Raw genomic sequence first — 144,179 nt, 5'->3', positions numbered from 1 at the left:
CTTCTCCCCCAGCTACGGAAGCATGCTAGGAAGGGTATGGGTTGTTATGTACTCCCACATATGATTTTGACATATTTATATTGATCTCCTGTTTTATTAACAAACATTATTGCTTATTTTTCTTGTTTTACTTATTTTGTTTTATCATCACTAGGGAACCACAGGTTAAGTTACCATACCTCCTAACTTTGAGGAGGGAGGAGGAGGGATGCTGGTGCATGCCAGAGGTGTGCCTGAAAATTTTGGGGGAGTGGCCTACACTCACGATGCTCCCCCGGTTTTGCCGATGTGGGGGCATGAATAGACGCTGTGTGCACGAATGTATAATATATATATATATATATATATATATATATATATATATATATATTATACATTCATTTTAATTATATTATAAATCTAATGTGAATGCGATTTGCATTAATTTCAAAACTATGCACATACTTTTTCTGTCAATTGAAATACTATTAGAAATGAATTACAATCTATATAGAGAATACAAAATATTACATATATACCTCCTAAAATGTGTGTCTGTTTAGTTTTAGCCTAACCTTCTTCCCCCCAGCTACGGAAGCATGTTAGGAAGGGTATGGGTTGTGTTGACAGTCAAAGGTCGACACATGAAAAAGGTTGACACAAGCAAAAGGTCTTTAAAGTCTGTAAAATAGAGAATTCCCATACCAGGATCATTTTTTTTTATTGTATTAACAAGGAATGATACATATTTTGTATGTTTTGATCAAGTGATTTGACTAAATCTATGTTCCTGAAACCACAAGCAAAAGGTCTACATGGTAAAGGGTCAACATGAGTTTTCCACCTTTTTTAGGTGTCATGGACATAGTATAAGTGTACTGCATCCCCTCACACCTCGCTCTGCTTGCCAATCCTCAGGACGGTGCTTTGTTCCACTTGGCACACTCTGGGATTGTAAAGTATGAACAAGTCGTTTAAAAATAAAAACGAACAAAAAAACCTCATGTGAACCTTTTCCATGTCGACCTTTTGACCATGCCAACCAGGGCTTAAAGTGGTCCTGGAGAGCTGGTGGAACCCCCACCTCTCCCCTTATACATTTATGCCACACAGTAGTTTATCCTTATACATAATTTCCACAGTAGTATTGCTTATACACATAATGCCCACAGAAGCAGTACCCCTTACACAAAATGTATCTGTCTCTGTCCCTCCAGCAGTTTGCTCTCCTCTCTTCTTCACTTTAGCAGTGGTGACGGCATTACATCATATATGCCGTGCCAGAAAAGGAAGGCTTTTCTGTTGGAATTACTGTGCAGAGCTGTAGTGGAGGTGGAACTGAGCTTCCCCTACCATTAGAGGTGGTGGAACTGAGTTCTGAATCTCAGCCAATCAGTGTGCGGCCAGTGTTTTCAAACCCAGAAGCGCTTCCCGCAGCGGCGCACGGCGGATGATGATGGACGGCAGCGGTCAGCACTTCATTCTGGCTGGGTGGTACAGCAGGTGGCTCCCTCTCTCCTGGCCCAACGGCGGCACCTGACGGGGCTCTGTAAGTTGCGGTGGGGGTGCTGCAGGTAACATGCAAACCCCCCTGCTGCATATAGCCCCCACGCCGGATAGCGCCGCAGGGACCCCTCAGATAGCACGGACCCCCCTGCTGCATATAGGGGGGGGGTTCACCTCTGCTCACCTTCGCTCACCTCCATCGGGGGGACCTGGGGGACCTGGCTGCTCCGAACTGGCACCCTCCAGTGGCCGGCGCCTTAGGAAAATTCCTAAAGCTGCCTAGTGGTGGTGCTGGCCCTGTACACCGCACAGGCTGCACGAGATGAGCAGGTTCGGATTTACCCGGATCTCAAAACGGGATCTTATTGGCTATATGCTGTCACATGTTTTTGTGCCAAAACATGTGACAGCTGGATTGCCAATAGGATCCCATTTTGAGATCAGCCTGCACCCATTTTATTTTAAACATTACATTTTTTTTGTACATTTTTCAATGACATAACAGGGGGGTACAGAAGAGAAAGAGGGGAGGGGGAAATGAGTGAAAAAAACATAAGATACAATTATATTGTCTCACAAGTCTTATCGCACCAGAAAAATCTAATATTTCAGTCTGCATCTACACCAAAGTAATAAAAAACATTGTACAACAAAGTATCACGAGTCTACTTCGATCTTTTCCTTATAAAGGCCCTTATTCTGATCGGTGCGGATATATCCGCGTGCGTTCGGCCCGCCGATGTTTTGTGTCTGCGCATGTGCAGAGGCGTCTCTGCACATGTGCGAGCGGGGCGTACGGCCAAATCCCACATGATATGTGAACACTCCGAACAGGGGGTGGAGAGGGGAGTGAGGGGCTATTTGGGCTCATTACCATATGCATACGCCCCGCGTTTCATGGGAGTTCCCATGAAAACACTGGGCGTACGTATGGTAATGCGGCCGTGACGCACGTGTAGGGGGCGGACATATGACATCGCCGGATGTCAGCTGCCCGCCCAGATCCCTGCTTTTGCACGGAAAAATGTCCGTGTGGTCTGAGGTTGCGGGAGCTGGTGGAGCACTCGGTCCTGCATTCAATGGTATGCGACCATCGAATGATGGGGGAGGTTCCCTTAGATGGAGGAGGCGTATTCCATGAAAAATACACGTGCGGTCGGTTCGGCCAGCTTCTTACCGCATACGGACGGAGTTGGCGATCCGTATGGAAGGCGGGGTTTCGCACGCACGGTCCTGGCCGCATAATCGGCTCCGGCCGCACCGATCAGAATAAGGGCCAAAGAGACCAGCTAAACCATTTCATAACTATCAAGTTTGGAGAAGGTAGAATCTTTGACATCAGCAGTCTCGTAGATAAAGTGGTTGTGCACCTTGTTTCGGATAGTCTCTACTGACGGGAATGTATCAGATTTCCACATTTTAACTATAATAGCCTTGGTAGCTATAAGGACATGTCCCAAAATATACCTGTCTGCTGCTGAAAATTGTATGGGGAAAACATGGAGCAGTGTAAGAGCTGGGTCAGGGAGAATGGTTTGGTGTAATATTATGCAAATGGCAATCGACTATCGATGTTCCCAAAACATTGATGATTGGGACCTAGTGCTCCATGTATTGGGCATTGATAGTGGATGGTCGAATAGTTTTATGCCATCGATGGATGGCTTCTGATGGTAAAAGTTGGGGGCGCATACGACACTGCGTGCGAAGCGTCATTGTGTCCAGCGGTCCCACTGGGAGGAAACAAACTGGATTGATGGCTAAAGTTTCTTCTGCGCATGCGAGCGGATCCCGGCCGGGCAGGCTGCCCGCAGCGACCTGTCCCGTTGCTCGGCGCATGCGCGGCTAAGCGATGGCAGGAACCATTGATGGTGTGAGGTAGGATGGTTTATAGCCATCGATGGTTCCCGCTCTAGAAGCCATCGATGGCAACCATCGATGAGGCATGTGCTGATGGCCATCCCTACAAATAAGGGCAAGCCCAAAATATGTGGAAGATATCCCCGATATTACCACATTTTCTCCAACAACAGTTAGAGGTTGATGGCCAAATTCTATGCAGACTGTCTGGGGTGAAGTTGGCCCTATGGATAAACTTAAAAAAACATTTTGAAATGATTCATACAACGAGAGATCTTAAAACAAAATCTAAAAAAATGATCCCAGTCTTCATCACCAAAAGATCTATTCAGGTCTCTCTCCCACAAAGATTGGGAGTTCAGTATATGCCTTTTACTGGCAGAGAGTAAATGTAGGTACCACCATGTTATGCCACCTCTATGAGAGTAGGCTTAAAGACTTAAAGATTTATGATTAAGAATTAAAGACTTCAAAGCCTTTAGTGATAGAAAGGGAGCTGGTAAAACAGCATTTCCTAAGGACGCCGTCATGTTATACCAGGCATCTAGGCAGATCCGGCCTCATCCAATATGATGCCCCCCCCCCCCCGCCGCGCGCGCACTGATTTCCCAGCATGCATGCAAATGGATGTTTAGCTAAACATCCATTCGCAGCCTTGCGTGTGGAGGTTAGCACCATCGGACAGTCAAAAGGTCGACAGGGTCAAAAGGTCGACATGGTCGAAAGGTAAAATGTCGACATGGTCAAAAGGTCGCCATCAAAAAGGTTGACATGGTCAAAAGGTCGACATAAAAAAGGTCGGCATAGGAAAAGGTTGACACAGGGTTTTAATGTTTTAGGGTGTCTGTGTCCACATAGGTCGACATGGACACTGTTTAAGTGTACTGTGTCCCCTCGCATGGCTCACTGCACTCGCCATGCTTCCGGCTCACTATTTTATTCTCCCTCCACGCCCTAGTGGGATGGTACGGCAGGAAATATATAACGCATGTCAGCTGAAAATATTGTAAAAAAAACACATGTCGACCTTTTTCATGTCGACCTTTTGACCACGTCGACCTTTTGACCATGTTGACCTATTGCCCGTTGACCTGTGAACCCTGTCAACCTTTGGACTGTCGACCATTAGTAGTCGACCATATGACTGTCTATGATGAGTCAGTCTATGATCAGTCCGGATCCCTATCTGGGAGGGGACCTTGGGATAGAACGAAATATATACATCAATTTTGGTAAAAGGACCATTTTAGCCGCAGCCACTCTCCCAAGCCAAGAGACATTGTGCATCATCCATTCTCCAGTTAGTTCCACAAAGGGTTTCAACAAGGGGCCATAATTGCACTCTATGCACCCTCTGCCTCTGAGTCCAGCAACGGAAGCAGGAAGGCTGCAGAAATCATGGAAAATGGTCGCTAATATTTTTCAGGAGATCTGTCCATGCGTAGTAGGGTCTACGCTCGCCAGAGAGGAGTCGGCCCAGCCAGAGGAGGTTGCACACGGGCCGCCTACTCTTTCAAAACACCCCTGGCAGGGACTGATATAAATGACTAAATATTCTTTATAAAGAGCTGCACTATATAAATCACTGTCAATAAATACAGTCAATAAATACTCTCATAGCTCTCATATGAAGATATACTGCTAGTCATACTTGCCTACTTTTGACAACTAGTTTCAGGGAGATTATAGTTGGTAGTAACATTTTGCACAGCGCCCCATTGAGGGGGCATTCTATGCTCCGCCCAAAGGGAGTTTATAGTTCCATATATGGACATATTGTGAAAAGAGATTGTGAACGTGGCACCTAGAAGCGTGGGTGTGTAATGTTATGCTACATCTGAGAGGAATATTTTTAATTGATTTATATCCAAATGTAGATGAGCCCCCAAGCAGTTAGTAAGATATACTATACTTGCTAAAGTGCTGGGAAATGGTGCTGATGATTCAATGTAAATGTATCTATCGCTCATTCCTTTTTCTCCAAAAAATGTAACAGTGTAATGTGGGCTAGGTGACATGAGGGAGATTGCTAGACTAATGAGGGAGAGAGGGAGATTGCTGCTATTTCAGGGAGTCTCCTGCAGAATGCAGGAGGGTAGGTAACTATGCTGCTAGTTTCCCTTTGAATGCAATGGGAACTTACTAATTGTTGCCTTATATTATGACGTTCTACTCATTAAGTCACAACCGCATCTGTCCAACAGCTACAGTTTTCTTTTGTAAATAGCTGTCATGAGACAGCCACTAGGTAATTTGTGACCAGTAGCCCTGACAAAGTAGCCTGCAGCTCATACTGCTTCTCTGCTCTAAGGTTTCTACATTATATCGCTGAAGTTTTTGGTTGTGTTAGCATCTCTGCTGAAATTTGCCTCCCTATCTTTGAAATAAGACGAGATGATCATCAGACGTCTGGGATTTACATTAATTATGCTTTTAGCTTCTTCTTGTCCCTTTGATGAAGACAGATCACCCAGCCTGAAGGACTTTCAGTAGTATTACATGATAATAGGAATGTCAGCAGCATTTGAAACCCTGATTTGTTTCCATTGCAGAGCGTGCAAAGCAGATGTCATCTCAGAGAATGTGATTAATATAAGGCCGCATCAGTGGAGTGAAATTATTTTCTTTTTGCAAAGCAGCAGAACAGTTAGTCATGGTCAAACACTGCAGAGGGCTCAGGCGTGAAACAGTTTTGCTATTACACTAAAAATCTAAAGCCTGGGTGTAATCTTTTGTGGCCTTGACTTCATAATCGGCACTGCAGGTAAACTGGGTCCACACTATGCAATATGTTGAAATAAAATAATATGCACGATATCAATATATAGTTAAGAATATTATTGTGTATGTCTGGTGTGTACTCACTATATCGTTAGCGAGGCGAGGTGTGATCCCGCAGGTTGTGATCATTCAGTCAAATCTTCCTATATCTTCATCTACTGCAGGTTCAGTGGGGGAGGGGTGGTGATGTCACTGACCAATATAGCATACCCTCCAACTGTACCGAATTTGCCGGTACAGTACCGTTTTTTAACAGTCTGTACCGGCAAATTCAAATGGTACCGAATGTACCGATTTTCCCCGCAGTCATCAGTTATTACCCACTGTGCTCAATCTTAAAATCCTCCTAACTCCATCTGAGCTGCGCCAGCTCTCCCCTCTCCCCCGTTCCCAAGAGTGCAGTGCGGACCGGCCCCGTGCTTCATGACGTCACGGGCCGGCACCCCGCACTCTGTGCACTCCAAGGACATTGACTCAGCCCTCAGTCTCCACATGCGCAGACTGTAACTGTGTATGCGAATTTGCGCTGCCTGAGGGCTGAGAGGGAGTGCAGTGGCTAGCCCCGGCGGCGGGCACGTGTGACGGGGGATGTTCACTTTCACATAAGAGTCGCTTCTCGGCCTTTTGGCTAAGATCAAGTGTAGTATCTGTTCTTATCAGTTGGGCATGGACTGGCCTCCTGGCAGAGAATAGAGAAAGGCTGGTCTGAGTAGCTGCTCTGATGGGCGGAGGGTGTGGGACCCCTCTGTTTTTTCCCGGGAGCAGTGAAAGGGCTAGCTGAGTACCTTCACCTCTGCCAGTGGTAGGAGGTGTTGTTTCCGTAAACCCACTGGTAAGAGGGGGGGAGAAACACTGGGCCTAGTAGTTTGACTCTCTTGACGGGGTTCGTAGCCCCCGAAGGATGAGTCAGCGAAAGGCTCAGTCTAGTATCCATTCCCAGGGAGCGGAGAAAAGCTGAGACCGAGTAGATTGGTCCAGGTTGGGGCAGGCCCCCGGCCTGGGCACAGCGAAAAGCTCAGCCTAGTATCTTAACCCTGGGAGCGGAGAAACACTGGGACTGAGTAGATTGCTCTTCCGAGGGGGGTGCAGCCCCTAAGGGAGTCTTTCGAAACGCCCAGGGGCTGGAAAATGCCTGCTGGTGAGACGGAGAAAAACTTGGTCGGACGCTGATTGGTCGGCTGCCTGGAGCCCGAGGCTGCACTGTGCCCCCGGGGTAACTCGGGGGTGCCTGATTTGCACTGGTGATGTCCAGCACCATGCACTGAATGGCACTTGCACCGCGCACTTCCCTCTAGGTTAGGCTACACGTCCTTACCTCGTCCTTTTGGATGGGGTAGGACAATTTTTTACACCCCCACCCCGGCCTTTTGGCTAGGGCCTCTTTTTATTTCTTTCTTTGATTTGCACTTTTGAGCACTTCACGTTTTTCATTAGTTTGTCACGTTTTTTTGATTTGGGTAGTGCGGCTGTCCCTAACGGGCCTTCCGTTCTCCAAACGTGGCTGGGACTCTTCACCTTTTGGGGAGAGTCCCGGTCCCCTCGAGGGCAACCCCGAGCCGCAAGGCGGAGGGAAGCCTAAGCGGGTCTCTCCAAACCTTCGGGTGCGGAGGACCCACCGTCCAAAACCCTTCCGGGGGTGGAGGAAACGCGGGTCTCTCTGAGCTTCGGCGAAGAGGACCCACCGATCCCTTTTTTCCCTTCCTCGGCCTTATGGTTGAGGGGGGTTAGGGGAACCATGGGGCCTTTCTCCTTTGGGAGAGGGTCCAAACGTTCGTACGGCTGCCCCCTTTGCACGTGTTTAGGCACAGCACTGGTGGTGGTGGGAGCACACCTCGGGCTCCCTGAGTTTCTTCAAACTCATGTTCACTTTCACATAAGAGTCTTATGCAGCAAGTAGGTGGCTCAAGCTGCAGTTTGAATAATAAAATGTATTATCTCCTCACTTAACCAGTAGTGTGACATATGTGCACCTGCTGCAGGCTGCAGCTCATGTCACATGGTGGCTTGGTGGGCTGCTGGCATATTAAATAAGTGTATTTAATATACTTATTTATTAAATAAGTATATTAAACATACTTATTTAATATGCCAGCAGCCCACCAAGCCACCATGTGACATGAGCTGCATGATATGCAGTAGTTGGTGCACAGTACACATTCGGAAAGGGGGCGTGGTTAAAACCCCCTTCCCCCCCATGTACACGCCCCCTTGTTTATGGCCACGCCCCCTTGCTGAATGTGTACCGATTTATTATCTGCAAATGTTGGAGGGTATGATATAGTGATGTCACTGACCAATATGGTTCAGTGTGTGTATGCACTAGATCTGGGGTAGCAAACTCCAGTCCTCAAGAGCTACCAACAGTTAATGTTTTCCAGATCTCCTCACAGAATCACAAGTGAAGTAATTAGCTCCACCTGTGGATCTTTGAAAATGTTTCAGCTAGTAATGAGTGCACCTGTGCAGCAGCTAGGTTGTCTGGAAAATGTGAACTGTTGGTAGCTCTCTAGGACCGTAGTTGGCTACCACTGCACTAGATCATTTGTCCAGGAGCACTGCTCATATGGTTAGCGTGTACGCCATCTGTCTGTGACATCTTAGATGCTTATTACTGCATGTGTGTTGCAGTTTCCATCCACATTCTTAGGGTGTCCAGTACAAGTACATGGCAGTGGCGCTGGACGCTGGTATATAAGTCACAAGTTTGTTACTTGAACGCTGGCATTTTTCGGTGACACTCTGCGACCTCTCATCATTATTTTAGCAGCAATATATACTGCAACAAACATTTTTATATCTGTTCATATAACTTTTACAGTCAAAGACCGTATTTCCATTATCACAGAGATGTTCTTATTCCCAGTGGATGTCTTAAAAAGAATCATGCCAGTGTCCAGGCACCATGGCTGAAACAAACTAAAAGTCCCTGAGTTTAATATCTTCATCATGTCCTACTTTCAGCATGTCTGCTAGAATGACCTGTTGGGAGAGATCTGGGGTACACAGTATTTACTATAAACATGCACTTTAGTAAATATACCTGGAGTCTTGGTAGATGGGACAACATTCACCTGGCAATAGGGTGACCAACTCATCCCTTTAATCCGGATCACAGGTTCTGTGGCAGTTTAAAACCAGGTGAAATGGAGTCTTGGGTGTGGCAGTTTAAAACCAGGTGAAAGCCAGCCACAGAACCTGTGTAATTAATGTGTCCCGGGTTAGAGGGATGAGTTGGTCACCCTACCTGGCAATGAACTTATTTACCTTCATAGAAGAAGTTTGGTGTTTTGGTGCCATGAATCATATCATCACACTTCCAACATGGGGAACACTGTGCTGGGCTAGGTGATGCTTTAAAATATTTGTTCCACTGATCACAGTAAATGGTATTATCCAGTCATATACACTTTCTATACCCACGTTCATGCTATTAGTACCACATATCAGGGCCATCTTGCTGTATAGGCTCAATGGGCAGCTGCTCAAGGGCCCCCCAATTCTATTGGCCTTCGAGCTGGGGCAGATTGGGTTGTGGGCATCTTCCTCCCGAGCTTCTTGGGAGGCAGTAGTGCATTCTCTTCCAGCTTCCCAGATTGCAGCCAGACAGAGAATGGCTTTCAGCATGCTGATTGGTGGATGGCTGGAGCTATTCGCCAATCATAGTCCAGCATTCTCTACCTGCCTCTTAATTGCAGCCAGGGCCTACAATGCTGTTAAGACAGCCCTGCCACATATCTCTCAAAATTGTTAAATCTTGAGCCAGGACTCCTAAGCAGCCCAGCAGCGCGAATTCCTGCTAAGGGGCATGACATCTGGAAAAGGGGGTATGGCCTCACGGTAATGTCCACAATTGTGAAGCCACACAACCATTTTCATTACTGTGGGGGCATGGCCAGTGTTCTTATAGCTTCTGGCCATACCCCCTGTCCCTTTCCATGCGCAGTGTCTATTCTCCACTGTTCTGCCAAGACAGAGACAGAGGGGGATCTGATGAAGCGATTCATATATAATATCATAGCCCCACCCCTGGAAAACAAAGCCTGGTTTTGCGGTGCTGTATATGGGGCAGAGCCACGATGATGCAATTGCTTAGCTCTGCCCATGACAAGCCCACATTTTTGCTGGCCACGCCCCCTACATGACACCTGGTAAGTAGGTAAGTATCTCCCAGGAACCCTCCACCGGAAATTGCAACTGTGCATGGCAGTCAGTTTTACCATGCATGAACCTCAGCACTGCACATATCATACATTCTGCACACTGATACTGGACACTTATATTGTTCCCAGATTGTATTGCAAATGTGATAATTGATAAATAGGCCCCTAGAGCTCTCAACACTGGTGCCTAATGGATGTTGGGGGTAATCTATAGAGTGCAGCCTTTTTTTCCATTGTACTCAACTAGTCCCATAAATCCCTGGTAGATATTCTACAAGTGCTAGCAGACCCAAAGGTGTATATACTGTGTAATAAAAATACAATAAAAATATCTTTATTAAAAAAAAAACCTTACATTTTACAAATGTATTTCACCCATAAATCCAAGAGGCGTTCTGTTTTTCGGTACTTGTGTAGCTTCACGGCGCCACTTACATAGTTAGTGTAGACGCAGCATCAGCGTCGTGTTCCCGCAGCCAGCGTAGTCAGCGCGTAGTCAGCTTGTGTATGTGACTGTGTGTACGTTCGTGCCTAACCGGAGCTTACGCAGTTAGCGTAGTCAGTCAGCGTTACGCAGTTAGCGTAGTCAGTCAGCGTTACGCAGTTAGCGTAGTCAGTCAGCGTTACGCAGTTAGCGTAGTCAGTCAGCGTTACGCAGTTAGCGTAGTCAGTCAGCGTTACGCAGTTAGCGTAGTCAGTCAGTGTTGTGTTGGCGCTTATTACATCATGTGGGAACCATTGACCATTTTTAACCTGCCTGACATGAAAGGTGTGAATGTTTTCCTGAAACACCCCCACTATCCACGCCAGCCCGAAGCATGGCAACCTCTTCATACCCCGTCTATCCACATTGGCGTGGAGTTCATTTTATAAAGTGTGGTGAGCGCAGTGAGGCACTGAGCCCGAAGCGTGGCGAGTGGATGCAGATTACTTAACTTGTATTCCGCTTCCCCTCGCGGGGCACGCTGTGCTCGCCACGCTTCAGGCTCACCACACTTTATAAAATCATCTCCACGCCGACGTGGAGGTATGAACAGGTCGGGAGGATGCATACCGTGTCCCCTCGCAGTGCACGCTGCTCCCGCCACACACTTCGGGCTGACGTGGATAGTGGGGTTTGAAATGGAGGCATTTGCCAGTATGTAACATGAAGCACTGCCAAATGTGTACTTTATTGTGCATGAGACGCACTTGCGCCCACACCCCCCTTTGGGCACGAGAGGCACGCGCTACCGAACCCCTAACCCTTGCCGTCTCCCTGAAGCGGGCACGGGCAGGGTTGCTGTAACCTGCCGCACAAATTACTGATATGCACTTGCATATGAGATGCTTGTGCGTCTCAGGTAGATGGAGCTCCTCTTCACCACATGATTGCCACTCTGCCGGTGTCCACCAGCACAGGGGCTCTGGCGGTTACCGGCGCTGCTTGAGAGGCTCTCAATAGGCTTGCCAGGAACGTTGGGGACAGAGCTGCAGCTCGAGGGGACAGTACGGTGACTACGCTGCCTGACGGGGGCACTATGCTGACTACGCAGGGCTGCCGTTGACCTACACTGACAGCGTAGCGTAAGGTAGTGCCATGAAACTACACAAGTACCCTTTTTTTCTACTTGAAAACATAAAAGACTTGTTCCTTATGTAGCTTGAACAAGAATGGAAAGTTGTGTATCCTGTCAGTCATCGCAGTGACTTCACTGTGATATCTCCAAGGTAGAGTAGTTGTAAATTTTGTACACATTAGACCAGGGGGAGCCAACTCCAGTCCTCGAGAGCTACCAACAGTTCACGTTTTCCAGACCACCTAGCAGGCAGACAGGTGCACTCATTACTCACTGCCAAATTACAAAAGATCCACAGGTAGAGACACTTAATTAACTTGTGTTTCTGTGCGGAGACCTTTGGACCCTGTCGACCTGTTCAATTTCGACCTTTAGACCCTTCTAACCTTTTGACCCTGTCGGCCTTGTGGGCCATTAGTGGTCAACCATATGATTATAGACCTAGACACTGTAGATCAAGCATGTCCAACGTTGGCCCTCCAGATGTTGTAAAACTACACATCCCAGCATGCTTTGCCACAGTTTTGCTATAAGAGAATGCAAAAACTATTGCAAAGCATGCTGGGATGTGTAGTTTCAAAACATCTGGAGGGCCAACGTTGGACATGCCTGCTGTAGATGTTTTATACCATAGCCCTGTGATAGGGATCGGTCACCAATCCTCCTTCAAAACTTATAAGGGGAGAACACTGACCATTTATATATATACATATATATATATATATATATATATATATAAATAAAGTGAATATAGATTTATGCATTGTTACTGTGTAGCCTATTATCTGACCATTTGATGCAGTGATGTGGAACAAGATGCACATTAGAATGCTGGAGGAAATTTTAGAAGAGGTGGTTTATTTATTTGATTTATTAACAGGTTCTTATACAGCGCAGAAAGTTCCATTTACATTTGGCTTCTTTCTCCCCCCCCCCCCCTCCCCCTAGGGAAGAGGGAAAAGGAAGTGAAAATAAGTGAGCATGTTTGTGCTGTACAGATGTAATGGTTAGGAAAGGTTTATGAAGGTGGTGGTTCTGGGCAGTACAGATGGGATGCGGTCAATATGCCGGCGGTCGGAATCCCGGCGGTCGAAATACCGACGCCAGAATCCCGACCGCCGCAATGCCGGCACTTTGTCCCTCTATGGGTGTCCACGACACGCATAGAGGGAGAAGAAAATAGTGTGTCGAGCATAGCGAGGCACCAGGCCCGCTGCGTGGGGAGTGCAGCGAGCCTGCAAGAGAGGGGGGGTGGCGATCCCTTGTCGGCATTGCGGCGGTCGGGATTCCGGCGCCTGTATTTCAACCACCGGGATTCCGACCACCAGCAAATCATACCGGACCCGTACAGACAGTGTAATGTTTTAGCATTACTGACTCACAGCACTTACATTATTGGTTAGGTTTCCACCCTGGCCCGAACTGCTGAGTTTGAATATTTCCTTCATGCTTGCGTGGGTTTCCTCTGGTTTCCTTCCACAATCCAAAATTATAATGGTAGGTTGATTGGATCCCAACAAAATTAACTCTAGAATGAATGTGTGTGCTTGTACATGTGGTAGGGAATATAGATTGTAATCCATTGTAACAGCCAAATATCCTCTATAAAGCGCTGTGGAATATGTATGTGCTATACTGGTGATAAGTAGATAATGCGTATGTGCGATTGTTTACCATTAACATACAGAAGCTTTATGTTTATTTGCATGTGCAGTCGCGAAACATCGCTCTCAACTAGAATCAGCTCCATTGTGTCAGTAAGCCAGTGTTATACAGGGTAGGCTCCTATAGTTACACACGTTGTGTCAGTAAGCCAGTGTTATGCAGGGTAGGCTGCTATAGTTACACACATTGGGGGAAATTTACTAAGATGAATTCATAGAAAAAAATTTGTATTTAATATATTTCCCCTTTCAGGGTTGTAAATTGGGGTAGTTGGGATACGCTATTCTGCTCCTGCTTACCCCTAAACACAGTTTGCTAAATAGAGCCATACAGTATGTACTAAGCCTTAAAAAGAGATATAGTGGAAATTGAGAAAGTACCAGCTCCTGTCATATTACAGTTTGGAAATGACAGTTAGGAGCTGGGTGTGTTTATGTTTCAACTGTATCTGTATATTTCAACTGTATCTCTTTCCAGGGTTTAGTACACCTGGCCCTTAATGTCATACACACATATTTGCCTATATGGCTTATGCTAATGATGCTATGATTAAATCATACTCAGGGCCGGCGCCACCACTAGGCAAATCTAGGCATTTGCCTAGGGCGCCGGCCACTGGAGGGCGGCATTTCGCCCCCCCCCCCCCCCCCCCCCGTGGCGCGGGGGTACCTGTCCTGTGGCTGTGTATATAAAGCTTGCGGCGGCGGCAGCGGGGGGTCCCTGCAGTCAAGAAATAACGAGCGCTATCCGCCTGGCTACGCAAAAGCGCTTCTGTTGTGAAAACACTGGCCGCACGCTGATTGGCTGAGATTCAGCCAATCAGCGTGCGCCGTGCGGCCAGTGTTTTCACAACAGAAGCGCTTCCGCGTAGCCAGGCGGATAGCGCTCGTTATTTCTTGACTGCAGGGACCCCCCGCTGCCGCCGCCGCAAGCTTTATATACACAGCCGCAGGACAGGTACACCCCCCCCCCCCCCCCCGGCACCGGGGCGCCCCCACCCCGACTCGCCTGGGGCGCTCCGGTGCCTTGCACCGGCCCTGATCATACTGGTCATATGATGTCACAATCCCAGCCAGGGCATGGTAAGTAACCCATGGCAACACACTAGGGGTCACTCTGTTGCCTGGTCCAGACTTGTGCAGTCAGTGTTTCTTTGAGCTTGTGATATTTGTTGTTGAATTTACATTTCTTCAGTAATAAGTGAGGAGAATAAGGAGGAAAGAGAGGAAGGAGGAGTCATCAGGAAGCAGCCATGAGCTGCTTCCCTTTTACCATGTGCTGGCCATTCTTCAGCAGCCAGGTAAGTGAGTTGTTATTTCTATTTGTACATTTAGGGTTTTTCATGAGTTTTGTAAGGGGTGGGGCTTACCTGATAGTGGATTTGTCCCAATTTAGGAAGGCTAAATGTCAGGCGGTGCCTGCCCAAATCTGATTAATTCATTATTCATTATTTATAGTATTGTCTGTGATTTTGGGCACTAATATTTTGCCCACATTGCACTGCAAATGGGGTTGTTGATAAACGGTGCTTAATAAAGTCTATTACTTAATTTTTTTCCCTTTCGCCATTATTGTTTTGTATTGCATTTACTAACACCTATGGTCAGTTGTGAAACACATAACTGAGGGGGGGGGGGAGATATTCACTGGTTCTTTTTTACCATGTTCATTGCTCCCATAGAGGTGGTTTATTTATGTATGGCTTAATTATCATTTATAATTTATTTTATTTTTATTTATTTAAGGTGACGCAGAGCCATGCCTCCCTACTGCTGCTAGGAATGGAGCAATTAGGACTGCCCCCAGTCATTCTAATGGCCCCACTACCCCCAGTGAAATTAACTGAGCAAGAATCCTGGGAGAGGCAGATGCCCCCGGCATCCCGGGAGAGGCAAGTGTCCTGGGAGAAGAAGGCACCTCCAGCGCCTCGGGAGAGGAAGGCCCCTCCAGCGCCTCGGGAGAGGAAGGCACCACCACCTCCCCGTGTGAGGCAAGAACCACCGCCTCCCCGTGGGAAGGAAGAATCAACACCTCACCGTGTGAGGCAAGCACCACCGCCTCCCCGTGTGAGGCAAGCACCTCCGCCTCCCCGTGTGAGGAAAGCACCACCGCCTCCCCGTGTGAGGCAGGCCCACTCGCCTTAGAGAAATTCGCCCCAGCAACATCTCTTGAGTGGTATGCGCCCCCATTCAACACCTTTGGAGTGGCATGCACCCCCAATCAACACATTTGGAGTGACATGCGCCCCCAATCAACACCTCTGGAGTGGCATGTACCACCAATTGACACCTCTGGAGTGGCATGCATCCCAATCAACACCTCTGGAGTAGCATGCGCCCCCAGCAATACCTTTGCAGTGGCATGCACCCCCAACACCATCGGAGAGGTGCTTGCAGGCATAATGTATTTTATACAAATACAATTTGTGTAATAAAATTAGTGTTGTATAATGATACTGTTTCCCTTTTTTTTCTTTCCCCAATTGGAGCGTCTCTATGCTGATTTAGTGCTTGGCAACTGCAGTGTCATAATATGTAAAATAATACAGATGTACTTTTACTCTTTTACGTTTCAGCTCTGTAACCCATCAATTTCTTGTTACATACATAGAGGTTTTTCTTGGTTTGGTCCATACAACAAGACAGGGAGGGCTATTAAAAATATCAAGAGCTAAATAAATAAAAATCAGATATTTTATTATCAGAATCCTACAGTGATGCAACAGGATATTTGCTTGTAAAAATATAGCTTTGTCTCCAAGGAACAGATGGAACCTTCCAGTTATTCATTGACAATATCCTTAGATTGAGCAGCATGTAAGGCCAACCTGAAGATGCACCAGGCAACTCCAGGGGGTGTGCATAGTATGTACACACTAAACGATCTGTCCTGGAATCCTGAAAATCATTCAAAAGAATGTCTAGTGTGTACACAAATAAGTCCTAGGGCTTTATTTACAAAGCCCTGGAGTTTGGATGTGAACAAATAAAATGGCACGCGCAGTCAGTGTAAAGCCCAGTGTTGTTTACGCCATCTACGAGCGTTGGTTTAAACTTGAACTCCACCATTTGCGAAGCGGCATTTAACAAAAGCTACCACTTCGTAAATAAAGCCCCTAGTATACGACTTTTAAAATTGCCTCTCTGGGAGAAGCCCGGAGAGGACAGCCGGATCTCCAGGTCAGGGGGCGGGGACGGGGGTTGATGACTCAAAGCCCCGCTCCAATCCATACAAATGCTGCCATTTGCGGGTCCATGAGTAGGGGGAGGGGCTGAAATTATGCGTTTTGCGTAACTTTAGACCCGCGAAAACCGGTAATTAGTGCGGCATGGCAGGGGGGTGCGGGGACTGCCTGACAAATACGGAAGGATTGCCAACCTTCCTGGGGGGCCGGGAGGGGGGCCCGATTTTCGGGAGCCTCCCGGGAATTCTGGGAGGGTAGGCAAGCCTGAGTATACTCTGTTGGTTTTCAAAAAAGATTATTTAGGGAAGAACATCTGTTATTTTTATCCAATAATAACTAAAATATAAATAAGTAATTCAGCCCTAATATAAATGTAATTGAAGAAAAGGTGACATACAGTTCAAAATGTTAACTATATTAAGAACCAATGTTATCACTATTGAAGAGTTCACATACATATTTCTCAATGTTTCTCAATGTTGCTAGATATCTTTTTCATATTGCATTAGCTTATCTGTAGGCTGCCGCAGGGCTGTTCAGTTTTGCATCTGCAAGCTGAATTACCAGATAAATTATGAGAGTACAAGCAATCGCTGTAACTGTTTCAAACTCACATTGCGAGAGCTGCCAACAGTTTGTTTTGTTTGATGCGGTTTTGTATAATTTCTTCTGGTGTCATTTGTGGTAGCGGCTACTGCCACTTGGCGCAGCCTGCAGCTGTAGATTCCAAGTCAGTATGAATCATAATAAAACTTCAATTGGTTTCACAATGTGTCATCCAAAGCATAACCTTACTCATTTCTTTTAATTTATTAATGTTTATTTGTTTTTGTATCGCGCACTACAGTAAATTAGATGTATCTATAACCTGCAAGAGCTAGAATTAGACAAAATTGGAGCGCTTGTTAATTGTGGCATATATAATGTACAGGGATGCGGGTAACATCCCAGTGGACGGGATGTCAGCAATCAGAATACATTGGCATTGCAACTTGCAGCCACAACAGGGCCGTCTTTCCCATTGGGCTTAATGGGCAGTTGCCAAGGGGCCCAAGGATTTTAGGGGCCAACCCCAATGGGGAAGACGACCCTGCCCTGGGGAACGGTGGCGGGTGGCAGGGAGCTTGATGTAGGGATCCAGGCGGCATGTGGAGCGGACCCGGGCGGGGTGTGGAGGCATGTCCGGGCAGCGTGTGGAGGCCGGTCCGGGCGGCGTGTGGAGGTCGGTCCGGGCGGCATGTGGAGGTCGGTCCAGGCGGCAGCTGTCAGCTGCAGTGACTCAGACCTTGATGTAGCGCTATTTGCTGCCGGGCGGAAAGTGCTGCTGATTTTGAAAAGACTGGCTGGACACTGATTGGCTGGACGCTCAGCCAATCAGTGTCCAGCCTTTTCAAAATCTGCAGCGCTTCCCGCACAGCGGCAAATAGCGCTACATCAACGTCTGACCTCGGCGGAAAATAGCGATACATCAACGTATGCCACCCAAATATGCCTCCACACGCTGCCCGGATCTGCCTCCACAAGACGCATGGATCTCCTCCACCTGCCACTGCCCGGATCACTACATCGCCCCCGCTGCTGCTGCACATAGGTGGGTGGAGTGGGGTTGTGAGGAGGGGGGCCCCTCAAAGGGCCGTCTTGTTAAGACGGCCCTGGGCCACAAGACTGCCGCCACAATCCCAACATTGATGAGGATGCCGATGCCAGAATCGAGACTGCTGGCATCCCGAACATAAGTGTGCAGAGCAGGTTAGAGTTAGGAAGGTGGGGGGTTAGGCACTAGCGGGAAACTTAAGGTTATGCTGCAGGGGGGCTAAGGTTAGGTTTAGGGTTAGAGCATATATAGGATTCACTGCGCTGGAGTGAAAAAAAGCAGCTCAGTTTTTTAAAAAATGATTAAGAACAATAGGGGGGATGAGCGCTAATAAGAATAGATAGAGAGATATAGGATAAAAAGATCAGTGAATGAAAAACACCTGAAAAAGTAAAATGCGGGTTAATAATAATGTTTACAGCTCCTTTGAGCTGTTTTGTAATGTCCGTGGTGCGTGCAGCCTTACTGTCCCTACCTCTAAGTCCCGGAGTCTGGTATGGATGGTAATGGGAGACCCGTGCGTGCCTGTTGATAGTTGCGCCGCACGTCTCCTCTCTCTTTAGATGCTGTGATTTCGGGACCGGACCGGGGCCGGGTGAGGCGGATAGGAGTAGGCGCAGTGTGACTGATGGAACAGCCGCGCGCTTCTTCTCCGCTCCCGTCCGTCCGTACCTTCACTCCCTGCGGTGGCTGATGTATAAGCTGAGCAGAGATGAATCCTTCGTCCTGAGGAGGGGGGCACGCTTGGGGATCCACGGATTAGCCTGTTCAACGCGTTTCATGCCTTTGGGCACTTTTTCAAGACTCCGGGACTTAGAGGTAGGGACAGTAAGGCTGCACGCACCACGGACATTACAAAACAGCTCAAAGGAGCTGTAAACATTATTATTAACCCGCATTTTACTTTTTCAGGTGTTTTTCATTCACTGATCTTTTTATCCTATATCTCTCTATCTATTCTTATTAGCGCTCATCCCCCCTATTGTTCTTAGGTTTAGGGTTAGGCTACTTGGTGGGAGGTTTAGGGTGTGGGGTAGGAAGGTTAGGCTTAGGCACTATCGGGGAGGTATAGACTGTGGGGGTAGAGGACTAGGCTGCGGGGAGGGGGGGGGTTGAAGGGGGCAGTAAGAGTGGCAGTGAGAGTAAGTAGACTTACTGAACCCCTGTCTAGATTCCCTCTATCAGAATGCCGGCATCAGTGTTCTGACTGCCAGCTTCCCGTTGGCCGGTCATCTGCATATAGGGCCCAATTCAGAGTTGATGATCACTAATGTGCGAATTTGCAATCCATTCAATTATCAAATGATACAGATACGGATCGTAGTGCGCATGCACAAGGTCACATAGCAACAGAAATAGTGGAAACATCTAAACATTTGCAATCTGACAGACAGGAAGTCAGCATTTTGGGGTGGTGTTTTCTGGGAGTGTCAGCTAAAACGCAGTCATACCCCGGTGTTTCAAGGGAGGGTGTGTGATGTCAGCACCGCCCCAATTAGCCTCAGAGTTGTGGAAGGCTCAGAGATACTCACATTTGGACAGACTTGGAAAATCATGTAATGGTGAGTGAGTTGCATCTGGATGTGCGACAGGATAGTAGATCTGGGACATGGTGGTTCTCATGGATATGAAAAATGCACCTCACATGTAAACCAACCTCAGCTACAGTAGGTGTCATATTTCTTGTACATGGAACATATAACAGAACAAATCAGTTCAAGTCATAAACCATATCCTGCATGCCATTGTGCCTTTCCTAATATAGGGCCCGATTCAGATCTGATCGCTGCTGTGTGCATTTGCAAGGCAGGTGATTACCGACGACTGCACATGTGTATGGATCGTAGCGCACATGCGAGATCCCAAATAGTGCCAAAATACAGCGTCAATTCTAATGGCCAGCCGTGCGCAAGCTGATTGTCAGGAAGCCATACGTTTTGTGTGTCACATGGTATTAGAAATGTACTGGAAATGTGTAGGGCATTCCTGGGTAGTGAATGGGATCAAAAGCGAATCTAAGGTGTGGTCTGGGGGTACCACCTACCTAGAAAGTGCTGACAGCTGGGCAGAGAGCAGTGCGCTGCCGGCTGTCAGACTCAGAGCATTTCATGCTGTCTCACGAGCCAATCAAAGCTCACGGTCCAGCAGCTAATCAGGAGCCACCACTGCCACTCCAGCCATTGGCTGCTGGAATGCAAGCTTCTATTGGATCATAAGACAGCCCAAAGTTTCAAAACAGACGTGGCATGGATGTGTCCTGACAGTGCACAGCTCTCTGCCTGGCTGTCACCGAGCAGGATTTTACTCCCCCTTGGCAAAGAGCATTTCAGTCCCCCTTAATAGCAACAAGCATTTTACTCCCCCTTGGTGACCAGCATTTTACCCCCATAGGCAATGAGCATTTCAGTCCTCCTTGGCAAAAAGCATTTTTCTCCCCCTTGGCAATGAGCATTTTACTCCCTTGTGGCAACAAACATGTAATCCCCCTTGGTAATGAGCATGAAATCCCTTGGCATCAAGCATGAAGCCCCTGGCATTGAGCATGTAACCCCTGGCATTGAGCATGTAGGTAAGCAGCACTTATGTGACATAATATGTCACATAAGTGCTGTGTGTGGTGTAATGTGTAATGGGTATCACGGTGTGTGGCACAATGTGTAATTGGCATCACTGTGTGTGGCGTAATGTATAATGGGCATCACAGTGTGTGGCACAATGTGTAATTGGCATCACTGTGTGTGGCGTAATGTGTAATGGGCATCACGGTGTGTGGCACAATGTGTAATTGGCATCACTGTGTGTGGCACAATGTGTAATGGGCATTAAGTTGTGTGGACTTATGTGTAATGTGTATTACAGTGTGTAGCCTAAAGGGCATTGCGGTGCGTGACATAATATGGAGTAAGAATTACAGCTTGCGGAATGTGTAATGGGCATTATGGCATGCAGAATAATGTGTAACAGGCATTACGGCATGCTGTTTTCAGCTCAAAAGCCACCAAGTGGTTTCATATGCTGGTATTACCAGCGTCCTGCTATGGAAAAGCCGTTCACACAGTGGCTAAAATCGCTGGGCAGGAGGAAAATCGTTCAGTGCATATGTACTGAGCGATTTTCAGCCCATCGATTTTAGTGATCAATGCTGTGCATGCACGGCACGCTGGGCAAAAATGCCCAGTCTGTATGCACCCTAAGGTATTGCATACTGTAAATACTTTTGCCATGTTCTACAGCAGGGGCGGATTGGCCCACCGGGAAACCGGGCTGTTTCCCGGTGGGCCGGCATATTTTTAGTGTAAAGGGCTGCCTCCCTCCCTAACAGGGCCGGCCGCGGCATCTCCGTGTATTTTGCCCTGTTTAAAGATGGCCGCGGCCGGCCTCGAGTTGTTCCAAAGTCAAAATGGCCGCGGGAGGGCTGCTGCGCATGCGCGGCCGCACGCAGCTCCTCCCGCAGCTATTATGCAGAGGTGGCCCGGCCGCATCGCGATCGCGGGTGCGCGTGTGACGTCACCGCGCACCCGCCCACTACAATGATAATGCTGCCTCCAACGTGGGAAGGCTGAGGAGTGACTGCCTAGGCGCCGGGCGGCTATAGCAAGAGGAATTGAGCCTGATGGTATGTGGGTCTGTATAACATATAAGATGCACGATAACCAGTTAGTTGATGAATCAAATTTGTTTGCACTTTGCACTTTAGTCAGTTTAACCTCTATATCAGTTTTTAACTTTAAGATGTGGGTTTCTAAAACCTTGAAAATCATTTCCAGCCGCAAATATGTTGTGGCAACTCTGCTGTATTATTGGTTCCCATAAATCAGGCTTTCCCACTCTCACAGATACTTCTTCTCAATATAAGGAAAGAGCTGTTATACCTTCAGGATACCACCCACTACCCAACTGAACAGGGCATGTCAGGCGCTTGATGAAGTGATTCCTTATATATCTGCCTATTAGAATCTCTCAGAAAGAACAATTTAAAGTAGGGAAATGTGATCTGCAGTTATTCCTTGGGTACTATACGGGTACTCATACCAAAAATGTAGCCCAAGGTAATTACCTACAATATGTAACTTTATTTGGAATGGAATATCCAACAGCCTGGCAGTATTTGGGGAGTTTTCTTAAGGCCCCCATACACTAGCCGATTTTGGTCAGATTTCAGCCAGATCAGTCGGATCTGGCCGAAATCGGACCAAAATCGGCTAGTTTTGATGTCCCCTCAGATCCGATGCGCGGTCCCGTGCGCATCGGATCTGCGTCGGGTGGTCGGACCTGCTGCACGTCCGACCACCCGACTTGGGACCTACTAGGTAGAGTAGTGAGTGGGGCGGCGAGGCGGTAGAGGGAGCAGGGGACGCTGCGGGGGACACAAGCGGCATAGAGCCGGGCAGGGGGAGCCGGCGGGAGCTGTCAGTGTTGAATAAAAAAAAAAAAGCCCATACAATGCATGGGCGGCCTGTGATTGGCTGAGCGCTCTCTCAGCCAGTCAGCAATTGGCTGAGAGAGCGCTCAGCCAATCACAGGCTGCCCATTCATTGTATAGGCTTTTTTTTTTCTAGCACTGACAGCTCCTGCCGGCTCCCCCTGCCCGGCTCTATGCCGCCTGTGTCCCCCGCAGCGTCCCCAGCAGCGGGGGACACAGACGCTGTCCCCAGCAGCGGTGCACACAGACGCTGTCCCCCGCAGCGTCCTCAGCAGCGGGGCACACAGACGCTGTCCCCAGCAGCGGGGGACACAGACGCTGTCCCCCGCAGCATCCCCAGCAGCGGGGCACACAGACGTGTCCCCCCGCAGCGTCCCCAGCCCCCCTGCTCCCACCTCTGTAGCCCCCCCCCCCCCTCCTGCTCCCCGGGTTTTTTACATGTGATAAATCGAGACGATTTATCACATGTAAAAAATGGCACATCAAGTGCCAATCTAATCAAGCTCCCCCGGGGAGCAGCCGGGGAAGCTCAGGGGGAAGTCGGTGGCGACTTGTCCTAAGGACAAGTCGCCCTAGTGTATGGGGGCCTTTACACTCCTCTGAGTATGGTCCATTCAATCCATGGACACACCCTGTGTTATTATGTGGTTAGCAGTGAACTGAGTTAATCTTTGCCCAAACCACTGCTGTTCAGTGGAACAGATTGTGGGCATTATGTCCTGACCAGTGAGAGGATTCAAATGTACTGTTAGTATAACTGCTGTCCTGCTTATAATAATGCTGATATGTTGCTCAGTATACTGTATATGTTGCGGTTTCATTACTTAATATACTTCATCTCATCTGTGGCACACTATTTTATTCTATTTATCATGGATTTCAGATTTTGACATGCACTAGGTTGGCATTGACAAAAGGTTGACAAATGCATTAAGTTAACATGGCAATGGTTGACACATAAAAGGTCAACATGAATTTTTCACAATTTTTTTCATGTACATAACTTGTTTATTCTACAATTGGAAATGGTAAAAGAGTGCTGAGCAAAGTGAGGCACCCTGCCCAAAGCATGTCGTGCAAGGTTTTGCAATTACACTAATTGGCGGGTCCATATCCATAGATGTCAACATAACCCGTGTGAAACTCATGTCGACTTTTTCATGTGTCGACCTTTTGTCCATATCGACCTAGTGCTTGTCAATCTTTTTTCCTGTGTTGACACTCTGCGCCCTGTGCCACCCTGTGTAAGTCCTCCATCCCTTCGTTCTCAGCCACCCTGAATCTCCCCTCCCAGCATTCTACACCACCCTCCAACCCCCTCCCTTCCTCCCTGCATCCTCTTCTACCCTGCCACTCTACTCTCACCCCTCGTCACCCCCTAAACACCCTTCATTACCAACCCCTCTCACCCTGCACCAACCCCCTCTCACCCTGTGTCTTCTCATTCCGTTGCATAATGTGAACTTTAGCTTTTTTTTTTTTTAACTCATTCTGTGCGGCATTTTGTGAATTTTGGATCATTCCATGTGGCATAATGTGAATATTGGCTTATACTGTGTGGCATAATGTGTACAGGTTTTTCAATAGAAAAAATGGCCCTCCTTGTTATGGTGCATAATGTGTTCAAGGGAGGTGGCACATACTCAGTGTCCCACGGGGCGGGAGTGGGGGCAGTTGGGAGTCCCCCTGTCACCCTCCCCCTGTCTCTATCTCCCCAGCCCCACAGGCTGCAGAATAGACGCTGTACGCATGTGCCTATTGTGCAGCCTGAGGGGCTGGGGACATAGCCAGCAGCTCAGAGAACCACCAGCCATGCCCCCACAGCTGCAAAAAATTGGGCGTGACCTCGTTGGAATAGGCCACACCCCCATATTGATAGGCCACGCCCCCCAAAAAACGGGCGCGCCTCCGGCGCGCACCAACTCCTCCCCCCCCCCCTCCACCCATCAGGGCTGCTTCAAGATATTTCCCGGGCTGGTTTTAATTCCCAATCCGCCCCTGTTCTACAGCACTGTGACAAATGATATTAACAGCCTGCCAGTCCTCTCACCTTCCAGAGTCAGCTGCTTGACAGGCTGACGCTACATGTCTCCCCTCATGCTGATCCGCTGTCTCTATGTTCCTGAACATGTGCTGAAACTATAGAACAATACAGCATAGTAATGATAGGAAGTTATTTATCAATGAGAGGTGCAATAAAGACACACGGTATTAATAGTGACAGCGTCAAAGACATTTTGAATAACTACGAAAAGATGTTTGTACTGTATAAATTATAATGCACACATACTGTACAGTCACAAGGCAGCCAGCTTATTATAATCATACTTTCATATCTTTATTGTCTCCTCTCTGGGAGAACCCCGGAGAGGAGACTCTCTGCAGGGTTCCGGGGGTGGGGCTTGCCCCATTAAGCCCTGCCCCATTTTGGTAAATGCCACTATTTGTAGCTCTTAGGGGAGGGGGTGGTACTAAATGACGTGTTTTGCATACTTTTAGCCCCGCACCCTCCCAGAAGAGCCGCTAATGTTTGTATTTTAACAGCAGAGGGAGGGGATGCGGGGGTGGCGAGGTAATGCAGGGTGCAGACTAAGGGCCTTATTCTGGTTGGAGCGGCCGGGCCGTACGCGTACGTCCCGGGGTTTTTTATGATCTGCGCATGCGTACATTCGCTAATGCGCAGGCACGAACACTCCTCAACGCTTACGGACGGGTCTCTACGTGAGAAAAAACCTATACGCGAGTGTACGGGCATTGGGGGCGGCATAGGGGCGTGATGAGGGGAGCGGCCGAAATAATGAGGGAAAATGGGCGTAAATATGGGCGTACACGGGGGTGTGCACCAAAAATGAGCGGTGCTACTACCGCACGATCGACTAAAGCACCGTTCATTTCGGACACAAAACAGGCGGCCGCCAACCGCCATCTCAAACCACCCCTACAGATACCGCATGCCAGCGTGCGCCTGGATTTGCTAATTAACGCTGATTACTACCAAACACATACACCTGAATGTAATAACCAATGCTGCAGTCTATTAAGTCCAAACCATGATTTCACTACCTGCAAGCCTACACACAGCACTCAAACACATTGGAAGCTTATCTTTCTATACTTCTCTACATTTAAAGGTTTGTTTAATTTAAGGTAAGAATCTTTGTAAGACCTGCTTATATATGCTAAGGTAGGTATTTGCTAAACAGTTATACACATTCACTACGTGCTTTCATAGACTTTACACAGTAGCACACTCAATCTACACAAGTCGACATGTGTCAACGTGTTCACTCTAATACAAACATAGGTTTTGTATTTATGATACAATAACATAAACCACATCTAACACCTACAAAGGATGTTTCAGCAATGTTTTAAGCCCATGCCCACTATTTTGCACATTAATTAATTCAATCAATTAATTAATTTTCATAATTATAGTTGAAAGGCAAGATTTGCAGGTCCATATATGTGAAGGGTATGTCAGCGTACACGGACGTACGCTCACTCTCACGAGCGGTGACATAAGCTGACTTTTCTATTGAAAACAATAGGGACCCGTCCGTGCAAGCTGGCGTACGCTCAGATAGCCGCAAGAAGTCGGTGGGAAGACGGACGAGAGACGTCCGTAAACGGTGGTGTACGCTCAATTGTACGCCAGTTGTCGGAGTGTAAGGGCTGGCCCGTCCGTGTACGTTGGCGTACGCACATTTGTACGCCACTCCCCTTCGACGTTGTTTCTGGCCGTACGTATGCGGCTGAGTTGTGGGTGGACTTAACCCCAACGGCCGCGTACGGATAGCATACGTTAATAGCGAACGTACGTACGTTTGGCCGCTCCGATCAGAATAACCTCCCATATGTGGGAGTCTTGCCCACCCTTCTGGGTGGCCGGGATGGGGACCCGACTTATGGGATCCTCCCACCCATTTCGAGAGGGTAGAGCAGTATGATTATAATGCATCAGTCTTCATGAGGTCTGTAATCTTGTTAGGAAACACTAATGTCATAGGTGAAACTTATTTGTAGGCCTATAGCAGGTCTGCATAAGCATCTGCACATTATCTGAGGATCACTATAATGGGGCACACACACAGGGCGATTTCTAAGTGATCCAACCAGATCGCCTGGAAATGAAGCACAAATTGCTGTGTGTATGCTCCATAAAGATAGTGATGCGCGGCCCCGCATTACGCTATCGCCGGGGTAGATATTTCAATATCTAGTCATCACCCGTGTTTTCTCTAGAACACGAGCAGTGACAGATCACTCAGCACACATTCCTGGTGCTGAGCAATCTGTGCTGAGCGATTCAGTGTCCCTCCGCACAAAGCTCAACTCACCCCATGTGGACGGGGCATTAAGGCCCATACTCACTGAGAAGATTCAAAAGCCGCCCAGTGTGTATGGTCCAGGGATGAGCGGTAAGCGCTGCTGCGTGCTCCCGCATCCTCACCTGCCGCCACTTATCTGCTCACTGTGAATGCCCTGAGTGGTTTACCAGCCAACCATTTTCACATCATTGCCAGTGTGTATGGACCTTTACAACCCCTTTATTTTCTTATCATATTCTTCTTTGTCCTTTAAACCAATTTATCTCTTTAGTTATTTCTGTCTTTAGGGCCCATTCCATATTCCTTTAAACATGTTATCATCAAACCCATCATTTAAAACCCTCTCTAGACATAAAATCCATCTCCATCTAATGCCCAGTCTCATGGCTCACTTCTCATCTTATCTACTTGAGCAGCGTGTTCATCCTGAGCTGTCAGCCTATCCTTCCTCTGCACAGAAACAGCCCTTATTAAGGTAGCCCATGACCTGCTCGCACCTGCTGCCTCCAGAGTACTCTGCTTGATCTACAGTATCTGCAGCCAAAACACATTCAGTCTGGTGCTGCGGACCTTCACTCATCAGCAATTTATATTGAAATATAGTGCGATAAGGTTATATAACACGGTTTAATAAATGTACCGGTCTATAAATAACAGGGGCAGGGCCGGCGCTAGGGTGTCCGGCGCCGTGCTGCAAACCATAAATTTTGCGCCCTTTCACATTGCCATTGCAACAAGCTGCAGCCCGATTGTGGGAGTGTATGCAATATGCAATCCTATGGAGGAACTCGGGTGCATGTACCTGTATGCATACACCATCTCAGTGCTGTGTCTGCAAAATGTTGCAAGCACTAAAGGTGCCCATACACGCTGCGAGAATCAATGGCTAGATCGCATTGCACGGCATGCATGCAATGTGTGTGCGATGCGATCTGAAAGCAGTACAAAAAGTATGCGCAGCACATACTTTTTGTACTGTGGGATGCCCGCAGGTGCGCACATCGCATCGCACGCTGCTATTGCAGCGTGTATGGCCACCTTTAGACACATAACCCAGCCCATTATTTAGAAAGTGTCTAAATTAATATAAAAAAAATCTACAATTAGTAAAAAATTTGTTATAAACATGTATAATAAAAGACTCACTGTTTTTTTGCTGTTTAACTGGGCGTACACACTGGGCAGCTTTGAGCTGAAAGCCGCTCAAACCTGCTGTTTTTGAGCGACTTTCTGCTCAAAGTCGTCCAGTGTGTATGGGCTTTATTTGTTCTGTTGCCTACTAGTGGACAAGTGTTAAATTCTAAACAATGTAAATACTGTAATACTAAAAAAAGTATGCAGCACATACTTTTTGTACTGTGGGATGCCCGCAGGTGCGCACATCGCATCGCACGCTGCTATTGCAGCGTGTATGGCCACCTTTAGGCACATAACCCAACCCATTATTTAGAAAGTGTCTAAATTAATATAAAAAAAATCTACAATTAGTAAAAAAATTGTTATAAACATGTATAATAAAATAATCACTGTTATTTTGCTGTTTAACTCTTGTGCAGTCTGTCCTCTTCTATCTGCATAGGCAGGATGCTGAGGACACCATTACACCCCTCTTGTGACTGAGGGGGAAAGGAGGGGAGAGAAAGAGGAGATGGAAGAACAGGAGAGGAGATAGAGGGGGCGGAGTGTTGAGGACTGGCAGTGGCACTGGCACAGCACACTGAGAAGAGGGAAGGAAGGGGAGGTGGCACTGCTGCCTGTTCATCATTTGTTTGACAGCTGACAGGCGCAGGGAGCAATGGGTAGGGGGTGCAGGGAGCAGCTCTTTATAATGCCACCCGCCCGCTGTCAAACAGGCGCTGCGGGCGGCATGCAGGAGGCAGTGACAGTGAGGGCTGAGGCAGCTTTAGCAGAGCAGGGAGGGAGACAGCGCCTTTTCAGCATGGCGCCTCCCTGCTTTGCAGGAGCTGCTGAGTGGGTAGCGCTGGCCCTGTACAGGGATTAGTATTCGAGATGGAACTGACAGCAGAGGTTATCACGGTGGAGCCCTGCTGCTGAGGTGGAAGGGTCCAAGAGCCCCATGGAACAGCTCAACGCATGAGTTGCGTTATCTGCCGGATACTTGTCTGCAAGTGGAGATTTTTCTCTCATTTAGAAATGAGATTTGGAATGTTATTTGTGATCATACTTTCATAATGAAGATATATGCTAATTTGGGTGAGTCTGGAATGAGTGCATGGGGAAGATCGATCAAAAGGTCATGGACACTGAAACGTAGAACCGCATACCCTCGCATGGCTCGCTAAAATCACTATGCTTCCGGCACGGTACCTCGCTACGCTCGGCACACTATTCTATTCTCCCACCACGCCCTAATGGATGGTAGGGCATTAATACCGCCTGTCGGCACATGTCGGCTCAAAGAAAAGTGAAAAACCCCATGTCGACCTAATGAGCCTGTCGACCTAACCCCATGTCCACCTTCAGTCATGTCAACCTTGTGGTGTCGACCTAATGCTTGTTGACCTAATGCTTGTCTGTCTAGTGACCGTATCCCATTTGATCCCTTGCAAGTGTCTGCTGCCCACCTGGGTGCCATGACACCCCATTCTATGAATGGGAATAATATAAATAGCTGGTAATCATAAAAGATTGCAATAAAATTAAAGGGAAAATGGAAGACAGTATGCCAGTTCGAGATTCTAAAGATTTTTATAATGAAAAATTAAGTGAATATAAAATGGAATTTAATTGACACAGATTGTGAAACATTTATGAACAATCTTTCTAAATTCAACAGAAATGCAGTTTTATAAGTTCAAAGCCAACTATCTAATCCTTTATCTCGCCTGAGATCATTCAGCTTACAAAGGAACTGGAAAGTATAGAATTGGAAGATTATCCTGTAGGCATAATAATGGAGCAATTTGAGAATCCACAGAGTTTTGGGGATTATTTATAAAAGGGAAAAAGCCATAGAATCCTGTGAATATGAAAGCAGTCTATTTTCTATGGTTCGCCTTTATATTTTGAAATAGTATTTTACAATGTATTGTACATTATAACGTAAAACATGATTTTCTAACCATTATATTACTGTATATAATATCATAAATGGAATAAGTTGTGTCCTTATGTTCTAGGTGAGCTTATTAGCCTATTCAGAAAATAGTTTTGACCATGATAACTGCTGAATGCTAGACTACAAAGATTTTTTTTTAACCCTGTGGGTGCTAGTCATAGAATTGTTAACCTTTCCTACCAGGAATAAATATATATATATATATATATATATATATATATATATATACACACACACACACCATATTTACTCGAGTATAAGCCTACTTTTTCAGAACATTTTTTATGTTGAAAAAGCCCCCCCCCCCCCCCCCCCCCGGCTTATACTCGAGTGAGGGTTTTGTTGTAAAATTAGGTGACTCGACTTGTGTGTGGCTTAAGAAAGGGGTGCGAGCCCCGAAACGTCGCTTAATAAACCACAGTTTTCTTCACGCTATTACAAGTCTCCGAGTGCTGCTCCCTACCACTGTACGTATATGCTGCTGGGTCTGGACCAAGCACTGCTTTAAGAGAAGGCACCTGAGCAAGGTAACAATTAAGGACATTGGTTTACCCCGTGAGTGCCGGTTTACTGGGACTGTATACATACATATATATATATATATATACATACAAAGTTTAAAGGACCTTATTCATGTCCGTACGCTCACATGCAAGCTTGATGTTTTTTGTATGCGCAGCAGCATTTCTGTACATGTGCATATGCTGGGTGCGTGTGGCCACAGCGAACAAACTGTTCGCCGGGTGCACGCACACACCCAGGGGCGGGCTGGGCCGGGGGGCAGGGTGCCACATGCCCCCCAGGCCGGTATGTAGTGGCTGGGCCGGGCCGTCTGTGTGGATTGCCCGGCTGCTGCTGTGCTGTCTCCGGGTCCTGCTGCCATACAGTCTCCGTATATGGCGACGGCCCCTTCAAAATTGGCCGCCGCCTTGGAGGAGACAGACACTAGAGGTACTGCTGTACCTCTAGTGTCTGTCAGAGGATGACAGCGCGACCAGTGCTACCCGGAAGTGCGGCTGGTAGCGCTGGCGCGCTGTTTAAAAGGAACCCCTAGGCAACGAGCATTTACCTAGGGGTGGGGGTGGGGGTGGGGGAAGGGGAAGGGATGGGAAGGGAAATGAAAGGAAAGGAAACAGCCGGGAACAGTTTACCTGCGGTGGTCGCCGGCGGGAGCGCGGGTGACACTGCACCAGGTCTGTCAGGGGAAACTGCATGTAGTGAAGGGGCCCTGGAGGACCTCATGGAGGATAGGCTCGAGCTGACCCTGCTACAAAAAACTGCCTGTGTTGTAAGTGTGTGTGTGTGTGTGTGTGTGTATGTATGTATGTATGTATGTATGTATGTGTGTACATACCAGTAATGAACAAACAGTGGCACTCCAAAACATGTTTATTGGGCATTACAGTGTGTTGCAATATGTGTAATGGACATTGTTTAATTGTCATTACGGTGTGGCAATATGTGTCATTGGCATTACGGTGTGTGGCATTATGTGTAATGGGCATTGTGGTGTGGCATTATGTGTAATGGGCATTGTTTAATTGGCATTACAGTGTGGCATTATGTTTAATTGGCATTACAGTGTGTGGCATTATGTTTAATTGGCATTACAGTGTGTGGCATTATGTTTAATTGGCATTACGGTGTGTGGCATTATGTTTAATTGGCATTACGGTGTGTGGCATTATGTTTAATTGGCATTACGGTGTGTGGCATTATGTTTAATTGGCATTACGGTGTGTAGCAATATGTGTAATGGGCATTGTGGTGTTGTCATTATGTGTAATGGGCATTGTTCAATTGGAATTACGGTGTGTGGCATTATGTTTAATGGGCTATACGGTGTTGGCTTTATGTGGTATGGGCATTACGATGTGTGGCATTACAGTGTAAAATTTTGCATACTAGAGGGGAGAGGGTAGGGCGGTGAAACGATGGTGATGGGCCACTTGCTTGTGTTGCCCCCCAGGCTGAAAGTCGCCAGCCAGCCCCTGCACACACCATTGCAGGCAGTGGGCGGGGCATGGGGCAGCGGGTCTGGGTACACTCCCATGGGAACGCCCAGCGTTTCATGAGCAAACGCTGTGCCTTCCCATGGTGATCTCCAGGTGGCGTGGGCGCCGGATGTCAGCTGCCTGTCCATTTCAGTCCAAAAGTGCATACACATATATAAGTGACCTGAGAGTCACTTCATATATGCGTGCAGGTACCACATATTTCGATGGTCGGGGGCAGCCAGGCCACCAATCCCAAGGCGGGGTTTGGTGGACTCACAAGGAATAATCCCCCAAGCAGGGATGTGCGGTGAGGTAAATGGCTGAGGAGTCCCTGGCAAGTACCAGAGCCAGATTTGCACCCAATTATTGAGCCATGGGGTACATGCCGGCATTATACACATGTGCAGCAGTATATACTGCTGGAGATTCACTGAGTTTTAATAAGGGATGTGCAGAACAGGCAGGTAGGGGAGGCACTGCCTCACCTGCCATAGACTTTTTACTCCTGAGTTTTGACTATAAAAATTATTAGAATAATAAAAATAAGATTTATATATATGTGGATCCTGAAAAAGAGAACTTGAATCTCGAAACATGTTGACCCAGACTCACTGTATTTAACAAGGCAGAGAAGTGTGTAAGGGGAGCTGAACAAACCCGTGAGTATATTGGTGAGTGTTATCCGGTTTGACCTCACCAAATACCACGTGGAAAGGCACTCCTCCTTCCACTCCCAGACAGTTTTTAATTTCCCCGTGATGTTTTTATACTTCCCAGTAGTATGTTCTATGTATAAATAAACACATGAAAGAAACCTTGATGAGCTTCAATTATCACATCACGATGTGAGTACGGGTATGCCACCCTGTCCAATCATTTAAAGATACCTTGATGTACATTGAATTTTGTGATACAAGTGAGTTTGGTACCCCACCAATCTCCCATTTATATATAATCTATTGGATATCGCAATCCTTAAGGTATTTCACATTGCGGACTCTTTCCATTCTTTCATATTATCATTTTTGGATACCATCCACTACACCTGAGAAACGAAGGATTAGAGAAAAATGGAAGAGAAGAACACACTATAGGAGACTAAGGAAAGTAACACATTCTAACTCCACCTTTACTTTGTCCAAATAAAGGGGAGCGCCCAATAGTGGATCCCTATACCCATTATATATATATATATATATATATATATATATATATATATATATATATATATATATATATATATATATATATATATATATATATATATATATATATATATATATATATATATATATAGACCCAGGGTAGTTGCGGCACTCAGCTTCTCAAATAAAAAAATAAAAAACGACAGTACAGTGTCTTGAAGGTGATCAACGTTTCAGTGCTCTCTTTATTGGCACTATCGTCAGGATATAAGTGAGACAAAACATTACAGGTCTTTAAATAGCGTGAAACTACATGAGGAGGCAGGGGAGGTCAGTTACGTTCCCGGCTAGGCAGCGTGGAAGACGTCACCAGGCCACCCCCACCACAGGTGTATCCATACAAAGAAGGTGCATATAATCAATGATGACATGTCAAAGAAAGTGTCAAAAAATATTTTTTTTTAAAAAGTGCTAATAAACCATGAAATAATTAAAATGGAAAGGTATACAAAATTTTTGCAGTAAGATCAATAAATACCACAACACAATAAATGTACATGAAAAAATGCAAAAGTTAACTGAAAAGAAAAATGCATGTAAATCCTATATGGTCAGGCATGAAGGACGACAATCAGAAGGATGCGAATGACTGGTATTCGTTAAGCCCTCTGGGCGAAATGACATCTAACCGGTGTATCCATTCAGACTCGCGTCTGAGTAACAGTCTATTACGATCCCCTCCTCTATGTGGACGGGTGACATGATCAATCATGCGGTAGCGCAGGCTAGTAAGTGAATGATTTTTTTCAAGAAAATGCCGCGCTACCGGTTGGTCACTGACCCGGTTGGTAAGTGCAGCTTTGATTGTAGAACGGTGACCCGCCATCCTTTCTTTAAACTTACAACTAGTTTTTCCTATGTAACTGAGTCCGCAAGGACACAAAATTTGGTATATGACATAGGAGCTATTGCAAGTTAAATGATGTTTTATGGGTATCTTTTTGCCAGAATGGGGATGATTAAAGCTGTCACCGGCCAATAAATATTGGCAAGTGACACATGTGCACTTAAAGCAGCCATTACGTTTGGACAAAAAGTGGCCGTGTGCTTGGTATCTGGTAATGTCAGATTTAACCAAGAGGTCCCGCAAATTGGAGCCTCTGCTGTAGCAGGTCATCAATTTAGTATTATTAAAGGGGAGTTGTTCATCGCTCTGGACAATGGGCCACTGGTTCCTAATGACTTTCTGAACCTCTTTGGATTTGATGTTAAATTTACTCACCCATGGTAACCGTTTGGTTGGGGTGGATGAGATGTTGGTATCTCTGTGTAAGAGATCAGAACGTACCAGGTTCATTACTCTAAGTTTGGTTACTCTCTCAGCCTGGAGTGCCGGTCCCATCGAATCCTGTATATATATATATATATATATATATATATATATATATATATATATATATATATATATATATATATATATATATATATATATATATATATATATATATATATATACAATGGAGAAAGAACAGACAGCGGCACTCACAGGATTTTCCAAAAAACTTGTATTGAACGTGACCAAAAACCAACGTTTCGGGGACTAGCCCCTTTGTCAAGGTGTAGGTAGAACTGGTTCTACCTACACCTTGACAAAGGGGCTAGTCCCCGAAACGTTAGTTTTTGGTCACGTTCAATACAAGTTTTTTGGAAAATCCTGTGAGTGCCGCTGTCTGTTCTTTCTCCATTGCATCTCTGATCCTGAAGGCACCAAGGTAGCTGCGTTGCTGAGTGGGAGTGCCGGGCCGTACACAATCATCTATATATATATATATATTAGTGAAGGCGGGGATCCGGCTCTCCTGTAGTGTGCTTTGCTGCGTCGGGTGCTCGGGCAGAAGAATGTAATATAGGACGGGATGGGGCACGGCACTCCAGACGGCTTCAATAATTCAAGCAAACACAGGTTCCATATAAAACGTTTTAATGCCTTTTAATGTGGCATTTTCGTCAGGTAATAACAGTAAAAACCAAACTCTTACCTTATAAAGGCACCCTGTGAGCGCGGCAAGACCCGGGGGCGGAGACGCTTCCCAGGTACAAGTTGCAAGGAGATGACATCCTCAAAGAGGATGTCAGCGTGTAAACCCATCACCATAGCAGCATGTAAACAAACTGAAAAACAGCATCAGGACAGTTACTAATAACCACAGGACGCTACTACATGACACACATACAATGTATCTAGCAGAGACGCCTATGAAGTGACATCATAACAATATAATAGTCATAGAATACATATTAATACTAATATCAGTCATAACAGTAATGATTTTAATTATAATCTTAGCAGGGAGCTCAAACGGGCATGCTCATTGAGACCCATCGGGGCCAAAGTGCCCAAACGATGGATCCATCGGGTTTCAAGCTGAATCAATTTTTTAGACCTATCCCCACCTCTAATGGATGGAGGTTGGTGGTCTATCATACGGTAACGGATAGAAGACAAGGGGTGGGGGTGCATACAGAAGTGTCGGGCAACCGGTTGCTTGCTTGTACCCTTGAGCAAGGCATTATATATATATATATATATATATATATATATTCTTTGTATTTTTGACATACTTTAGAAACTCAAAACTGCAGCATATACAATAGTATGACAGGAAAGGCTGTGCCTCACCTGCCTCACCCCACCGCACGCCACCGCCCCCAAGAGTATTGAGTTGGTGCATTTATTTGCAAGCTAGTATACCACTGATCTGAAAAATGGTGAATGGAGTGAATAATAATAAGTGCATGTGAGAATGCTGTTTTAGTATTATTAGTCAGACACACTCAGGTACCTCTTGTTCTAATAACTGTAATTCTTAACACAGAACCAATCAAAGGGCGGGATGTACTAAGCCTTGAAAAGTGATTAAATGGAGAGTGATAAACCACCAACCAATCAGCGCCTACATGTAATTTTTCAAACACTGTCTGTAACATGGCAGCTAAGAGCTGATTGGCTGGTGGTTTATCACTATCCATTTTATCACTTTTCAAGATTAGTACACCTGGCCCATTGTCTGGTTAAGGAAATATTGAAAATGTTACAGTTGTATGCAATCGTAATATTTTCTGAAGATCTCTATGTGATGATTGAAATTCTGCGCCCATTTGATGGCAGAATGAAGGTGACAGTGGGGACCATTTTACAAAATGGTGGGGTGCATAGTTGCCGATTCTGTGGGTGCTCAAGGGCCCGAGCACCCACAGAAATTGATGAGCACCCACGGGCCCAAGTCCCGCTGCTGGGCCACCATATTAACTTGCCCTCGTCTTGCACAAACTTCTGACACACTCCAGCCACGTGAGGTCTAGCATTGTGCTGCATTAGAAGGAACCCAGAACCAACCGCACCAGCATATGGTCTCACAAGGGGTCTGAGGTTCTCATCTCAGTACCTAATGGCAGTCAGGGTACCTCTGGCGAGCACATGGAGGGCTGTGCGGCCCCCCCAAAGAAATGCCACCCCACACCATTACTGACCTACTGCCAAACCGGTCATGCTGGAGGATGTTGCAGGCAGCAGAGCGTTCTCATTGGCATCCCCAGACTCTGTCAGTGTGAACCTGCTTTCATCTGTGAAGAGCACAAGGCACCAGTGGCGAATTTGCCAATCTTGATGTTCTCTGGCAAATGGCAAATGTCCTGCACAGTGTTGGGCTGTAAGCACAACCCCCACCTGTGGACGTCGGGCCCTCATACCACCCCCATGGAGTCTGTTTCTGACCGTTTGAGTAGACACATGCACATTTTTGGCCTGCTGGAGGTCATTTTGCAGGGTTCTGGCAGTGCTCCTCCTGTTCCTCCTTGCACAAAGGCAGAGGTAGCAGTAATGCTGCTGGGTTGTTGCTCTCCTACGGCCTCCTCCACGTCAGAAAGTATAGGAGATGAGAAGTGGTCTGTGGTTACCACCTGCAGAGCAACTCCTTTATTGGGGGTGTCTTGCTAATTGCCTATAATTTCTACCTGTTGTCTATTCCATTTGCACAACAGCATGTGAAATTGATTGTCAATCAGTGTTGCTTCCTAAGTGGACAGTTTGATTTCACAGAAGTGTGATTGACTTGGAGTTGCATTGTGTTGTTTGTGTTCCATTTATTTTTTTGAGCAGTGTATATAAAAAAATATATAAATAAAAGACCAACAGATGTGTCAGAATCCTTACAATGTTACACATTGCATACATTAGCCATGCTTAGATGAACTCTCTCTTCTATAGAGCTAAAGTACCTAATACAATTTTCAGCAATAATCATAATTAAGAGTAATGTTGAGAAACAAAAATAAATACACAGAACCAATTTGATGGCCTAGACAAGCTTTTGTCCAGAGTCCCCTAGCACTGCTGCTAGTTTCCCCTCTGAGCAGCCCTCTCCCTGCACAGTACTTATAACCCAGCAGCATAGTTCACAGAAGAAGCCCCCCATATTTGAAACAAGGCCAAAAATGTGTTCTTGCTAGGAACTTGTGTGGCCAAGCAATAGTACCCCCAATTGCAATTACGCCACACATATACAACATTATTCACATTTTATCAAGTGTTAGTGTTCTTTATTCACAGTACTCCTCACAGTAGTGATCCTGGTACTTGTGTAGTTTCACGGCGCCAGCATGGCGCCGTGCGTCTGAGTCCCTTTGCGGGGCTCGCTTCGCTCGCGCACGCTGCGGGCTCAGTGGATCGCTACGCTCGCCACGCTATCTAAAATCAACTCCATGCCAACGTGGATAGTGGGGGTATGAACTATCCACGTTGGCATGGAGTTAAGTTACTTTATTTTTTAAAGTTTGGCGAGCGTACAACCCGGAAGTAGCACGGCGCCATGCTGGCGCCGTGAAACTACACAAGAACCGTGATCCTAATTCACTTTTCTCATAACAGTAATGCTCCTTTTTCACATTATATCACACTGTATTGCTCTTTGTTGACATTACACCACACAATATCACTCCTTGTTGCCATTACACCACACAGTTTAGCTTCTTATTCATATTACAGAACACCGTACTGCTCCTTATTCACATTACACTGCACCATATCGCTCCTCATTTACATGACACCAAACCACTCATTAAAGGGGCAGACTGGATGGCCAAGTGGTTCTTATCTGCCATCAAATTCTATGTTTCTATTAGTCACACTACACTACATTTCTCCTTATTCACATTACACTGCAACATGTCACTCCTTATTGACATTACACCAATCAGTAGTGCCCTTTATGCATGTTACACAACACAGCAATAGCACCTTTTATGCACATAATACCATACAGTAATGCACCTTATAGATATGCCCCACATTAGTAATGCTAGCTACTTTTTGTTTTAGTTTTTTTTTTAAATAAAACCTGATTTTGCTTGTTGGCAATTAGCCATGAAAACCTAAAATATGCACTCTCCTTTTACACTTAATGATACACACACCTCTCATATAAGAGAACACACATTTATAAACACACACTCACTCCTTTCCCCTCTCCTCTCTGTCACTTAAAAATACAATTCACATAAGCAGACAGAGGCAAAGGGGCATTCGCTGTCACAATTATTACAGATGCCCGTTTCCCCAATCCCAACACCTGCCACTGGCACCACACACACACACACACACACACACACACACACAAGCGCTGCCTTTGCCTGTGGCTATCGCTGGAATTGAGGAAGGCAGTGCTTCTCGCAACAAGCACAGTTTCATGGGAAGTGAACAGCTGATTAGGAGGGCTGTGCGCTGCAGCCAGTGGCTGTGTATTTACAAGGAGGTAGGAATGGCCATTGGTGCAGTCGCCATCGATAGTTGCTATCAATGGCGATTCTGCAACCAGCCATCAATAGTCATAAACTATGTGATGGATAACCATCGATAGTTTCATCTATCGATGGTTAGCCATTATCTTTAACTGAATGGCCCATGGGCCGATCAGAAAGTTGGAGCTTCTGTGTGACAGGGGGCTGAGCGATGTGGGAGAACCACATCGACCATAAACCATTGAGGTTTATGGTTGCAAGGAGAGAATCTGTGCTCACTGCTGGTGCTGTGTATATGCAATCCGCCCAAAGCCCCCCAACCCTCCCTTGTCCACACGTACTGGCACTAGTGCCCCTGCTCCTGCCTCCTGGTTGAGCTGTCCGATTGGAGCTGAGAGCTCTGATTGCAGTAGCCAGCCCAGAGCAGGATCTCCGGCCCCAGGCAGAGTAAAATGCCCTAGGCATGTTCCTAGCTTGCCTATGCCTATGTCTGGCTCTGGCAAAACAGTTACTACTCAGTAGCCTGCAATAAGATGCTGCAGCCCCAGCCCTCAGATTGTGGAGTTCATGAGATGAAGAGACAGACCCATTATTTAATTACCGCTGTGAAAGAAAGCCCTCAGCAGAAAATGATAATTGATACATTAGTCTCTATATCAATAAAACCTATACCACAACCTCATACTCCCTTTATCCACAGGAACAAGACTGTGCTAGGTGTTCCAGGATCATATATATGCCGCATGAAACCGTACCCTTTAAAGCAGGGGTGGGGAACATTTTTTGTGACACACGCCATTTAAAATGGTTAAAATCCTTCCGGGGGCCATATCAAAATTTGCACCTTTAAAAGTACCAGATTAACTGCTGCCAGCTGCTGCTGGACGCCTATCGTGTGAAGTTGCTCCCACCCACATTACCACCTCATGCAAGATTTCCTTCCTTGTCTCCCGTGCCGACCACCGGGTAGGGGGGCGGGCCACACAAACTGCGTTTGCGGCCCGAGGGCCGGAGGTTCCCCTCTCCTGCTATTAAGAAATGGCTTTTCAGTTACAGTAGTTGCCTTGGAATCTAATAAGCTAAATGGAATTTATCATTAGAGGATGTGGGTATATAGACAGCGGTCATTCATTCTAATATATGTTCTATTACCACACAATATTTAACCTATTAATATTTGTTTTGATTGTGGGAGAAAACCCACAAAACAAGAAGAGAACATATAAATTTTGGTTGCAAATATAATATGCCAATAAGTCACTTCATTCACTCAGAGGTAGATGTATTATACCCGCATGTATTATGTGGGTATAGGGCTGCCTGCTTCCCCTCCTTCACCCTGGGCAGGTGTGGTATATTTCACGACAGTCGGGATTCCGACAGTCATTACTCAGACGTCGGAATCCCGACTTCACAGTGGTTGGAGCGCAATGAAGTCCCTTGTGGGCTTGCTGCGCTCGCCAGGCTGCGGGCATGGTGGTGAGCTGCGCTCGCCACCTATTTTATTCTCCCTCTATGGGGGTCGTGGACCCCCACGAGGGAGCAGTCCGGATTCCGGCGTCGGGGTAATGACTGTCGGAATCCTGACTGTCGGGGAGCCATCCGGCAACCCCCTGGGCAAACCCTGGTAGAGTGCACAGGGCATCAGACTTGTGTCTCTCTCCGCAGCCGGCTCCATTGGGCATCCGCAACATATCACTACTATCGCAAGATTTCCTGTGCAGCCCAAAGCCTGCAGCCGCCACAGCCAAGGACAGGCAACTTACTCCTCCTATTGATGGATAGGCAACGACACCTGCAGCGGATGAAATCTAAAGCAGCAGTTGTTGGAACGGTCAGACTTCTGACCGATCATACATTGTCTGTCATACCGGCATGCTAACTTGTAGATACTGTAGCAGTGCTGCCGTTATAGACATATATCGCATAGCACCCCTGTCATTTGCTGGTACTCACTCCCGTCTTACATGGGGGAGAGGGGGTATAAGTTTGCATAACTTCCACCGATACTACAGTACTTCTCCCCTATAAGAGATGATCATACATCTACCCCTCAGTGTGATGGCTTTAAATAAAGATGATGTGTATTTGACATTTGTCCTGTTTGCCTTTGCAAAAATGGTTGGTAAAATGGCACAGTTGAGAATTACTCGCCGATCCACGTCAAAACTGCGGGGGTGGGGGGGGGGGGGTTCAACCATTTTTTTAGTTCATTTTTACCAATGCCAATTCGACTTTAAATAACAATGAACCGGCATGAGCGAAAATAAACAAAACAAGGGTGAAAACACCCACAATCGAATACTACTTGCTGAAATAATGGACTAAATTGAATACCCCCCATTGTGTTACACAAAGCAGCTGTAAAGGCAGATTACAACTTTATGCTTATGCTGGTCTCTGATTGGCTTCATGCATATGCAGGGTATTTCAGACCTGCTCGCTAGGCTGCATATATATTCACCGCCTATCGAACAGACAACGCCGCCTCCCCGAAGGACCACCCACCCTTCCAAATCCCGTGCTACGATGCAAATGGATGTGTACACTTACATATCTGCTCACATGCGTCTGCGCAGAGGAGAAATTGTTCACCACCAAATGATTTCTCCTTTGTTTGTAATGGAAAGTAGTAGTAGTAGTAGTAGTACGTTCATTTATAAGGCGCCACAAAGTGTCCACAGCGCTGTACATAGCAAACAAAAAACATTACAAGGTAACGTACAGGGTGTGATGATAAAATACAGCATAAATAGGGGTATAGCTGGTAGAATTAAAATCAGCATTTATTCTGAAGTAGGTGTCGAAATTGTCGAGGAGACTGAAGATGAAGTAGAGGAAGGGAAGAACAGGGCAGGAGCGCTGGTGAGGTAAAGAGGTAGGTTGAGGGGGCGTGGCCTAGCGGCAGATGGTGTAGGACGCGTGCCTGCTGAGCTCCTGACCATATCATCCTGCAAACACTGCTTGTCATCGGGGAGAACCTCTGTTTTGCTGGAGACGGGTGACCTACATGCCCCTGATCATTCTGGCCCTGAGGTGAGGTGCCTGCGCTGCCGGAGTGACCTGTGTCCGGCTTAGGAAGGACATCTCCCTGCTGGACGCGCTACCAGGCGCCATCTTGGGACTGAGAGGGGGACGGCGGCTGCTGCAGAGATTCGCCGCGCAGGGCTATACGGACGACGATCTCCGTGCCCTGCGGTGCCCCCCGTCGCCTGTGAACATAACGCCGCAGTCTTACAGGGGTCTGTGGAGAGAAAACTGCTACCGCGGGCGCTCAGACGCCAGCCGCGTGAGAGGGACGGCGGTGACGGAGGGCGCTTCCCACTACAGCTTCCGCCTGAGATGGCAGTGATGTCGGGCGAGAAGTAGGAAAGGACAGCTGTCACTAGTCACAGCGCCGGACAAGCGTGCCTCCCCTGTGCCTGACGATCGGCTCCCGGAGAACTTCTCACCAGGGCCCTGCGAAACAGTGAGTACCCCTGCCGCCATCTTGAGGAGGGAAAGCTGTGAGACCCAGACACCCCGCGCACCATATTGGGACCCTGAGGCTCATGAGAAGTCCCCTACCCCCTGTCACCGGGCAATTACAAGGGGCATAGGCGCAGTAGAAGCTTCATCGAGTGTATATCCCCTGGCTGGACAGCATATACGAGAGGGGAGAGGAATTGCTGTTAAATAGTATGCACCTTCCGCCATTTTGTGAACAAGTGGAGTGACCTGACTATCCCCTGGGAACAGTATGCTTTCTTTTCTGGAGTCCCTATCCTATTGCTGACACTCCTTATTACTTGGGTCGGAGTCTGAGAATACTGTGTGGCACGTGCTGTCCCCCTCAGGCCATCTATAAGCAATTCACACCTGTGCTCCCCCTTGAGTGTGCCCCTCTGACCACGGGCTATCGTGGTTTGTTCAAATAACTGCTGCAGGGGACCAGTGAGTGCTGTCCTGACTTGCTGGGAGATCTCAGCCTGCCCTATGTCCCGCAGAAATACACCAGCTGCTGCGGCTAAGCTGGCAAAATTTGCTAGACAAGACCCCACTCCACCCCCTGCTGAGGTCCATCCTCCTGAACCCAACATGGCGGAACCACCAGAGGTCACTCTGGCACAACTCCTGCAGGCCATTACTGATTCAGAGAAGAGACTTGCTGGCAAGGTTGCGGAAGTTAAAATTGATATATCCTTTATAAGACAGGATATGCAGAAGCTGAGAGACAGGGTTGAAGAAACTTAGACCAGAATCTCTATGCTGGAGGATACCACAGCGCCTATCCCCAACCGCCTCACCACGTTAGAATCCCAAATGTCAACCTGTCAGCAGAAACTGACTGATATGGAGGGGAGGCTAAGGAGGAATAATGTGCGATTTGTGGGCCTTCCTGAGAAGGCGGAGGGTACGAATCCTGAATCTTTCCTTGAGTCTTGGTTGATATCTCTGTTCAGAAAGGAAGCTTTTACCCCACAGTTTGCAGTGGAGAGAGCGCACAGAGTGCCCACGCGTCCGCTACCTCCTGGTGCCCCGCCACGCACATTCATCGCAAAATTTCTGCATTACAAGGACCGTGACGCGATACTCCGACTGGCGAGAGTGAAGGGTCCCCTTGAATGTGAGGGACAGCGGGTGGCGGCCTTCCAGGACTTTTCTGTGGAAGTCCAAAAGTCCAGGTCACAATTTACTGGGGTTAAACAGCGTCTATGCACCCTCCAACTGAAGTACTCGATGCTTTATCCGGCACGACTGAGAGTGGTTGCCGGTGCCCGCACCCACTTCTTTGACACACCCCAGGCTGCTTCAACTTGGATGGACACACAGCCGACCCCACGGGAGCTGCCTCCCTGAACTGCCCCTCCATTGATGTGTCTATTGAAGTTTGTCTGATATGCTTAAAACCCTCTCTCTCATTTTTCCCAGGCACCTTGCATTGATAATATCTGTCATGTAGAGCCATGTTTTCTAGAAATGTTATTTAGAAATGATTTCTAAGAGGTATTCTCTCCTATTTGACTAAATGATTATGCTCCATGGTCAGGAGCGACATGTTTTTTAGGCCATAAATAGTAGCTGCCCCCCTAAGGGACTAGGCTTTTTCCTTTTTTTTTCTTTCTCTTTTTCTCGGGTTAGGTTAATTGAAACGTCTCCTTAGAGGAGTCGATTCGGGGTTGACGTTAATTGAACAAAGTGTACCTATGTTTGGGTGGGTATGCCGGGTGGGTTGGGATTGTTCTGTATGTGTTAGTTTTTTTATTTTTCTTGAAGTGTGTACATTGTTTCTACATATTTGCTCCTGGTTACTGAATGGAATGGGAAGGTGTGATGTGATGCTCCTACTGAGTATCATCTCCCTCTGTCTGCTATTTTTTCCACTGTTGCACAATGGTGAAAGTCTTAGGATGGAATGTCAGGGGTCTTAATGACCGGGTCAAGCGTACTTTGGTGATGAATCAACTTAGAGCTCGCTCCCCAGGAATTGCATGCCTCTTTGAAACATACCTAGTGGGTAGCCGAGTATTGTCACTTAAAAAACCTTGGGTGGGGTGGTCTTTCCACTCAGTTTTTCACCCTAATTCTAGGGGGGTCTCAGTACTGATAAATAAATGCATGGGTTTCAGGTGTCAAAAAGTGCAGACGGACCCTAGGGGATGTTATGTGTTCCTGGCAGGCACTCTGCATGACTCCCCCCTGGTGCTGTTGGCCATTTATAACCCACCTCCATACCAGCCCAATGTAATCAATAAGGCATGTACCTTTATGCAAGACTTCCCCACATACCCAGTCATTTGTGTTGGAGATTTTAATGCTGTAATGGACGAGTCGCTGGACAGGTGGAGACCTGTTCCTGGTGGAGGGAGAAGAGGGGCGACGTCCTTTGCACGACTTGTCAGTGAAGTGGGCTTAATAGATGTATGGAGACTAAGATACCCAACGGCTAGCTGTTTTTCATGCTTCTCGGGTACTCATGGGGTCTTTTCGCGTATAGATATGGCTCTGATATCCAGGCGGCTGGTTCCTTCTGTGACTGCCATCGAGTACTTGCCCCGAGGTGTCTCTGACCACTCCCCGCTGTGTCTTGAGGTGGAACTGGAGGGTACCAGAGGCGCTAAATTCTGGCGTTTCAATCCCTTCTGGCTGACGCAGATGGGGGCGGCCTCTGAATTACTGGCTTTATGGGAGGAATTTTTTGAAAATAATCCTTTAGAGGGAGATGCCCCACTGGTATGGGATACATTCAAGGCGGTGTTGCGGGGCTCACTGATTTCCCGGGTGGCACAGCTCAAGGTCTTTAGCCGAAAGGCAGAGGCTGAGCTGGAGAGGCAGAGTACAGAGCTTGAGCAGAAATATTTGATGTCAGGGCTTACAGCTGATCGTGTGGAGTGGCTCGTTGTCCACAAACAATGGTGCGACATGCTGCTGGATAAATCCAAGCGGCGTCTCTTGTTCCAGTCACATGACTTTTACACACAGGGTGACAGATCAGGCAAATTCCTGGCTTACTTAGCTAGAGAAAACCAACCCCCTACAGTTGTACACAGTATAAGACAGGACGACGGTACAATTTGTATAGGGACCCTCCCAGTGGCAACCTCATTTTGTAAACATTTTGAAAAAGTATATGAATCCCGTGCAACCTACACCCCGACAGAACTAGCTGACTACCTTGATGGGATAACGACACCCAGTTTGAACGCTGACTCTAGGGAATTTTTGGATGGCCCCCTTACGTTAGAGGAGATTGAGGCGGCAATTAAGACCTTCCCCAATTCTAAGTCCCCGGGGGTGGATGGGCTACCTATTGAACTGTACAAAACTCATATAACATTCTTCGCTCCCAGACTGCTGGCCCGCTATAATCATCTGCTGAGTCGGGGATCTCTCCCTGCGTCTATGGCGGAGGCGCTGATAGCACTTATTCCAAAGCCTGGTAAAGACCCGCTGTCACCTGACTCATACCGGCCCATTTCGCTACTATCCACTGATGTCAAAATACTGGCTAAACTACTGGCAATACTTCTAAATGCGGTTGTGCTTCAGGTGGTGCATGCCAACCAGACCGGCTTTATGCCTGGCAGATCGACAACCCTTAACCTGCGTCGCCTTTTTACCTATTTACAATGGGCTCGGGAGGGAATGGATGACGCGGTGGTGGTCTCCTTGGACGCAGCCTGCGCCTTTGATTCGGTAGAGTGGGGCTATTTGTGGGAGGTGCTGAGCAGGTTTGGAATAGGTCCAAATTTTCTATCGTGGGTTAAGTTGCTGTACTCCGGGCCGACTGCCCGAGTGATGGTCAATGGCTTCACCACATCCTCCTTTAGCTTGGGCAGGGGAACTAGACAGGGGTGCCCCCTGTCTCCCCTGCTATTTGCACTGGCAGTGGAGCCACTGGCCTGCTACGTTAGGGCATCCCCCCTAATTAAAGGGTTTCAAATAGAAGACACAGAGGAGAAAATTGGACTATATGCAGACGATAGATACTATACCTGTCTGAGATGACCTCTTCCCTCCCAGCATTACTAGCCATCATGACGGAATATGCCAGATTTTCAGGGATAGGTATAAATTGGGATAAGTCAGTGGTATTTCCTCTACTCCCTACTACACAACAGCCCCTGTCCTATAGTTGCCCCCTACGGTGGTGCTCACAATTTAAATATTTGGGTATCCAGGTCTCCCACTCCCCCGCTGAATTTATATCCCTGAACCTGACCCCACAGATTGACCATCTACGACAGAGAGCCCGCACTTGGCAGACACTCCCTTTATCAGTGACGGGTAGGGTGAATCTCGTTAAAATGACAGTCCAGCCCAAATTTTTGTATATACTTCAGAACTCGCCTGTTTACATACCTGTCTCCTACTTTCAACTTATAACTAGACACATAGTCTCCTTTATATGGGGGGGCAAACATTCTCGGGTGGCGGCTAAGACCTTGTGTCGATCTAGATATGATGGAGGCCTAGCACTCCCAGACCTTAGGCTGTATTACTTGGCAGCGCAACTGGCCCAGCTAGCTGAATGGGTCACACCAATACACCATGGGAATTTGCCCAGTGCCTTATTACGCCGAGCAAACCTGCCATTCACGCCCCTGCAATTTCTTCTGGCTAAAACCACGTTGGGGAGACTTCCCTCTCTATTACAACAGGCCCACAGGGTGTGGGCGGCGGTGGGGACCATACGGGGTGACCCGGTTGTGGATTCCTCCTCTCCCATATGGAGAAACAGGGAGTTTCCTGAACTTTACAAATTAAGGATGGGCCCAGACTGGACTTCCTTTGGGGTTTCTGAAATGGGTCACCATTTTCAGGAAGGAACGCTATATTCTTTTGAGCAAATGGTGACCAAATACACGATACCAAGACAGTACTTTTATAAGTACCTTCAACTTAGACATGCAGTAGGTGCACAGTGGAGAGGGAACGTCCCTACACTTGCCGTATCCCCAGTTCGTACATTGGTCGATAAGCTACCAGATCGGGGGAGGATCTCTGCTCTGTACTCTCCTCTTCTTACTTTTTCCGGGGTGGACCAGCTGGAAGGCTTGCGGGCTAGATGGGTGGTAGATATAGGGCCCATTGAGGATGAACAGTGGTCTCATATGTTGGGCTCACCCAGGGAGGCCACAGCGTTTGCACGGTTTCAACAGATCCAATTATATATCCTGCACCGGGTATATTGGACCCCACATAGACTTATGAAGATGGGGGGTACTAGGTCTGATACATGTCCCAAGTGTGGGAGTCCAGATGCAGATTTCTGGCATTTACTATGGCAATGCCCGCAGATATGCTCCTTTTGGGGGGCTATCTTGGCTAGTGCTCGGGATACGGGTGTGCAGATCCCACTTGCCGATCCCCGCATTTGTGTTTTTGGGCTGGAGTTGGAGGAGCTGCTTCCTAAATATCATTGAATTTATGTAAATACTCTGCTCACTCTGGCCCGTGTGTGTATAGCCAGGACTTGGATGGGCTCTTCCTCCCCGTCCCATGCTATGTGGGTGGCTCTGGTCAACACTACCATATCTCATGAACGATTTATGTACACCAAGAGGAACTGCCTGAGGAAATATGATAAAATTTGGAGCCTGTGGCAGTCATCTACCTTGTATCTGCAAGACCCATGTCAGTGATTTCCTCCAACCCCCCCCTCCCCCCCCCCCTCCTCTGTAATTACAGAACCGATAAAGCTCTGCTTACGCTTGGGACTCGGCTGTACCCTCTTGGGATCCTGTCTTCACATTCCCCTGAATAACTCTATGTGTAACACCTGTCATGATCTCTGTCCAGTATTGCTGTGCAAATGTTTGTGCTTAACTACTATAATTGATATACACCAGCCTTTCCAAATCTTGGAATAATGTACCACACAAGTAAAGTTTAAGATGTATGTTGTTTATTATTTTCTTTTTCGTTAAATTAGATATATTATTGTATTATATGTAATCTGAAAAAACTTAATAAAAAAACACTTGATTCAAAAAAAAAAGAGGTAGGTTGAGTACGTGAAGATGGAGGACCCTACTCATAAGAGGTAACAGACTAAAAGGAGGTGGGTGGACGAACGAAAAACAATAGGATAAGTAGGAACGGATGGAGGGGTAGGGTAGGCAGGATAGGAGGAGCAAAATAGGTTAGGAGGAGGAGGGATAGGCTAGTCGGAAGAAGTGGGTTTTGAGGGAGCGCTTGAAGGAGGTAAGTGAATCAGAAAGCCTGATGGGTGGCGGGAGGTTGTTCCAGTGCAGGGGGGCAGCGCAAGAGAAGTCTTGGACACGGGAGTGGGAGGAGGTAATTAGGTGAGAGGGTAGTCGGCGGCAGAGCGAAGAGGACGGGAGGGAGTGTGGATAGAGATCAGTGAAGAGAGGTAGGGAGCGGTGGAGGGGGAGAGAGCCTTGTAGGTGGTGGTGAGGAGTTTAAAGAGAACCCAGAAAGGAATGGGGAGCCAGTGAAGGATATACTTCCTTTTCTCAGGGATGATTCCCAACGAATTCAAGGCGGGCGCTGATGTCATGTGACATCCTTCAACAGCCCCAAGCAGGCAGGGGCACACCTGCATTTGCAGGTGTCCGCCCAGCATTTCTATGGGGACGCCCACCATTTTTGTTGGCACACCCATGAAACGCTGGGTGGATCCCAGCGACCGCCCCCTGCCTGTCACTCATTCTGCAAACATGTCAGATTCCCCAAAGGCGTTTGCGCATGAGTGACTATGCACATGCGCAAACCCCCACCCTGTATGAACAGGTCTGAATCGGCTCCATAGTCCAATGTTTATGTGTCTGCATCATTTGTGTCAGTACACAAGCCCTGCTCGCCATATGTACACGTCGGTATACTACGGAAGTCTGGCTACACACAGGCCATGGGTGATTCTCCTGGTACTCTCACAGAATGGAATTGGTGTGTACATTTATAAGGTATCTGCGCAGAGGGCTCCCAGAAATACCCATTTTACAGAAAGGTAGAAGTGGCTGCATACGTGCAATCTGGTAAGGTGCGTATGTATGCTTAGAAATTGTAAGCTTCCAAGCAGGGCCCTCCTACCTTTTGACTGTCTGAAAATACCCTGTTTGTTGTATCACTGTCTCTTTTGTAAAGCGAAACAGAATATGCTGCGCTATATAAGAAACTGTTAATAAATAAATGGTGCCGTTTGCTAATAATTGCTTAAATCATCTGCCTATGGACTATTCAGTCCTAATATGGGCCCTTATTCTGATCGGTGCGGCCGGATCCGAATATGCGGCCAGGACCGTGCGTGCGAAACCCCGCCTTCCATACGGATCGCCAACTCCGTCCGTACGCGGTAAGAAGCTGTCCGAACGGACCGCACGTGTATTTTTCACGGAATACGCCTCCTCCATCTCAGGGAACCTCCCCCATCATTCGATGGTCGCAGACCATCGAATGCAGGACCGAGTGGTCCACCAGCTCCCGCAACCTCAGACCACACGGACATTTTTCCGTGCAAAAGCAGGGATCTGGGCGGGCAGCTGACATCCGGCAATGTCATATGTCCGCCCCTACACGTGCGTCACGGCCGCACTACCATACGTACGCCCAGCGTTTGCATGGGAACGCCCATGAAACGCGGGGCGTACGCATATGGTAATGAGTCCAAATAGCCCTTCACGCCCCTCTCCACCCCCTGTTCGGAGTGTTCACATTTCATGCGGGATTTGGCCGTACGCCCCGCTCTGCACATGCGCAGACACAAAACATCGGCGGCACGAACGCACGCGGATATTACCGCACCAACCAGAATAAGGGCCATGATTATCTTGTACTCATGTAAAATTAAATATTATTGAGACAGTGGGTGAAATTTAATAGGATGAGAGATTCAGAAAGTGAGATGTTTGGTAAGAAATCTCCAGTTTTTTTAAAGAGGCAATCATTTACACTGCAAAATCAAACTGGGTTTGCCGTGTAAATGATTGCCGCTTTAAAAAACCCTGGAGATTTCTTACCAAATCTCTCACTTTCTGCATCTCTCACCCTATTAAATTTCACCCAGTGTTTTTTATTGGAGGAGAGGACGATCTCAGGTATTTACGGCCTTTGCGGCTTTAAAAAAAAAAAAAATTGGTGAAAATTGTAGACCAAGTAAACATTCTGGATCATAATGGAAATTGTGTATGATTTACTGTAGTGTAATTGGAAAGGTAAGCATGGTAAGGAGCTTTATAGCTTTTCAAAAATTAACCTTTAAATTGTTGAGATTGTGGCCATTATTCTGGTTGACTCGCAAGGCTGCGAAATGATGTCAGCTGCCTGCCCCTGCATCTGCGTCACAGCCTCATTACACAGGCAATGGGGCTGCCCGGTGCTCCCCACCCTTCTCCGCCCCCCACTCGCCATGGAGGGTGTGTGCGCTCGGCAAACAGAAGGTAGCCTGTTCTATACTAGCTGTAGAACCCTCAACACCAGCACTTCAAAGAGTATGTACTCAACAAAATGCCAACGTAACTGTGTAACAGTGAGTTGATCTAGAGAAAGAATATTTTATATGTTTAGCATGTTCTGACCATTTAATCTGTCCTATAGCGAATAGAGATGATTATGGTGTCAAATGTTGTTGTTAATAAAAAGTAGAATCTTGCCTATTTAGGTGTCTATAGACTCTCTAATATTCAGGTGTATTATTTCACTGGTCAGTTGACCAGTTGAGTTCTCCATAGTTAGGAGAAATGTTTGCAAAAAATGTATTTGGTTAAATAATTTACACTTCTCCAGGAGCTTTCTCTTCCTCCAACCTGTGTGTGTCCACATCCACCAGTCTTCCTCCAACCTGTGTGTGTCCACATCCACCAGTCTTCCTCCAAACTGTGTGTGTCCACATCCACCAGTCTTCCTCTAACCTGTGTGTGTCCACATCCACCAGTCTTCCTCTAACCTGTGTGTGTCCACATCCACCAGTCTTCCTCCAACCTGTGTGTGTGTGTCCACATCCACCAGTCTTCCTCCAACGTGTGTGTGTCCAGTCCACATCCACCAGTCTTCCTCCAACCTGTGTGTGTCCACATCCACCAGTCTTCCTCCAACCTGTGTGTGTCCAGTCCACATCCACCAGTCTTCCACCAACCTGTGTGTGTCAAGTCCACATCCACCAGTCTTCCTCCAACCTGTGTGTGTCCAGTCCACATCCACCATTTGGTGGGGGGACAGATGGTTTCTCTATAGGCATACAATCTCTGGTCCTTGTGTGTTGTCAGCCATCAAAACTCCCCTCCCCCATTGTGTGTAGTCAGCCATTAAGACTCCCCCCAAGTGTGTATCCAGCCATCAAGTCTCACCCCCTGCATATACCAAGCCATCAAGTCTCCACCTTGTGTACCTCCAAACATTGTGTATCCATCAAGTATATCCCCATTGTGTGTCTCAAGCAATCTAATCTCTTCCCCTTGGGAATTTCCAGCAACCAAATCTTTCCCCTTTGTGTCTCATTAAACCAATGTCATACTCTTGTAATTTACTTGCCTTTGTTGTGTAGTGCGCTCTCTGCTGTGAATGACAATGACATGTGTTTCAAGTGGGTTAAGTTCGAGGAGTCTCAGATGGGTGGATTCCCAGAAAAGTACTTCAACAAATAACTTAAATATGAATTTTTTATACTAAAGCTAAGGTTAGTGAATCAGCAGATGTCCAATACAGCAATCACATCAGCAAACTCAGGATCCTGGCCCTCTGCATTCTAGAGACTTGTTGTTTTCCGATCTTCCTAGAACTTCTGCAGTCAGTGTTTTCGGTACTTGTTTCCTAGCACGGCCACAACGATCATGATCGTGGGCATCGTGAGTAAAAATCGGGGGCATCGCGGCCATCGCATGCACTAAAAAATCGGGTGCGATGGTACCGATGCGATGCCCGTGATTTCCCATAGGGAACAATGTTAAATGCCTCAATTTCCCCGCGATGCCCCCGATTTCCCATAGGAAACAATGTTAAATGGCTCAATTTACCCAAATCATCATAGGGAACAATGGTAAATGGGCCAGAAACCCCCAAAAACACCCCTGAACAGTGAAATGTCCCCCCAAAAGTAGTTTACGCCACCCCACGATCAACGCGAACCCGAAGCGTGGCGAGTGGCGGCAGTACGCGTCCTCCGACCTTTTCGTACCCTCACTATCCACGTCGGCGTGAAGTTGAGAATAGAATAGTGTGGCGAGCGTAGCGAGCCACCGAGCCCGAAGCGTGGCGAGCGCAGCGAGCCCCGCGAGGGGACGAGGATACCTGTGAAGCCCGCGAAGGGACGCGTTTACCTGTGAAGGTATCCGCGTGCGCTCGCCACGCTTCGGGCTCGGTGGCTCACTCGCCACACTATTCTATTCTCAACTCCACGCCGACGTGGATAGTGGGGGTATGAAAAGGTCGGAGGACGCGTACCGCTGCGCTCGCCACGCTTCGGGTTCGCATTGATCGTGGGGTGGCGTAAACTACTTTTGGGGGGACATTTCACTGTTCAGGGGTGTTTTGGGGGGTTTCTGGCCCATTTACCATTGTTCCCTATGATGATTTGGTGAAATTGAGGCATTTAACATTGTTTCCTATGGGAAATCGGGGGCATCGCGGGTAAATTGAGGCATTTAACATTGTTTCCTATGGGAAATCGGGGGCATCGCGTCTGGACCATTTAAGCCTTTTTTAGCCGCATACGAAGCGACCGACGCGATTTTGACTGTTTTCAATGCATTTCAATGGGAAAATCGGGGGCATCGCGTCGGTTGCGTCGCAGACCACTAAAAATTACACCCGATGCCCGCGATTGCGGCCGTGCTAGGAAACAAGTACCATGTTTTCTTACAATGAGGCTTTTTAACACTGGCAGAGCCCACCTTATATAGGCTGCAGAACTCCTGACAAAGCTTTTTCTTACTTCCAAAGTCCAATTTGTGCAATAATATATACATCATAGGTCTTAGTGTGTTAAACATCCATTCACAGCCCGTGCGAACATACACGGCGTGCGTGGGGGGGGGGGGGCGGCGGTGTCTGGGGGACTCGCCTTGTGAATCAACCACCACTGTACATGCATCAATGTATGGGGGGAAAATGATAGAACATGAAATATTAAGCGATTGCTCATTCCGTTGACTGGTTTGCAAAACGAAAGAAGTGTTGTGAGGATTTGGCAATCATCCATGAGAATCAGTTAGGTTATGCCGCCATTCGTCATCATCATCAGCATTCTGTATTTGCACATGCTATATAACTAATGCTAACTGCACATCTCCTTTTGTGCTATTATATGAAAAACTGATTGTTAGCTTGTGCTACATAAGCTTAATGACTTGGCTGGTATTAATTGCAAACACACCAGCATGTGCTTTATCTGATCTGGTCTGAAATGATGGGACTAGACAGATACATGGAGTGTTCGCCTACCTGAAGAAAATCTTCTGGCAACCGTCACTTGCAGAGGAACCTCCCAGAACCCTCTGCCTCCTGTACCCTCCCACAGTGTCTGCCTTGCTACCAATTATGACTGGTCAGCACAGCGGGTCCCCCCACCTGGTGTCTGCAAAGAGGAGCAGCCACCCACCCACTCACTCGCTCGCTCACCCAGGATACAGAAAGTAACAGCCCCTCCCTCCCCCACCCCCTCAGCGTGTTCCTGAGGGCTGTACAGATGATGTTCACAATGTTTCTGATGATCCAATGGTAGTGATCCAATGTACTGATGTTTAAAAAAATATATAAAAAATTATTATTCAAAAAAAAAAAATCATGTTGACTAAGCTTAAATACATGTTCTTCACCAATTTCTGAGCCGTTTTTGGAAATAATATTAATTACTTAAGTTGGTAATATGGGCTGCAACATGGGAACGCTCCTGCACCAGTACCCTTCTCCATCCATATAAATGCTTATATGTGCATAATGTGCTAAATGTTCCTTTTGTGCATGGTTTTCTGGGCATGCACAGAACAATAGCACATATTGGGGGCAGCGGCGTAGCTACGTTTTGGGCACCCCCCCCCCCCCGCCGTTAACCCCCCCAATCCCCCGCAGCCTTACCTTTCGTGCTGGTCCCGGCGGCTCCGTTCTTCTGCTGAGGACCACCACAAAATGGCCGCCCCATACAGCAGACAGTTTCTGTCTGCTGTATGGGGTGGCCATTTTGTGGTGGTCCTCAGCAGAAGTACGGAGCCGCCGGGACCAGCGAAATAGGTAAGCCTGCGGGGGATTGGGGGGAGGTGTAACTATAGCACCGCAGCCCCCGGCGCCCCCATATGCACAGCGCCCCCCCCCCCCCCGCGGTGGCGGGGGCTGCGGTGCTATAGTTACGCCACTGATTGGGGGAATTTAACTAAGCTATATATGCCTGGATTTGGTGTATTCGTAGGCAGTCGTATGCAAATACAACTGTGTATACACATATTTTCGACATTTACTATGCTGAAAATATGAGTGCGCCCAAAAAGCGTTTTCTTTCTTTCTGTTTGCCTCTTAGCAAACAAAAAAACCTTTTGCCTATGCTGAAAATATGCCAATATGTATTTGTATTAATGGCACATTCGTAATGTATTTACAAACACGAATGCATACGCCATTGAAAGAATATGAGTCGGAATCACCATTCAGTCGATTTGCAGTAAAAATCGGCCGATTGGCAAAGAAAATGTTAGAGTGTGGGCACTTTTAGGTAACAGAAGAACACTTTGGGTGAAATTTAATAGGATAGAATCAGAAAGTGAGAAATTTGGTAAGAAATCTCCAGTTTTTTTAAAAGCGGCAATCATTTATGCTGCCTATACACTTGTGAGATATTGTATACAATCCTTCAATTTCGACCTCATCTGGCCAAGAAATCGAATGAATGTATGCACAAAATGTGTACCATTCGACGCGATGCGTGGACATGCCGCACGAATGTCGCATCTCACGGTCTTATGTGCTGCACATAATATTTCTCGGATTGTATGTGCGGTCGAATGCTGTTTTGTCCGCATGTGATTTTTCTAAACAGCGACGTGCGATTCTTGAAGAGTTCTGGTCACTTCCTGGCCCCTCCTCTTCTTTTATCGAACGGTGCATTCGATAAATCACATGATTGAATGCAAAATCGAATGTACTAAAAATGCTTTTTTCATGCGATTTATCGAATGCTGAGCTTCAAGGGAAATCGAACTCGAGATCGCATCGTATGCAATCGCACAAGTGTATGGGCAGCATTACACTTCCAAATCAAACTGGTTTTGCAGTGTAAATGATTGCCGCTTTAAAAAAAAAAAATGGAGATTTCTTACCAAATCTCTCACTTTCTGATTCTCTCATCCTATTTAATTTCGTCCATTATCTTCATCCTGGAGGGGGACATTACACATTTTAGATAAAGTGAGCCTATCAGTTAATCTAATTAGGGAGTCTGGAAGTTAAAGGCAACAACTTTTAAGTGGGATCTTATTAATCAGCTGAAGGGAATACGTTATGCTTATGAGAATATGATTCATCTATGGCATACTCCACACTTATAGGAATAGATGCAGCGCACAGACCCAGGAATGGTTGATAGGGAGACATATTTTAAACTTGTTAAGTGTAATTCTAGCCTCAATAACAGAGTGGATGAAAAAACAAAATAGTGTCAAGATGTCATTTTTACTTCTCCGAACTAGAGCCAGACACAGGAAGAGATCAGGGAAATTTAAAAAGAAATAAAATAAGTGTCTGAACACTTATCTTTGTGATGCTGTCATTCCCTGCACTGCACTGTGGGGGCTATAACAAAATGCAGTGACATGCGGTGAGGTTAGTGTCAGGTGAGGCAAGTGCTATTTGGGATAGTGACAGTGAGAAAGCGAGGACAGTGACAATGAGGAGAGTAACAGCAGGAGATGGGGAGAGTCACAGCGGGGGATTGGGGACAGTGACAGTGAGGAGAGTAACAGTGGGGAGTGGGGGAGAGTGACAGTGGGGGGTGGGGGATGGGGGAGAGTGACAGTGGGGGATGTGGGGAGTGACAGTGGGGGATGGGGGAGAGTGACAGTGGGGGATGGGGAAGAGTGATAGCGGGGAGGGTGACAGCGGGGGAAGGGGAGAGTGATATCGGGGAGAGTGACAGTGATATCGGAGAGAGTGACCATGGGGGATGGGGGAGAGTAATAACAGTGAGAGTGACAGTGGGGGATGGGGGAGAGTGACAGTGGGGGGATATGGGAGAGTGACAGCAGGGGATGGGGGAGAGTGATAGTGCTGAGAGTGACAGTGGGGGATGGGGGGGGGGAGTGACAGTGGGCAAATAGGGCTGAAGTATTACTTACTTTTTAAGCCTACCAGCAGTATTGGCAGCCCAGTGACCCAGAGGAGGGGATACAGCTGGCCCAGGCTGCAGTGGAAGGTGGAGGAAAGCCAGGCCTCCCAGCGGGGTCGAGAAATACAGCCTCTGCACAGCACAGCACACTGAACTATAAACATACAGCGCTGAGCTGCCGCGCGCCCCCCACCCCCCTACAGAGACCTGAGCTGTTGAAGAATATGTCCAAGAATCAAACATGCAGTGGCACTAGTTGCGCTATACTAATGGAGATTAACTGACACATTGCCACCTACTATCCTTCTCAATTTTCCGCTGCACACTGAACTGTATACAGCGCTGAGCTGCGCGCGCGCCCCCACCCTCCCTGAAAGGAGCTCATCTGACCACGGGTAACTGGAGAGGGGGAGTTCGGCGCCGGTCTGCGGGCGGTCAAGTCTGCGGCATGGTGAGCACTACCCGCCGCTACCACCCCCAGAATGATTACAGCTGCAGCCCCGGCTGTGGCTGGTAGTGGCAACGGCAGTAGCGGTACTCACTGCCTTTGCCCGCTACTCCTGCCAGCGCCGCTGCGGCGGCTGCCCCTTCTCCCACTGCTACACCTGTCCGCCCCCTGCTTAAATTGAATTTGACATCAGTGTGAGTGTGTGGTGATACGGGAGCCCACACTGACACTACGCAGCGGGTACAGGCTGTCAGTGAATGACAGCCTGCTCCGCTGTCCTATCACATCTGTCTCAGTGACAGGGGCGTGCGTCCCTGTCACTGAGGCAGAGGAGTAGATGCCGCTTCCCCCTTCAATCTCAATGGGCTTCTCAGTCTATTTCCCCCATGCGGGTTATCCCCGCCCCCCCGCTGCCCGACAGTCTTCAATTGTCAGCGGGAGGCACAGCTCCCGCTGCCGCCCAGCCTCCCACAGTGTCCCACCTCATAACTATTTAAAAAAAAAAAAATCAAATAGGATATTTATAACACAGCATATGTGTTATAAATATCATCTTTGTATTTTTTTTTTTTTAATCAGTTATGACAGGGGGGGCTCTGCCTCCCCTGCCTCCCCTGACTGCACGTCCCTGACAAAATGTGTACACCTGCCCTGCCCCGCCCCACCTCCATCTATACTCTGGGTCATCTGTCTGAAAAGGAAAAATACATGATACCAAGCAGAGGCCTAACATAAGTGAAAGGAGTGCAGCTGCTATGGGGCCCAGAGCTGAGAGGGTCCCGCCTTCCCTGTCAATTTAACATGTACTATATACATTTTTTACTGCTGCTATTCAGGGAGTCTCCTGCGGAATGCAGGAGGGTAGGCAACTATGCCCTACATGCCCCAGTCCAACCAGTGGCGTAAGTTCGTTCACTGCGCCCGGAGGCAAGATAAAAGTTGCCCCCCCCCCTAGAAAAAAAGAGAGCGGGAGAGAGAGAAAGAGGGAGAGAGAAGGATTCATGGAGAAACAAGAGTGTGAGAGAGGGGGCTTCATAGACTTACCCTCAAAGGCTGCCGCATCTCCCTCTCAGCTTTTAGTTAACAGCTGCCGCCTGCCTGCTTCAGTGACAGTCACACTCGCACACTGGCTGTGTGGAGTGGACTGTCTGCCGCCCGACTCTGGCTCTTCATCGCTTGCTCAGGCAGACACCAGCCAGGTGACAGAGTGGAGCAGCGACACGGACGCTGCGCACATGGCCACGGGGGAGCAACCCGAACACAGAACACAGGGGGGGGGGGCCGCACGCCCGCACCACTACTCACAAGAGCCTGCCCACGCCCGCCCGCTGACACGCGCTGCTGCATAACCTAGCCGCACCGCTATGAGTAAGATAAGTGCGGCAGGCGGCAGCAGCACTAAGCGGAACAACGGAGCCAGTGCCCCCCTGTAAGGCTGGCGCCCGGCGGCAGATGACTCCATTGCCTCCGGGAGTTCCGCCACTGAGTCCAACACTGCCTACAAACATCTAGTTATGCCACTAATAGCAAGTATAGCCCATGTTGAGCACTGTCTAAAAGTTATTCTGACACATAGAAATATAGAATTTGACGGCAGATTAGAACCACTTGGCCCATCTAGGCTGTCCCTTTTTTTAAACCTGTTACTTAACCATATTTGAGGATATCAATATGCCTATCCCAAGCATGTTTACATTGTTCTACTGTATTTGCCTCTACCACCTCTGATGGGAGGCTATTCCACTTGCTCCCAGTAATGACGACGTGTGTTAACGAATAACTGGTCTAATTTATTTATCTGCAGCTAAACATTTGCGCCACATAAACTCTTGTGAATAAGAAACTAAACGATGGCATGTTGTTCCACGTTGCCGCTTGTTTCGCCATTTTGGGGACCCCCAAAGACGCTCTTTTGTTTGTGTGTGCACACCAGTTTCCGGGTCAACGAAATTATATTTATGGTTTACACGGGCATGATGGTATCCTGCCCGTTCCAACTCCTCCGTGCTATATGGATCGCTGTAAATGGTGGTTCCAGGCTCAATGTTAATGGCGGCCATAAGAGTGCTCGCGTCCCGTTTTGGCACAACGGTGATGAAGCACTGCCCCGTTTCACGTACAATGCCTCCAAACACCCATTGCTGTGGTAAAACGCGGCCAACATTACTTTGTCTTTTAGCAAATATACTTTCGTCTACCTCGACGATCTATCCCGGGCCACCAAAATGGCGCTGCAGCTGTGCCATCAAGTCCATGGTACAGGCCTCCCGCATCCAAGCGTTGTACAGCACCACAGTCTTATTGGACATCTTCAGCTCACACTGGCAATACTCTACTGAGGTCAGCTCCTCTGACCAGGAATAAATAAATATCAAAAGAGTTAAGAATGACAAGCGGCACCCCGGGAAGAAATGGGCCGCTCTCAGGCTCACCTTTTGCCGGCATGCTTTTATGTGGCACCTCCACAAGCACTCCTTAATGGACAAGCGCATGGGGTGCCCATTCGTGCATGTAGCCATCACTGGCAGCAGGTGATTCTCCTGGAAAAATTGAACAGCGTCCTCCTCAGTCTGAGGGAGCGTGAATAGGCTCATTGATGATGCTGCCATCTCACAGAAATGAATGGAAATCACAGTCGAAATAACTGGAAAACACTGGAAAATCACGAGCTCTGAAATCCACCTCTTGTCACCACAGAAAATCACCAAAGATGTGACAGGGGGCCGGAATGACATGGAGCGGGAAGGGTGAAATCGCATTGCATGTTAATATAACATTATGCAATGCGATTTCACTAAGTTAGCGTACGTAAGAAAAGTGGGCGCCGTGATAATACACAAGAACCCATAAAAACCTTCATGTGTTATATATATATATATATATATATATATATATGTTTTTATTTGTTTTGATCACAGGGTGATCACTTGAGCATTTAGGTGATTCATCACGCCCTACGGGCCCTCTTCACACCGTTGTAAGGGGCTCCTCCCCCTTAACCTGTAAATGCCTGTATTGCGTGCAATATGGGTTGTGTAGGATGGGGGTGTGTGGAAATATTGTGGTTGTGGGATGGGGGGGTGTGGTGTTTTCTTAGGTGGATGTGGGGGTGCTGTGGGTGGTGGAGTGGTGGGTATGGTATTGTGGTGGGTGGGTGTGGTGGTGGCATGGGTGGGGGAGGTGCAGGTGCCCTGTGTGGGTGGGGTAGGGGCAGTTGCGGGAGTGCTGAGTCCCATCGGCGCAACATCTCCATCAGGGCAAATTGCAGGTTTTGTAAAGGGGGGTTTCTAGGTAGGAGAAATAAAAATGATATGCGTTTGGTGGCACGGCATCCTAGGGCGTAAACCAGTGACCTCGATGCCCTCTGAAGTGAAGATAGATGAATGGAGTATAAAAAATAGTTGCACTCTGAAAATACACCCAGTTTGAACATGTCCTCAAAGCATTAAAATGTAGAACTTGTGCATTGTTATGCTATGAAAATACACCCAGTGTGAAAATTTCCTCAGAGTACAAACATTTATTATACTCCCATACCTCCCAACTGTCCCATTCCTTTTTTTGGGAAGGTCCCGCATCCCACCCAGGGTCGGCAGTGTCCTATGGCTGGGGGGGGGGGCAGTTGGGAGTACCCCCAGCATGAAGTAAATTGATGCTGTCTATTCTGCGGGGGGGGGGGGGGGGGGGTTTAGTGGGCGAAATGTGGCTCATTTGCATATGTCGCACCCTCATTAGCATAGGTCACTGCCCCTGTTCGGACGCTCGCGCGGTTCACTTCCTTCATCTTTTTGTGAAGAAACCTGAGTACGTGTGCCCTGGCAGAGATGCTGGCAATGGCGTTACACTGCCCAGATTACATTTGAATTTAGTAAATGAACCCCACTGTTTTGTTTTTTTTATTCAATAATTTTTATTGATTTTTGCATATACACTAACAAACAAACAAACAAACATCAAAAAGGTATACATTGCACCGCAAGGTACTTACAAGATCATGGTGGGCAGAGTTGGCACATAACAGGAGTATTATGACAATTGTATAGTAGAACGAAAGAAAGTATACTAAGGAGAAACATCACAAACATAAGGATGATCGTATTCATAAAGTAAAGGCATAGCTTCACCGCTTCCTATAGGCACCATATGGGGAATAGGAACATATACATCTGAATGAATGAGAAAATCAATCTCAGATCGATTCCTGCCATAGCCAACTATAGCCTTAATAACTATATAACTGCCCAGATTAAAAGAAAAGAAATAACAAACTTAACATAAAAGAAGATCCCAAAGCAAACCTCCCTGGAAACCCCCCACCCTGTATAACTTCTCCCCAACTCAGGCATACTTGGATCCCTAAACAGTGGCGTAACTATCGCCCGCAGCCCCCACGGTGGCGGGGAGGCACTTGGAAGGTGAGGGCAGAGGCCTCCTCTAGCATCCTTAAAAACTGTCTGCTGTACGGGGGCAGCCATTTTCTGAGTGACATGTTTTTTTATGACCGCAGGAGCCGGGAGAGCAGGGAGACGGAGAGCTGCAGCGCAGACTGATTCGCCGGCGGAAGGTCCCAGGGCAGATTCAGCGGCACTATGTGGAGGGGTAAGGGGGTTGGGGAGGTCGAGGTGGGCGGGGGGGGGGGGGGGGGTCGTGGTCGTGCTGGCGGGGGGGGGGGCATGCAAAAGATTTGTGGCAGGGGGGATATTGTTTCATAGTTATACCACTGTCCCCAAACCTTACCTACCCTGCTATCTAAAAGATCTAATTAAACCCAGCCCTCCCCCACCCTTATGTGAGGCAAAAAACGAATGACCCTAAACTAGGATATGCTCAGCTCTCCCACAAATTATTGATTAAAGCAGCTTCCCTCCATAGTAGGATCATAATCATATCTCAAGGACAAACAGGATAATGACATTGCAACACTAAACAGGTAGAAAAAAGCGGAAACTCAAAAAGGATATAGTGTTCATTCCAGCACCCGCCATCCCCGAAAACCCACATAGCCCCTCCCCCCGCCCGCCGCAGTGTTGTCTGTATAAGAGCAATAAAAGGCAAACCAGACCTGTGCCAGAAACACCACAGCAGACAGCAACACCCCAGGCAGGGAACAGGAACCGCACGGACCCCAAACACGACGGGCACCAGAACGAATACTAGGATTCATGGTTATGTAGCAGCAAGCAGGCAATTAAGAATGTGGAGATACACAGGAGTTTTAGATACACACCGACATGTAGGTAAATAGGGAATAATAAACGTGGTGGGAAATGGTAGTGTTATAAAAAAAAAGTTTAACATGCTCAGTCCGGCCAGCTCTTGACATCCCATCCCAATATGGACAAGGTACCAATTTTGCCCCAGGGCCCTCCAAAACTAAAATAAGAGGTATACCATACCATAGACAGTATTTAAATATATAGTAATCAGAATCTGTATTGTTAAGCAGAGACACTGGCAGGGGTGTGTCCAGGATAGAATCAGCTAATGGTAATTTAAGAATGGATGGCTCGCAAGACATATGTATATCTTAAACTCTGCCACAGGGGTATATTCTGGTCCATTCTGTGTGAACGAACGTCCGCTGCGAATGGACCAGAATAAGGGCCTATGCCACAGGGGTGTAAGAGGAGGGAGAGGTATCCATTGTAAGTTCTCCAAACATATTAAACAGTCTTTGAGTAGAGGCGTGGATAGCTTCTAGGAGATTGTATACATTGTGAGGCGTGATAAATGTGGACAATACACAGAAGATGTCCAGCACAATGACAGGACCAAGCAACCACTTTAGGGGTGACAGTGGCTAGCACACCGCCAAGCAGAGTAGGGTAACAGACAGGTATGAAGTTACAGGTCTTGAATTACCAGGGTTGTAAAAAGGGGGGGGTAGTTTTTGGCCTTACGGCCAAAAAGTAAACGGGCGCCTGAAGGGGTGTTATGTCAAGCTGCTCCTGCTGGGGGGTGTCAACCCCTAGGGGATAGATATAGAAAAACAAAAAGTGGAGCGCTAAAAGATATGGATCAAATGGTTAATGGTAAAAAACAATATGTCATTTATTCATTGGTATTAACAATTATATATTGTCTATGTATAAAAACATAGGCATATAAGGTCGAATGCTTGTATAATATTTTAAAATATCAGAGATTTTATACTTATTGGTATGGAGTCCAATGGAGAGTCTCAGTGGAAAATCCTGGAGATATTTTCTTCCTTTGGGCTTGATTTGTGGGGCTGGATGATTGTTGGGTCCATAACCCCAGATTGGAATTGGGGTGTCCTCAACGATTGCACATATTTGTAATCTGTAATTGGTAGGTGGTGGAATCCCAGAGGATATAAGGAATATATCTTTCTCAGTTCCTGGCCCAGGAATAGTGATGGTCATATAAGTCTCCAAGGATATGGTGTCCAATACCAAATAAAAAGTATTAAAACAAGGTAAAATCAGCAGGTTTATGGACCCAACAATCATCCAGCCCCACAAATCAAGCCCAAAGGAAGAAAATATCTCCAGGATTTTCCACTGAGACTCTCCATTGGACTCTATACCAATAAGTATAAAATCTCTGATATTTTAAAATATTATACAAGCATTCGACCTTATATGCCTATGTTTTTATACCATAATAATTGTTAATACCAATGAATAAATGACATATTGTTTTTTACCATTAACCATTTGATCCATATCTTTTAGCGCTCCACTTTTTGTTTTTCTTGAATTATCAGGGTAGCTTAGGACGTCTCACCAAGAAGATCCAAGATGGCCACAATTACATGCCAAGCACAGAGACGCAGCGGGCTGTCACCGGAGCATTAACCAGGATAAATCACCTCTGAGCGTCAACGAGGGAGCCTCGGGTCAACAAGCAGGGACAGCGCTCATCTTTATTGCATCCGGCAGACCCCGGAGCACCACACTCGAAGGCCCAGTTGGCAATACCCGGCAGCAGCAAGTGCTCACATCGATCACAGCCAGCACCGAGAGTCGACCGGAGCAGCCCATGGGGTGCAGGAGAGGTTCCTACCTCAACCCCACTGGTTTTATATAATTTTTTGCATGCACCATATCTGGAAATTTGGCTTTTTCCAGACAGAAAATGTAAACAAATTTGTAGAGACTATGGGGGAACCTGCCCTGTGAATGGTGGCACACAAACATCCATTCGCAGGTCTGGGGAAACCTCCCACATCTTTCGATGATTGCTAACCATCGAAAGATGTGGTGCTTGCAGCATATATAAAAAGTGTCTGTCAGGTCACTTATATATGCGTGCACATTCAGGAGGAAACGGGTGGGCAGCTGACATATGGTGATGTCAGCTGCCCACCCCCTGTATGTGCGTCACGGATGCATTATCTTAGGAACACCAAGTGGGAATTCCCATGAAACACTGGGCGTTCCCATGGACGAGTACCCCGGCCGCGCCACCCCACGCCCACTGCCCGCAATGTTGGGTGCGTGCACCCAGTGAACAGTCTGTTCGCCATGGCCGCACGCACCCAGCATATGGACAAGTGCAGATATTAAACATTGATCCCTTTGCGAACGAACGTCCGCTGCGAATGGACCAGAATAAGGGCCTATGTATATTTCTTCAGTGTCAAATTTTTAAAACACAGTAGATAAAATAAGTTCCTGAACTGCAGAACCTCTGTATATTATTAACGCAGGGGATAAAGGCTGCATGTCCTTTTGGGAGAACGGTGTTCTATGAATCACAGTCTACGGGACTGGGAGCAGTCATAAAATGATTAATATATTGATACCACAGCACCATCTGCTGGCAGCTTCTGCTTATTAGCGTTTGACACAATATAATATCTGCTTTAAGAAGCCAAAATTAGCTCCATTTAGAGTATATGGAGTGTACTTGCAAAGCAGGCCCAGCTGTCTGGTAAACTCACATACTGTGGCGCACATACTATATAACCATGGTTGTACCTGCCAAAGCTGCCCTGTAGTGGAATGTACAAATGCCAACCAGTAACATGCGCAATACACAATGGTGAGAAACCATGAAAGAGCGTATCACATTGTGCCTACATGCGCACTTATAGTCTGTCTGCTATAGATATAAATGATCTACCTCTTACCAGCTATTTCTTTCTGTCTGCTGCCCATTGCCTAAGAACTAATTACATCACTGTATTACAGGCCTTTGTGCAGAAGTTTCCAGTGTTCCAAGATCTAATTACTTTCTGCAGCAGTAGGATGAATAAAAAGCCTTTTATCAATGTTTCCCATTCCCAGCTATATCCCATATTCAGCTACTTTATATCCCATTTCTAGCTACCGTATATCTAATTTCCAGCATCTATGTTATATATTCCAATCGCAGCTACTGTATACAATTTCCGGCTATATCTCATGGCCAGCTACTATATATCCCATCTACTGTATATACTGTTTCCAGCTAAATACCATTCCCAGCCACTGTATATCCCATTCCCAGTGATTTCTCATTCCCCACTACTGTATATTCCATTCCCAGCTATATTCCATTCCCAGTTATATCCCTTTCCCAGCTACTGTATATCCCATTCCCAGCTATATCTCATTTCCCACTACTGTATATCCCATTCCCAGCCACTATATCCCATTCCCAGTGATATCATTCCCCACTACTGTATATTCCATTCCCAACTATATTCCATTTCCAGTTATATCCCTTTCCCAGCCACTGTATATCCCATTCCCAGCCACTGTATATCCCATTCCCAGCTATATCCCATTCCCAGCCACTGTATATCCCATTCCCAGCTATATCTCATTTCCCACTACTGTTTATTCCATTCCCAGCTACATCCCTTTCCCAGCTACTGTATATCCCATTCCGAGCTATATTTAATTCCCTGATACTGTATATTCCATTCCCAGCTATATTCCATTCCCAGTTATATCCCTTTCCCAGCCACTGTATATCCCATTCCCAGCCACTGTATATCCATTCCCAGCTATATCCCATTCCCAGCCACTGTATATCCCATTCCCAGCTATATCTCATTTCCCACTACTGTTTATTCCATTCCCAGCTACATCCCTTTCCCAGCTACTGTATATCCCATTCCGAGCTATATTTAATTCCCTGATACTGTATATTCCATTCCCAGCTATATTCCATCCCAAGCTACTGTATATCCCTTACCCAGCTTTTGCATACCATTTCCAGCTATATCTCATTCCCAGCTACTGTATATCCTGTTACCAGCTATATACCATTCCCAGCTATATCTCATTCCCCACTACTGTATATCCTATTCCCAGCTACTGTATATCCCATTCCGAGCAATATTTATTTCCCCGCTACTGTTTATTCCATCTCAAGCTACTGTATATCCCTTACCCAGCTACTGCATACCATTTCCAGCTACCATAGGTGCCGATTGATGTTTTTGCTGGTGGGTGCTCGAGGGGGAGTGGCTTCATGGGAAAGGGGCGTGGCTACAAAATAATACTGATTTATATTACGCAGCACAGTTGTCTCCAATATTCAAGTTATGGCAACAGTGCCAAATACTTAAATGCCCCCACAGTGCCAAATACATAATATCTCATTCCCAGCTACTGTATATCCTGTTTTCAGCTATAAACCATTCCCAGTTATATTTAATTCCCTCTACTGTATATTCGGTACTTGTTTCCTAGCACGGCGCCCATTGCATTGTATACCAGAAGACTTAGGGCCTTATTCTGGTTGGTGCGGCCGGGCCGTACGCGTACTTTCCGGGGTTTTTCATGATCTGCGCATGCGTACATTCGCCAATGCGCAGGCGCGAACACTCCACAACGCTTACGGACGGGTCTCTCCGTGCGAAAAAACCTGTACTCGAGAGTACGGGCATTGGGGGCGGCATAGGGGCGTGTTGAGGGGAGCGGCCGAAATAATGAGGGAAAATGGGCGTAAATATGGGTGTACACGGGGGTGTGCACCAAAAATGAACGGTGCTACTACCGCACGATCGCCTAAAGCACCGTTCATTTCGGACACAAAACAGGCGGCCGCCAACCGCCACCTCAGACCACCCCTACAGATACCGCATGCCAGCGTGCGCCTGGGTTTGCTAATTTACGCTGATTACTACTCAAACACATACACCTGAATGTAATAAGCAATGCTGCAGTCTATTAAGTCCAAACCATGATTTCACTACCTGCAAGCCACACACAGCACTCAAACACATTGGAAGCTTATCTTTCTATACTTCTCTACATTTAAAGGTTTGTTTAATTTAAGGTAAGAATCTTTTTAAGACCTGCTTATATATGCTAAGGTAGGTATTTGTTAAACAGTTATACACATTCACTACGTGCTTTCATAGACTTTACACAGTAGCACACTCAATCTACACAAGTCGACATGTGTCAACGTGTTCACTCTAATACAAACATAGGTTTTGTATTTATGATACAATAACATAAACCACATCTAACACCTACAAAGGATGTTTCAGCAATGTTTTAAGCCCATGCCCACTATTTTGCACATTAATTAATTCAATCAATTAATTAATTTTCATAATTATAGTTGAGAGGCAAGATTTGCAGGTCCATATATGTGAAGGGTATGCCAGCGTACACGGACGTACGCTCACTCTCACGAGCGGTGACATAAGCTGAGTTTTCTATTGAAAACAATAGGGACCCGTCCGTGCAAGCTGGCGTACGCTCAGATAGCCGCAAGAAGTCGGTGGGAAGACGGACGAGAGACGTCCGTAAACGGTGGCGTACGCTCTGTTGTACGCCAGTTGTCGAAGTGTAAGGGCTGGTCCGTCCGTGTACGTTGGCGTACGCTCAATTGTACGCCACTCCCCTTCGACGTTGTTTCTGGCCGTACGTATGCGGCTGAGTTGTGGGTGGACTTAACCCCAACGGCCACGTACGGAGAGCGTACGCTAATAGTGAATGTACGCACGTTTGGCCGCTCCGATCAGAATAACCTAATGTGGTATGCGATGCGATGCTACGCGATGTTGTACAATAACAAATTGTATGGCATTGTATGCCATACAATGCGATGGTATACGATTTTTTTATTATACAACCACCCAGATGGGTCCTTACAATGTTAAATTCCAACGCGTTTCTATCTGTTATAGATCTTTTTCAAGGTGAGATCTATACCAGATCAAAACGCGTTGGTGGGGACTCTTCTGTTGCTATTGCAGTGGTGGGAACTGGCTCTTATTGGGACGGGAAGGACATCGGTGCCCTGATTTTTCCTTATTTCAACATCTTGGAAAATACCTGACCAACCCTTTGAAGCTAAGGGGTTTATTCAGGTTAATTCGCAAGGCTGCAAATTCGCAGCCTTGCGAGTCCACCAAACCCCGCCCGGCGAATGTCCGCCCCCCCGCCGCCCCCTCAAAATGCGGCTTCGCCCGAACAGCTGCGAATGGATGTTTTGCATAAACATCCATTCGCATGGCTCGGGTAACCGCCCACATCTTTCAATGATCACCGACCATCGAATGATGTTTAGCGTGCACGCATATATAAGTGACTTTTCAGTTACTTACATTTGCATGCACACTACATTTGCGTGCACACCTGCCCCCCACACCCGCGTCACTGCCTCATTACCATGAGAATGCCCAGCATTCTCATGGGAACGCCCATGGAACGCTGGGCGTTCCCATATGGTAATGGGGCAGCCCCCCGCCCATCTCCGCTCCGCCCACCCCACCCCCCACCCACGCCGGCATGGGTGCGTGCACCCGGCGACCCGAAAGGTCACCGTGGGTACACGCACCATACGCCTGCACATGCGAAGATACCCGCCTGCGCATGCGCAGACGCGCAACATCGGTACTGCGTGCAAATGCACGCAGTACGAAATGGATCAGAATCAGGCACCAAGTACACCCGTCACCTTTTATTTATGTGTACCATTTTTTATCGTGATTAAAAGGAACCATTTAAAAACTCACTATAGCATCTGCTTTCTGTGGGTACTATACTTTAGAGCTGACCTCGTTTGGAGTAGTGGAGTGGAGAAAAGACCCACCAGATATGCTGATTTTACACTGATACCTTGTGAGTAACCTGTGTAGGAGGGCATCCTCCGTATTAAAAATCACCAGAGCGGTGGATTGTATATTTATATCCTATGCCCAGAAAATATATGTGCCTTTAAAAAATACAATTCAGTATTGCACAAGGATATGTGCGTATTGTTCCCTTATGTTTTTCATATAATCTGCTGAGAAATTATATGAGAGGAGAGGAGACTCCAAAGACATTTACAGGGGAGTACAAAACAAAAAATTCCTTATTTATAAGCGCCATTGTCATTAATATTGAGATTTTTTTTGTGTTAGCCGGTATATTTTTGGAGGGGATGCAGTTAAGATCCCGGCGGTCGGGATCCCGGCGTTCAGAATCCCGACGCCGGAATCCCGACCGCCGAAATGCCGACACTTTCTCCCTCCTGGGGTGTCCACGACACCCCTGGAGGGAGAATAAAATAGCATGCCGAGCGTAGCGAGGCACCGGGCCCGCTGCGTGGCGAGCGCAGCGAGCCCGCAAGGGGGGGCGATCCACGTCCCCCCCTTGTCGGCATTTCGGCTGTCGGGTTTCCGGCGTCGGGATTCTGAACGCCGGGATCCCGACCGCCGGGATTCAATACTGAATCCTTTTTGGAGGTGTGGTGGTACCTCTTAATCTCTTTTTGACATTAGGCTGCACAATTTAGCGCAGACAGATATATATCCTATTTTTTCCTTTCACTGCTTTTAACATTTGTAAGCACCCATTAGGGTGCTTATACAATAAAAAAATTGTATTGCATCGCATGCGACTATATGGCATGCAATGCGATGGCATAAGATGAAAAAATTGGGCGCCGTGCTAGGAAACAAGCACCGTATATTCCATTCCCAGCTATATACATCCCAAGCTACTGTATATCCCATTCCCAGCTACTGTATATTCCAATCCCAGCTATATCTCATTCCCCACTGCTGTATATTCCATTTTCACGCCTGTGGTCAGATCCGGACTGAAAACAACCTCAGGCATGGGGCTGACTGGTACACGAACTGTGGTGCATTGATAAGGCTACTGCGCTTTATCAGGAGGTACCCAGGAGAGATAGTTTAGCAGGACCGCAATGTAAAAGCACAAGTCTTTATTAATACCACAAATGGTACAGGTGTGGAATGATGAAACTTGGAGAGTATATGCATGGCAATAACAACAAACAGGATTTAGTGCCATAGGAATAATACCCCTTTCACACCAGCCTAATTTCCTGGGTTGACCCCGGGAACATACAATACCACACGGTATTGTATGTTCCCGGGGTCAACCCAGGAAATTAGGCTGGTTTTGGTAGGTAATCAAGGCGCTTTGCAAACATTCAAGGTGAAACCCAAAAAACAAAAAAAAAAACACAATAGTGTAATATGGTTTTAACAGTACATAACAGTTCAATTAAAACTGGAGTCGACTCGTACCGAATTAAATGGTCTACATATGAGGTAGACAATAAGGTGTAGGGAGGGACATATGCTTGTCACAATGGAACCAAGAACTCCTCTCACTTTCTTTAGATGCTGATGAATCTCAAACGGATAAGAGAAACTTCATGGTGCAGTATAACATACTTTTATTCACACACAATTTAAAACATCACGCAATGTAAGGGATCTCAGGACTCTCACCATTCAATTTTGTCCACAAATGATTGTAGACACAAAAGCATAAGATGTAAAACCACCACAGGCGTCCCTGGATACTGGCTGTAAGGTGAAGTCCGTCCGGTCCCCTTCCAGAGTGTTTTCAAACGACCACTGCCAACCGGTTTCGATACCTTGCGGTATCTTTCTCAAGGCATACAGAAAGTGGTCACCAGTAGGGGTATTCATACTACCATCCCAAATTTACAAAGTATTTCCTAATTCCAGACATGGATTTTCTAGCTTCTAGGTACACATTACAATCAACAGATGATCTGCAATAATGACCCCGGGAACAACCCACGACTAGCGCTGGTGTATAAGATTCCCGTGATTTCAGCCCTGCTATCTGAGGAGGGTTGTTCCTGGGTTGACCGGTCCTCTGTGCGTGCAGTCAGGCTGGGGATCCACACAGGCGGTAGATGAAGGACAGGCGGCAGCTGTGTCATCTGTGCCTGCCACATGTGTGAATCCCAGCCTGCACCAGGACCAGCGACCTGGGGTTGAGTATGCTCTGCCGCCAGCTGCCCTCACCGCCTGCCCGCCTCCTCCATGCCTCCTTTCCACACCAGAAAATCCTGGGTGCCTGCATTTTCTGGTGTGAAAGGGGTATAAGTAGTAAGCAAGAGGTGCAGCGTAGGAATGTTGATGCAGTCTATGAGAGCTTGGAGTACTTAGTGGCTAGTGTAGCAGTGTTTGCACACTGATCGAGTCATGCAATAATAACAGCTGAAATGACAATGGGGTATGGTGCAATGTGGGAACACTGATGGAGTCCGGATAATACATAACAATAATAATGAGGTCCTGGGTTTCCTCCGGGTACTCCGGTTTCCTCCCACAGTCCAAAAATATACTGGTAGGTTAATTGGCTCCCAACAAATTAACCATAGAATGTGTGTGTGTGTGTGTGTGTGTGTGTGTGTGTGTGTGTACACAAGTGGTAGGGAATATAGATTCTAAACTCCACTGGGGCAGGGACTGATGTAAATGTTCAAAATATTCTATGTAAAGCGCTACGGAATATGGGTGCGCTATATAAGAAGCTGTTAATGAATAAATAAATAAATAAATAAATAATAACAGCTGTAATGACAATGGGGTATGGTGCAGTGTAGGATCACTAATGAAGTCCAGATAATAATGCAGGTACTGGCAATATCAGGAGAATGATGTGGTGGTACTGACCCTTGAAGACTTGGAAGATGCTGTGCGAATTGGGTCTAGATGAGGAAGCTGGAAAGCGATGGAAATCTTTGATAAAGACTAATCAACAATGATGCTTGAGATTGATGGTGACAGATTGTCACTGGAGACTAGCTGGGAAGCTAGTAGGAAGCTCAGGAGGTCAGCTGGAAATGATGGTGATCCGATGTTGGACCGATGGTGGTTGATTGTCACTGGAGGCTAGCTAAGAAGCTCAAGAGGTCAGCTGGAACCGATGGAGAGTTGAAATAGAATTATGGTGATCCGATGTTGGACCAGCGGTGACCGATTGTCACTGGAGACTAGCGATGGTGCTGGGCAATCTGCACGCTGAAATAATCAGGTCTTGGAGCAGGATGGCAAGCCCTGGATAAAGGCCCCTGGAAGTAGCATAGAGACACAGAGAGAGAACACCATGCAGGTAACAGGAGTGCTTGGAATCAGCTGGAGCTGAACAGGTTAATACTAGCAATACTCCTAGGAGCAAGACTTAGCAGCTGCATGTAATTAGAGTCTATCCTTACAAGAGCAGATGCATTAGTGGCAGCTAGGCTGCAGGCATCACCAGAAATGGACATCATTGAACTGGCCACTTCCCAGGTCTCAACCCAGTATACTTATAGCAGCCAGGGTGCTGTGATTGGCTAGGCAATTAGCAGGCCAGGAGGACGCTCAAGATTGGCTGTTAACAAACAGGTGACTGATATGGACATGGCTGCTCCAATGTCCAAGGAAGGAGGTAAACAGTGTTTGTACAGCACATGGTTATGGCCTATGATAATGGTCAACTATGGGGGTTATTCTGGTTTGTTCTGACCCCCATGCATTGCCAGCTATATCTCATTCCCAGCTACTGCCTATCCCATTCCCATACCTCCCAACATGACCCTCTCCAGGAGGGACACAATGCGCTGCTCCTGCACATCCCTGGTAATGTATGATTGCCATCACCTGTGTTGAAGCACCTTTCTTATCAATGAACCTGTTCAACACAGATGAAGGTAATCATGCATTAAGAAGAAAGTCCAGGAGCAGAGCATTGTGTCCCTCCTGGAGAGGGTCATGTTGGGAGATATGCATTCCCAGCTATTGTATAGCCCATTCCCAGCTATATCCCATTCCCAGCTACTGTATATCCCCTTTCCAGCTATATTCCATCCCCAGCTTCTGTATATCCTATTCCTATTTACTGTATATTCCATCCCCAGCTATATTCCATCGCAGCTACTGTATATTCCATTCCCAGCTACTTCATATCCCATTCCCAGCTATATCCCATTCCCAGCTACTGTATATTTTATTCCCAGCTATATTATATCCCCAGCTACTGTATATCCCATTCCCAGCTATATTCCATCCCCAGCTACTGTATATCCCATTCCTAGCTATATCCCATCCCCAGCTACTGCATATCCCATTCCCAGCTATATCCCATCCCCAGCTACTGTATATCCCATTCCCAGCTACTGTATATTTTATTCCCAGCTATATTATATCCCCAGCTACTGTATATCCCATTCCCAGCTACTGCATATCCCATTCCCAGCTATATCCCATCCCCAGCTACTGCATATCCCATTCCCAGCTATATCCCATCCCCAGCTACTGTATATCCCATTCCCAGCTATATCCCATCCCCAGCTACTGTATATCCCATTCCCAGCAATAGTCAATCACCAGCTACTGTGTATCCCATTCCCAGCTATATCCCATCCCCAGCTACTGTATATCCCATTACAAGCTACTGTATATCCCATCCCCAGCTATATCCCATTCCCAGCTACTGTATATCCCATCCCCAGCTATATTCCATCCCCAGTTACTGTATATCCCATTCCCAGCAATATTCCATTCCCAGCCACTGTAGATCCTATTCCCAGCTATATCCCATTCCCAGCTACTGTATATCCCATTCCCAGCTACTGCATAGTCCATTCCCAGCTATATTCCGTACTCAGCTACTGTATATCCAATTCCCAGCTATTGTATATTCTGTACCCAGCTACTGTATATCCCATACCCAGCTACTGTATATCCCATTGGTCTGGGTGAAGAGGAACAATTCATCATTGTTCCAGGACCCTGTCCAGCTAAGAAAGTCTTTGTGGTCAGTCCCTGGGATTGTGTACCTGTTCTGGTTTATAACTAATTAGGCTTGGATCACTTTAATTAATTATCATCTTTTAAGTTTCCAAATTGCAGTTTTTGTCTTTTGAATGTCATCTCTGTGTCCCAGAACCGTAGAGAAGATGATCATGTGGAACACATATACTGGATTTCTGATCATATTACAGATATTTATTATTTCTGGTCACTTATATGTTACCAGCATATTTTGTTGCGCTTTACAAATTTACATTGAGTACAATTGTTGAGACATCTGTTATCTCCCCAATCTGGGTTTAACAACTTGGGAGTCAGTGGTGAATATATATTACTAGAAAACACATTGTAGAATATAGTATTAGATCAGACATTCGCTTTTGTTGTCTAATTTGCACATCAAACAAAGTGTAATTACCGCTCGGTTGTTATGATTAAAAGAAAAAAAAAACACAAGACTGAATATCTTCAAAAGACAGCGCACTTACCATGCAATGTGAGACTGTAATAAGCAGATCTTATTGAGCATCTGTAATGAGAGTCTGCGTGTGAGTTCTTTGCACTGTAGACACCGCACCATTTGCTTCTTGCCAAGCAGAGCAGGGATCTCATACCCTACAACATGATCCCTTCCTGCAGGTACAAATGGCATAATTCAGACCTGATCGCAGCACAAATTTGTTCTCAAAATGGACAAAACTGTGGGGCTGATTCAGGATCACTCGTAGCACATGCAGGGGCGACAACAGGTTGGCCTGCCCCGATTAATTGGAGGGGGGTATGGACATTGGCCGGGTCATCCGGTAGGGGCTGCGGCCACACCCCCGTGAAAAAAAAGAGAAAATTCTTATCTAAACGTTATTTGACTATTGTCCGTATCTGATCATGCTAATATCATCAGGAGGACCTATGTTCTCTGGCTTGTACTGGAGATGATGCTCCTTTTGCCTTACACCAGTTTGCAACTTTGCATAGATAAGAAAAGTTGGCCTAATTCATGTCTGCACACACACTAAGGAGGCAGGATTGAGAAAACCTCTCAATCCCGGGGATTACTTGGATACCTGGGATTGACACTCAAGACTCCTTATGGCTCCCCAGAGACCCTTGGCTGGCTGGCTGCTTGCTCCCTATGTGATGTGATACCGCTACTGTTTAAGGCAAGCGTGGTGTGGGCGGTTATGGCTGGCGTCAAGCTGTGCAGTGTCACATCTGATGTCACATTGTGTACAGGGCAGGGCGAGCCAGCAGTATCTGAGCCAACGGCTGCATGTCCTCAGCGCTGCAAAGCATTAGGGGGAAAATAATCTGCATGTGCTAGCTAATCCTGAAATATTGGAATTGGAAGAATCAATCCCAGAATTCAAATCCCGACAATTTTAGGCCAAAATTCTGTGATCTTGTCGATCCTAAAATTGGCCTCCCTACACCTGCCTACACAGCACCAACTTTTCATGCTATGGAATGGCTAATAACCTCAGGTAAAGCTGCTGTCACATACAAGTGCTGTGAAACATACGCAGCCCTGACGCAATGAGCAACACTGACTAGTCGAGTAGGCTTATCATCATGCAAACTGGCTGAATGACATACGCTCCAGACATGACACGCCTACATTTCTGCTGCCACTCCCAGTTACTGTACCTCCCACAACCGGTTCCTTTCCTGTCAATCATTCTACATTAAAAATCCCAGTGTGAGCTCAAAGGCACCATGTCGCGTGTGCAGTGCAATCGCAGGCTGCTGATAATTGCTCCTTTGCGTGAACATCGGTACTGCGTACAAATATGGCTTAGGGCCAGATGTATCAAGCTTCAAAAAGTGATAAATTGGAGAGTGATAAACAACCAGCCAATCAGCTTCTACCTCTCATTTTTTTCAAACCCAGCCTGTAACATGGTAGGTAGGAGCTGATTGGCTAGTTGTTTATCACTCTCTATTTTATCACTTTTTGAAGCTTGATACATCTGGCCCATAGTCTGCTTTTATACGTAGTGTCTGAGTACTGGGCAGCTTTGTTTACTCTGAAATTTTGGATTGAGCTAAAACACAGCTATAAATCCCAAACTATAAATCTATCTGCTCATATTAAGTCTGCCACCAGTCTTCTGCACAGCGGCACTGATTTGCCAAGCAACAAATTTGCTCAATTTTTGCTTTGTTTGTCTGTGTGATCCTCTTCATGGTTGCAATTTTGGATGCAAAATGAACTTGGCATCATCCTATCAGACATGAGAATAAATACAGTGAAAATAATTTCTAGTAACATTTTATTGTGGCAATTGACCTTATGTACATAAATGGTGTGTTCTCTTGCTGTTGCACCACCTTTGTTTACTGTTATCATTACGGTTTCTCCTCCTGACTTCTTTTCCTCTCTCTCTTTTCGTATCTGCACAAGACGCTGACGCTTGTTTTATTTAATGACACAGAGAAGTATCCAGCATGATGTATTCAGTGAGACAGATCACATGCTCGACACTCACCAGCCAATAGCAACGCTGGAAAAAGCTGGCTGGCAAAACAGAAAGTTCATTTGAGCACTAGTGCACCATCTCTAATTACATCTGCAAATGACTGCTAATTTTTCTAAATTAAATTACCTAGAAAACAACCAGAAATTCAATAGGATAGTAACAATAGGTAGACACACCAATGCATAAAGACTCTAAACGTAAAATTAGCAATTATTGCATTTAGCTTCAGTCTCACAAAGTAATATGTCAATAATATATGAAGATATTAAACATTGTGTGATCTTGATAGCTGATCATAAGCTATGGATAATACAGGGGACATTAATAAACATGCAAAATGATTCATCCCATCTGCATCCATAGTGCACAAATGTACCCAATGTTAATCACTTTGTCACACGCAGCCGCGGCGGTGCGCGGCGGGCTTACTACTCACCCGTTCGCGCCCGCCGTCGGCTAGCGTGTAGTGGTCTCCAGGTCAGCGGCAGCAGGCAGCGGCAGTCTGGTGGGCAGCAGGCAGCGTGGGACGCCAGCAAGTGTAGCGGTATGTGCTGTAGGGGCACCGGGAGGCCGGCGTCGCCATATTGATTAAGGGCAAATAGCAGATTGGTCCTTGTCTGAGGTTTCCGCCCATACTGACCTGACAGCCAATGGCAGCCGCCCTCTAGGGATATAGGGGATCTGCCTAGGCCTGTTCAGTGTCAGTACAAAGAGTCTCCAGAGGCGTTCACAGCTCCCAGCTGACTCCGGCTCTCTGACTCACCTCTCCTGACTTGGTGCCTTGCTTCAGTGCTCTGTGTTGGTCTCGATTCAGCTTAACCCCATCGCTGCCAGATCTCTCCACAGTCTGGTCTCTGCCTGCATCCCTGAGCTTCCTGGCCTAAGTTCTTCAAGTCGTCTGCTTCCAAGCAACTTCCCATTCTTCTGTCATCATCCATCTTCTTTCAGTCTTCAAGGATCCCTCATTACCATCAAGTACATTCTCTTTCCGGATTTCTCCATTTCCCAAGACCCCAGCCTGCAGTCCGCAGTGCCTGAACTGTCATTGTTTAAATGAACTTTTTCTTCTTTACAAAGTGCCGTGCCGGCTCAATTCTTATTACTGCTAAACTGCCACTTAACAAAGTATTCAAGCGTGTATTGTTCTATTTATGAATTCTATTATTAAACCTGCACGATTTAATCCTTCCTCCTCTGGTCCGTCTCCGGTTGCTACACACCACACGACTTCATCCAGCCCTTCAGTCGTGACAGTTTGTACTGACCCGATGGAGTCGGGTGAAGAACAGGCTTCCATGGCGGACGCACTTCACAGCATCATGGCTCGTCTGGAGCAAGTGGAGGCTACCCAACGTCAAGTGGCCCAATTCCTTCAGGTCTTGGCTCCGCTCCAGGCGGCTCCCTCAGTTTCTGTGGCTCCAGCTCCAGAGGTTCCAGTCCCTGTTCCTACACCTGGACCAATAGTTCCTCATCACATGCAATTACCAACCCCCAGCAAATATGATGGTTCTCCGAAAGGATGCCGTGGGTTTCTGAACCAATGCGATGTGCATTTCACCTTACAGTCTTCTCACTTTCCTACTTCCAAGGCAAAGGTGGCTTATATTGTGTCTCTCCTAGCAGGGTCAGCTTTGGACTGGGTGTCCCCTCTCTGGGAACGTGCTGATCCCCTGCTCAATGACTATGAAGCTTTTATTACCTCTTTCCGTCACATCTTCGACGAACCTGGCAGAGTGTCGTCTGCCGCTACTGAGATCCTGAGAATTCGCCAGGGCAGTCGCTCAGTGGGACAATATGCTGTGCAGTTCCAGACTCTGGCTTCGGAACTAAAGTGGAACGAAGAGGCTCTCGTCTCCGCCTTCTGGAATGGGCTGGCAGGTCGTATCAAGGACGAGTTAACTACCCGTGACTCTCCTGCTACTTTGGCTGAACTCATCTCCTTGTGCAACAAAGTAGATCTACGGATGCAGGAGCGTCAACTAGAGAGAAATCGCTCCGACCGTCTCCGCCCTCGTCTCACCACCAACGCTGTTCCTGTTCCTAGACCTGGGTCCTCCACAACCACACCACCAGACGAACCCATGCAGATCAACCGCTCTCGGCTTTCCTCTGAAGAAAAATCCCGTAGACGTCGTGAGAATCTTTGCATGTACTGCGGTTCTTTCGTTCATCTGTTGTCTTCCTGCCCACTGCGCCCGGGAAACGACCGCTCCTAACCTCCCCGAGGGAGGCCAGGTTAGGAGTTCTGCTTTCATCTCCCTCTTCAACTGTGCCCACCATTCCCGTTACTCTTGTGTGCCCTCAGGGAAAAATCAAGGTCCAGGCTCTACTAGATTCCGGAGCAGCCGGGAACTTCCTTTCTTCCTCTTTCATTCTTCAACATTCCTTGACGGTGCAACCTTTGGCCCATCCGTTGGCTCTCACTGCAGTAGATGGGAGTCGCATCAGCAGCGGGCAAATCACCCTTCAAACCGATCCAGTGACAGTTCTCGTCGGTGCCTTACATCAAGAGACTCTAGAATTTTTTGTCCTTCCTCAGTCCTCACACCAGGTAGTCCTGGGCCTACCATGGCTTACTAAGCACAACCCTCATATTGATTGGACCAGTATGGAGATCACAGCCTGGGGTACGAACTGCCTAACTACTTGCATGCCTCGTGTCATTCCACTCCATCAAACTAATCCTCAAGAAGTAGGAGGTTCCAGTCTTTCGTCTTCACCAGCTCCACCCTTGTCGTTACCCACACCATATCTTTCTTTTTCTGACGTCTTCAGCAAAGGAGGTGCCGATACCCTGCCGCCTCATCGTTCCTGGGACTGTCCGATAGAGTTGATACCTGGGAAATTCCCACCACGGGGTCGCATCTACCCCTTGTCGTTGCCAGAGACCAAAGTCATGTCTGACTACATTCGAGAGAACTTGGATAAGGGGTTCATTCGCCCGTCCACTTCGCCAGCCGGAGCGGGGTTTTTCTTTGTGAAAAAAAAGGATGGAACCCTCCGCCCGTGTATCGACTACAGGGGCCTGAACGATATCACGATCAAGAACCGCTATCCTTTGCCTCTGATCACTGAATTATTCGACAAAATCCGAGGGGCTTCCATATTTACTAAACTGGATTTAAGAGGGGCGTACAACTTGATCCGTATACGATCTGGAGATGAGTGGAAGACGGCGTTCAACACCCGAGACGGCCACTATGAATACCTGGTGATGCCCTTTGGTCTTTGCAACGCTCCAGCCGTCTTCCAACAATTTGTAAATGACATATTTCGAGATTTATTGTATCATTCCATTGTGGTGTACCTCGATGACATTCTCATCTTCTCATCGAACCTCCATCTCCATCGGCAAACAGTAGCTGAGGTCTTGCGGCGCCTTCGCCAAAATAAATTATTCTGCAAGCTAGACAAGTGCGTCTTTGAGGTTACCTCCATTCCATTCCTTGGCCACATCCTCTCCAGCACTGGGATAGAGATGGATCCAGAGAAAGTAAGAGCCATCTTAGACTGGACAGCGCCCACCACGCTCAAAGGCATCCAGAGGTTCCTGGGCTTTTCAAATTACTATCGTCGTTTCATCCGGAACTTCTCTACCCTTGCTGCACCTCTTACTGCTCTAACCCGTAAGGGTTCTGATCCAAGTCAGTGGTCACCTGAAGCCTCTCAAGCCTTCCAACAACTAAAGGATGCTTTTGTCTCCGCCCCAATCCTTCTCCAGCCAAACCTCGACAAACCCTTTATTCTTGAGGTGGACGCATCCTCAGAGGGGGTAGGGGCAATCTTGTCGCAGAGAGGGGAGGACCAGGTGCTTCATCCCTGTGCCTTCTTTTCCAAGAAGTTTCTTCCAGCGGAGAAGAATTACCCCATTGGAGAGCAGGAGTTACTGGCAGTCAAATCAGCGTTGGAGGAGTGGCGGTACCTCCTGGAGGGGGCACGACATAAAATTACGGTGTACTCCGACCATAAGAACCTCTCATTCCTCAAGCAGGCCCAATGTCTTACAGCTCGTCAAGCCCGCTGGGCCATGTTCTTCGAACGCTTCGATTTTCAAATCAAATTCAGACCCGGGACGATGAATGCCAAGGCCGATGCCCTTTCACGCTCTTTTGAAACTTCCGCTGATCTTGAGACTCCTCCTCGACCCATCCTCGATCCTCTGGTCTTTGCTCAAGTAACAGTCCAGCCTTCACCTCCACCAGGCAAGACCTTCGTTCCTCTCAATCTCCGGAAGAGAGTGCTGTCCTGGGCACACGCTTCCCGTTTCGCAGGGCATACCGGGGCACAGAAGACCTTAATGTTCCTGTTGCGGTCATACTGGTGGCCTACCATCCGTCGCGATGTAAACTCCTTTGTCGCTTCCTGTGTAAAGTGCGCTCAGCATAAGTCCTCCAGAACGTCTCCTGTCGGTCCTCTTCTACCTCTAGCCATACCAACAGAACCATGGTCCCACCTGTCTATGGACTTTATCGGCGAACTTCCTCCCTCCAAAGGGCATACAGTAATTTGGGTGGTGGTCGACCGCTTTTCAAAGATGGTGCACTTCTTCCCATTGAAAGGTCTTCCATCTGCTCCAGTGTTGGCTCAGCTCTTCATTTCCACCATCTTCAAACTCCATGGGTTGCCCAAAGAGATTATTTCTGACCGTGGCGTGCAGTTCGTCGCAAAGTTTTGGAGGGCCCTCTGTTCTGCTGTTCAAGTCAAGCTCAAGTTCTCCACTGCTTTCCACCCACAAACCAACGGGCAGACAGAACGAGTCAACCAAGACTTGGAGGCTTTCATTCGTTTGTTCGTCTCTTCCTCTCAAGACGACTGGGTAGACCTTCTGCCTTGGGCGGAATTTGCGCACAACAATTCTTATCATTCTTCCTCTGGCACCACTCCCTTTTTCACTGTCTTTGGCAAGCATCCCCGATCTCCGGAGTTCTCAGATCTATCATTGTCCGAAGTCCCTGCAGCTGCTTCTTCCCTACAACGGTTTGCAAAGATCTGGTCAGACGTCCATACAGCTCTCCTCAAAGCATCCGCTCGATATAAAAGGATGGCGGACAGGAAAAGAAGAGCGGCTCCTAAGTTGAAGGTCGGAGATCGAGTATGGCTGTCTACCCGCCATATACGCCTTCGGTTACCGTCCATGAAGCTGGCTCCTCGGTTCATCGGGCCGTACCCGATCACTCAGGTGATTAATCCGGTGGCCTACAGACTACAGCTCCCTCCTTCCTTAAAAATATCAAATTCGTTCCATGTGTCTCTTCTGAAACCTTTGCGTTTGAACTTATATCAGAAGAAGGTGCCTAAACCGCCCAAGATTGGCTCGGAAAGAGAAACAGAGTTCGAGGTGAGGCGCATTATCGACTCACGTTGCCGCAATACCCATCTTCAGTATCTGGTAGAGTGGCTTGGATTCGGTCCTGAAGAGAATTCCTGGGTTGATGCTGCAGATCTTCATGCTCCTCGTCTGGTGAGACAGTTCTTTCAAAGAAATCCACACAAGGTGCGTAGGTGCCCTGGGGTCACCCAGAAAGGGGGGGGTACTGTCACACGCAGCCGCGGCGGTGCGCGGCGGGCTTACTACTCACCCGTTCGCGCCCGCCGTCGGCTAGCGTGTAGTGGTCTCCAGGTCAGCGGCAGCAGGCAGCGGCAGTCTGGTGGGCAGCAGGCAGCGTGGGACGCCAGCAAGTGTAGCGGTATGTGCTGTAGGGGCACCGGGAGGCCGGCGTCGCCATATTGATTAAGGGCAAATAGCAGATTGGTCCTTGTCTGAGGTTTCCGCCCATACTGACCTGACAGCCAATGGCAGCCGCCCTCTAGGGATATAGGGGATCTGCCTAGGCCTGTTCAGTGTCAGTACAAAGAGTCTCCAGAGGCGTTCACAGCTCCCAGCTGACTCCGGCTCTCTGACTCACCTCTCCTGACTTGGTGCCTTGCTTCAGTGCTCTGTGTTGGTCTCGATTCAGCTTAACCCCATCGCTGCCAGATCTCTCCACAGTCTGGTCTCTGCCTGCATCCCTGAGCTTCCTGGCCTAAGTTCTTCAAGTCGTCTGCTTCCAAGCAACTTCCCATTCTTCTGTCATCATCCATCTTCTTTCAGTCTTCAAGGATCCCTCATTACCATCAAGTACATTCTCTTTCCGGATTTCTCCATTTCCCAAGACCCCAGCCTGCAGTCCGCAGTGCCTGAACTGTCATTGTTTAAATGAACTTTTTCTTCTTTACAAAGTGCCGTGCCGGCTCAATTCTTATTACTGCTAAACTGCCACTTAACAAAGTATTCAAGCGTGTATTGTTCTATTTATGAATTCTATTATTAAACCTGCACGATTTAATCCTTCCTCCTCTGGTCCGTCTCCGGTTGCTACACACCACACGACTTCATCCAGCCCTTCAGTCGTGACACACTTTTAGTGTTCATTCTAGCACCCGCCAACTTTAAAAATCCACGCAGTTCCTGCACTGATATGCAAACCACACCTGTGCTAGAAACATCACAGCAGACAGCGACACCCCAGCAACACCCCAGGCAGGGAAGAGGAACTGCATGGGTTTTCAACGATGGCGGGTGCTAGAATGAACACTACCTTTGGATTTTGTATGTGAAAACAGCAGCGTTCTATCTTATGCCTACTTTATATGTCTATCACTTTATCTATCTATCTATCTATCTATCTATCTATCTATCTATCTAGTTTATGCCTACTTTATATGTCTATCACTTTTTCTATCAGCAAACTCTATCTATCTTTCTATCTATCTATCTTTCTATCTATCTTTCTATCTATCTATCTATCTATCTATCTATCTATCTATCTATCTATCTATCTATCTATCTATCTAGTTTATGTAAACTCTCACAAGCAGGGCCCTCTCTCCTCATGTACTTTTCTTAGAATATATATATATATCTCTGCTACCCTTATAATTGCTTCAGTGTCCTGTCCCCTGATGTAACTATCCGTATTTACCATGTACTTGTCCAAAATTGTCTTGTGCTGTAATTCGTTATGTGTTTTTGCTCATTTGTGTATTGTTAGGCGCTGCAGAACCCTTGTGGATCCATATAAATAAATGATAATAATAATAATAATAATAATAATAATAATAATAATAATGCCCACTTTATATGTCTATCACTTTTTCTATCAACAAACTAACTCTATCTATCATTTATCTACCTGTCTAAATCTTTCTATTTGTCTACAATTACATGTGTAAATATCCATACATACGTTAAGTACCACATTCCCTGCACCCAGACACAATCTGCTGATAATATGGTTATTGATCGCTATTGATCGTTATCATTTATCTGGAAATGCTGATGGAGCGGGGAAGTGGTTTAACTCTCTAATATCCAGGTAAGAGCTGATGAGGGCAACATCTTGTCTGGGTATCTTGGCAATAAAGAGGGCGAGGAGAGCTGACTTGTGGCTCCAGTATAAAAGTGTCGGTCAGTACACTCACACCACTGCATTATAAGTGGCACAGATGTAGAGAACCGCCACTGGCACTGAGAGGCGGGTAGAAGAGGCATGACAACCCACAGGACATACTCCAATATAAGAGGTTAATGTGCTCTACAGAACACTGACCGCCCAGGGACTAAGTAGCTCTTTATAAATACTCAGAAAACCTCTCAGATGAAAAGTAAAGCAATGTTCTGCAGAGGAAGGAAACGGGTTAAAGCTGGTCTCAGCACTCTGATATTATATAATTTGCTTTGGGTCAGTCTATCTATGCAGAACCTGTGACAGAAGGACCAGGACCATCCCAGAGAGTGCTGAACCTGACAGAGAGACAGCAGAGGATTACAGAACAAGTGAGAATGAGCCACAATCCGTGTCACTCCTCCCACCCCCGCTCACTTTTACCACCTCTCTAATTGATGACCTTTTCCGCTGACTCCTTTTCCTAACATCTTTTTCTTCCTATCAGGCGCTTCACCCTGGTAATGCTGATACCTTCATAGCCTCCACTGGGATCTCTGCCCCCACCCTGTATCACCCCCTGCATCACCTTGTTCTCCCCTATCTGTCTTCTAGTATGTCACTGTCCTTGTCTAATAAGGCTTTACTTTTTGTCATCTTTATGTTCATTTGTGTTCTTTTGTGTAATTGATGATGATGACTTTTTTTTAAATTATGTTCCTTAATAATAAGAGAGGTATTTATCAAAGCTCGGAGAGCATTAAATTGTAAGTTATAAAGTGCCAATCAATCAGCTCCTGTTATTTTTCAAATACATTCTGTAAATTGTAAGATAATTGCTTATTGGCTTCTACATTATCTCTTGCAATTGTCTCTCTTTCGGATTCTTTTTAAATCTGAGGGACAGAGGTATTAAGCCTGGTAAAGTGATAAAGCGGTGATAAAGTGAAGGTCATAGACAGCCAATCAACTCCTGTCATTTTCAAACACAGCTAATTGGTTGGTGCGTTATCACCTGCCGCTTTATCACGTTACCAAGCTTAATACATCTGCCCCTGAGTTATGAGAAAGCAAAAAAAGCAAGTAACGGTGCACCTGAACAAACCATGTTGCATTGAAGGTTGAGGTGATACATATTTTGCATGCTGGGTAAACACCAGCTGCTTTTGCATGCAGCCCACAAAAGCTGGACAACTATTTGTGAATTGGTTTGTTCAGTTTACATCTGCCCCATCTTCAGTGCAATGTTACCTGCAGTGTTTTTCCTTTGCTCTGAACTATCAGCCCCTTAAGCCTCATACACACTAGGCAATGCTGTGAAACATCACTCAGAAAGGGCTTTCTGGGTGATATTGTTCACATTATCGCCTAGTGTGTACACTTAATATCATTAATGGTGCGCGCTCCCGTGCATTGTTAATGACCCCCTCCATTGTCCTGAATGTTCAGACGAGGGAGGTCCTCATTAACAACGGCCATGCTGCAGCCGCACATAGCCCATCTACTGTCACTCCCTTCCAAGCCGGCATTAGCAAGTGTGTAAGCACTTGCCGATGCAGGTACCTCCGCTGGGTCAACTAGTGTAAGGGGGACTAAGTAAAAAACAGACCCGGACCAGACCCCAGAACGCCGGGGTGTTTCTCGTCTGGGGGGATGCCTGTGATAGCTTTCACCAGAGACATGAAGAAGGTAAGATTACAGCCTCCATGTGTGGTCTGCATCGTTCCGGTTTCTGTTACATGCCCAGACCATACAGGGAGGCTTTATTCTCCCCCTCCTCCTCTCCCTCGTGACAGCTGTCACAGGTAGCCCCCCAGACAGGACACCCCCTGGACCGGACACTACAAGCTCTGGAAAGCAGCGTTTGATGTCTGGCCCGGCATTATAGGGTCTTGTCCGGGTCCGGTTTTTACCCATACCCTGTGTAAGGGACTTTACTAATCTCCATTTCTGTTTAAATTATTTAAAAGGGGGTATTTCTGTGACTCCAGAGTGGTTTATTTACTAAGCATCTGATTCTAAAACCCAGCCAGCTGTTCCGATCATGTTTATTTCCAAATGTAAAAAAAAAATCGCAGTGCTTATTGTATGCATGGTTTGCTAGTAAAATCATTGTCCTTTAAACTTTCATGTCTAAACACGATCTGAACTACTGGGTTTTAGAGCCTTAATAAACTCCTGATCCGGATAACTAATCAAGAAAATATGGTGATCGTTATCACTTTTAATTCCAAGATATTGATTGAATTTGGAATAGGCCATAGAATACATGATTTCTATTATATATATATATATATATATATATATATATATATATATATATATATATATATATATACGCGTCTGTTTCGTGCAGGATGTTTGCACAAAATACAATTGCATAATGACCATAATCTGCAGTAGAAACTAATGCAGCATGAAGCTATATTTTGTCAGAAAATGCAGCATTTGATAATTGATACTGTTTTGGTGCTGATATAATGCTACATGCTATTATAACTGCATGGGAACATTTCCTACTGACACTTGTAGTTTGCATTACCTACTGTCACAATGTTTTCGGATATCCCAAGGGGTTAAGTATTGAGGTTAAGTGGTAGGTAATACTGTTAGCGATCTCTATTGATTGTCATCATCCTTTATATGTGTGCTGACAGCGAGCAGGGTGGAAAGTTAACCCTCTAACTGCTAGGGACGTGCTGATCATATAGTGGGAGGGGTTAAGTGACACTGCAGGTCTCCTACAGCAGGCAGCTATAGGGATGCTCCCCTGCATTATGGAAAGAAGGTGGGTGGGGTTATTATGTATGGCTATAAGGCTCTAGCTGGCAGTGGGCAATGCTTGGCAGTGGGTACACTGGGTGATGCTATGTAGATTACAAAGCAAAGGGCTGGGAGCTCTAGAGAAGAGCCAAGCTTTCTGTGCATGTTGTGTTGGTGGTACAAGCGGTAGCATGGTGCCTCTGGCCACAGCAGAAAGGAGAGCTTGTGGGATTCGGAGACATAACTTATAAACTATTGTCTTTGATATGCCCCATGGGGAAAGCGTTAGGCTCTGCATGCTCAGACGGTGGCAGGGTAAAAGGGAATTCTAGTACTTTGCCAGCACAGATAGTAAGGTGATTGGCTTGCACATCTGTGACAGTGAGTTAGATGATGGGGATGCAATGGAAGGGTTAAGCAAGACTCGTCACTACACTAGCAAAATAAGTATCACATGAAAATCTGCAGGATTCTGCTGGGGACCAGTCACTGGTAAGTTTAGATTGGCTGATTAACTGCACTGGTAAGATAAGGGTTAATTAATGGTCTTAACATAAACCTATTTGTATTCCCTTTCAGCATTACTCTCGCTCTCTCTCTCCCTCTCCCTCTCCCATCTACCTTAGTCAGTGCTGTCCTCTCTATTTCTGAAACCTCCAGTATCATCATCTTCCTCTATCTGTTTCGATGCTGAGATGTCTTTAACTCCTTCCTGCACTTATTCACTCCCTCATTCCACGCCCATGCAGTGTGTGGATAGGAGGGATTATTCAGTGTGGGTATCACTCTCCTTTGGGCATCCGAAGCACAGGGTGAGATGCAGGCCCAGCTTGTGAGGGGTTATACTTGTCTGAACGTGTGAGTGTGTAACATGTATGTCTATTACAGTATACAGTATATATATTTTAAATACCTGTGTTAACAAATACCTACACACTTCCTTGTAAGTGAGAAAGCTCAAATCCACTCGCCGAAGAAGCTTACACTCTCTGTACGAATAGTACTGATATTATCAACATACAGTATATGCATGTGTGTATTTTTGTGTGTGTGTGTGTGTGTGTCTGTGTCTGTCTGTTTATCTACCTATCTATCTATCTATCTATCTATCTATCTATCTATCTATATATAATCTATAATGCAAAGAATAATTGTAATATTGATGTATCATTGGGATTGAATATCTTGCAATGCTCATCTGTTTAACAAGTATTAAGAGTTAATTATTAATAGTTCATTGAAAATAGGCAAAGTTTGTTCCCATGAAGGTGTTGCATAGGCCCGCTTGAATGCATCCGTGCATGCTATGTAGCATTTAAGCAAATGAAAAATGAAACCATTCTTCTAATTACTTCCATTTTTATTGTCTCTGTAAATATCCAAAAATCAATACCAATAAGTCTGTTTGTAAAACCTGGATCATTTATATCCCAAGGTTTATTAAATAGGTAACTTCTAACTAAACTAATAAATATGGTATGCGTTATTTAATATTTCATTGCAGTTTTGACTGCTAAAGGTATCTTTATATATTACTAATATGGAAAATAGATTTATTTATGTGCATCAATTTAATAAAAACAATTATATTTTAGCATAACCAATAAATTCATTTTATTTGCATGTATGATTTACTAACAACATATAAACTAAACTTGGATCTGAAAATATGTTATTTACTAATAACGGTTCAAAAGTGCAGTAATATAGCAATTAGCTTAACATAATACAGTCCTACTTAATAAGTCTGGTAGCTAACAGTTCTTATACTTATTAATTTGTGCACTTTAGTAAGTAATGCCCCGTACACACCGTTCGTTGTGATCGATTTTTCCATTCAATTTTACTTATATAAGCAAAATCGAATCGGTCTCAAATAGAAAAATAGACTGGACCTGTACTACAGTATATAGTCCAAACTGAATGCCTTTGCCTTGACATGCGATTCAATCCCGATCGAATTGCAAGGCAATCGCACCGTGTGTACACTCCTTAAGGCAGAGTTGTCATAGTTGCAGGTAAGCCTCATGTTGACCAGTGAATTGATAAACCTTACAGGGTAATGTTATTTGGGGGTAGATTTTGCAAGCCTCTGCCTCTAGGTGGGTTAAATCCCTAGCTGCATGGAAGCTTGCACAGTCAACTGCCTAGTACATTTACCCCGTCTTCCTTTTTTTGTAGGCTTTCTAATGCTGGGGGCTGCAAAATCTGAAGTATCTTACAAATAAGCAATAATGATGATTATGATTTGATACCAAGTATGACTGTATTGTTGTTCTTGCATTTACATATTTTAGAATTTTTTAAAAATGCTAGGAACCTTTGTTTCCCTCTGCAGTGTCTTGCCATTCCCCAGTAAAACACCTTCCAATAGGCTTCCTGTACCCCATCTCCTACTCATCCCAAGATTCTGTATTACTGGGAGATCAAGTTGAGTCTGAGGAACAAGAAGTGGCCAGCAAAAACGTCATGAAGAAGAAGACTGTGCTGGCCTTGTTTGGCATAGTCCTTGGGTACCTGGTAACAGGGGCAGTGGTCTTTCAGATGTTGGAACAGCCGTATGAGACTATGCAGCAGGGTCTTCTAATGAAACATCGTGCTGAATTCCTTCAGGAGAACATGTGCGTGCAAGAGGATGTCCTGGACACGTTTGTGTTGGTGAGAGAAATTGCTAATGTGGACTGAAAGTTGAGGAATCCGAAATATAATAGGGTAATGATTTGGCTTCCTATGAATACACCTCTAGAGGCTGTGTATGTGTAAGGCGTACCTCAAGCTAAGTCCAGCTCTACAACCTTTAACACATGGCCAGGTATAGGACGGGTGATACCAGCAGCATAACTGACAGATATACACCAGATGATAGCAGTAGGTATATGCCAGATGATAGCAGCAGCAGAACATCTGTCAGGTTAAGGCCTGGAGATAGCAGCAGCACATCTGCAGGTATAGGCCAGGAGATAGCAGCAGCACATCTGGTATGTATAGGCCAGGAGATAGCAGAAGCACATCTGGTAGGTATAGGCCAGGAGATAGCAGAAGCACATCTGGTAGGTATAGGCCAGGAGATAGCAGCAGCACATCTGGTAGGCATAGGCCAGGAGATAGCAGCAGCACATCTGGTAGGCATAGGCCAGGAGATAGCAGCAGCACATCTGGTAGGCATAGGCCAGGAGATAGCAGCAGCACATCTGGTAGGTATAGGCCAGGAGATAGCAGCAGCACATCTGGCAGGTATAGGCCAGGAGATAGCAGCAGCACATCTGGTAGGTATAGGCCAGGAGATAGCAGCAGCACATCTGGTAGATATAGGCCAGGAGATAGCAGCAGCACATCTGGTAGGTATAGGCCAGGATATAGCAGCAGACATAGTCCAGGAGATAGCAGCAGCACATCTGGCAGATATAGGCCAGTGGATAGCAGCAGCACATCTGGCAGGTACAGGTCAGTGGATATCAGCAGCACATCTGGCAGGTATAGGCCAGTGAATAGCAGCAGCACATCTGGCAGGTATAGGCCAGGGGATAGCAGCACATCTGGCAGGTATGCAACAAAATACTAGACCCCATTATACTTGCCCCTTACACATGATGCCAAATGGATTGAGCCAAAATTCACATAATGCCACATGGATTGAGCCAAAATTCACATAATGCCACAGACATTAAATCAAAATTCACAATATGCTTCATAAACAGGAACATTGCACGCCAAAGGCGTGCATTAAAAATTTACACCATAATGCCCATTACATGTTAAGCCACACAGCATAATGTCCATTATGTATTATGCCAAACACCATAATGCCTATTAAAAATTATGCTACATAAGTGCTGCTTACCTACATGCTCATTGCCAAGGGTTCCATGCTCATTGCCAGGGGTTCCACACTCATTGCCAAGGGTTCCATGCTCATTGCCAGGGGTTCCATGCTCGTTGCCATGTGGGATTACATGCTCATTGCCAAGATGGAATACATGCTTGCGGTAACTGGGGGACAGCCACCGCCAGGCAGAAGTGACAGCCAGGCAGAGAGCGGGGGGGCTGCCAGGCTGTATTCAGAGCACTGCAGGTCCCGGCTATTTGAAATAATACCCCTTTCACACCAGAAAATGCAGGGATTTACCAGGGAATATTGTCCCAGGATCATACAGGGACATTCCCGGTTGGCACCTTTTATACCAGCCTAGTCCCTACATTTTCTGGTGTGAGGGGGAGAAAAAAACACCCCCTCCCTTTAACCAGCTATCTCGTTTAACCGGCTATATCTTTAAAACCAACTGATCCATTTACATGAGACCAGTATCATATTGAAGAACTTTTAGGTGGGCTTCAAATCATTTTTTTTTCCGTGAAACTGGGAGTAATCTGCCCTCAAAGATCATGAACAGCCATGAAATTACATTTCAGATATAAAAAAACCCAGTTTACCCACAATATCTCCAGAACCAATTGACCTGCCTGCGATTTAGGTTCGTATGAGATCAAATTTTTGTGATACCGTGGGGTGAAATGGCAGCCGTTGGAACCGGGTGGGGGTCAGAATTATCAGGTCCTATGTTATCCTATGGGCAAAATGTTCTAGCTTTGTCTGGCGATATCTTTGGTTCCTGGGGGGCTGGGCTCATTGGAAAGCCCCGGTCCTCAGCTATGTCTGAAATGACAGGGAGGAAGGGGGGGGGGGGCATGTGCCCGGGTGCCCCCTCCCTGAATACGCCCACGGGCAGGTAAAGGCCAGGAGATAGCAGCAGCACATCTGGCAGGTATAGGCCAAGAGATGGCAGCAGCAGATCTGCCAGGTATAGGCCAGGAGATAGCAGCAGCACATCTGGCAGGTAGGTATAGCATACCTCCCAACATTTGATTGCAGCTCGGAGAGACAGTTCGGGGCGAATTTTGGGGGGCGTGACCTAGCGAAAAGGGGCGTGGTCTGTACTCGCTACACTGTTGCGAGGCCACACCCCGTTTTGCCACTGTTGGAGGCATGCAATGCAGCTCTGTGAGCTGCTGGCTATGCCTCCAGCCCCTCTGGCTGCAGAAATAGACGTTATGCAGGGGGGACTCCCAACTGCACCCCTCCTCCCCCGCCGCGGGACACTGCCGGACCCAGGAGGGATGCGGTTACGTCCCAAAAAGCAGGGACGTTCCCACGATAAGTGGGACAATTGGGAGGTATATGTATAGGCCAGGAGATAGCAGCAGCATATCTGGTAGCTATAGGACAGGAGATGGCAGCAGCACATCTGGCAGGTAGGTATAGCTAGTAGAGATGTGCACCGGCCACTTTTCGGGTTTTGGGTTTTGGGTTCTGATTACCTTGAGGTTTTGGGTTCTAATGGGTTTTGGCAAAACACCTCCTAAGTGTTTTGTGTTTGGATTTATTTGGGTTTTGGGTTCTGATTTTTTTGTTAAAAAAAGCCTAAAAACAGCTAAAATGGCAGAATTTTGTGGTTTTTTTGCTCCTACGCTATATTGACCTCAATAACATTCATTTACACTCATTTCCAGTGTATTCTGAACACCTCACACCTCACAATATTGTTTTTATTGCCAAAGTTTGCACTGAGGTAGCTGGATAACTATGCTAAGCCACACAAGTGTGCGGCACAAACACGTGGCTCATGTAAGAGTGGCACTGCAGCCGCAGACATGATGGCAGTTTAAAAAAATAGGCCCAAGGCCCATAAAAGATACCTATCTGGCTTGATCATGCACTGTTTACCATGTGCAGCCAAGGAGCGGTGGGCATTTTGTGCAGCACAGAGTTTGTCTGCAAGTGTGTAACTGTTTCGATCACTTTAACATCCAACAAGACCCCTATCTGGCTTGATTGTGATTATGATTATTTATAATTAATTTCATCTGATTTTTAATTTGGTGATTACTGATTAGTAATATTATTCATTTATTATTTATTATTACCATTCGTCTCGTCAATCATTGCCTAATGGGTGGAGGGGAGGGGGCTAATCAATGACTAGGTGGCAGCTGGAAGAGTTCTATCTGGCTGCGACTTCTGTAACTCTATTGATCGCTAGGGTGGATTCAGGTGATCTTGCTCGCTAGGCGGGTGTTCCCTTTGCTCACTGCTTCACATGCGTCCCTCGTGAAGCTGTGCGCTCTGTCGAGGAGGATGTCCTTTGCCGGTAGAAAAGTACTGATCTTCTCTCAAGGTGTTACGACTCGTAGCTGCACTCCCCTGCTACAACCTCAAAACAAGCACCAAGACCCCTATCTGGCTTGATTGTGCACTGTTTACACAGTGCAGCCGAGGAGCAGTGGGCGATTGGTGCAGCAATCAATTACTCTCATTAGTGGAATGCAATCAGTTGTATGCATTTAAAAGACAAGTCCCTCATACGAATGACTCTCAGCAGTGGGCACCAGACCAGACAGGTAGATGAAGCAGTACTAGACACCACACGGTAGATAAGTCAGTACTAGGCACAAGACCGGTAGATAAGGCAGTACTAGGAAGTACTAGGCACCAGACGGTAGATACGGTAGTACTAGGCAGTGGGCACTAGACCAGACAGGTAGATGAGGCAGTATTAGTTTTGTGTGTATCTGTTTTGGTCAGTTTAATATTTAACAAGACCCCTATCTGGCTTGATTGTGATTATGATTGATTGATTATTAATAAATTTTTTGATGTGATTGATTCATGGTCGAATCCCCATTTAACAACCTGGCTGATCCTGACCCTGATGTGCAGTTTGTCTCTGTGCTGAAAGATCCCAATCTCAAATGGCAGACTGAACAACCTGTGGATAGCCATATTTCAAAAAATGTGAATGGGCTTGTGTGGCAGCCCACTACAGGATATCCCCTGTGCCCCTGGAGTGCCCCCAAAGAAGTTTAATTGCAGCCAATGCTGCTCAGAGGAAAACTGCAGGGATGTGAGGGGTTAAACAGCCCCAGCTCAGTCCACGTGCAGGGAGCCTGACACCCCCCTGATTGGCTGCCCAGGGAGTGTGGCAGTCCACCCCTGGTGTACTCTTGTGCCCCCAAAGAGATTTTAATTGCAGCCAATGCTGCTCAGAGGAAAACCTCCTTTGCTTGTGGAAGCTGCAGGTCTGTGAGGGGTTAACAGACTCAGCTAGTGTCCCAGCTCCCCTGCACATGAGACAGGAAGCTGGGAGGTCAGAGGTGATCCCAGCAGCAGTGTGTGAGAGAGAGAGAAAGTGTGCAGAGGGGTGAAGAGCTTGTATCCTGAGCCAGGAAGCATGCAGACAGAGATGCTGTGCAGAGAGAAGCACACATCTGAGACCAGGCACTGGGAGCAAGGACCCAGCAGTTAATGACAGCCAGCACTGCTGACCAGAAGAAGGGGTGAGCAGCATGTGAAGGGAGATAGAGCCCAGTAGGAGTGACTGCAGAGACCTACAGCACGGAACTAGGCAGAGAGGGACATTGCCGCCCATCTGGGAGTCACCCAGAGGACCACACAGCACCCAAGACAGGCAGTGGCCAGCCAGGAGTCGTGACCAGCAGGAGCTGGCAACTGCAGCTGATTGTTCAGGTACTGGGGTGTTGGATATCCCCACTAACAGGACTGCCTGTTTGCCTCTGATACAGGAGATTGCCCTAATGGATGGGAATCTGCCTGCCCCTCTTAGAGAGGATTTTTTATCACTTTTGTTATACATAAAAGTAGTGTGCACACTAAGGCCCTTATTCTGTATCGTGCGGTACGGCCCGCGTGCGGCCGTACCGCCGATGTTTTTACTCTGCACATGCGCAGAGGTCAATCTGCGCATGTGCAGCCCCCTTCGCCGCAGACGTATTTCGTCCGCCGCAAAGGGGGCGTATAGGGGCGTGAGAGGCTTCATGCCCTCATTTCCCTATGTGTACGCCCCGCGTTTCATGGGCGTTCCCATGCAAACGCGGGGCGTATGCATGGTAATGAGGGCATGACGCAACTCATGGGGGCGGAAAGCTGACGTCGCCGGATGTCAGCTTTCAGCCCCCATACAAGCTACCACACGGACGATTGTCCGTGTGGTCTCAGCTTGCGGGAGCTGCCGGGGCGTGCGGACCTGCCTTCGATGGTCGACGACCATCGAATGCAGGGGGCAGCTCCCACCATGGTGGAGGCGTACGCCTCCACCATTTTTATGCGGATCGCCAGCCGTCCGTGTACGGACGGCCGTGGCGATCCGTAGGGTGGGCGGGGATTGGTTTGTGCGGCCGGAGCCCCGTGTGCGGCTCTGGCCGCACCAACCAGAATAAGGGCCTAAGTTATGGCCTAATCACCTTGTGAGGATTTCCTTCGCGGGACCGTTATTCAAATTCAGGAACTGTGTTGTTTTGCACCAGGGACTACCGCGCAGTGTATATAGGGTGCATAGCGCCACTTGGCGGACATGTTGTGACGTAATATTATTCTGTCATATTGTTATTGTTGTGATGTAATTTATTGCGTAATCGTTCTCTCGTTAATCTGGTCATTGATTAGTTATAGCTTTAATTACTGAATGATATAAAGTGACTGTTTTGCATAAGTACGTGAGTGTATTGCAGCAACCCATTTACATATCTCCTTTAAATAAATATTTGTTGCTGCTAGCCGTAGTAGCCTTGTCTTTTGTGGGTTCTCCTTGGGTTGTGCCATTCCCTGCCACAGGTTCTCCGGAAGAAGCCGTGAGGAATCCAGAAGCTGCCGCCGTAATCAGCTCCAGATTCAGGTACCATTTTGCACCACACCGTTACAGGGGCACTGTCACAGGAGCGCAAAAGGAGAGGTCAGAGGTGAAATGAAACTGTGCAGCGTGACGGAGGAGAGTTTGCAGCAGCGTGAGAGAGGATGACACGTGCTTAGAGAGAGAAGACAGGCTGGGCACCCTAAAGATCCACAGAGAGGAGAGCAGCAGATTGCGCAGCCTGAAAGCGTGCAGAAGTGAGACCCGCTAGAGAGGAGAGAGCCGGGCAGCGTTTCCGTGCAGGAGACCCGGCGGTGATGGACAGCAGCGCACACAGAGAGAGCCAGCAGCCAGCATCATGAGGAAGGCAAGAGGGAGGCCCTGCAGAGTGCCAGCCGTGATACCAGGGAGACGCTACCGGCCGGAGCCGGCAAAAGCAGCAGAGTACAAGGGTGCCCTACCCCCACTCAGCCTGTACCCTTCCTGCCCCAGCCCTGACTCCCCCAAGTCAGGGAGATCACATTCTCACCCATGAAGATGGTGACACAATTTTAAAAGAGGACAGAGAACAATCTCATGCACATGAGACCACTGTGCTTGATACAAGACAGACCAGAGTCCACCTAAAGGTGTCGGCTAGTACAGCATCCCTAAAAGTCTCAAGGCTCCAAAAAAAATTAGGCAGTGAGCCCCTGACCAGACAGGTACAGCAGTATTAGGCAGTGAGCCCCAGATCAGACAGGTAGATACGGCAGTATTAGGTAGTGAGCCCCAGACCAGACGGTAGATATGGCAGTACTAGGCACCAGACAGGTAGATAAGACAGTAGTACTAGGCACAAGACAGGTAGATACGTCAGCAATACTAGTATTGTGCACCAGCAGAATTTATAATAATTAATTTTCTTATTAGGTACTGCTTGGTCGTGGCACTCAGTGGCAGACGTCAGTGCACAAGCAGCATGGAATTCTTTTTTACAGTCCCACACAGCACAAGTATTATTTTGATTTTTATCAAATTAGATATAGCAGCTGTGTGGTTGGAGGAATATGGCCGACGTGTCGCTGGATGAACTGATCAGGAAACGGGGAATGTCCGTGGGCACCGGGATGTACCGCAGGGTCAGTAACAGGGGAGGTATAGGAAACGTGAGATCCAGACTCCAACCATCTGTGAACAATCGTCCACTTGCCACCAGTTTTCAGAGAACATTTGATGCTCGTCAGAAAATTGGTGTGACTGATGCACGCCAAAAACTAGGGATAAAAGATGCCCGTGAAAAGTTGGTGGCCAAAGATGCTCGCTTCCGCATAAGGGGTAAAGTGCAGGACGCCCGTGAAATGCTGAATTCGAGAAAGCAACAGATCATGGCAGGAGACAAGCCTATCAAAGTGATGGACGCTCGTGAAAAGATTACTTTAAGAGGAGTGCTCCAACAGTAGCTGCTAAATCACCTATGGCACAAGGTTCATCGGCAATAAACCTCACAAAAACCATCCAGATTCCACAACACAAGACCATTTTAAGGTCTGAATAACTCTGTCAAGGGAATGCGAATAAATGTGGTCAACCACCAGCCTGTTAAACAGGTCTCCTCTCAGGATGATGACTATGATGATGATGATGAGATGGAACTTGCTCCCATCCCTTCCAAACAGATGAAATTCACAGCTGCAAATACTTTACAGAAAAGACCAGGAACATTGGGCAACCAATTTTCACTTGGCCAAACATTACCTTTCACTAAAGTTGTACAGAATGATACGTACACTGCTCCCAGTGCTACACCGCCTGCCCCAACAGTACCTTTACTACGGGCTAAAACGCTGACCAATATGTCACGTACTTGTTACAAAGGAGGCCCTACCAGCCGTACCACCTCCATCAGAGTCTGTTTTCAGCCCCCTAGAAGGAACGAAAATGACGGTAAATAATTGCAAAATATTGCGCTCAAGGTCAAGCTCAAGTTTAAGCCCCAGCAGCAGCACCAACACACCCTCTCCCAACCCACTACTTGACTGGAGTGAAGATGGCGGGCGCGTCAGCCGCTTATAAAGCCTCGCGAAATCCTGCGCCAGGAGATGACGTTCTAATCACGTGGACGGACCCGAGTCAGGTGGGAATCTCCGAGCGCTGCTCGGAATCGGGCTCGGAATGATGACGTCCGTGGGGGCTCGGATCTCTGAAATCCGAGCCCGCACATCTCTAGCAGTAACTGATGGACCCGGCTGTGCAGATAAGGAGGATGCTGACAGCGATGATGTCAAATGGAAAGCCAGCGAACTGTTGCTCCATGCAGCACTGGAAAACTTTGCTGCCCGTGGTGATGCCATAGGGCATGCGTAACTATCACTAGCATTGGTTGCAGCAGTGGCAGTAACTGATGGACCTGGCTGTGCAGATAAGAGGATTAAAAAAGGAGGATAAAAAAAATTTAGCCTCCCAAAAAGAAGTGTAATTGCAGCCGCCCAAAAAGAAGTGTAATTGCAGCCTTCCTGCCCCAGCCCTGACTCCCCAGGTCAGGGAGATCACATTCTCACCTATGAAGATGGTGATGGTGACACAAATCCAAAAGAGGACAGAGAACAATCTCTTGCACACGAGACCACTGTGCTGGATACAAGACAGACCAGAGTCCACCTAAAGGTGTCGGATAGTACAGCATCCCGAAAAGTTTCAAGGCTCCAAAAAAAAAGACTGCAGTTGCAGACTCCCAAATTAATGCAGGGTGAGAGCTGCAGCCAGCAGTGGGCGATTGGTGCAGCAATCAAGTGGAATGCAAACAGTTATATGCATTTAAAAGACAAGTCCCTCATACGAATGACTCTCAGCAGTGGGCACCAGACCAGACAGGTAGATGAGGCAGTACTAGTTGTGTGTGTATCTGTTTTGGTCAGTTTAATATTTAACAAGACCCCTATCTGGCTTGATTCTGGTTATGATTGATTGATTGATTGATTATTAATTAATTTTATGATGTGATTGATTCATGGTCGAAACCCCGTTTAACAACCTGGCTGATCCTGACCCTGATGTGCAGTTGGTCTCTGTGCTGAAAGATCCATATTTAAAAAAATGTGTGGCAGCCCACTACAGGATACCCCCTGTGCCCCTGTGCCCCAAAGAAGTTTAATTGCAGCCGCCCCCAAAGAAGTTTAAATGCAGCCTCCCCCAAAAAAGTTTAGCCGCCCAAAAAGATGTGTAACTAATTGTACCCAACTGGTCATCAAAAAGAAACCAATCTTTATTGTGAAAACAAGGTATCAAGTGGCAAAGAAAAGGAAGCCAGTGATGAGAATTTTGTGAGCTGTGAAAGTATTATCAAGGAAACATAACTTTACTTAAGTTTTGAGGAAAGGCTTTATCGGACCATTTCAGGAATAAAGAACAGTTGATGAAGAAATTAAAGAAGTATTCATCGTTCTTGTCATTAAATAAAAAGGAGAGAGATGCGAAGGTCAAATCATTACAAAGGTTATCTGATGAGGAAAAAGCAGTTCTCTCTAAAAGGCTATGCACATATGACAAATAGTACAAAATGTTTGCAAATCAATTAAAAATTGAAAAGGGGGGCCAGAAGGTTTGTACAGCTTTATCTCCTAAAAAATTTCCAACAACTTGTTCCGAAGCAACTGTGTCTGTTAGTAGGTCAGCCTGTACAACTAACGGCAAAGAAAGTGACTATCTTCAAAACAAAAGGATTTTTGCCGCTTCAGAAACTGATCATGCTCAAGGTGAAGGCAGTCAGTGTACACCTCAGAATGCTAACCAAATACACAAAGTGCATGCAAAGATAAAGGATATTGTAAAAGAAAATTGCACTGACAAGTCTTCAACTTACAAAAACCAAGCTATGTATAAAACTGCAGTAACTGGAAAACTAAAAAAAACTTTAGCCGCCCACAAAGAACTTTAATTGCAGCCGCCCAGGCTTGATTCTGATTATGATTGATTGATTATGATAGATTGATTGATTATGATTGATTGATTATGATTGATTGATTATTAATTATGATGTGCCTGATCCTGACCCTGATGTGCATTAAAAATGACTCTCAGCAGTGGGCACCAGACCAGACAGGTAAAAAAAGTTTAGCCGCCCAAAAAAAGAAGTGTAATTGAGCCTTCCTGCCCCAGCCCTGAGTCCCCCAGGTCAGGGAGATCACATTCTCACCCATGAAGGTGCAGCAATGAGGTGGAATGCAAACAGCTATATGCATTTGAAAGACAATTCCCTCATTAAAAATGACTGTCAGCAGTGGGCACCAGACCAGACAGGTAAAAAAAAGTGTAGCCGGCCAAAAATAAGTGTAATTGAGCCTTCCGGCAACAGCCCTGACTCCTCCAGGTCAGGGAGATCACATTCTCACCCATGAAGGTACAGCAATCAAGTGGAATGCAAACAGTTGTATGCATTGAAAAGACAAGTCCCACATATGAATGACTCTCAGCAGTAGGAATAATGAATGGTGATGCAAGATGGAATTGTCCTTGGGCCCTCCCACCCACCCTTATGTTGCGAAAATAGGACATGCACACTTTAACAAACCAAACATTTCAGCGACAGGGCCTACAAAACTGTGGCTGAAATGATTGGTTTGTTTGGGCCCCCACAAAAAATAAACCAATTCATAATATCTCCCTGTATAAACTGGCTCTACAGTAACAAGATGTCATCGTCACTCATCATCATCATCATCATCCTCCTCCTCCTCTGATTCCTCGCCCCCTTCAGTGTGTACTTCCTCATTCTCAGAGATTATCAATTCGTCCCCGCTGGACTCCACAATCACAGGTCCAGTTATAATCTCTGGAGGCAATTCCTGCTCTTCATTGAATAAGTGATAATTCATTTTTATAAACATCATTTTCTCAACATTTTTCGGGAGCAACCTCCTTCGCCGCTCACTGACCAGGTTCCCCGCTGCACTGAATACTCTTTCGGAGTACACACTGGAGGGGGGACAACTCAGGTAAAATAGAGCCAGTTTGTACAGGGGTTTCCAAACTGCCTTTTTTTCCTGCCAGTACAGGTAAGGACTGTCTGACATGTCTACTTGGATGCTGTCACCAAAGTAATCATCCACCATTTTTTCAATGTTGACAGCATCCAATGCACCGACAGTAGACATGTCAGCAATCGTTGGCAGGTCCTTGAGTCCGGACCAGATGTCCAAACTCCCTCCTGCCTGCCCTGCATCCCCGCCAGCGGGTTGTGTGTGAAATCGCAGCTGTTTCCTCACAGGCACAGGTGTGGGAGAAAATGAAGGAGGAGCTGGGGCCGTGTCATGGTCCCCTTCAGATGACAATCTCCTGACCAGCAGGTCTTTGCACCTTTGTAGACTTGTGTCCGCCGGAAACAGAGACACAACATACGCTTTAAACCGAGGATCGAGCACTGTGGCCAAAATGTATTCCTCTGACTTTAACAGACTGACCACCCTCATATCCTGGCAAAGCGTATGGAGGGCTTCATCCACAATAGCGACATGCTTTGCGGAATCGCTCCGCTTTAGCTCCTCCCTCACTTTCTCCAGCTGCTTTTGTAACAGCCTGATCAGGGGAATCACCTGACTAATGCAGGCAGTGTCGGAACTGACTTCACGTGTGGCTACTTCAAACGGCTGGAGAACCTTGCACAACACGGAAATCAGCCTCCACTGCGCTTGAGTCAGGTGCAGCCCCGCTCCTCTGCCTATGTCGTAGGTGGCTGTGTAGGCTTGAATGGCCTTTTGCTGCTCCTCCATCCTCTGCAGCATATAGAGGGTGGAGTTCCAGCGCGTCACCACCTCTTGTTTCAGCTGATGGCAGGGCAGGTTGCAGAGTTTTTGCTCCCGCTCCAGCCTTCGGCAGGCTGTGGCAGAATGCCGAAAGTGTCCGCAAATTTTGCGTGCCACCGCAAGCATCTCCTGCACACTCCTGTCATTTTTTATGAAATGCTGCACCACCAAATTTATTGTGTGGGCAAAACATGGCACGTGCTGGAAATTGCCCATGTTTAATGCCCGCACAATGTTACTGGCGTTGTCCGACACCACAAATCCCCAGGAGAGTCTAAGGGGGGTAAGCCACAGGGAGATGATTTCCCTCAGTTTCTCTAAGAGGTTGTTGGCGTTGTGCCTCTTCTTGAAACCGGTGATACACAGCGTAGCCTGCCTAAGAAGGAGCTGGCATGCAGGAGATGCTGCTGCTGCTGCTGCTGCTGCGGAAGGTGATGCATCTACCCAGTGGGCTGTCACAGTCATATAGTCCTTAGTTTGCCCTGATCCACTTGTCCACATGTCTGTAGTTAAGTGTACAGTGGGTACAGCCGCATTTTTCAGGGCACTGAGGACACTTTTTCTGACCTCCCTGTACATCGCGGGTATCGCCTGCCTAGTGAAGTGGAATCTAGACGGGATTTGGTACCGGGGACACAATACCTGCATCAACCATTTAAATCCCACTCCATTGATGGCGGACACCGGACGCACGTCTAACACCAACATAGCTGTCAAGGCCGCAGTTATCCGCTTTGCCATAGGATGACTGCTGTCGTATTTCATCCTCATGGAAAATGACTGTTGGACGGTCAATTGCTTAGTGAAAGACGTAGCGGTCTTACGACTTCCCCTCTGGGATGATGACTGACTTCCCCTCTGGGATGATGACTGACTTCCAGGAGCAGCAGCAGCAGCGGCAGTAGTAGTAGTAGTAGGCGTAGTGCTGCAGGATCCTCCGGAGGAATCTAGGGAGTCATTCATGCAGGTGAGATGGACTGCAGGACTCCCCCCTATCCGGATCGAGGAGGAATTTGTCGAGGAGGGAGTTGGTGGTGTGCTTTTCAGGCATTTGGCTCCAAAAGGAGGACCAAGTGATTTAGGTGTCGCTGGACTGCTAGCCGCACTTTCTGGACTAAACACTGAACCATGACGCGTCTTTAGGTGACATTGAAGGGAGGTTGTCCCTAGGTGGGCAAGATCCTTACCCCTGCTTATTGGAGTTTTACATAAGCTACAAATGGCAATACTTTTGTTGTCCGGATGCGGATAAAAAAAATTCCAGACCGCAGAGGTGGATTTATTGGTCCTTTGTCCAGGCATGACGATGGACTTTTTCATCCCATGGACAACAAGTCTTTCCCCCAAAGGTGCCTCATTCCCCCCTGGTGCGTCATTTAAGCAAACCAAGTCTCGATCCTCCTCGACAACTTCCTCCTCAGTGCCAGCTACATCAATATCCTCCTCCTGGTGTACAACATCACCTTCACTGATAAAATCTGGAACTAGACTGTGGGTGATCCTTCCAGCATATGCAGAGGGCGTACTGCAAATGGTGGAAGGAGCCACCTCTTCACGTACAGTGATGGGAAGGTCCGGCATCACAACCACCGCCACCCTCGAACTCTCCGTGGGGATTTGGGATATGTCTTTAGAAGGATGAGTTTTTTCCAGATTTATTTTCTGAATTTTTTTCTGTTTTTTTTTCTGAAATTTTTTCAGACTTTTTTGAGTCGGTGTCAGCCTAACTCTCTTTGATTTCCTATTGGGCGGGGAGAGCGGAGGAGGAGGACTTTCCTCGTCATCTGAAGCTGCACCACTAGTCATGAAGTTAGGCCATGGCCTTAGCCGTTCCTTGCCACTCCGTGTTGTAAATGGCATATTGCCAAGTTTAAGTTTCTCTTCCAACGATTTACATTTCATATTTTTATTCCTTTTACGGAAGTTTGGTTTCAATTGTACATGCCCTCTGCTTTCACACTGGGCATCGGCCGTGGCAGACGACGTTGTTGGCATTTCATCGTCTATGTCATGACTAGTGGCAGCAGCTTCAGAACTATGAGGAAGTGCATCTTCATCTTTCCTTTGTTTGTTAACCTCCATATTTTGGATCTCCATTATTATTGTGGATTTATGTCACAGAACAGAACCACTGGAGTGCAATTATATATATGTCAGTGAGTATGCACCAGCAGGCAGTTATACAGATACAGCAGTATTAGGCAGTGAGCCACACACCAGACAGGTACGGCAGTATTAGGCAGAGAGCCCCAGACCAGACAGGTAGATAATGATATACGGCAGTATTTAGGCAGTGAGCCCCAGACCAGAGGGTAGATACAGCAGTATTGGGCAGTGAGCCACACACCACACAGGTACGGCAGTATTAGGCAGAGAGCCCCAGACCAGACAGGTAGATAATGATATACGGCAGTATTTAGGCAGTGAGCCCCAGACCAGAGGGTAGATACGGCAGTATTGGGCAGTGAGCCACACACCACACAGGTACGGCAGTATTAGGCAGAGAGCCCCAGACCAGAGGGTAGATACGGCAGTATTGGGCAGTGAGCCACACACCACACAGGTACGGCAGTATTAGGCAGAGAGCCCCAGACCAGACGGTACATACGGCAGTATAGCCAGTGAGCCCCAGACCACAAAGGTAGAGATATACGGCAGTATTTAATTATTTATTAGGCAGGCAGTATTTAATTATTTATTAGCCAGTGAGCCCCAGACCAGACGGTACATACGGCAGTATAGCCAGTGAGCCCCAGACCACAAAGGTAGAGATATACGGCAGTATTTAATTATTTATTAGACAGTGAGCCCCAGACCAGACGGTACATACGGCAGTATAGCCAGTGAGCCCCAGACCACAAAGGTAGAGATATACAGCAGTATTTAATTATTTATTAGGCAGGCAGTATTTAATTATTTATTTTAGCCAGTGAGCCCCAGACCACAGACCGCCAGACTGGCAGATTCAGTGCAGGCAGCAGTGCAGCACCAGTGGACTATATATATTTATATTTAATATAATTAATAATTATATATATAATAAATGGCACAGCACAGCACCAGATGTATGCCCCAGCACAGAGGAGACAGTAGTACTACAGGCAGGTACACAGTTAGACTGTTCTCCTAAGCAGAGGAGAACATAGTACACAGCAGCACTGAGGGAGACAGCCCTAACAAATAAAATAATTAATTACAGCACAGGTCACCAGAGGTAGACCGCACAGAGGAGACAGTAGTACTGTACAGTACACAGTTAGACTGTTGTCCTAAGCTGAGAACAGAGTACACAGCAGCACTGAGGGAGACAGCCCCAGCGAATAAAATAATTACAGCACAGCACACCAGAGGTAGACCGCACAGAGGAGACAGTAGTACTACAAGTACACAGTTAGACTACTACACAGCAGCACTGAGAGACAGCACCAGCGATTGCAAAAGCTCAAGGTCAAGCTCAAGTTTAAGCCCCAGCAGCAGCACCAACACACCCTCTCCCAACCCACTACTTGACTGGAGTGAAGATGGCGGGGGCGCGGCAGCTGCTTATAAAGCCTCGCGAAATCCGACGCCGGGAGATGACGTTCTAATCACGCGGACGGACCGAGTCAGGCGGGAATCTCCGAGCGCTGCTCGGAATCGGGCTCGGAATGATGACGTCCGTGGGGGCTCGGATCTCTGAAATCCGAGCCCGCACATCTCTAATAGCTAGGCAGTACCATATGCACATACATTTGGTTTATGCCAGTCCTGACCACCCTGTGGCTCTTCAGCTGTTGTGAGACAGTTATAGCATATCCTAATAGTAAAAATGTAGCAGGGCATGCAGGGACTTGTAGTTTCACAACAACTAGGGAACAAGAGATTGGCCAGGGTTGGTTTTTGACAAAAGCAAAGAGATGCTGACAGTGTAAGTAGTAAATTACATTAATCAATGTGTACAAAATATATTAAAGACATTAAAATGTAATCTTGCTAAAGGGTGCAGTTGATTTAACTTGTGTCTCCAAGCTCGTACTGCACTGAGGCCACAAGTGCAACATGCATTATTATGTGATGTCATCTGCATATCGGGTACTGTGAGTTCTATATTTTCAGTATTAATGCTAATAATATTCACAGGCCACAACACAGTGTTATGAGAGGTACAAGCCAAGGCCACTCCTTAGTAGCAGGCATGTATGCATGTGTTGCTGTGCGCAGTTTAGATAATTTAGATAATATGAAGACATGCTATATATGGGTAGGATAGACAGAGGTAGTAAATGTTATATCCCTGTGCCATTATGTGGCGAAGCAGCACTTGCAGTTGATTGTTACTGTATAGTGTAGCAGGAATTTCTATCACACACTGGGATTAGGTAAATTAAGTGACTGTCTCCACAGAAGGTGAAAGAGGCTTTGGGTTCTGGAGCAGATGTTGCAGCGAATGGCACCAATGTTACAACACACTGGGACATCGGAAGTTGCTTCTTCTTTGCAGGAACCGTCATCACCACAATCGGTAATGGTCATTCCGTGGTAGAATCATATTTACAGATTAAACCACACATCAATTACCAGATTTATTTTCATATGATTAATATACCGGGGGGGCATGAAATTTGGAAACAGGCAATACTGTTGATGTTATATTATATTTCTTACAGATTGTAGATGTAGAGGATATATTGGTAACAAACTGCACTTATATAGTAGTGGACAATGTGGGTTATTCTAATTTAATCGGCCCCCCGCGCATTCACACTGGGCCCTAATTTTTTGTGCAGACACTGGGTGCGAGCGGGCATGGCGAACTACATGTACTATATAGATGATTGTTCTCTTTTATGTGTTTATAAAGAGGGCTTAATATTAATTTTAAGATTAAAAATGTCAGTCAGATTACTTGTTGCGGGGTTTGCTGAAGGGGGAGGTTGACTCTAGAGAATCAGGGACACGCCCCATCTGGGGCAGTGCATCACAATGCGTGTGCAGGCTTTGGTGGCAATGCTGCATTATCGCTCTGAAGGGAAAACACATTGAACATATTATGAAATGTCATAGAAAATATTCTGTATTGTGATGTTAGGCTACAATAAACCTTTTATAACGCAGACAGGACCACCCTGTATATCAGATAAATTACTGAATTTACGGTTTCACATTCCAAAATGTTACGTGACATCTAATATTTGTGATATATAACCTGTTTATAATCTGTATACCTGTTTAAAACAGTATTAATACATTGGGGCAGATATATTAAGCCTTAAAAAGGGATAAATGCAAGGGCGAAAAACACCCTTCCAATCAGCTCCTAACTGCCGTTTTTAAACATGACATATACTGTGATAGTTAGGAACCCATTGGCTGGACATTTATCACTCTTTATCAGTAGCGGCTCTTACCAGAGGAGGGGTGCTGCCGGGATCCCCCCCCCCCCCTCTGCTGCCACGTTCCTGGTCTTCTCCTCAGCTGCGCCGGTCCCCATTGTGCGGCCGGTGCATGGGCAGTAGCCTCTTATTACTGCGCATGCGCTGGCCCCCAGCCTCTGTGGGCCGCTTTTGCAGCAGCCCCCGAAGGCATATTCCAGGTCCGGTGCATGCGCGGTATCGTCCTCGTACAGAACCAATAGTCTCATTGGCCAGTGACCGTACAAACACCTATTTTGGCCAATCTAGATTGGATTTTAATCGGAATTGATGGTCAAATTGGGCCGATATGGGAAGCTTTAGAGTTACTAAAAAGTTATCATCACATAGTTGCCCCAAGATTGTTCATTATACTTTGTTACACATTGTACAAATTATATATGCTTTATATACAAACTACCATAGATTGCAGCTGCAGGGAAAATGGTGCCCTAATGTCTCACCCTCTACACCAGTCATTCCCAACCACGGTCCTCAAGGCACACCAACAGTGCAGGTTTTCTATATATCCAGACTTGAGCACAGGTGACTTAATTAGTACCTGAGTGATTCTGATTAAACCATCTGTGCTGAAGCCTGGATATCACTAAAACCTGCACTGTTGGTGTGCCCTGAGGACCGTGGTTGGGAATGCCTGCTCTACACAGTAATTTTATTTTCATAAATTGTCTTATTCTTCATATGATATTCTTTATCCCTTTATGATATGTTCCAGGGTTTGGTAACAACTCCCCCAAGACAGAGGGTGGTCAGATGTTCTGTATTTTCTATGCACTGTTTGGCATTCCACTCTTTGGCATCCTGCTGGCGGGCGTTGGTGACCATTTGGGATCCGCTCTCCGTAAAGGGATTGGAAAAGTAGAAATCATATTCTTGGTAAGGTCACATGTTGCAACTAGCAAGACACAGTTAAACACCAGCACCATATAGCACTTCAATAGCTTAATGCCCCCACACAGCTATGTCTATAGTACTGTATGTTAAAATACAGTATTACCCCTTTCAGATCGCACCTAATTACCGTGTTCATGCCGTTTTTTTCCCGTGTGCGTCCTGGTAATCGGTGCGATCTGAAAGGGCTTACCAGGTTCAGCAACCTGGCAGCACTCTTGCATTATGTACAGGTAAAAAAACAGGGTTCTTACTGGTTTGTCGCCAGGTTGCTGTGCAGTGTAAGCGGGTTAATTGGGCCGAGTGACACGGTTCCCATTCACAATCATGGAGAAGGCAGTGCTTGGAGCAGCGCCAGCCCTGCCCTTGATGATGCTCTGACACACCCCCATATGATATCAGCGAACCGGCAATTTTGCTGGGTCGCTGATGGGGCCTAAGAAAGCAAAATGCAGGGTCGCTCCGGGCCAAATCGTTTGAAAAAGTCCCGGTGCGATCCTGTATTTTGCAGCGTGAAAGCTGTTTAAATAACTAGCTAGCTAACTAACTAACTAACTACTAACAAATAACTACTATTCCCTCTGTTAGGGCGAAATATACCTTCCTCCATACAGAAGTTTGAGCATTTTCTTACCCCACTGTTATTTCAGCAAATATCATTCTTACTAATAACCGTTTTACACCTACATTTTTTTGGGATATATGCCTGTGATTAAAGTGTGCTATTACATTATAGACTTGATTGCTTTTCTACACCTGAGTGAAGGTGTATACTGTATAGTATATATGTGTCTCTTGTTCAGTTCTGCACACTCCTTCTAACTTTCAGTGTCCCTGGGGGGAGCTGTATGGAGATCATTAACTACATTAAAGCCTAGTCTGGGAGAGAGCTCGTCCATCGATTTGGAGAACTGAAATTCAATTTTTTTGTACTTTTGAAATTAGATTTTCAGTTGAGCTTGGGACTCTGTGCAGACAGAAAAATCACACGAGACAACGTATAAATAGTTCGTTAGTAGATTAATTCTCGTAGAGCACAGTATTATATAGAGGGGTGTACTGTATATAAGAGAGATGGAGCTAGAGGGTGACATTTATTAGGATGAGAGATTCAGAAAGTGAGAGATTTGGTAATAAATCTACAATTTATTTTAAAGCTTCAATCATTTACACTGCAAAATCAAACTGGTTTTGCAGTGTAAATGATTGCCGCTTTAAAAAAACCTGGAGATTTCTTACCAAATCTCTCACTTTCTGAATCTCTCCTCCTATTAAATTTCCCCCTATATGTCTGATTCCTGAAATGAACCAGCTGACCAGTTTGCAATGCAACTTTTTTTTTTATTAATCTACAGTAGTTTGATTTTCTAGAAGTAAAATAAATACACTTTGTGCCTTATTCATGTTGGAAAGTAAAGCAAATGGACAAAACCATGATGCAGGTGGGGCAAATGTAACTTGCAGATAGATTTAGATTTGGGCGGGCTTATTTTTACACTGAAATTTAGATTTCAGTTTGAAGTGAAGACACCCAAATCTAACTCTCTGCACATGTTACATCTGCCCCACCTGTAGTGCAACATGGTTTTGCTCAATTGCTTGCCTTTTTTTTTTTTAGTTACAAACATGAATCAGACCCTATGTCCTGTATAATGTCTATTTGATATAATAGAAACAGGGTGAAACTTTAATTTGTGCATTGTTCAATCATGCAGGGCAGCATGTTATACACAATGGCCTTGTATATTACAGTACTGTAACACAAACAGCCGGGCATGCATATATATATATATATATATATATATATATATATATATATATATGTATATGTGAAAAAAGGGGGTTTCAGAGAGCGCTTTCAGAACATAAGACAATTTTAAAATAAATTTATATTTAATAAAATACACAAATATATGTAAAAATATATACAGATATGACCTGTAATCAGGTAATATACAGATACACGTGATGAACAGTAAGTACAGCTCTTATCAGTTCTTCAATTAATACGATGACAAGCCCCAACGCGTTTCGTCATAATCATGACTTCATCAGGGGTGAGAAATGCAAACGAATATCACTATGGTAGTCCTATACAGTGGTATCCACAGATGAACAATTCCATATCATATTCGGGAATATCCCAGTCACACAAGACAAAAAAGTTTTTTTCTTAAAGTCAGTAGAGTTGTCTTTAAGAAATTTTTGTTGGAAGAAAAATTCCACAATAATGGGCTCAGGAGCAGTAGCATGCAGCTGGAGTTCACCTGGGGTAAATGCCAAAACACAGCCGGGCATGCAAATAGATTCATATACATACCCGGCTGTGTCTTGGCAGTGCGACCGTCCATTACCCCCCAGGAATTTCATTTTTACCCCAATTGGGGTAATTTACCCCTGTTCCCTGACCACTGCTTTAGCGGCTGCATCACAGGAGGCCATACTTGATGGAGAAAAAGAACCTGCCATAGGGTTGGTGCACGTTTGGATGGTGTGTCTAATGGTGGAACTTGATTTGCCCCAAGATGCTGCAAGTGGGTATCTCAGTATTAATGAGACCATCCTCAGTATTAGCATAAATATACAGCTGCGGCAACTCATAATCACACCCTAAGGCTCACAGATGTAAATTATTAGATCGGCAGTAACCATGTCGACAGTAAGTAGGTCGACCACTATTAGTCAACAGTAAAAAGTTTGACATGGACAAAAGGTCAACCTGGAAATAGTCGTCACACGAAAAGGTTGACATGCGTTTTTCACATATATATTGTCGATGTCAACATCTGTTGACGCAGACCCACAAATAGTGTAAGCGTACCCTAGCATGGTGCCTCACTTCGCTCGCCACACTTATAATTCCCAATTAGAGTACGCACAGACCATAAAGTATAATATAGTAGGTTATCTGAATGAAAAAAATCATGAAAAATCAGGTCAGCCTTTTTTATGTGCTAACATATTGCTTTTCTCAACCTTTTGATCATGTCAACCTTTAGACCAGGGGTGGCCAAACCGGTCCTCGAGATCTACCAACGGTCCACGTTTTCCAGGTTACCTAGCTGGTGCACAGCTGTAGTCATTACTCACTGTCACATTTTCAAACATGCTGCAATTATTCCTACTATAGATCCACAGGTTGCCTGGAAAACATGCACCGTTGGTAGATCTTGAGGACAGGTTTGGTCACCTATGCTTTAGACTGTTGACTGAATTACTGTCGACCTAAAAACTGTATCCAGGGCTCACAATGGCCCTGATTCATTTAGTGATCGTTCCCCGGCATATTCGCTCCGGGCACCGATGGTGCGGCTCTAGCATGCGTGTATTTGCTCATAAGCAGGGCCGCTGTACAAACGTCTAGGGAAGGGGGTGAGAATGGGAGCAGGGGAACGTCCAGCATTTTATGGGCGTCCCCATGAAAACCCTGAGAGTAAGATTTGGGTGGGGTGTGTTCAAATTGAAAATTAAATTGCAGTGTAAGAATAAAGCAGCCAGTATTTACTCTGCCCAGAAACAATATAACCCAACTCTCTCTGCACATGTTACATCTGCCCCACCTGCAGTTCAGCATGGTTTTCTCCATTTGAGAAAGCAGTCCTGGACCGTGGATTTTGAAAAAGCTGTACCTGTGACAGTGAAACGTATTAGGAGGTGCAAGCCCATTTCACTGCCTATTGCCACCCTTACACTACTTCATTTTATTGGATCCAGACCAGCCTCCTACCATTGCAGACCTTTTTCCAGTTGTTCACTTCACACAGTGTGACTCTATCTCTGCACCTTCACCAACAAAGATGATATCACTGCCATGCAATCCTAAATTGGATTAATTCCTCAGGTGGACACAATTGGTAACTATTCCAATATTTGAGAACTTTACTGGAGACTTTGTTCAAATCTTTCCCCATTTCTACATCCAAGTGGGGCAGTATAAATAGGAACAGATCCCATAATCGTCTATTAGGAGGTGTGGCAATCAAATGGGTAGTTTTTAATCACCCTTATTATTTGTATAGTGTATGTTCATGTGAACCATTTAAATCTATATTTTAATTGGTATATTAGCGCTACTTTTTCCTTTTTTATTTTGGAGTTAGTTGGCTTGCACTTTATCTCCGCCCACTATCTCTCTCCAAGGCTTAATATGCAGAACCCAAAGTACCAACCAATCAGTTCTGACTCAGACTGTATAGTGAGAGAAGCTGATTGGTTGCAGAGGCGTAGCTAGGGCGGAGCACGTGCTCCGGGCGCCAACATGTCATCGGGTGCCGGAGCCGTGCACTTTGCCGCCGGCTTCCCTGCCCTTGCACGCCCGCTCCCCCAGCATGCTCGCCCGCTCCCCCAGCATGCCTGCTCAGTGGCATAAGTATGCTGCCTGCAGGGAGCACCAGAGAAAAAAACCCTCTGTGCAGGGATTCGGGATGGCGAATCAGTGGCGCCGACAGCTTTAACCCCCTCCCGATCTCACATCTGCACATGCAGCTCCACAGCGCATCCCGGCGCCCGGTGACATCATCAAGCGGCACACACCGTCTACCGGGCAGCTGCACCCACACTATTGTCACAGTTGCGAGATCATCCCCTTTAATAAGTGCACATTTGAATTACACAGGTTCTTGACTACTTTTCAAATGTAATGACAGTTGGTATGGTTGGGAGGTGACAGGGTTCAAGAGTTCATACCAACTGTCATTACATTTGAAAAGTTTGAAAAGTAGTCAAGAACCTGTGTAATTTATATGTTGTGCTTATTAAAGGGATGATCTGGCTACCCTGGCTGTTGTGTGAGAGCTCAGAGAGGAGGACACCGTGGGACCCCAGCAAGCCTCTGGTAGTAGGAAGCGGCTACGAGGGACTGATTCTGCAGCGTGGGACCATGCCAGGACCTGGTCTCCCTGGCTAGAATACACACTGAGGTAATAGCAGGGGTCTGTGCACTGCAGGGAGTCTGGTTCCCAGCTCCTTGCACCACAGTTCCCCTAAATACAGCCACTTGCCACATTGACTATGGTGAGTGGCATATAGTGTAAGGTGCATTATGGAAGGGGGGGGGGGGGTGGAGTGGCACTTATGTGTCCAATGTGTAATGGGCATTATGGTTTGTTATATAGTATGTTATGGGCATCACAGTGTGTTATATGGTATGTTATGGGCATCACGGTGTGTTATATAGTATGTAATGGGCATTACGGTGTATGGTATAAAGTAAGGCCATGTCCCCTTCTTGCTGCACAAGAGAAACATGCCCTTGCTCCGGGCACTGTGGCACCTAGCTACACCGCTGATTGGTTGTACCTTATCTCTCTCCGCGCTTTGCTAAATCTCCCCTTTCGTTTCGTTTCGGCAGCGGCAAGCAGCAGGGTAAGGCAGGGCAGTGCAGACCATCGGTAGCCCCTAAGAACCCCGGCGCCCACGCTCACTCAGCGCCTCCCTACGACCACGGGGTCTGAGGTGCCTTTGTTACACCACTGAGTATGTGTGATTTAGAATCAGAATCTATGTGTATGAATGCCATTACATTGCATATGTGCTTTCATTCAGTTTGTTCTTTTGATATAATATTTGCCATAACTGCTCTAATGGTCTGGTGCAATTGATCAATGTAAAGGGTGTCTTAGTTTTAGGACATGTTGTCCGTGAACATGTGTTTTTAGTAAATGTGACTCACTCGTCTCTTTTTTTTTCCTTACCACAGAAGTGGCGTGTCTCTCCAACCATTGTACGGGTTATATCTGCAGTGCTGTTCATCCTTATTGGCTGTCTCCTGTTCGTTCTTATCCCCACTATAGTCTTCAAGGAGATTGAGCAGTGGACCCTTCTGGAGGCCATTTACTTTGTAGTCATCACGCTGACCACCATCGGCTTCGGGGACTATGTGGCGGGTAAACCGTATCACTCTATTATGTCAGGGGCAAACGCAGGATACAGTATGTGCAGGGGGTTTGTATATATAATTTATGAAGAGAAGTGTAGCGCCACTTGTGAGAGGCCAGTAGTTGCCTAGGCAGATAAAGCTCATCAGACACTCCCAAAATGGTATGGGCGTCAGCTAACCCCTAAGTAATTTTTAATGTGGTAATTCACTGAAAAAATGTGTCAAAAAAGGGTGGTAGGAGGTAATAGCGACCTACTGTATGGTGTCATACCAAATATATTCAAAAACCTGAGGGCCAAATGTTATAGGGTGTGAGAACTAAAAAGTGAGAGCTTTTTGGGAGAGTTTGCCCATTTTTTTAAAAACGGCAATCATTTACACTGAAAAAAACAAACAGATTGGATTTGCCATGTAAATGATTGCCACTTTAAAAACATGGGCAAACTCTCACTTTCTGATTCTCACACCCTATTACATTTGGCCCCATATATTTAAAATATAATAAATAAGAATGTAAAAAACTCAGGATAAAAGCTTATTTTAAAAATGGCGAGCGATAGAAATAAATAAAAAATGTTTTAACTATCATAAAACATATATAAAGGTGCGTACACACGGGCTATAATCGCTGGCAATATGGTCGCTGCATTGGGCTATTCATCTGACATTGCTCAAAATGGTCTGCGGGGGCCCATTGCTGGTCTGGGCAGTAGTGGGCCCTTTAGTCCTCAGGGGCCGCAGTGCAATGCACCTGCTGCAGCAATGGTAGTTCTGCCTCTGCTGATGTCACTCACCTGATACACAGGTCACACTAATAGCACACACCTGATACACATTGATCACTAAACACAGTTCACACTGATCACACACTGATACCCTCTGATCATTATAGATCTGTTACACTGTATAACACCTATACACACATATTGCAATCCCACTGATTTTACACACCTGATATCATAATCTCACACTTGATATACAGTGGTCACTAAATAAAATACACACCAATATCACACAGCCTATACAGATTGATCACTGAACACAAATCACATGTATAGATCACTCCTGATATACACTGACTGATACCTGAATGTTTCTGATACTTTGCAGCACAGTTTCAGCACATTGGTGCATGCTGGGCCTTGTAATTCTACAAGTTGCATAATACTGATTTTCCTCCAGCTCCAAAAGCTCCATCTTCCCTTAATATTTTAAATATTTATATGCAATATAATTGTCCGTACAGCTGTCTCTCTATCCCCAGTTGGACAGGGCTGAGGGGCAGCTTGTTTGCCTTGTGGATAGACACATTTAGACAATGAGGTAGTAGAAAATCAAATTAGAGAGATGGCACCTTCCTTGGCTTCTATTCTTAAGCTGGTAGCACACCTATTCTGTTGTCAGCCATTATCCGGTGAATGGGCTGATGAGTGTATAAGCATATGTGTAGGTCTTGTTCAGGAGTGTTAGTCGATAAACGTTAAAACAGTTGGAATCGGGAAGTCACAAGTGCTGTTTATGGTTTATCTGCTTGACCTCCTGATCCCATAGAAGCCCATGCAGGTGGATATATGTATTTATACCACACTGTGTACGGGGTTCCATACCTCCCAACATGACCCCCTCCAGGGGGGACACATTGCTCTGCTCCTGCACGTCCCTATTAAAGGATGATTACCATCACTTGTGTTGAAGCACCTTTCTTATCAATGAACCTGTTCAACACAGATGAAGGTAATCATGCATTAAGAAGAAAGTTCAGGAGCAGACCATTGTGTCCCTCCTGGAGAGGGTCAAGTTGGGAGGTATGGGGTTCACAGGTGGTCAGGCTGCATGTCAAGCTAAGTACTCAGTAAACAGCTGTAGGGCAGCGTTTATCCAATCAGAAGAGTGATTGGAGGGGTGTGTACCCTGCTTTACTTCCGCAGACGTCTTAGTCATGTCAGGTTAAGCAGTATCTGTATGGCTTGCAGACAGTGTCTAGGTCAGGCCTTGCCAACATGTCGCTCTCCAGATTTTGGGGAACTACATATTCCAGCATGCTTTAACACCGTTCTACCATTCCATAATAGGAAAACAATGGCAATGCATGCTGGGACTTGTAGTTTACCAACAGGCCTGGTCTAGATAGACAATGGCTCATCATGCAACAAGTATCAACCTAGTGCATGTCTACAATTTGTAGACAACCTTCTTGGTGTCAACATATTGACAGTCTACCTAGACATTGACTGTGTGCTAATCCACACCCAGATTGAGCACTGTGGGTCAGAGAAGTATGTGCTGAGTTGCTCCAATCATGGGTCGGCACACAATACTCCTAGTGCTTAGGCTTATATTATTGAGGCTGTATAAAGCAGAGGAAAAGTGTGTCAGTGGGGAAGTTGCCCGAGGCAACCAATCAGCTTTGAACAAATATTTATCAAGAGCATTCTTGAAAATTATAGGTAGCGGCAGATTGATTGCCATGAGAAATTCCTCCACTGGCACACTTTTCCACTTTTCACACTGCTTCATACATGTACCCCTGTTTTTTTTTTTTGAGGTTCTGGCCAATCATTGTAAAGAATGAATTAGATACATGACAAGTGGAAAGGGACTGCGCTCTGCTTTTTGGGTGATGATGTGTCAAATAGTGTTTGGTGCTTGGATCAAATATAAGTCACGGTATATACTGATGTGAATGTTCAACTATACTCTGTAAAGCACTGCGGAATATGTATGCGCTATATAAGAAACTGATAATGAATAAATAAATATACTGTATTGAATGCATATAAAAATATAAATATAGGTGCAAGTAGCATTTTTTTTCTTGGTGGTACTGCTAGCGTGCGCTGTAGGCGTGTACACCAACAATGGGCTTGGTCATACAAAGCTAGAGGAGTGGCTACATGACAATAGGGGCGAGGCCACGTTATGCCACACACCATGATGCCACATACTGCAATGCCCATTATACATGATGCCACATACCGTAATGCCTATTACACATGACGCCACACAGCTTAATATTCATTACACATTACGCCACACTGTAATGCCTTTACACCTCTAGCTGGATTGCTCTCCATGCTTCAGGCAATTACCCAATCAGAGCCCACATGGATGGAAGTAGGAAAAAGTATTTTTCTACCCAGTCTGTGTTGTGATATTAATGTTTGGAATTCATGGTATGGCATTCTGTTGTATGTTTTATACGCTTTTGGATGTTTTCTCTGAATGGCACTGTGTACATTTTGTGGAGCCATATAATTATTGATATATTTATTTACAGTTTCTTATATAGCGCAGCATTTTTCGTTACTCTTTACAATTGGATATAAGTAAAAAGTTCATGGTAAAATGCTTTGTTGAAGTGATCTAAAAAACTGTCTAATCTGCGTATATAAATGGAAAGAGTGTGAGCAGCATTATGTTTCCTACTGTACTTGGTAAATGGAACCTTGGCAGGCAGAGGAACACCTTAACTTCTAATAGGATGTCCATGTCTTTGTCTCGTTCATGAGCGTTGATCCAATTGGAAAGGTTTGCTGGGAAGAACTGTCAGGTGTATTGTTGGAAAGTGGCAGTAACTTGATTTGTTTGATTTGATTTGTTACTTACCATCTGGATTGTTTTACAAATAAGTGCTTAGTCAGTCTGAGGTGAGTATTTATGCTCGGGGACATGAAACTTACTCTGTACCCCCAATGCTAAGGGAATAGGAAACATATCTATTAATAATTAATGTCCAGTGTCGGACTTAAACATTAAGGGAAGGGCCCACTGGGAAATGAAGTGAGGGGGGCCCTTGTTTTGGGGTGTGGCCAGACTCCGGAGGGGGTGTGGAGAGCTACAACAGGGGTTTGGCTAGCCATTAGAGAGTGCATGGGCTGGGCTCCTTGATTAAATAAATATATATATATATATATATAGTAAATACTGCGGTACTTGTCTAGTTTCACGGCGGCACTGCGAGGACGCTCGAGCTAGGAATATTGGCAGCTTGCCAGACTGCCTTAAGCTGTGCTATCAGCGTAGCGCGAGGATGCATCTTGGCAGCTCGCCAGCTGCCTGTACGTTATCAGTGTCCTATGCTGACTCCTCCAAGGCAGCCCAGCGCTGGTACTCCTAAGCTCCTGTGAGTCTAGTGAGCACCTCTCACACAGCGCTTGTGCCCGCATGATATCCTCTCTCCTGTGGAGAGGGGATCATGCGGGCACCGGCGGAGAGGCGCTCCATCTTTGTGATATGTAGGACGCTATGTGTGAGACACTCCAGCCAGTGGCGTAAATATAGCACCGCAGCCCCCGTGGTTGCGGGGGGGCGCCGGGGGGGGGGGGGCTGCGGTGCTATAGTAATCCCCCCCGCCCCCCATGCTTACCTGTCAGCGCGTCCCGGCTCCCCTCCTTGCTTCAATCAATGCTATGGAGACGGACCACGATAAAATGGCCGCCCCATAAAGCAGACTGTTCTCTGAAACTGTCTGCGGTATGGGTTCGGCCATTTTATCGTGGTCCGTCTGCATAGAATTTATTAAAGCCAGGAGGGGAGCCGGGACGCGCGGACAGGTAAGCATGCGGCAATGGGGGGGAGGGGGCACGGGGGGCCGGCCAGACGGGCGGGCGGGGAGGGGGGGCGCCCCCATTAACGGCGGGGGGGGCTCCCCAAACAAAGCTACGCCGCTGGCTCCAGCAATGAGACTCCTGCGTCTGAGCAGCGCGTGCCTCTCCTGTCCAAAGAGCGGGTGCGGACGCAATTGCGTATCATGCACAATGAAGAGGCATTTGCCAGTGCTTCATGTTACATACTGGCAAATGCCTCCATTTCATACCCCCACTATCCACGCCATCCCGAAGTGTGGCGAGCGGACGCGTTACGCGTCCTCCCGACCTTTTCATACCCCCACCATCCACGTAGGCGTGGAGTTCATTTTATATAGTGTGGTGAGCGCAGCGGAAGTTATCCGCATCCCCTCGCCACGCTTCGGGCTCGGTGGCTCGCTGCGCTCGCCACACTGTGTAAAGTCAACTCCACGCCAACGTGGATGGTGGGGGTTTGAAAAGGTCAGGAGGACGCGTACCGCCGCCGCTCGCCACGCTTTGGGATGGCGTGGATGGTGGGGGTATTTCAGGAACACATTCAAACCTGCCATATCATACATCTGAGCAATAGCTACTCAGAGGTCAGAGGCAGGAGGGTATCAATGCATTGCTGCTGGAGCGTCTGAGGCTGTCTGAGACGCTCCTACGCATCACAAAGATGGAGCTCCTCTCCGCTGGCGCCTGCATGATCCCCTCTCCACAGGAGAGAGGATATAAGTGTTGTGTGAGAGGCGCTCACTAGGCTTCACAGGAGCTTAGGAGTAGCAGCGCTGGACTGCCTTGGAGGAGTCAGTGTAGGACACTGATAACGTACAGGCAGCTGGCGTGCTGCCAAGATTCCTAGCTAGAGCGTACTCGCGCTGCCGCCGTGAAACTAAACAAGTACCAATACTACATACATGCATGCATTATAATGTACCAGATTAATAATGACAATGCTCTGTAGAAAATACAACCTAGTCCCAGGTGGAGGTGGGCCGCCAGGCAGTGGGGTCATCCAGGGTTTCCCCTGTACCCCTATGGGCCAGTCCAACCCTGGCCATGTCCCTTCATTTTGCATAATGTCATAAGCTTTCAAACACACAATAAGGACACCTAGTAAAGACAGTACTGACAGTATCTGCTGACATAAATGAATCTAGACCAAGTAGTATTTTTCAATAAAAAATAGAGTTAGTCATTTACATTTTTACAATGTAATTTCATTAAGTGTATGGAAAAAGGCTGAACTGAGTCAGCCTATTCAGATGCAATGGTGATAGTCACACAATTGGCCATAAGGCAGACAAGTAGGTGCACAGAAATATAGTCACATGCCATAAGGATACATGTGCACATAAAGACAGATACATGTAATAAGCAGACAGGTAGGTGCACATAAAGATAGTCACATGCAATAGGCAAACATGTAAGTGCACCTAAAGAGACCTGCAATAAGAAAACAGGTGCACATAAGGACAGATACATGTAATATGCAGACAGGTAGGTGCAGATAAATACAGACACATGCAATAGGCGGACAGGTGGGTGCACATAAATACAGACACGTGCAATAGGCGGACAGGTGGGTGCACATAAATACAGACATGTGCAATAAGCAGACAGGTAGGTGCACATAAATACAGATGTGCAATAGGCAGACAGGTAGGTGCACAGACAGACAGACACATGCAATAAGAAGACAGGTAGGTGCATATAAATACAGACACGTGCCATAGGCGGACAGGTAGGCGCACATAAATACAGACACGTGCAATAGGCGGACAGGTAGGCGCACATAAATACAGACACGTGCAATAGGCGGACAGGTAGGCGCACATAAATACAGACACATGCAATAGGCGGACAGGTAGGTGCATATAAATACAGACACGTGCCATAGGCGGACAGGTAGGCGCACATAAATACAGACACATGCAATAGGCGGACAGGTAGGTGCATATAAATACAGACACGTGCCATAGGCGGACAGGTAGGCGCACATAAATACAGACACATGCAATAGGCGGACAGGTAGGCGCACATAAATACAGACACGTGCAATAGGCGGACAGGTAGGTGCACATAAATACAGACACATGCAATAGGCGGACAGGTAGGTGCACATAAATACAGACACATGCAATAGGCGGACAGGTAGGTGCACATAAATACAGACACGTGCAATAGGCGGACAGGTAGGTGCACATAAATACAGACACGTGCAATAGGCGGACAGGTAGGCGCACATAAATACAGACACGTGCAATAGGCGGACAGGTAGGCGCACATAAATACAGACACATGCAATAGGCGGACAGGTAGGTGCACATAAATACAGACACGTGCAATAGGCGGACAGGTAGGGGCACATAAATACAGACATGTGCAATAGGCGGACAGGTAGGTGCACATAAATACAGACACGTGCAATAGGCGGACAGGTAGGTGCACATAAATACAGACACATGCAATAGGCGGACAGGTAGGCGCACATAAATACAGACACATGCAATAGGCGGACAGGTAGGCGCACATAAATACAGACACGTGCAATAGGCGGACAGGTAGGAGCACATAAATACAGACACATGCAATAGGCGGACAGGTAGGTGCACATAAATACAGACACGTGCAATAGGCGGACAGGTAGGTGCACATAAATACAGACACGTGCAATAGGCGGACAGGTAGGGGCACATAAATACAGACACGTGCAATAGGCAGACAGGTAGGCGCACATAAATACAGACACGTGCAATAGGCGGACAGGTAGGGGCACATAAATACAGACATGTGCAATAGGCGGACAGGTAGGGGCACATAAATACAGACACATGCAATAGGCGGACAGGTAGGGGCACATAAATACAGACATGTGCAATAGGCGGACAGGTAGTGCAAACAGTGGCAAACACATGCAGTAGCCAGACAATTAGCCCTAGCTAAATAGTGTGATAAATTGAACCACATAAAGAAACATTGCATTTGTGACCCCATATAGTTGTACTATGCATGCATACACAAGTACAGATACAGCTGGCCACATCTTTGCAGGGGCTGGCGATTCTATCACCAGCCCCCGCCAGTGGCTGACTACTGCCGGGGGCGCGCGCACGTGCCCCGTGGCAACGGAGCCTGCCGCCGATCCCCGCCGCCTCCCCCGCCGTCGCCACTGGTCCCCCTCGCCGCTCCGACCCCCCCCAAACTGGGCAGCCTTTCCCTGAAGCAGAGACAGGCCGGGAGACGATACCCAGCCATCGTGATACTTGTACACGCGTGCGCGTCCCAGTCCCTATCGCCAGCGCTCTCGCCAGTGAAAGGGATCTGGCGGGCGCCGGTAACAGATGGAGCCAGCTCCATCTGTATAGCATGTCCCTTAGAGATGAACCCTATGTAGAGATGGCTTTATCTTTAGATATACCTTTTTATTGTCACTCATTTGTTTGATTTGGTTCTCTTTATCTATTCTTGGGACTTGTGTGAAAATCTGAGGTAGTTTTAGGCCAAATTTCAACAGAAATATCAAAAATTCTGATGGGTTCACAAACTTTCCAGCACCACTGTGTATAATATTTATTTTAAGGGTGAGTCTCAGAGCTTAGTATTTTTTTGGTGATTCTTAAAATTCATTCTATTAATCATCATGGTCACTGCTAGGTTATTGGTGGTTGTATTATGGGAGATGTAATAAGAAAGTGTGGGTGCTGATATTTCCCATGTTGTTTTGTAGGTGACGGTGCTGGCAATGAACACACATGGTACAAACCACTTGTCTGGTTTTGGATTCTGCTCGGACTTGCCTACTTTGCTTCTATCCTGACAATGATTGGTAATTGGCTGAGAGTTCTGTCCAGAAAAACACGAGCAGAGGTAACGACAACCCTTAGAATAAAAGCAGTAGTTTGCCTTTTACAACCACTTTTAACTAAATCAAATCTCCTATCCATACCTTTGAAAGCTGGACTCCTGCTTGTACTTTTTGGAGGAGTCTGGGGATAGTACAGTAGTTCACGCTCCTGCATCCCATCCACGTCCTTGTGAAATGGGTGGGTGTGGTGTGATTCCCAGAGAATTGCTTCATCTCTGCCACTATCCTCTTCCTTTATTTTTTTAACCCAGTGATTAATGATGCCTGATGCCTGATGCCTTCTGGTACTGCCCCAGATTAGTCACATGCATTGGAATCCTGACAGTCAGGATCCCCACTTACAGGGACCCCCATGAGGGAGCATAGAACCTCTGGCTGACACAGCGAGCCACTGAGCCTGCAGTGTGATGAGCACAGCCAGCCCGCAAGGGGCTTCGTAGTGCTCTCCACCCCCTGTCGGAGTTCCGGCAGTTGAGATTCCAATGTCGGTATACTGACCGTTGGCATCCCAACCATCGGGAGGTCATACCGCACCCATCTCACTTTAGTCACTTAACTAGCTAATATATTTTCCAACAACTGCTCAGAAAATTTTGGCTTTATTTTTTATGATTGAATTTGGTTAAATATACCAACAGATATTTAAGATTTCCAAATTGATTGGATTTTAACAAAGTATATTGCACATCTATATAATAAGTTGAAGAATCTGTGTGCGTGTGTGTGTGCGTGTCCGTCGCATTGCGGACACACCGTGGCACTCAGAGACACCAAATTCAGCAACAAGATACCTCTGGACCCGGTGGTGTGCACCTCGAAGCCGTTTTTGGGAAATTTCACTTAGAAATTTAAAAAACACCAAGTTGTAATTTACCTTCATTGATGTTCTGGGGAAAAGATCGATGATCTGGGAAACCGTTTGCAACGGAACAACTCCACACCTGATTTCATTGTTGTCATTGAGTATGAATGACACATTCTAACATTATGGTGAAGGCTTTAAACAATTAGGAAATAATTGAGGATATACATAGACCACACAACACACACACATACACATTGTACACGCACACACACACACACACACACACACACACAGTACACCACATACGCACACATAGCACACAACACACACATTTATACGTAGAGCACCTCACACACTTACACATTGGACAGATACACACACAACACACCACATGCAGTACAATACAAATCCATACACACTACAACACACACCCAAAAACAGTACAACAAACACACAGAACATACACACTTAAACATTGCCAGGATACGCAAAGCACACTACACACACATATATACGTAGCACACATCACAAACTTACACATTCGGCAGATACACACAACACTCACAGTACAACACACACCCACATTCACTACAACACACACCCAAAAACAGTACAATACACAAAACACACACTTAAACATTGCACAGATACACACAGCACACTACACACACACAGATTTATACATAGCACACCTTACGCACTTACACATAGGGCAGATACACACAACACACACACATAACATACCTCTAACAGCACAACACACACCCACATTCACCACACACACCCAAAAAACAGTACGACACACACAAAACACACACTTAAACATTGCACAGATACACAAAGACACAACAAACACATACTGTATATACGTAGCACACCTCACACACTTACGCATTGGACAGATACATACAATACAACACACACAACCACATACACTACAACACACACTCAAAAACAGTACAACACACACAAACACACAGAACACATAAAAAAAAAATTGCCGTTTATTTAACCGTCTGTACCGGCAAATAAAAACTGTACCTAATATACCGTTTCTACTTTGTTCCCCATATCCGTTCCTCCAGTCCTCCAGCCTGTCACTGTGCTCCCCGGCCAGTTGCACTGAGAAATCTTTGTCCTGGCCAATGCACCCATTGATCAATACAAAGTGGGTACACTGCACTCACCCTGTAAGTCAGTTGGATATCAGGCACAGCTCTGCCTTAAGGGTTTCCCAGACTCTTTTGGTTCATAGATAATGTTTGGTCGATGGGCATGAGCGCTGCATGCATTTGTTTGAATGTTATGAGTGTAAGAAGTTGAAGAATAAGACTGAGATGAAGATTTGTCACGTTATAGTCTACAATATACTCAATAAATTGGTAAATATGTGTACATAGAAGTACAGTACAATCAAGAAATGAAAGTAGGATTAAAAAATTAATTCTGATTCAAACTGATAATTATTTGGATGGCGGTGGGTTGCGAAACAAATCTATAGGTGGAGGGGGTATGGATATTGTGGGCATAATTGGTGTTTGGTACACCTACAGGGGGTCCCCAGTTGATGAGAAATTCTTACTACAGTGTCACCGTAGGGGGATTTCCAATTGGGGTTCAGGTGGTCTTTTAGGGACCCCTTTACAATCCCGTTGGTCTCTTCTCCTGGAGCCTACGGTCTCCCTCAGTGATTGACTATCATTAAGGGAGACTGTAAGCTCAAGGAGAAAAGACCTACAGGATTGTAAAGGGTCCCTAAAAGACCACCTGGACCCCAATTGGGAATCCCCCTATGGTGACACTGTGACCGTGACACTGTAGTGAAAATCCCATCAATTGAGGGCCCCCTGTAGGTGTAACAAACACCAATTATGCCCTAATTCATTTCTTGATTGTACTTCTATGTACACTTACATTTTTTTCACGATTTATTGAGTAAATTGTACACTTTGTAACATGGCAATTCTTTTTCTCAGTCTTATTCTTCAACTTCTTAAACTCAAAACCTTATCAATGCATCCATTGATGATTGTGATGGCTGGATCAGTGGATTGGCCCGGCGGGTGTAGGGAAGAATTTGGCCCATTGCACCCATTCCCAGTGGTGCATTACAGTGGTGCGGATAGTGTGCGTCGCGTCATGACATCATGTGGCCAGGCCCGCGGACCTGCTCCCACACTCAGGGGCTGCCCCACTGTTTGGTAGAGATGCTCGGTGCATGTGCTTTACAGATCCCCAGACCTCAGAGACTGCTGCAGGCAGGTTCGGTGAGGGCAGTGGCAGGGAGCAGTGAATTTTTAATTAATTATGGCGCGGTAAGTAACGCCCACCCCGGACCCCACGCACTCAGCGCCTGCAATTACACACCCTAGAAACTGTACCATTGAAAGTATAGAAATTGAGGTGTGGACATGTCCCTTTCTGATTTTGTACCGATTTCTGACCCTCAGAAGGTAGGTGTTAAATCTCAGGAGTGGATGTGGATGTGGGTGCTAAATCTCAGGAGTGGATGTGGAATTCATCAACACTTACAAGTTTTCAACTCAGGAGCATTGTGTTTCAAACAACAACACCACACCTGATTTCATTGCCATCATTGAGTATCAATGCAAACACATTCTAACATTATGGTGGAATCTATAACAAATTACAATCTTAGGTCTTTGTCACAGCATACTGTAAGATGACATTTTTCAGCAATTTTGGAAATAAAGAAACCCCAAGGTTTTCCCGGGCAACGCCGGGCGGGTCAGCTAGTGTATAATAATTACAGTATAATATGAAGACTGAATTTATTATTTATTGTATTTACTTTGTGACACTACTACAATTTTTTTCTGAAAACCCCTGATGAAGTCTCGCAAGAGATTAAATGCATTGGTTATATATATTATAAAAGGTTTGCCGTTCAGATAGGACACAGCAGACAGGTTTCAGTATTTTCAGTAGTTTTTTTTATTTCATACAAGCCACAAATACTCTGTACAGCAACCCAAACTTTATACAAACAATCAATGAAGGGTGCCTCTGGGCACTGGCAGTCCAAGTCCGTGGTGCTACAATACTTAGGCCTACTTACTGGCCCCTACTGGGCATCAGTGCAATGCGCAGCAAACTGAACAATGTTTAAATCTCTTCCACGGCATTTAGCCCAGTTCCCACCTGTAGCTGGGCAGGTCTAAAAACCTGGACTGGAACTGTGTACCTGTAAGTTGTAGTGTGTATTGAATTGTGGTGCTCTTTGTTACCTGTACTCTATTTTTTGTTACTTACTGTAATTTTGAGTTTTGTCTCCCCATACTGTTCTATTGTTTGCCCTTTGTACAGCACTGCAAAACATTTGTGGTACCTTATATATAAAATATAATAATATAGTAAGACTACAGAGCAGTTTTCCGTGAAATGTCTCTGCTCTGAGAAGGTGCACCCTAGATATTTGCTTATGAATCCCATAATGTGTCAAATGGATTGTGTACATAAAGACAGGCATATGAGGCATTAACATAGGCGAATCTAGGGGGTGGTCCGGGGGTGCACAGGACCACCCATTAGCCCATTGTGTAGCTGAGGGATGGGGCTTTCCAACGAGCTCAGCCCCGTGTCTCTAGCCCCCTGGGAACCGGATATACGGCCAGGCAAAGCTGGAACATTTTCCCTATAGGATAACATGGGACGCGCTAATTCCGACCCCCACCCAGTTCAACTGCTGCCAGTTCCCCCTTCGGCATCCCAGAAGCTCAAGGTCGATCTCAGTCGAACCCAAATCGCTGGGCCTTCAATCTGATACCAGGCTGGATTCATATGGGTGTTAATGGTGATTAAAATATAACCAGAGTGACGATAAGTGAAAAGCGTTGGTTACGTAATAAGTCCGCAACCAACGTACCCTTTATACCTAACTGCGTGCGAACAAAACGTAGCGCAGCGCAGCGTACAGTCTATTGTATGTTATACACCAAGAACCGATACCTTAATAAGAGATCCTTTCGCAGGACTTTGTCTCCAATTGTGCGAATATACCTTAAAGGACAGAGTCTGCAATGTAAGGACAGAGTCCTTAATGTACCTTATCGCTATTATGCGAATAACTAGACACGACCACTGAATAGAAGTAAGGAGGTTAGAACTCCGTAAAAAGATTGTATTAAAGTCCCTAATGGACAAAAGGGGGTTACAGAAATAAGAATAAACAGGTATAACAAGGGATACAATACAATAACAATGAATACTAAACAAACTCTGCTAAGGGGAAAGAATACAAATACAAAACACAATCAGCCAACAATAACTACAAGGATAAATACCGTGATAAATGCAACCGTTACCCGTCTCACTCTAGTATGCGAAGCGCAGTCCGGTCAGAGCTCACTATCGTTCAGGAATGAGCGATAGTCCGGTAGGAAGGTCCAGGGAAGGTAGTTGTGCCGAAGTGACCGAGCCTGCTCCGGGTCGCCTATCTTATAGGGTCAGAAAGGGGAGGTCAAAGGCCATTCTCATTGGTCAGAGATCATATGTCCGGTCCACTGTGATTGGAGGTTAGACGCTGTACCTGGTCTGACCAGGTGCAGGGGAGTGAACTTTAAGAGTCCTTTGTTCGGTGGTTTCGGCGTCAGCAAGGATAAGAACCGGTTTTATCTAGTTTCCTTTGTTAACTACTTACAACAGAAACTGTCTCTGGAATATGGATTTAATCCATAACTTTCGGACAGTGTACATTGCGAAATATTCGCAATGACCGGAATACTCCGCATAATGAGCTGAACGGAACGGTACTAAACACGATATAGACAGGTGTGTGCAGGGCTAACTAAGCTATGTGTGGCGTTCTAAACCTTTTAACTATATTTCATTTCGTGTAAGTGTGTTATTATGAATTTATATGTGATAGTATGTCTACCCTTCTGGTCCACATTGTCACACATACTCGGGTATGGAAACTTTATTTGCGCAACTCTGCGAACCAAAATGGCGGCCATACTATCACAAAATGGCGTGTGTGTACCTAGACTTCCACAGTCCACCCTTTAACAGTAAATATAAAACTGTTACATTACAAAACATTTCACACGACAATACAGAAATTCATAATCCTAACAGAGAAATTGGGATACATGAATTAAACATATAAGGGGAGTAAGCCATCTGCTCTCGGCTGATCCAGGATCATGGATAAACGATGGGCCGCATTTATCGAACAACCTACTCAGGGTCACGAAGGATAATGTACAATTTTGGGATAAAAATAAAAACAGGGGTGGTTACAACATATACACGTTCACAAATATGGTTTCCTTAAAGGGAGGTGGTTTCGATTTTAGGGTCATATACCAAACCCTGGTCTTCCTCTGTATCTCTCGTTCTTACACTCATGATTTCGGTACGTTTTGTCTTTCCCCGGGTCACCACCTTTATACATTTGAACAATAGCACAAAGACTATGATGGTACCACCGATACAGAGAAGGAGTTTTCCTATGCTAGCTATGATCCCCTGCGCCCATTCTCCTAGACCAGAGAACCAGTGCATTGGATTCAACCAGGAGGTCCATTCGCTAACTTTGTTACCTATTTCTGCCAGGCTGATATTATGTTCCCTTCTAAATTCCCATTTAAGCTGAAGAATCTCATCCATCCGGTGATCGATGATTTCTTCTGGGTCTTCAGTATTGTTGGTGATATATGTACAACATTTCACCCCAAACTGTGTAGAGAGGGTGACACAATATCCTCCTGTCATAGCTGTCAGATAGTTCAACACCATTCGATGTTGAACTAGCTCTCTTTTATACGCTTGTAACTCCTTCCCAGTGTATCTAAAGGTGTCATCATAAATCTCAGTGATGTTATCTACCAAGCTTGCTAATGCTTGTATATACTTAAAATTGATAACTCCTCTGGCGGTATGGGTGATATCTAATGCAATGAGGAATTGGATACCGAACGACTCGTGTATCATTTCAGAAGCTAGGGGTTCTTTTCTTATTGTTAAATCCCTTTTATGGATTTGGTCATAATGGGTATGAGTGTAAGGAGGAGAAATACCTCTGTGTACGTTCATCATCTCATCGTGTGTGAGGGTCATCACTTCCGGTAACACTCTGCCTAGATAACAAATACCAACGTAGTTCATGGAGAGCCATTTGTACGCCCTTCTACCACAAATATAATAAACATCGTCAGGGAGAAAATAAGGGACAGAGTACTTCATTATCTTGTCACACATTATCCATAAGAACATCCCCGTCCCCTGCTCCCTGACTCGTTCCTCACATGTTTCTGGCTGTAGGGTCATATTACAGTAGCCGGCTGATACTCTGCCGGCCATCATTTTACTTTTCTTCACCGTGTAAACATATTTATAGTGTCTTCCACTGGTTCGGATTTTTAATAATAATTCTTTATCTATGGGCTCTCCATCTGGACGCTGGGAGTAAGTTATTGTCTGGTTTTGCCATGTCACTTCCCAAGTACCAATTGTTCTGGAACTTGAGAAGTTCATACATACCAGGGATTTATCCACTTGGTATGGGTGTAATCTAAGACTAGGGGACCTGGTATACAGGTATCTCTTATCCAATGGCCTCCCCTTATTTAATACGCTTATCTCTGAAATATTGAGCGGGTATGGGACTAGGCCTACACTACTCCTTTTATGTAATACTTGAGAACACACCCAGCATTCTGTTTGGTTTAAAACCTTACCCACTAATGAGTGGTAATCACTCAAAGGATGTTGGCCGGTAGTTGCCTTACTGGTCGACTGACATCGCTGGATGCATCCTTCTTCCATTTTAGGTTGACAATACCTACAGACACAGTACTCACCAGACAATAAATCATCACATAGCCCTTGAACTACGTTTTCCTCATACCTTTTACCTTCTCCTGTCATGGGCAAAGTGTCAAACTGGTTTAGGGATTCTACCTCACCCATATCTGGGTCCATTATTACACTGTCAGGACTCCGCTCCGATCGCTCTAGAATGTGGCAGCCACCAAGTATTTTTGGATGAAAGAAAGAACACAGAAAGAAAACAAAGACATATATGCATAACTGTGAACCTTTTGCTTGGAGTCCTTCCATCATCTCTGCCCAGGAGACTTTTATTTTGCTCTGCTCTTAGACCTTTGTTCGCTCAGGTTGCTCGACCTTGGCTGCTTCTCAGTGTTCCCGAAACAATGCTTCTAGCGACACTTCTTCTCTCTCGCTCTCTGCACACTGGGATTCTGGGTTACTGGCTTTCTTGCAGTGGGACGAATGTATCCAAGTCTCTCTCTCTGCGACTTTAATCGATGTAGTGCTGGTCAACAAAACTTGGTACGGTCCTTCCCAACGGTCTATCAAACAACCTGAGCGTAAGAAATTTCGGATCATAACAAAGTCTCCTGGTTTAAGATTATGACAATTCTCGGTAGGCATATCAGGGTTCAGAAAATTCAGCTGCTTTTGTTGCTCCCTTAGCTGTTTGTTTAGCTTTAGGATATACTGTACAGTTAGCTCATTATTACATTTTAGATCATCCTGTGGGTCTATCATGATGTGTGGCTGCCGACCAAACAGTATCTCGAAGGGGGACAGGTTGAGCGGAGTCCTGGGAGTGGTCCTAATGCTATACAACACAATAGGCAGTGCCTCTGGCCATAACAACCCTGTTTCAGCCATAACTTTACCCAATTTGTTCTTAATAGTACCATTCATTCTCTCAACTTTGGCGCTCGCCTGGGGACGATATGGAGTATGAAGTTTACTATTAATCCCCAGGAGTTTACACATGATTTGGAAGACCTCTCCTGTGAAATGAGTGCCTCTGTCACTCTCAATGACCTTTGGGATACCATATCTACAGACAAACTCCTGACATATTTTCTTTGCTGTAAAGGTAGCGGTGTTGGAGGCAGCGGGGAAAGCCTCCACCCAGCTGGAAAACATGTCAACGCAAACCAATACATATTTCAAATTTCTACAGGGTGGTAACTGTATGAAGTCGATTTGTATTACCTGGAAAGGGCCTTCTGTAGGAGGGATGTGGGATGGCTCTGTTGGGATGGCTTTTCCAACGTTCTTCCTCAAACAGGTGAGGCATGACATTGCCATTCTACCTGCTTGAGAAGCGAACCCTGGTGCACACCAGTAGGCCTTTACCAGCTTGCACATACCTTCCTTCCCAAGATGTGTCAGCCCATGGGCCGCCTCGGCTAGACTAGGAAGGTATGCTCTGGGGGCCACTGGTTTCCCGTATCCATCTCTCCAAAGTCCGGTAGACTCTTGGCCACATCCCTTCGACTTCCATACTGCTCTTTCCTGTGGGGAACACAAATTCTGCATGTCTATCAGTTTGGATGTGGATACTATGTTCAGTGTACAAAGGTTGGTAGGATGGGTGAAAATATTTACAGGGCATGCGGCCCTTTTCGCTGCCTCATCAGCGCGGCTGTTACCAAGTGACACCGGGTCCTTCTCTGATGTGTGAGCTTTGCACTTGATAACAGCCACTCTGTCTGGAAGCTGAATAGCTCCCAGAAGTCTCCTAATATATGTCGCATGCGCCACTGGTGTGCCAGCCGCCGTCATGAAATTTCGGAGGCGCCATAGGGCTCCAAAATCATGGACTACTCCGAAAGCATATCTGGAGTCGGTATATATGTTGACTGATTTTCCTTGGGCCAGTTCACATGCTCTGGTTAGTGCCACCAGTTCCGCTACTTGTGCTGAGTGAGGTGGTCCCAAGGGTTCAGCTTCCACAATACCTTCTCCATCTACTACTGCGTAACCTGTGCACAGCTCTCCCGTGTCCGTCTGTCTATGACAGCTACCATCTGTGAATAAGGTTATGTCTACCTCACTTAATGGGCTGTCGCTTATGTCAGGACGTGCTGTGAAGGTCTGATTCAGGTAGGACATGCAATCATGTTTGTCCTCACTCTCACTAAACTCTGCTTTACCATATTCAGCAACATTCCCATCACCCTCCACCCTTTGTGCCTTGGAAGGCACATGAGGAAGGAATGTGGCTGGGTTTAGTGTGTTGCATCTTTTGATGGTAATATTTACTGGGGCCATCAGCGCCAGTTCCCACTTAGTGAACCGTGCTGAGGACACATGACGTGTTTGGGCAGAATTTAGGAGGGCAGAGACAGCATGGGGAGCATGAACAGTTAAATCGTGTCCCAACACTACGTCCTCACTCTTACTTACTAGTTGTGCTATTGCAGCCACACTTCGTAAGCAAGTTGGGAGTGAGCGTGCTACTGTGTCCAGCTGGCCACTGTAGTACGCTATTGGTCGGTTGGCATCACCATGTTTTTGTACAAGTACTCCTGCCGCACACCCACCTGATTCAGTTCCGTACAGTTCAAAGGGTTTCCCATAATCTGGCATTCCCAGTGCTGGGGCCTTTGTTAGGCTCACCTTTAGTTCCTCGAAAGCCAGCTCAGATTCCTCAGTATGAGAGACCCGCTCAGGCTTAGTTGAGGAAACCATCTCTTGCAGTGGTAATGCCAGAATAGAGAATCCTGGGATCCAATTGCGACAGTATCCACACATGCCTAAGAACGTACGGATCTGATGTTGGGTCTGTGGCAGTACCATGTTCTGAATCGCTTGGATTCTGTCGTCGGTGAGGTGTCTCAGCCCTTGGGTAAGGCAGTGACCCAGATACTTAACCCTGGTCTGGCATAATTGCAGCTTATCCTTTGATACTTTATGTCCTGTCCCTGAGAGATGCATCAGTAGCTGTCTAGTGTCATCCACTGATGACTCCAGTGACTCAGAACACAACAATAAGTCGTCGACATATTGTATCAGTATCGAACCACTCATGGGTTGAAAGGATTGTAAACAATCATGCAAGGCCTGGGAGAAGATGCTGGGGCTGTCTATGAATCCTTGGGGGAGTCGTGTCCAGGTATACTGTACTCCTCTGTAAGTAAAGGCGAACAGATACTGGCTGTCAGGATGCAAAGGGACGGAGAAGAATGCTGAACACAAATCAATGACTGTGAAATGAGTACAATGAGGTGGGATTTGCATTAGTATGACAGCTGGGTTTGGCACTACGGGGAATTGGCTCTCAACTACCTTGTTTACCCCTCTTAAATCCTGCACTAGTCTGTAGCCCCTCCCCCCGCTCTTTTTCACAGGAAAGATGGGACTATTGGCCGTGCTGGAAGTTCTAACTAGGATTTCCTGTTGGAGCAATCGTTGGATCACTGGAAATATTCCTAGCTCAACTTCAGGTTTTAAAGGGTATTGCGGTATTTTTGGGGCTATCCTGCCTTCTTTTAAGCGGATTTCTACTGGAGCTACATTTGCCATTAGCCCAGCGTCCTGTCCATCTTTAGTCCAAAGGGAACCCGGTATTTGTGCTGTAATTTCAGCTACCCTAGATGGATTTGATTCTACAACAGTAGAACACAACATTAGCCTCTGAGGACTGTCCAGCATATCTTGCACTTCTTGTGTAAGATTTTTAGGAGTGTCCAGGTATACCCCATCGGGGGTGCAATAGATGACACATCCCATTTTGCATAGTAAATCTCTACCCAGAAGGTTAGTCGGGGCCGCTGCAGCCAACAGGAAAGAGTGTTTGGTATGCAAAGGCCCGATTGTAACCTCTGCTGGTTTCGTCAGTGGGTAATGTTGTATTTTTCCTGTTACCCCAATTGCCGCTACTGATTGGTTAGTGAAACCCAAGTGAAGAGGAGTGTTGAGAACAGATCTGGCCGCCCCTGTATCAACCAAAAAGGTTTGCCTTACTCCAGCTATATCAACCTTCACCTGAGGTTCCTCTCCAAGGTGTTGAGTTAGTCTAACTGGCTGTAGGATACAGGTATGACCTGTTTCCTATGGTCTGACCTGGGTTGCCCTTAGCACAGTGTCAGCCATCAGATGGGGAGGAGGCATGTTGCGTGACCTGTCTGTCTCCTCCCATTGTCTAGGGGCTGGGTATCTCCGTGTCTCACCTCTGTGAGATTCCCATTCTCGCTTATGTGTTTGGTAATTCCTGGGGTTTCCTGCCCTGCAATGAGCTGAGTAATGACCTTCCCTATTGCAGTTGTAACAGATAATTGGTTTTCTACCTGTGTCCCTGGTGTTTCGTGGTTGTTGGTATGCAGCTTTGTTTGGGGCATTAGTAAGGGCTTGGATGCTAACCATCATCAGTTTGTCAGTTTGCAGTTCCCTGTGCTTCTTGATGTTGCGGTCGTGGTCCACAGCAGATTCCCGTAGGGCATCCACTGTCATTCCACGCCAATTTGGAAAAGAAGTTTGGACTCTGGCTCTCAGGTTTTCCCTAAGCCCTTCCACCAGCACAGAGACAATCATCTCCCTCAGGTGGGGGTCGTCCTTAGGCTCGGAGACACCAGTGTACTTTGATACCTCCAGTAAGGCCTTTGTAAAATAATCAGCAGCAGTTTCGCCATCTTTCTGTTTGATGGTGAAAATCTTGCTATATTCTACTGCCGCAGGAAAATATACTCCCAACTGTAAGTTAATCAGGCGTATATTCTCCTGGTTGATCTCATCATTTATCTCCTTGTCCACTTTCAATCCACTATCCTGAATGAATTTCGGGATGTCAATGTGAGTGGGGAGACAGGCCCTCAACATGATTCTCCAATCCTTGTTGGTGGGCTCATCAGAGTTTCCTAGATCCCTTACAAATTTCCGGCACACTGCCAGATCTTTCCTTGGGTCAGGGAAATCTGTAATGATGGACCGCAGCTCTAACCGTGTCCATGGGTTTAGCATGGTCATCTTTCTGGTAGGTATCACACCCTCTCTGTCTGCCTTACCATAGGGAACCTCCAGTGTGCGTACAGGGTATGTTTGTACCACATTCGCATTACTGGGACCTGCTTGGGAGTCAATTGTGTCTGTGCTGTGTGGTGCATCATTACCTGAGTCCGATACTATGCTGTTGGCATCAGCCGTCTCCTCCTCCTGTGCTGGGGCCTCAACAGCGGGTTGAGCTTTTCCCTCAATCATATTAATTGCATGAGAGACGGCCAGTGCCAACAGCTGCTCGTTTTCCTCTCGGGTTTCCTTGTAAGGGGATAAAACAGGGTACAAGTTAGTAACAGGTACATGATTACTTAGGTCTTTCTTATGAGACATTAACCCCTTCGGCACATATGGGGGTGGGGGAGCTGATTCTAGTGTGGCAGCGGTTGCATTTGCATTTTTATTGTGGCTGATTGCATCAGGTATTGCCAGACCTCTGGTTCCCCATTGTTCCTGTCCTTCCTTCTGCCACAATTTAAGAATATTTATATGCTTCACTCTCTCCTTACGACTGGAGAGTAGGCATATTTCATCTTTTACTGCCGATAAGATTTCTGGATCGAAGCTACCAACACTGGGAAATTCTAACTTGCTGCCTTGTGTCATTTTTCTCCATTTATTTTGGTAAACAACTGCGAGTTCACCGTGCTTCTTGCACATAATAAAAGCAGCCGATCCTCTTGGCCGGCTTGCTTCCTCCCTATCTTGCACGTTATCACAGCGTGACCCGTTATTACCCATAGTTACAGGAATAAACGTTCACCGCTTAATAGATATCGGTGGGTTATTACTTATCTGAGAGCTCCCCAAACACTCACTTCTACAGCTTCCTAGAACATCCCACAGTCAAGCAGGTGCGAAGGATACGAGGTATGATACTCAATCACCAAGTCTTTCAACTAGCAGCGAACTTCTAGCCAACTTGCTTGATGCGGCACAATTTTTCCAGGGTATAACAAACTTGTTTTCCTATACCCCCAAAAATCGGATTTCTAAAGTAGCTAATCGGAAACAAGTGCGTTCCGATATATCTTCTTGTACCCTCCTAGCGGAATTAATTCCACTGAAGGGGCAGTTCCTATGGGCACGTCGTCACGTGAACCCTAACCTTGTCCTACTTGGACTGTCCTACACTGGACTACACTGCGCTTGAGTCGTGTCGTCACACACCCGTTCGCCTCAGTTATTTTTCACACTGGGCGCTGGTTACACCTTGGTCTTATGCATATATTTGAAATATTTCTGTACAGAAAATTTTCCCAGGCCGGTAGCTTTTCACTAGATACTTATGCAGGTATAAATCCCTTACAACACTCTATAGGAATCTATTAAAATAATGCTTGAGTTGCTTGTTTTTAAAAAAATGAACAAAAAGAAAAAAACTTATTTTCTTTTATTAATCACCGCCTCATTCGCAGTATATTGCTATACTGTTTAAATAAAACTGGTGGTTAAATACTGTTCACCTTTGAATTCCTATGTGTGCTGCATGTGCAGTACCAATGAACAGCCACGTGTGTACATGCACTGTTCACAGGCCGCCGATGAATCGGCCACCCACGTGTTCTATAGTGTATTTGCAAGGTTGCACTCGGGTTTCGCTATACGCAGTAATTGCGCCTAAATGTGGAATAAATCCCTTAACTCCGTCCGAAAGTTACGTATCAAGATGCGAAATAAATCCCGCACTTAATCCGTAAATCTCGTACAAAGATGCGAAAATTTCCCGATATGGGCACGTGCGCGCGCACCTTGCGTAATACACAATAGACGCTTTACGTTACTGCAAAAGGCCCAGGACTTGTCGCCACGTGGCTGAGTCCCTGGTTTTGCAGTAACTAACAAAATGTTATAGCTTTGCACAGAGGGGATCCTCTATGTACTATAATAAACACAGACTCCACGTGTGCGAACCTTATCGCACGTGGTACATATACTATAATAAACAAGCAGCCCAAGACACTATACCCCGTTAAACTACTTGTGGCAGGCAGAAGTACAGTTTACTAAACACTTAGGTATGATATGCTTTTTAAAAACACGTGGCTTTCACTTATTGTACTCCGGGTTCAGCGCTAGCACTTCTCGAACCCCGCACCGCCGCGGACTCGGCCTATCCAGCAATGGAAACAAATAAATACTTCCACCCTTTAGCTGGTATAGGTCGAGTCGCACGCCTGGTACTGAGAGTTCTGGAATGTGGAGCGGACGGACGTGCCCCCAATTGTTAATGGTGATTAAAATATAACCAGAGTGACGATAAGTGAAAAGCGTTGGTTACGTAATAAGTCCGCAACCAACGTACCCTTTATACCTAACTGCGTGCGAACAAAACGTAGCGCAGCGCAGCGTACAGTCTATTGTATGTTATACACCAAGAACCGATACCTTAATAAGAGATCCTTTCGCAGGACTTTGTCTCCAATTGTGCGAATATACCTTAAAGGACAGAGTCCGCAATGTAAGGACAGAGTCCTTAATGTACCTTATCGCTATTATGCGAATAACTAGACACGACCACTGAATAGAAGTAAGGAGGTTAGAACTCCGTAAAAAGATTGTATTAAAGTCCCTAATGGACAAAAGGGGGTTACAGAAATAAGAATAAACAGGTATAACAAGGGATACAATACAATAACAATGAATACTAAACAAACTCTGCTAAGGGGAAAGAATACAAATACAAAACACAATCAGCCAACAATAACTACAAGGATAAATACCGTGATAAATGCAACCGTTACCCGTCTCACTCTAGTATGCGAAGCGCAGTCCGGTCAGAGCTCACTATCGTTCAGGAATGAGCGATAGTCCGGTAGGAAGGTCCAGGGAAGGTAGTTGTGCCGAAGTGACCGAGCCTGCTCCGGGTCGCCTATCTTATAGGGTCAGAAAGGGGAGGTCAAAGGCCATTCTCATTGGTCAGAGATCATATGTCCGGTCCACTGTGATTGGAGGTTAGACGCTGTACCTGGTCTGACCAGGTGCAGGGGAGTGAACTTTAAGAGTCCTTTGTTCGGTGGTTTCGGCGTCAGCAAGGATAAGAACCGGTTTTATCTAGTTTCCTTTGTTAACTACTTACAACAGAAACTGTCTCTGGAATATGGATTTAATCCATAACTTTCGGACAGTGTACATTGCGAAATATTCGCAATGACCGGAATACTCCGCATAATGAGCTGAACGGAACGGTACTAAACACGATATAGACAGGTGTGTGCAGGGCTAACTAAGCTATGTGTGGCGTTCTAAACCTTTTAACTATATTTCATTTCGTGTAAGTGTGTTATTATGAATTTATATGTGATAGTATGTCTACCCTTCTGGTCCACATTGTCACACATACTCGGGTATGGAAACTTTATTTGCGCAACTCTGCGAACCAAAATGGCGGCCATACTATCACAAAATGGCGTGTGTGTACCTAGACTTCCACATGGGTTAATTGGTTCCGGGGATATTGGGGTTAACCCGTTTTTTTTTCATTTCTTAAATGTAATTTCATGACTGTTTATGTTCTTTGAGGGCAGATTTCTCTGGAACCAAACAGTCCAGTTTCACGGGACCAAAATTATTCGTAGCCAACTCAAAAGTTCTTCAATATGATACTGGTCTCATGTAAATGGGTCAGTTGGTTCCGAAGATATAGCTGGTTGGTTAAAGGGGGGTAGGGAGAGGGGAGTGGTTGTCTCTCCCACTCACACCAGAAAATGCAGGGACTAGGCTGGTGTATAAGGGGTCAGCCTGGGAATGTCCCTGCATGATCCTGGGACCATATTCCCGGGTAAATCCCTACATTTTCTGTGAAAGGGGTATTATTTCAAACAGCCGTGACATGCAGTGCTCTGAATACAGCCTGGCAGCCTCCTGCTTTCTGCCCAGCTGTCAATGACTGTCTCCCCTGCAGCTTCCGCTCCAATTCTTCTCTCAGCTTTCACCTCAGCCCCCCCCCCCCCCTTTTAATCATGTGGTGCCGGCGCCCCCGGCGTCACGCACAACAACAACGCGCACAATATTTCAAATGTCCACTCGGGTAGAGAGGACACCAGGAGGGGAGTGGGAGCGTGCTCTGCGCTGCGCTCTGCACCTCTCCCCATAGAAGCAGCTGCACTGCTCTCCATCTCTCCCTGCAGCAGCAGTGAAGGCTCATATAAAAATTTACAGTAAGTGGCACTTTTGGGGGCATTGCTTAAGGGACGCTACAAGTGGCGGTATGTGGGGGCATTACGCATAATGTGTGGCTTAATGTGTAAGGGGCATTATGTGTGCGGCATCATGTGGAAGGGGCATTATATGTTAGGGACATTATGTGTGCAGCATCATGTGTAATGGGTACTATGGTGCGCGTCATCATGTGGAATGGTTACTATGGTGTGCGTCATCATGTGTAATGGGTACTATGGTGTGCGTCATCATGTGTAATGGGTACTATGGTGTGCGGCATCATGTGTAATGGGTACTATGGTGCCATCAAGCAAGAACCCCCTAGCAATGAGCATGTAGGTAAGCAGCAATATGTAATGGGCATTACGGTTTGTTATAAAGTATATAATGGGCATCATGATGTGTGGCACAATGTGTAATGGGCATTATGGTGTGTGGCCTTATGTGTAATTGGCATTACGGCGTGTGGCTTTATGTGTAATGGGTATTACGGAGTTTGCTAAAATGTGTAATGGGCATTACTGTGTATGGTCTAAAATGTAATACCACACCCCTTTTTGTGATGCCACGCCTCCTTCCCATGAGGCCACACCCTTTTTTGCCGCGCGGCTACGCCGCGCAAAGGTCCCCCTACCGTTATGTCTAGATCTGGGACCACCCATTACCATCATTCTAGATTCGCCTATGGGCATTAAAGTAGAAGATTTCTAAAAGCCCTTTCTGATTCCTTCCCGTTCTGATCCCTTCCTGATTTCAGATGGGTGGTTTAACAGCTCATGCAGCAAACTGGACAGCAAGTATGACTGCTGATATGAAACTTCCCCACCGCGGGATCAGCATAAACTTTCAGGAACGAATACAGCGGCAAAAGGGGGTACACGAGCCAGGAGAACTAGAAAAGGACTATGAGGAAGAAGAAGAAGAAGGGGAAGAGAAGGGGGATCACCATGAGAGAGAAAATGAAGACTTCAAAACGCCTCCAGTTTCTACCCCTATCACCACACAGACACCACCGCTCACTCCTGCACTCAGAGCAGAGGATGCTGGGAAACGAGTCATGGAGTTGGGGGAAAACATGGCTTTTATTGATGAATCTTCCGATTCGCAGAGTGAGAGGGGCGCAGAGGAAGAGACAGGAGATGAAAAAGGGAAAGTGCTAAAAACCAAGAGGAGACGGAGGACAGGTGCAAGGGGAGTTAGGGGAGACAATAATCCAGGACCACGGAATCGAGATAAAGGAGAAAGTGGTTAGAAACGGAATTTGCCTTAATAGTAAATTCTGCTTTAATAAATTTCAACCCTACCAAAGTGCCACTCCCCTCCCTGCACTGTATTACCATGCTGTCCACCAATTACTACTTGTGCAGGATATATGTACCTGCCGGCTAATGTTTCTGATCTCTCTTGCATTACTCACTTGACTAGTGTTGATATATAAAGTGATTTGTAACCTTAGCCAGATTATTTTGATACTCAACTGGCTATTTTCAATAATAAACTGATTTTCTACTTTCCCTCAATACATATCCAAGAGGTCATGTTGGCTGTGACAATACCACACAATCACAGAGTTACTGCTGCACTATGGGTGTTATTATGGTTCACTCCCTCTGGCAAATTCCTTCTTAGATGATCAAAACCATGTGCACTGCATTGGGGTAGATGTGAAATGTGAAGAGAGAATTACATTTGGGTGAGATATTTTGTTTCTGTGCAGGGAAAATACTGACTGCTTTATTTTTACACTGCAATATAGATCTCACTTTAAAGTAAAACCGCACCCAAATCTAACTCTCTCTGCACATTTTACATCTGCCCCCCTTCAGTGCACATGGTTTTGTCCATCTAAGAATTTGCCAGGAGTGAACCAGAATAACCCCCTATCGACCATATTCTCTAAGCTTCAATGGTGATAAAATGGAGAGTGATAAACAGCCAGCCAATCAGCTCCTGTCTGACATTTTTAAAATACAGTCTGTGACATGGCAGGAAGGAGCTGATTGGCTGGCTGTTTATCACTCTCCATTTTATCACCATTGAAGCTTAGAGAATCTAGCCCTATGTCACTTATACACTGGCCAGGTTCCAATATGCAGCATACCAATACATATGAGTTCAACCCTACTGCAGCATGTTACACACACATACGTGCACTGCTGCTGCAACATGGCTGCACAGGACGATGATCCCATATAAATATATTGACAACTGACTACTACATTGCGATATGTTAATGACACGCATACTACTCAGAACATTTTATATATGGCCACTTTGTTCTTGGTCACATGATTGGATGCTGATACTTGAGGGTGGGAAAGATAAATGTGATTGATAAATGATCTGTAATAAAGAGACTTAATGAGCTGTCTGTGCGGCTGCAGATTAAATGCTGTTTGTCTCATGTGCTGCCAAGGACTACGATTTGTATTCTAGAAACACTCTATGCTGCAGCCACTGCTCTGCCTTCCATTATGTCTCTTCCAGAACCATAATCACATTTGGAATATCTCCAGGTATTCTTACCCTATCCCCTTCTCACATCCTGTCTCATCATCACTGGATCAATTTGTGAACTTGAGCTCAATCTCTCATTCCATACTGTTCTCCTGCCTGTCCTCATGTACCCCTAACACGGAGACTCCTGAGGTGGCCGCATCAGTGCTAAACGATACCGAAGAGACACTGTCACCTGCTATAACAGATTCTGAACTGAGACAGTAGTTTGTCTTGTTTGTTATCTTTCTATACATTGTTATTTTGTACACTCTTCCTTTTGCCTGTCTGCCTTGTCTCTTACTGACCGCTCTTCTGAGAATGAAAGAGTTAAAGTTTAATCCAATGAAAAGCATTAAGTATGTGCCGTTCAGTGTTATAGTTCAGAAGCTGGCCACCCACAAGCCAGTTCGGCATGAGTGCTGGGTGTTGGAATGAATGTTTAAATGTGGCTCTCCAGCTGTTGTGGAACTACATGTCCCAGCATGCCCTGCCACAGTTTTAGCAATCCTTTATATAAAATATGTGGTAGGGCATGCTGGGATGTGTAGTACTACAACAGCTGGAGGGCCATGAGTTTGACACCACTGGTGTAGATGGACAAGTTGTTTGACAACCAGTAATTTGGTCCCTCAACCCAAGTGGTCAGACTGGGTTAGTAGGTTTGGTTAAAAAAATGACACACACGTTACATTATCTGTTATCTTGCAACCACATGGGGCCCACTGCTGCCCCTGTCACCCTCTTCTTGTCACCCACAGCTTTTCTTTGTCATCCTCTGCCTCCCCCTGACACCCTCTGCCTCTCCCTGTTACCTACTGCCACGTTTCATATTTTGAACTTGGGTTGGGAGGAGGAGAGGGCCCAAATTGTATTTTTGCATCTGGGCTCACCACCCACAAGATCCGCCACTGTTATGGGATACCATAGTAGGCACACATGCTGGAATATTGCATGACTTGTGGCTAGCATCACTATAAATGCCATTTGCTTCATCACAATAGAGAAATGCAGCAGCGCATAACACTTCGTACTGAGTGTAATAGTGTCCAATTTGGAGAAAATGGCATTTCTCTGCCATTTTAGCTGTGAGTCGCTGCAAGTCATGTTCTTATTTATTAAGTGTCATGAAAAGAATACGCCAGATGTAATAAGTGCAAAGGTCACAAGTCATCGCAAACATGACAGATAAATAAAAAGCGTAACATAACGTTGCCTCTGGCTAGTGAAATAGCTGCAATAGCAGCTATCTGGCCTGTGCCATTAAGGTTAAATAGGCTTTTGCTACTCATCGTCAGGTCCGGAACTCTGAAGACCGCCATCCCAGTGGGAAAGACCCTGATTAGTTGTGTTGTGTTATAAAGATAAACCCCATCCTTATTCAGTGTCACTGGGGCACTTCAGCGCCTTCATGGTCAGAAATTTTTTTATTTTTCTTCCTCTTTGGTTGGTCTGCATTATACTTATACAGAAACGACAGAACTGGTATGGGAATTATTTTTTTATTTTTATGGTGACAATTTTAGTTTTAATCAAAAAAACATCAAGAAATACTAAATTAATAAATATGCCTGCAAAATGATATTCTTTATTTTAATGAGGCCCATTATTTTAATAATCCTGCCCAGCCCCACCCTGATTATATATAAGAAGGGGAGGCAGCACATTTGCTAAGAACCCCTCCAAAGAGAGCCAAACATGATGCAAAATAGTTGGGGCAATGTTTTTTTTATTGGTTATTTTTCCAACTCGCCTTCCATCACCTGGTGTTACATACTTAGAACATCCTGTAAATCCAAACCCTTGGACTTTTGAGTACTGCCCTTTGGTCCCACAATCGGGATGTTTGTCCCAATTCACAGGGGGGCTGAGAGTTGTTCCCAGGGATTTGGTATGAAATCCCGACGGTCATAATACCGACAACCATTGACTGAAGGTTAAAATACCGACACGGTCAAAATACCGACACGGTCAAAATACCGTCAAGGTCAAAATACAGACAAGGTCAAAATACCAACATAAAAAAGGGGGGTTTTTGTGGGTTGTGGAGGGTTTGGACACACCTCCACTGGCCACAAATCCTGGCACTTTACACAATAGAATAATTAGTCTTTAGTAGAATAACACTATGCGCTGCTGAGTAGAATGGGTGTTGAACTCCGCTGAATAAAAGAACATTGGACACACTGTATCAATTATTAGTAATTTTTATAAATTAAGACAATGATACATTAAATAAAATACAGTACAATAAAACATACATACAAGCTAAGCGTATATGCTAAGTACTAAGCAGTACGTTATATATGCAAATAGCAATTTTAAAAGATGGGTTAGTGTGGAGAACACTGTTTAGCTTTGTGGGTTAGTCAAAAGTTCATTCCGGTAATGCCAGTCGCAGAATACTTCTAATACTTCTATTCCCCACTTCCCCCGCTAACAGGGGGGACTGACCGAGTGCTGCTCAATCTACTTTATCTAGCGCATTGAAAGGTACCCCACTCTTTGGCCCTTATTCTAATCTGTGCGGTACGGCCCGCGTGCGGCTGTACCGCCGATGTTGCGGCCGTACCGCCGATGTTTTCACTCTGCACATGCGCAGAGGTCACTCTGCGCATGTGCAGGCGAAATCGCCGCACACAAAAATTATACGCCGCAAAGGGGGCGTATAGGGGCGTGAGGGGCTTGATAGCCTCATTTACCTATGTATACGCCCAGCGTTTCATGGGCGTTCCCATGCAAACGCGGGGCGTATGCATGGTAATGAGGCTATGACGCCAGTGATGGGGGCGGAAAGCTGACATCGCCGGATGTCAGCTCTCCGCCCAAATACAAGCTTTCACACGGACGATTGTCCGTGTGGTCTAAGCTTGCGTGAGCTGGTGGAGCGTGCGGCCCTGCCTTCGATGGTCGTCGACCATCGAATGCAGGGGGCAGCTCCCACCATGGTGGAGGCGTACGCCCCACCATTTTCATGCGGATCGCCAG

The 144,179-nt window shown here is 46.3% G+C and overlaps 1 protein-coding gene and 2 pseudogenes across 5 annotated transcripts; all 3 read left to right on the top strand.

Annotated features, from left to right (window-relative positions):
- Positions 1-6,734: 6,734 nt before the first annotated feature.
- LOC146046484 (U2 spliceosomal RNA) lies at positions 6,735-6,872 on the top strand (annotated as a pseudogene).
- Positions 6,873-83,963: 77,091 nt separating this feature from the next.
- KCNK4 (potassium two pore domain channel subfamily K member 4) lies at positions 83,964-140,594 on the top strand. Of its 5 annotated transcripts, none has more exons than XM_083163818.1 (7): positions 83,964-84,539; positions 89,249-89,568; positions 105,716-105,833; positions 107,459-107,619; positions 113,333-113,519; positions 121,811-121,950; positions 139,453-140,594. In XM_083163818.1, coding segments are annotated over exons 1-7 (1,422 nt in total). In that variant the 5' UTR covers positions 83,964-84,538; the 3' UTR covers positions 139,948-140,594. The 5 variants fall into 5 exon arrangements, with proteins under 5 accessions (XP_083019944.1, XP_083019948.1, XP_083019945.1 ...); XM_083163822.1 differs by lacking the exon at positions 83,964-84,539 and adding an exon at positions 86,916-86,935; XM_083163819.1 differs by lacking the exon at positions 83,964-84,539 and adding an exon at positions 86,963-87,402.
- On the top strand, positions 96,602-97,607 carry LOC146045938 (polymerase delta-interacting protein 3 pseudogene; annotated as a pseudogene).
- Positions 140,595-144,179: the final 3,585 nt, after the last annotated feature.

This window comes from Crinia signifera, chromosome 11 (assembly GCF_055691185.1).
Source record: "Crinia signifera chromosome 11, ASM5569118v1, whole genome shotgun sequence".
In the NCBI taxonomy this organism is placed as follows: Eukaryota; Metazoa; Chordata; class Amphibia; order Anura; family Myobatrachidae; genus Crinia; species Crinia signifera.
Note: the sequence above shows the minus strand (reverse complement) of the source record. Positions and strands in the feature narration are given on the sequence as shown.

Bases quoted from the DNA above. Each gene is read 5' to 3' on its own strand.
- KCNK4 (XM_083163818.1), top strand. The intron at 105,834-107,458 runs GTAATGGTCATT...GATATGTTCCAG, and splicing joins AACCGTCATCACCACAATCG to GGTTTGGTAACAACTCCCCC. The intron at 121,951-139,452 runs GTAACGACAACC...TCCTGATTTCAG, and splicing joins CCAGAAAAACACGAGCAGAG to ATGGGTGGTTTAACAGCTCA.